At 44.5% G+C, this 109,831-nt stretch overlaps 1 protein-coding gene across 1 annotated transcript; it reads right to left on the bottom strand.

The window, feature by feature from the left end:
* Positions 1–4,644: 4,644 nt before the first annotated feature.
* On the bottom strand, positions 4,645–60,469 carry NAT8L (N-acetyltransferase 8 like). Its single transcript, XM_044295491.1, is given in 4 exon segments — positions 4,645–9,520; positions 51,503–51,667; positions 60,018–60,258; positions 60,260–60,469. Coding segments are annotated over 4 exon segments (897 nt in total). The 5' UTR covers positions 60,383–60,469; the 3' UTR covers positions 4,645–9,152.
* Between the last annotated feature and the right edge of the window lie 49,362 nt (positions 60,470–109,831).

The following is a 109,831-nucleotide window of genomic DNA, read 5'->3' as shown; positions in this document are numbered from 1 at the left end:
GGGACTGGAACTCTGTTTTAGAAAAATAACAATGTTAAAAGGTTGTTATGAAAGCAGTTCCCAAGCATAGAAAGGTTGCTTTAAAGGTCAAGAATAAGTTTAAACTGGGCACTCTTTTAGCACTTTAAGTCAGTATCGATTTGGATAATGCCTGAATGCTTACACCATACAATTCCACATTTTCTAGTAGCTAACAAAATGATGGCTTCTTAACCTCCTTTCTACTTTCCTATTAGACAGGTTTTGGTTTAGAAATTAAGAGGTAGAACTGAGTAAAGAGACATAGATAATGGGAAATACTGAATATATACCGAGGATCTGTGAGCAGGACATGGCTATGGGATTTTACATGCATTTTTTTCATAAATGCTTCTGCTTATATTGTGCTTTACAAACCTATGGACAGCAACTTGAATTAGGTTGAGGCTTATGCTGCAAGTGTCCATATAACAACCATTCTTCTATAGTTTACTAAGAATCTTACAGCTTTTCTTTAAGGTGCGCACCCTATTCTCAGCCATAACGCCTCAGGCATGTTAAAATCCCCTGATGGCAGCCATTGGCTATGTCTCTATATACATTAGGCTGTTAGGATCTATCTAATGTATATAGACTGCTATAGGAGACTGCCAAGGAGGTCAGAGATTTTGATATAGAAATGAGCTGTCTTTGCCTTGAAGGAGTTGTCTTGTCTGCTTTTTTTTGTTTCTATTGTCCATGTATCTGGTAGTGTAGCATTTACTTGCGCTGTATTGAGCTGCAATACCAGACACAGCCTCTGGACGCGAGTGGTGCTGTTTCTGGAAAATAGGCAGATCCTAATAGAAACATGGCTGCCCTCTATGAGAAATCCTTTGTTATATGTTTGCCCTGCTTCACCAATCTGTGTTGAGAAGTTGACAAAAATATGAGGACAATATCACATGCCTAGTAAGATGTCACCACTTGCCCTAAGATCCCTTTTCCTGGATTCTCTCATCATAATCTCACTATTATCTCATCCCCATCACTACTTTCTTGCTACGCGACTTGGTACAACATCCAGTGGCCTTATCTCCCTTCTGCTACCTATCTATCATAGTCTTGTCTTCTATATAACCTCAATATAGCTTTTATCTGTAACTTAAAGAGGTGCTCTACCTATGCTAAATTGTAGAAAAATCTGAAAGATAATGCAACCTGAAATAGAGATTGACTATTACTAAAGTGCTTTCCCCTTTTCTGCTGGCATAGTATAAATTGAGCTTTGTCACGTCTGACAAACTGGTTGCTAGGCATATGCTACTTAGTAACCACAGCCAGTGGCACAGCACTATATCTAAATGCCCTGGCCAAGGCTGAGTGGCTTGTCAGCATTCCCCTGGCAACAAGCGCCGTGACCACATTCCCAACAGCCCAACATAGCTACGCCCCTGTCAGTTGGGTTGTCAGACACCCCTTCCCTAGCAACCAGTTTGTCTCAGATTACTCAGATCTTGAGTTTAAAGAGATTTTCCAGGCTCCTTGTATTGATGACGTATACTCAGGATAGGTCATTAATTTCCGATCGGTGATGGTCCGACTCCCCTGGATCAGCTTGTCCTTGCAGCCTCTGGAGCTGGGACTAGGCACTGTGATTGGACCAGGAAGCACAGCTCCGTTCAGAGTGTAGTGGCGCCGCCAGGGTACTGCAGCTAATCGCCCACTCACTTAATGAGAGATTAGCTGCAGTAACCCAGCATGGCCACTACACTTTGAACGGAGCTGTTCCATGCAAAGTGCTAGGTCTATCACTGGAGGCTGCAGGGAACAGCTAGCTGATTGGTGGGGGAGAGGGGTGTTGGATCCTTACCGATTGAATATTAATGATCTAACCTGAAGATAGGTCATCAATATCAGGAGCTTGGATTAATGCAAAACTATCATTGAACTTAAGACAAAGACGAGTCTTGGCAGGAGATTCTCTATTTCTTAGCCATATTATATTTAGGTGAGAAACCTCTTCAAGGCCATACAGTTTGCACCACTAAGAGTCCAGATTAGCAAGGCACAGGAAAAGAACTGAGTAATTCAAAATGCACAGTAAGGCAACACCATCTTGTGACCACCATGGACCCCCACTCATCAGTAAATGGATAGTAGTAACCAGAATACCCCTTTAAACATGACACCATTTTAGCATGTCAAATTAAGTTGCGATTACTATCAAACATTGCATACATCACATGAATGAGCCGCACAAGTAATCTACAATGCTGGAAATGGAAACCATGTTGCTGTCAGCGGCAGTGCTCTGGGAAGGGACCAACGGGGGTCGTGGATCAATAGCGCTAATCAATTTACCTATTCTGCCAAATATTCTTCAATGGTGGTGCATCATTTCCTACATTTGTTTGCGAATTAAAATGGGGGAAGGACAACTCAGAGTTATGAAACAATACACATGAATAGGTGTCGGTAAGCCATTTTATCCATGAGGCAGATTGATACATGAACCCTGATACATCTGGTATTAAAGGGGTTGTCCCATCACAGACAATGGGGGCATATCGCTATTCATGCGCAGTCACCCTCTATTCATTTCTATGGGGCCGCCGAAAATAGCCTAGGCTATTTCCGTCGGCCCCATAGAAATGAATTGGATCAGTGGCCGCTCAAGCGCGAAGTGTGCTCCCATTCACTTCTGTGGGGAGAGCTCTTGGCGGTGGCCGGACCTCTGAAAACCTGGGGTCCTCCAGCCACCACTCTCCCCGCCCAGTTCTTGGCGTAGGTGCAGTTCCCAGAGGTGGGACCTGCACCTATTTGTCACCGACAGATCTCTGAGAAGCTCTGACAGACGTTCTTCAGTACCTCTTGCTTGAGGTTCTTTTGTTTTGGTTCCGTTTTGTCATCTCGTTTCCCTCTCTCAGCTGTCATCTAGTTGCACTGATTGCATCCCTTTATATCCCCTCCCATACTGCATCACTTTGCGGTTTATACAACTTCCTGGATTGTGCTCACTGCTAGATGCTGCAACTGCTGGTTCCTCAGATAAGTCTTTTCCTTTATTTGTGTTTTCCTGTTGGCTTGATTCTTGGTGACCCTGACTCCCTCCGTATTAAGTGCAGGGAGCCGGTGGTCGTGTTCCCTAACTATTGTAGGGTTTTCAGGTGTCACTCAGTCTAGGTACAAGGGCATTCAATTTTCTATCATTAAGATCTTTGCATGGGCTGAGCAGTCAGGGAGAGCTCTAGGGCTTTTATAGGGCTCACCCATATGTTCCTTAGTTTGGATCAAGTCAATTGGATCTTTATTTGTTACTTCTAGTTTTCTGCAACACCATCCATGACACTATTAGACAAGTGGGGCATATCCTAGCAAATGCCCCCATTGTTTGTGATGGGAATACCCCATTAAGTAAATCCCCTACTTAATCCACAGTAAAATCTGGAACCCATCTACAGATTTTCCAGTGCATTGAGTCATAGAGGCAGACTATTGCTAATTTTGTACTAATGGTTACCCCTAAACTTAAAAGTAGTATTCACATTTTGAGATTTTATACATTTCTGTTCATAAAATTCAAGTCGGCCCTGAGAAAACCATGGAACAAGGGGAGCCTTACCTAAAAATGCTGCTGCGGTTTCGGAAGTGACATTTTGTAAATAGTTAAGAGGAGAACCAAATATCTATGTTGAAGCCCCTTCAGGACGGTCTAAAAATGTGTTAAGAAAATATCCTATTTGTGCGTTGTGTAACAAAGAAAAGCTTCAGTTACAATGAGTCCCCTCGATAACACTGCCTGTCCCTGTGCTCTGGTGACCCAGTGTTATCATAGGGAAACTTATCATTAGTAAAAAGCCCCCCGGACTTGTATTTTATTTTCCTGAAAGACATTTAGCTAATTATCCAATTGGCTTTCTCAATTAGACTAACTTGTACAAGTAATCTCCTGCATTAAATACTGGTGACTAATGCTTCAGTCAGCCTGACCTGTTTATCATAATCAACTCAAGGTGAAGGACCTCATGGAGGTAAGAGGTCGATTGAATTTGCATGACTGGAGCTATGACGTGCGATTTAAGAGGTTCTCTAGGATTTCATACTGCATCAGTACCTCCCAAGAAAGGTGAAACGCGTAGGTACTCTTAGAAAGATGGATATAATGCATCTACTATGTCCCAACTTGGTCAGTAATGGATGTTTAATTGTTAGCACTTTGACGTGATGGATTTATCTTGTTACATACCAAATATTATTCATTTAATTGTATATAATTATAGTTGATATAATGGAAGAACATAGCTATATATTTTATTGATATGTATATTGTGCAATAGCAACATATACTGTATATTTACAATATGGCAGGGTATGGTCCATTGAATAGTGGCAGTGCTTGGTATCGCAGCTCAGCCCCATTCACTCAATATGACTGAGCTGTGGCTAGGTCACGCGACCCATGAACATGACATCACATGGCTTAGGAAGAGGCCTAAGCACTCACAGAGTGTTGTGGCCTCTTCATACAGCTGATCGTCGGGGGTGTTCGGAGTCAGATTCCTGCCGATCTCATATTGATGTCTTATGCTGAGGATAGGCCACCAATATGAAAATCCTGGAAAACCCCTTGGAGAGATGCAAGAACAGTATTGTCACCCCCACCCCCCCCCCTAGTTTCTTCAGATTATGCTGACTGAAGTATGAGTCACCGGTATTTAATGCTGGAGATTCTTTGTACAAGATATTGTAACTGAAAAAGCAGGCCACATGACTAGAGAAATGTCTTCAAACAAGTCCAGTTGCTTTGAAAGAGAACCTTCCAGCCATAGGGAGACTGATCACAAACCATCAGATAGAACATAGGAAACAAAAGAGAGGACCTGACTGCTTGTTACAAGGCCCCGCGTCCCTCTGATATCACTGAACTGCCAGAGTACACAAAAGTAAGTTTTGTCATGGGGACACAGGCAAAAGATTTTGGTTAAAGGGGCTTTAAAATAGATCTTCAGTAAGTTCCCCTTTAATACAACATTGGTTTGACATCGACATTACAACATGTTTTTTATCCTTCTAACAATCTAGACACATTGTAGAACTGCATCAGAACGAAACATATCAATATTCTACAAACAGCCCACATATCCCCCGTAGAAAATGAGCAGAAATTCGGGACAGATGTAGGTGCTTATGGTAGACGATATGTTACCAGTAACAACACACGCTGGCAGTGCCGCCAGTACGAGGAGAGGAAAAAAAGCAGAAAGGCACAAGCTGATTTCCCCGGGCTTACAATTCCCCACCTGTCTATTTATACTCGTCTGTGGCTAAAAGGCGACAAGAAAATACTTTCCCCAATTTCTATACACTGTACAAAATCCCTAACATTACAGGACCCCCTGTACATTGTTATATTGTCATCAGGTGAGAATGTACATCATCTGCAATAGCATATACAATAATAGGCAGACATATATACAGAGTTAGTAAATATTACTGCACCCGCTGGCACATTTCAGCATGCAAGATTATTCCCTTAAAGGGGTTGTCCCACAAAAATATTCTACAGTTTTCAAACCAGCATCTGGATCTGTAGTTGCTTGCAATTAAAAATGTATTATAGCTACTGAGATATTCAATGAAATCTATCTGTACGGCGCCATCTGCTGTTTGCTCTTTTTCTAATTCCTCTGTCCTGCTCGCTGAGACAGACGCACATGCTCAGTTGCATACTTCAACTGCCACCAGGTGTAGCAGCAAGGACACATCCCCTGAGCTGCCAGCTTGGTATAAATCTAGCAGAGCAATGAATGGGGATCCATGAGAGGTACAGGCCTGGTTCTAGCTTTGTTAGAAAGACTAGATTATGTATGTTTTTTTTTTTTTTTAACATTATTCATGGAATAACCCCTTTAATGTAATACAGTGATCTACTGCTGGCCTCACCACTTGAGTATCAAGTGAATGTAAGAACACGAGAACAGGCACCTGGGCGCTCACTCAATGCATATTTTGTGTATATATATATATTATTATACATAGGTACACACTGGACTAGAAGAATGTGAACCAGCAGAAGTTGTGTGGCTTGCAAAACTCATACAATACTTCACTTATTCTGTACACGTGTGATTCATAGAAACTGTGTATATACAGGGATTTAAAAAAGGAAGAGTCCTATAACTAAACTTCTATTCTAGTGTATCATCAGAAAATGCATGCTGAGCAATAGTATAATGGTACAACCTATGGACTACAAGTCTCAGAATGCTGGATGGTCCTAGAATGCTGAGGCTGGTACTTTTGCAGCAGCCTGAGAGCCATGGGTTGCAGACCATTCTTATATAGTGATGTGTATGAGCCTATATAAGATATAATATTGGCGCCTCAAGACATTATGCGACTGCGAGTGCCAGTTATGGCTCCCGAAGGGGGCTTTCACACTAAAGATAAAAGGAGCAGTTGGTTAGATGGCATCACAGACCAGAATGTGGACCCAATTGTGAAGAATGATTTTTTGATAATTTTTGAAAGCCATCCCTCATGCACATGAGCCCATTAGGGATCGAAATCACACGGAGCTTAAATGGCGCCAGGTGTACCACCATATAAAATAATATGGTGGCATGCGGAATTTTTTTTTAAATTTACCAGTAAATTTTTCTTCAAGAATATGGTTCAGAATGGTGCACAGCACTACGAGGGCCATCACGCGCACTGGGACTTAGATTACATCCCTGTGTGATTATTTCATGTGAAAATGCTCATAAATAGGCCATGTGGTATGAGATCATTAAGATGCACATATTAATAATCAGTATATATCACATCGGTTTTCTTAATTCTTTTTTATGTGTATCATTTAAACACAACCTTCCCTAGAAAAGTAGGATATCCCCCTCCAAAAAATGACGTTTTCTTTAATTAAATAAGTCTGAGCTGCAGTACCTGACACAGCCTATGGACAAGAGTGGTGCCGTATCTATAACTACTGGTGTAAACAGTAGGGTGCAGACAGTGGGAGATTGGGTACTTCACACCGCTACTGAGTACACCCATAAGCGACACGGAATATGTCAGGGTCTGTTTGGGAAAAAACTGAAAGTTTTGCAATCAAGATGAATGAGTTTTGTCTGCAATTGCGTTCAGTGTTTCAGTTTTTTCCGTCAGGATTGAATCCGTGAAGAAAAACTCAAGAATAACACTCAACATCACCTAGCAATCGTCACTAAAAACGCATTGCATCCAGAGGCATTGTGTCTTTCACGCAGGTCCCATCTATAGGGCAAGGGCTGCGTGAAAAACGGACAATACAGAACACGCAGCTCAGCTCCCATTCACTTGATGGTAGCTGAGCTGGCGTCCCGAGCAGGGTACCCCTATGTCATCCATAAGCCTTTAGAAGGCACAAGGACAGGGGTTGAATCTTGAGACAACCCATGTGAATCTATACATTCAGTGCATGGGAGCAATATTAAAGACGCCCTAGCCCTGCATCTAAATACCCTCGGTGGCTTGTTGGCACCTACCACTATCACATGCCCCAGCAGACACCAACCCCTCCTTCCTTAAACCCTGAACTACGTATAGGGAATTCTCAATAGCAATTGATGCCTCAATTTTATGAACGTCTTCTGAGTGTCTACCGCCCCCTTCCTTATCTGCCGCCACGTGTCCTTCATTTACCTGATGTAGGAAACAACATACGATTAGCATTCTATCAGCTAAAGCCTCATGCACACGGCCCGAAGTATTTTGCAGTCTGCAGATCCGCAAAATACGGATACCGTCCGTGTTGCATCCGCATGCTTTTTGCAGATCCATTGACTCAGTTTAGACCTGTTGACTTCAAAGGGTTACACGGACCGCATCCGTATTTTGCAGATCCACGATTTGCAGACTGGACTTGAGGTCTAAGAATGCATTTAAAAAAAAAAAAAAAAAAGGTACTAAAATTTAATCTTTTCTACGAACGTATCAAATTAATCTTAAATATAGATTTATTTTTTTTTGCTTTTTTTCTTTCTTTTTTTTTTTTTATTAGAATCTACCCCCTTGACTCCCCCTATGCATACTACATGCAAATCTACATTTCCCATCCATTTTATAAATACACTTCAAGACCGAAGAAGCTGCTGACTTGGACTCTACGTTTTTGGCGGGCACTGTACAGACGTACCAAGTACAGACGCATGCCAAATCTGCTTTGCATTGCTATTTGCATCGGACAAGTCAGAATTCTTACAGGGTGGACATTTACAGGAGAGGGTCTATATACAGGATATGGAGAAGGAGTTGATTGGTGTCTATACATTCCTTCCTTCGAGGAATTAATCCTCACACGTCTCAAGGGTATGCAAAGAATGTGCAAATACGTCGCCAAGGTAATGATAGCTTCACTTGTGCTTCAACGACGTCTTCCATGAGCCAGAGAACGAGGGGACCATGGGGACCCTTCAATTCCCATATAGACGCTTGACCCCCAAGTCCTATCATAACTAAACAAGAGATATATAAGAGTTAATTATATACAGAATGCTATACAAACGGGCTCAGTTTGGATGGAACCGGCTGTCTGCTGGCTTTAAGGTGTATGACATCTACGAAAGGTCACAAAATCTGGATGCGCTTAAATCCATTCCGGTTTGGCAGAATTATTGGGCACATCCTAAGAAGGTGCAACTTCGGTGCCTCGTTGGCAGTGCTGTGTGTGTGTGCGTGTGCGTGCAGACGCTTCCTTTTCATGCATTGTATGTACCAAGCATCAGTATTCACATTGTCCAGAAAATAGGTTAACTGATAGATCCATCGATAGCGCCCTCTACTGGTGTAATGCATTGCATTCAAGTTGATTTCACATCCCTATACCTGAAAGGTAAATCACAAATTTGACAAATTGTAAAAAATAGTACAATATTTCCACCAGGCCTCCGCTCCAGTTCCTGTGCTTATACAGACACAACCCCCTTAAGTAAGTTCTACCTAACCGATAGGCGACCTGACCTTGCTGCGTAAGTGAGGAAGACAATGGCTCAGCTTCCGTCTCACGGCATGCAAGGGGGAGAGCCTGTTGTACATTCGAGAACGAGAATCGGTGATATTAAACAAATAAAAAAAAATGTTTGCGGTCAATGCAGGACTGGCTTAATAGAAAATGAATGCAGGAAGGGGAGAGGGGGCCGGGCAGAGTTCCTTTATTCTTCACGTAGCTGTAGACAGTAGCGGTGGTAGCGAAGCTGAAAGAACATTCTTTCCAGTAACGAATGTGTCATCCCCGGAACTGTGTGATGCTCCACAACACCCACATGCTTGAACCCTAAGGACTCGTACAGCTTGTGAGCTGCTATTTTCACAGCTGTGGTTCCGAGCACAATGGAAGAGTAGTGGTTTAACATGGCAAACTCCAAGACCCTACGGCCCAAGGCTTTGGCAATACCCTTCCCACGGTAGTTGGAATCTACCGACATCCGACGTAACTCAACGACATTGTCTTCTTCGTTGCCTCTAGCTGCCACTATTCCAACCACTTTTCCTTCTAGGACGGCCACCCAGAAGCAGGATCCTGCAAAACACAACCAGAAGCGCATGGGTGAGCAATGGGAACAGTGTCTATAGAGAGGTTGAAATCCAGCCAAGGTAATCATCTAAGGAGTATTTCCATTGTAAAGTTATGTTATATTATTAGGATATGGACTGGGACCCCCACTGTGACCAGCTCAGATTCTGAAAAGCATTGCTGCCCTCCACGGTGCAGGAAACTGCAGCTAGCCTCGGTCACTTTCCTGGAGCTGTGCTGCAGTTTCCCTGCATCACAAGTGGCCAATGCACCTAAGGGGGTTTTCTGAGTGTCTGATACTGATGTCCTATCTTGAGGATAAGTCATCAGTATCTGATTAGTGAGGTCCAACAACCACCACTCCATCAATCAGCAGTTTGAAGAGGCTGCGGCGCCTACTTGCAGCTTACCAAGCATGGCGGCATTCAGGTGCAGACTGACCATAGACGCTACAGGTAAATTTCCTGATAGGCCAATGACCAGGGGGCTGACCGAGGCCTCGTCATGGTTGCTGGCCAGGTACTGTACACAATGACCTGAGGATCCTAGCATTAACTAATTTTAGGAGCAACAGGTACTTACAGTATGCACCTGGCCAACGGCCACAGGTGCCCTCTTGAACTCAACTGTATCACTATTCTCAGGACGACGATACAGTCGAATACTGCAACAGGGCGGCAGTATTTTGTGCAGCTCAGTGGTATTTGGTTCTGCTGGGGCAGTATTTTATGCTGCACTACGGTATTGCTGGCCCTGCCTACTTCTGTTGCCCTGCCCTACTTGTGTTGGACCTGCCTACTTGTGCTGCCCCGCCTTTGGTCAATTTGGGTCTGCCTACAACATGAGGTCACATTTAGGTTTTTCCAGGGCCTCTTTAAATTTCCAGTCCGCCCCCGGTGCCGTCCATTGGATAGCAGAAATGCTTGGTATTGCAGACCAGGCCCATTCACTTGAATGGGACTGAGCTTCGCCTAGGCCACGTGACCAATGAATGTGACATCATTGTCCTAGGAAGAGGCTATTTAAACAGCCAGGAGTCGGACCCCTACCAATCATATACTGACAGGGCCGGCGCTTCCATAGAGGCAAGGGGGGCAATTGCCCCCTGGGCCCCCGACTCCTTAGGGGCCGCCAGGCGGCCCCGGCACCGGCCTGCAACTTAGGGTGGCCAGCCAGACGTCTGGTTTTTAGACTCCTGGTCCTCCGTCCGGCTCAAGACCAGGACGGGCGCCCAGAAGTGCTCCTTTTTTGCGGTTATTGGCGACTCCGTGGTGAGGGGCACTTTAAATCACTCACAGTCTATGTCACATGATCCGGATCACTGTCAAAAGCACAGAGCGCTCAGCGTACTGACGTCACACGCAGCGCTGCCCTGCAGATTCGCGCCAGTCACTTCAGGCACAGCGGGAAGGGAAGTGGAAGACAGCTTCTGAGGAGCGCTGCCACTGCCACCCGAATGCGACCGCAGCTGCGCAGGTAGTCGTAGTATCTTACTGGCGAAGACTGTGCTGTTGCTGTGGCCGGACCGTGGAGGGAATGGAAATGGATTGCTGAAACTGAAAGGGGGGAAGTCTGCTGTGAAACTTCAAGTTGAAAGGGGGGAAAGACAGTCTGTGAATGGCTACTGAAGGGGTTAATTATAACTACTGTGGGAGCAAAGGGGGGAATAAATAACTGCACTGAAGAGGGGACTGAAAGGGGTTAATAAATACTGTGACTGGGGGACTGCTGAAAGGGGGGAATAACTACTGTGAAGGCCCTTCACAGTAGTTATTAACTCCTTTCAGCAGTCCCCCTTTCACAGTATTTATTAACCCAAGCAGTCCCCCCTTCACTGAATGAGGGCGTGGATTCATGGAAGTGGGCGTGGTTTATCGGTTTGGGGGGCGTGGTCGGTGAGGTCCGGCTTTCTGGGGTGACACCAGTGGCCACCCTACGCATCTACTATTCTATCATTCTTTTCTGTGTGGGACTAGGACGGACAGGACAGTGTGGCAGCGTGGGGGGGGGGGGCCCTTATTGTTTTTCGCCCCAGGGCCCCATTTCACCTAGAACCGTCCCTGTATACTGATGACCTATCCTGAGTATTAAACACTTGGAAAACCCCTTTAATGAGCTATTTGGCCCCTTCAGGTCGGTGGGAGTTTCCGATGTTCATCGCTCACCAATCATAAACTGATTTCATAACCTAGCAATGGTCATACTCCTGATGTGACGGCAATATCTCTTTGACTCAATAAAGGATACAGACTAACCAAATTTCACACACATCCTCATGAATCTGTGTTGTAAATCAGCACACGGAGTACCTACCGGTCTGTAATACCTCCCCGTAGGGACTCTGTGTGCCATCGAAGATTCATGACCATGGCATGAGCCCTTAGGTGGACACCACAGTATTATAAACTGATAGAATCCGGAGCGGTAGAAAGCCCCCAACTACAGAGCCATAGGATTCAGATGTATGTTGTACAGTATGTGAACCCTCATGCATGCTGTTTGTCATTTGCTCGCTGATATCATAGCTAATGGTCAGAAATATTCAGCTTTGGGGCCATGGGCAGAACACACTTTGAGTACTAGAGAGCTTCCCTCCACAGGTTAGCACCTTGTCCTAATTAGAACCCCTTTAATGATAACATTCGACTGCCTGCAGCCACCACTAGAGGGAGTGCTGAAGGATTTATACATTGAAATCAATAAGACAGCAGTATGCAGTGAGCTCCCCCTAGTGGTGTCTAGATACAGGCAGAATGTTACAAACAGCTGAATTAGCCAGAAGAAGATGCAGCTAATAAGGCAGCGACCGGGTTTCTCTGTCTCTCTTAATGCCATAGTAACCAGATTTATTTAGGATTCACATTTTTGTAACTGTAACATTTTAATATGCAGAATTTCATAAACTTTTGTCATCTCATGGCATGTCATCTTCCCGATTCAGGTATTCAAGTGGAGTTTAGGACCTAATAAACAGACTTTGGGATGTTTGTATTGGTTTTTCTATCATTAGAAAGCTTAATTTACTTTACTTTGTAATCACTTTTACAGCTCCGAACCCTTGAGAGTTAATCAGCACTAACTTACTTTCCCCAAGGAAATTAAAACCGGGCATTGCAGTGCAATTTACGGAAAGTGAGCGGACTGACATTATTTCCTTTTTTAGATACCATGCTCTAGTACCTGGAGAACAGGTAAGTGCATGAAGAAGTGTGTATACTATACAGTATGTATATAGAAATGCACGTATATACATTACATATAAGCGGAATGTATTTCAGCAGCTCAGACAGAGAGACGAGTCAGGATTGAGGGAAATCTGAATGGAGCAAAGTACAGAGATATTCTTAATGAAAACCTGATCCTGAACGCTCTGGACCTCAGACTGGGCCGAAGGTTCACCTTCCAAGAAGACAATGACCCTAAGCACACAGCCAGGACAACACAGGAGCGGCTTAGGGACAACTCGGTGAATGTCCTTGAGGGGCCCACCCAGAACCCTGACTTAAACCCAATTGAAGATGAAAGAGACATGAAAATGGCTTTCCACCGATGTTCCCCATCCAACCTAACAGAGCTTGAGAGAATCTGAATTAAAGGATGGCCAGAAAATCCCCAAATCCAGGTGTGACATCACCCAAGAAGACTGGAGGCTGTAATCACTGCTAAAGGGGCTTCAACTAAGTCCTGAGTAAGTCCTGTTCAATAAACTGGCAAAGACTTTGACCATTCTGTTTTCCCTTTCTCATTATGGAGTACTAAGTACAGATTGATGGAGGAAAACTTTTTAAATTTTTTTATTTTAACACAAGGCCCCCACATAACAAAAGATTAAAAAAGTGAAAGGGTCTGAAGACTTTCCAAATGCACTGTACATGTAGTTATCTGCACAGAAATGGTCACTGGAAATTCTATGTACTGCAGCAAGGACTCCATCTCCGCCATATACAGACTTATTTCTGTCAGTTTCATATAGACAATAAGAAACACGATTGGACCAAATAAATAGCAATCATGATGGCTTTTAACTCTACTATCCAAATAATATATCAGCAGCCACTGTAGACAAAATGTCGTTACACACTGTCCAGTCAGATGTAGAGCTGTGCATATAATTACATAGACGACTCAAGAGGGCCAGAATAGATGTGACCTCATACAGGAGAGTCCTTAGTGTGGGACCACCTTATATATGATGTCCATATGTCTTCATGAGACAACCCCTTTAAAGAAATCCACATGTGGCCTGTTGGGGGACCTTGAGGATAGGTTCGAGAGAAGCACTCCAGTATATGGATGAGGTCAGTGGGAAGGACCAGAGAAGTAGAAGGGATAAGCAAAGAACATCAGAGTTATCAATATGTCACCCAGTACCATGTAGAACTACAGCATGTATTTTTTAGTGATGTCACTGCAGCAGCTAATAATTGGCTGATATGGTCAAATGATATGGGACCTCTGTGAAAGAGGATAGATTATGGAGTCTATCTTTTTAAAGTTTGTCGGAGTAGTTTGCATAATGGCTGTGCTTCTTTGTACTACCATAACTGTGAAAGAACTAGTGTTCTTTGGGCTTCCCTAAAGTATCTTTTAGCCATATTATTATTATTATTCCCTGTTTTAGCTGCACAGCTAGATGCATTTCACCAGAAGCAGGGGGCATCTTCCTTCTGTTTAATCTACCAGTTATGTATGCAATGGCTTCACTTCCTATTATGTTTGTTTTCTTCTAGGAAGCTCAGAAAGCTGAGGGAGAAATCAGACTTAGGCCTCATGCACACGGACATTTTTTTTTGTGGTCCGCAAAAACGGTTTCCGTTGTTCCGTGATCCGTGTCTGTTTTTTCTTCCGTGGGTCTTCCTTGATTTTTGGAGGATCCACGGACATGAAAAATGAAAAAAAAATCGAAGTCAAGTTTACCTTTGAAATGATAGGAAAAAACAGGACACGGATCACGGACGTGGATGACAATCTTGTGTGCAGCCGTGATTTTTCACGGACCCATTGACTTGAATGGGTCCGTGAACCGTTGTCCGTGAAAAAAATAGGACAGGTCATATTTTTTTCATGGACTGGAAACACGGATCACGGACGCGGATGCCAAACGGAGCATTTTCCAATTTTTCCACGGACCCATTGAAAGTCAATGGGTCCACGGAAAAAAACGGAAAACGGAACAACAGCCGCGGATGCACACAACGGTCGTGTGCATGAGGCCTTACAGACACACAGGACCTTCTCTGCTCTTCAGAAGCAGTGCTTCTATCAGGCTCAGGGGCTCAGCTTCTATCAGGCTCAGGGGCTCAGCTTCTATCAGGCTCAGGGGCTCAGCTTCTATCAGGCTCAGGGGCTCAGCTTCTATTAGGCTCAGGGGCTCAGCTTCTATCAGGCTCAGGGGCTCAGCTTCTATCAGGCTCAGGGGCTCAGCTTCTATCAGGCTCAGGGGCTCAGCTTCTATTAGGCTCAGGGGCTCAGCTTCTATCAGGCTCAGGGGCTCAGCTTCTATCAGGCTCAGGAGCTCAGCTTCTATCAGGCTCAGGAGCTCAGCTTCTATCAGGCTCAGGAGCTCAGCTTCTATCAGGCTCAGGAGCTCAGCTTCTATCAGGCTCAGGAGCTCAGCTTCTATCAGGCTCAGGAGCTCAGCTTCTATCAGGCTCAGGAGTTCAGCTTCTATCAGGCTCAGGAGCTCAGCTTCTATCAGGCTCAGGAGCTCAGCTTCTATCAGGTTCAGGAGCTCAGCTTCTATCAGGCTCAGGAGCTCAGCTTCTATCAGGCTCAGGAGCTCAGCTTCTATCAGGCTCAGGAGCTCAGCTTCTATCAGGCTCAGGAGCTCAGCTTCTATCAGGCTCAGGAGTTCAGCTTCTATCAGGCTCAGGGGCTCAGCTTCTATCAGGCTCAGGGGCTCAGCTTATATCAGGCTCAGGAGCTCAGTTTCTATCAGGCTCAGGAGCTCAGCTTCTATCAGTGTCACGGACGGTGTACAGGAAACAAGGCAAAGCAACATGTATAAACGACTCGCTGGATCCAAAAACTAAGGAACCAAGGGAGACCCCAGCAGAAGACATGGCACTTTCCCTGGCTGCTCAGCCTATGCAAAGATCCGAATGGTGGAGGTTTGCATATCCACGAACCTTGACTATAAAGCCCTGAGCACCCTACAATAGTGAGGGGACACGACCACCGGCTCCCTACACAAGATACGGAGGGAGTCAGGGTCACCTGGGATCCAGCAAACAGAAAATAACAGATAAAGGTACAACACTTAGCTTTGAAGCAAACAGGAGGACAGAGTCAGCGTGCACACACACTCCAGGAAGTAGTATAAGCCGCCCAGAAAAGCCTTCTGGGGAAGAATTTAAAGGGAAGCAATTAGTCCAACACATGACAGCTGAGAGAGGCTAACGAGAGGAGGAGCTGAATACCACAACACAGAAACTCAAGGAGGAGGTTCTGAAAGGCCTCTGTCAGAGCTTCTCAGCTGTCTGGTTGTGACACTCTGTCAGAGCTTCTCAGCTGTCTGGTTGTGACAGTACCCCTCCCTCTACGAGTGGACTCCGGACACTCAGAACCCACCTTCTCAGGATGGGACCTATGGAAAGCCCTGATGAGACGAGAGGCCTTAATGTCCGTCACTGGGACCCACATCCTCTCCTCAGGACCATACCCCTCCCACTGAACAAGGTACTGAAGAGAACCGCAGACAAGACGAGAATCCACAATCCTAGAGACCTGAAATTCAAGATTCCCATCAACCATAATCGGAGGAGGAGGCAAAGGCGAGGGTACAATGGGTTGAACATAAGGTTTCAATAAGGACTTATGAAAAACATTATGGATCTTCCAAGTCTGAGGAAGATCAAGACGGTATGCAACAGGATTGATGACAGACAGGATTTTGTAAGGCCCAATAAACCTAGGACCCAACTTCCAGGAGGGAACCTTCAATTTGATATTCTTGGTAGACAACCACACCAGATCACCAACATTCAGGTCCGGACCAAGCACACGTCTCTTATCAGCCACACGCTTATATCTCTCACTCATGCTCTTTAGATTATCTTGAATCTTTTGCCAAATAGATGACAAAGACGAGGAGAATCTGTCCTCATCAGGTAAACCAGAAGACCCCTCTCCCGAGAAACTCCCAAACTGTGGATGAAACCCATATGCACCAAAAAATGGTGACTTATCAGAGGACTCCTGACGACGGTTATTTAAAGCAAACTCAGCAAGGGACAAAAAAGAACACCAATCCTCTTGATTCTCCGCCACAAAACAACGCAGATATGTCTCCAGATTCTGATTGACGCGCTCTGTCTGGCCATTCGACTGCGGGTGGAAAGCAGAAGAGAATGACAACCGAACCCCCAAGCGAGAACAGAAAGCCTTCCAGAATCTGGAAACAAACTGCGTGCCCCTATCAGAGACTATGTCTGAAGGAATACCGTGCAATTTGACAATGTGATCAACAAATGCCTGCGCCAGCGTCTTAGCATTGGGCAAACCAGGAAAAGGGATGAAATGCACCATTTTGCTAAAACGGTCCACCACCACCAGAATCACAGTCTTCCCCGAGGAACGAGGCAGGTCCGTTATGAAGTCCATGGACAGATGTGTCCAAGGACGGGAAGGAATGGGTAAGGGAAGGAGAGGACCTGATGGCCGTGAATGAGGGACTTTGGCACGAGCGCAAGTCTCGCAGGCTGCCACAAAACCCTCAACCGACTTACGAAGCGCAGGCCACCAGAATCACCGAGCGATGAGATCCAGTGTGGCTCTTACCCCCGGGTGCCCAGCAAGGACCGTATCGTGGTGTTCTTTAAAAATCTTGTGTCTTAAAGCGAGAGGCACAAACAACCTCCCAGGAGGACAAAGATCAGGAGCCTCTGACTGGGCTGCCTGCACCTCTGCCTCCAATTCAGGAAAAAGAGCAGAGACCACCACACCTTCAGCCAAAATGGGACCCGGGTCTTCAAAATTCCCGCCTCCCGGAAAACAACGTGACAGGGCATCTGCCTTCACATTCTTAACTCCAGGGCGGAACGTGACAACAAAATTAAACCTAGAAAAGAACAACGACCATCTGGCCTGTCTCGGGTTCAGACGCTTGGCTGACTTCAAGTAGGCCAGATTTTTATGGTCAGTAAATACGGTAATAGGGTGTCTGGCTCCCTCTAGCCAATGGCGCCATTCCTCAAAAGCCAACTTGATGGCCAACAATTCCCTATCTCCCACATCGTAATTTCTCTCTGCGGAGGAGAGTTTTCTTGAGAAAAAGGCACACGGTCGCCAATTGGCAGGAGAGGAACCCTGAGACAAGACCGCCCCCACACCCACCTCAGAAGCATCAACCTCAACTATGAAGGGTAAAGAAACATCAGGTTGCACCAAGATGGGAGCGGAAGCAAAACTCTCCTTGATATCAGAAAAAGCCTTACGCGCCTCTACTGACCAAGAAGAAAAATCTACCCCCTTTCTGGTCATATCAGTGAGTGGTTTAACAATAGAAGAATAATTCAAAATGAACTTCCTGTAATAATTGGCAAAGCCCAAAAAACGCATCAGCGCCTTTTGATTCTCAGGAAGCTCCCACTCAAGCACAGCGCGGACCTTCTCGGGGTCCATGCGAAAACCAGAAGCGGAGAGAAGAAACCCCAGAAATTGAATTTCTGGAACCGCAAACACACATTTTTCCAGTTTCGCATATAATTTATTCTCCCGCAGGATGAGCAAGACCTGACGTAAATGTTCCTTATGAGTTTTGAAATCGGGAGAAAAAATCAAAATGTCATCCAAATACACCAATACAAATTTTCCCATCAAATGATAAAAAATGCTGTTCACGAAATGCTGAAAAACGGCTGGGGCATTCATCAAACCAAAAGGCATAACCAAATTTTCAAAATGGCCCTCAGGGGTATTGAAGGCCGTCTTCCATTCGTCCCCTTCTCTGACCCTGACCAGGTTGTATGCCCCTCTTAAATCTAATTTGGAAAAGACTTTAGCCCCAACAACCTGGTTAAACAGGTCCGGGATCAGAGGAAGCGGATAAGGGTCACGAATTGTGATATTGTTCAGCTCCCTGAAATCCAGACAAGGTCTTAAAGAACCATCTTTTTTCTTAACAAAGAAAAAACCAGCGGCAACAGGTGACTTCGAGGGTCGTATGTGTCCCTTTCTCAGACTCTCAGAGATATAAGCACGCATAGCGATCCTCTCAGGTTGGGAAAGATTGTATAAACGAGATTTAGGCAGCTTGGCGCCTGGGATGAGATTAATAGGGCAATCGTACTCCCTGTGCGGGGGCAAATCCTGAACTGCACTCTCAGAGAAGACATCCGAAAATTCAGAGAGAAAAGATGGTACAGTCTTAGTAGCAACCTCAGAAACAGATGTCATGAGGCAATTCTCTCTGCAAAAGTCACTCCAACCATTTATTTGCCTCGCTTGCCAATCAATGGTGGGGTTATGCTTAGTGAGCCAGGGCAGCCCCAACACCAGAGGGGTGGGTAAACCGCTAAGGACGAAACATGACACATCCTCAACATGAGCATCACTCACAATTAAACGGATATTGTGAACTATGCCCTTTAATGATTTTTGAGAAAGTGGAGCGGAATCGATAGCAAAAACAGGAATATCCTTTCCCAAAGTGCGCACCTGGAAACCATGAGTTATCGCAAATTGATTATCAATGAGATTAACCGCTGCTCCACTATCCACAAAAATCTCACAAAAAATGTTCTTGCTCTCTAGCGCCACCCTAGCCGGCAGGACAAAACGGGAACTACAAGCAAATGGAAAACCTTCAATTTCCGCCTCAACCCTGCCAATAGTAACAGACGGAACATTTTTAAAAGATTTTTTCCTGTTTGTTTCTTTATTACTCCCAGAAAACTGCCTGAATCTCCTAGAGGGACAAATATTTGCCAAATGATTTATACCTCCACAACAAAAACAAACCCTCCCATGCGGGCTGAATCTTCTATTGTCAGAAGCAATCAACCCCAGCTGCATGGGCTCCTGCTCAGAAGGGGCTGACGGCGACTGAGACCCCTGCGCACAGAACGGGACCGCTGCACTGTCCTGGGACTGAGTATGACAGGAAGAGGACATCTCTCCTCTCTCTCTAAGACGCCTGTCAATACGAACGGCCTGAGACATAGCAGAGTCCAAAGAACTAGGCCTCTCATGAAAGGCAAATGCATCTTTCAATCCCTCTGAAAGACCATGGCAAAATTGACTTCGGAGCGCAGCATCATTCCAACCAGTATCAACTGCCCATCTCCGAAATTCTGAGCAGTATATCTCTGCGGATTGTTTACCCTGGCATAATAGACGTAGTTTAGACTCAGCCAGAGCAATACGATCCGGATCATCATATATCTGACCCAGGGCTAAAAAGAATTCATCCACTGAACGGAGAGGCCGTGCCCCCTCCGGCAGCGAAAAGGCCCAGGACTGAGCGTTACCTCTGAGCAGCGATATATTGATCCCCACCCTCTGTTCCTCATCACCAGAGGAGTGGGGAAGAAGGCGAAAATGGAGTTTGCAAGCCTCTCTAAAACGCACAAAATTCTCACTACCCCCGGAGAACGTATCCGGGAGCGAGATCTTAGGCTCAGAACAAACTCCATGAACGCAAGCTGAACCGGTCACTTGAAGCTGAGAAAAAGTCTTACGGAGATCAGCTACCTCCAATGAAAGACCCTGAAGGCGTTCAGCCAAAAGTGAAACCGGATCCATGCTTGAGACGGTTATGGCGGCTTATAATGTCACGGACGGTGTACAGGAAACAAGGCAAAGCAACATGTATAAACGACTCGCTGGATCCAAAAACTAAGGAACCAAGGGAGACCCCTGCAGAAGACCTGGCACTTTCCATGGCTGCTCAGCCTATGCAAAGATCCGAATGGTGGAGGTTTGCATATCCACGAACCTTGACTATAAAGCCCTGAGCACCCTACAATAGTGAGGGGACACGACCACCGGCTCCCTACACAAGATACGGAGGGAGTCAGGGTCACCTGGGATCCAGCAAACAGAAAATAACAGATAAAGGTACAACACTTAGCTTTGAAGCAAACAGGAGGACAGAGTCAGCGTGCACACACACTCCAGGAAGTAGTATAAGCCGCCCAGAAAAGCCTTTTGGGGAAGAATTTAAAGGGAAGCAATTAGTCCAACACATGACAGCTGAGAGAGGCTAACGAGAGGAGGAGCTGAATACCACAACACAGAAACTCAAGGAGGAGGTTCTGAAAGGCCTCTGTCAGAGCTTCTCAGCTGTCTGGTTGTGACACTCTGTCAGAGCTTCTCAGCTGTCTGGTTGTGACAATCAGGCTCAGGAGCTCAGCTTCTATCAGGCTCAGGAGCTCAGCTTCTATCAGGCTCAGGAGCTCAGCTAGCTCTGACCCCCCCCCCCCCCCCCACACACTTTCTTTCAGCCATCTTCTGAGTCTCTGATACCAGGGATGGATCTTGCCTGACAACAGGCAAGTTAGGTGGAAATGGGGCCCTCTAGTGGCCACGACTTTACAGCTTGTTTTTTCAGGTGGACACAAGCATGTTTTTTAAATGAAGTGATTTAGAAATTTGCTAGTTACATCATTCTGTATTACATTAAATCAAATTGTGTGAAAGTACAGATACTCTTTCAGGCTTCTTGCATATTATAATATTTTTCATCTGTGTGCTGCCCACATTTTTTGCTGATAGCACGCTGACCCATACAGTTGTATATGGCCATGCACAAATCTGAATGGCCGTTTCGCAAATGACAAAACATCTCATATAAGTCTGCAGTGCGGGTGAGAATAGTACTTTCTATGGATCGGAATGAGAAAAATGCAGAATGCACACTGGAAATATCCGGGGTGTGTGGACAAATATATGGATACGGTCATGAGCATGAAACCTAAATGTGCAGGATGAGATTTCTAGGGATCGGAAAACAGGTTTAACCGTTCAGTCGCCATTGGGTTTTATACAGAGATAGATTACTAAGCATCAGGTCACTCCAGTCATATCACATAGGATACCTTGTAGCTCTAGTCCTATACAAAGTGGCTGCCCAGAGAAATAAACTTAACCAAATAATCTGAAATTAAGAGAAAAAAAGCTAGAATCTGTGTCTAATTATATACTGTAGCAGGAGGTAACAGCTGCTGGTTCCTGGTGATTAGACCTTACAGCAGAAGTGTCACCTGCTGTTCTGTCACCAGGTGAGGAGCATCATTCCCACCATTGTATTTCTAGACAGGCAGGAGCAGACAGTCAGAGGATTAACCTGAAGCTCCTGGGCCTCTGGGTAAAGTCTGTAACAGGCCCCCAAATGTCTTCTTGGCTGCAAAGAGGCATTTAAAAGGGTCGTCCGAGACTTTTATACCATCAGGTCATCAGTATCTGATCGGAGGGGGTCCAGCACGTGGGACTCCTGCCTGAGTAGCGCCACAGACTTCTCTCAGATCACCAAGCACAGCACCGCCCATTTGATAGTGGCCACGCTTGGTATCGCAGCTCAGCCCCATTCACTTCAACAGGGCTGAGCTATGCCGAAGCAATGTGACTAATGAACTAGGCTAAGCTGCGGGAAGGCCGCGGTGCTACTGTGAGCGGTGGTGCCTTCTCACACAGCGGATTGGTTGGGGTCCTGGGTGTCGGACCCCAACTGATCAGATACTGATGACCTATTCAGAGGATAGTACAAACAATAGTACTATTCCTACTATTCAGAGGATAGGTCATCAATATAAGGCCTCCTGCACACAAACGTGTGGATCCGCAATACACGGGCACCGTTCCGTGTGCATTCCGCATCACAGATTCACTTCAATGGGCCCGCAAATCTGGAGATGCGGAATGGTGCGGAACGGACGGACAGAATGGAACCCTACGGAAGCACTACAGAGTGCTTCCGTGGGGTTTCGTTCCGCAAAAAGATAGAACGTGTCCTATCTTTTTGCGGAACAGCCGGATCGCGGACCCATTAAAGTGAATGGGTCCACAATCCGCTGCGGCTGCCCCACGGGCGGTGTTCGTGCATTGTGGGCCACAGCACGACCACGGGGCGCACACGTTCGTGGGCAGGAGGCCTAAGGGCTCATGCACACGAACATTTGCCGGCCGGGCCTGTGCTGCGGACCGCAAATTGTGGTCCGCAATGCATGCGGATTGCGGACCCATTCACTTGAATGGGGTCTGTGATCCACATCTGACGGTCCGCACCACAAAAAGTTGTGCCTGTGTTCCGCACCGATCTTATGGACCGGTGCCCGTGTATTGCTGACCTGCTGTTTGCAGGCCGTGTGCATGAGCCTTAAGTCTTGGAAAACTATTTTAAAGTTCATTGCCAGCCATGCTCTGTGTAAAAAGTTTGATGGTACTCACTGGAGTGTTGCAGACCCTTCATTCTGCTGATTAGTGGGGGAAGCAAAGCCCCACCCATCTAACATTAATGCCCTATACAAAGCCGCCCCGTCACCTGGTAAAAGTTTAAACCTGTCCCTCTCCATCAGTTGATGCCCCCCACCTGGATTATCTACCACTTTTTTGCCCCTCTCCCTACTCCCCTTCACTCTTTTGAATTATTGGGACTGGAGGTCTTGGTGCCCAATATGCAAAGGTGGCCATGTTTAGCCAAGTGGGCAGTTCCACCATTCAGTGACCTTCATGCTCTGACCACTGGGCGCCAGGGACCACCCTCTTGGCTAAACACAGCCACCTCTGCATATTGGGCAATGGAACTACCAGCCACAATAATTTTCCAACCCCCTTCCACGAATCATTGGCGTTAATAGTTTTGGTGGTCATGTTTAGCCAAGGGGGTGGCCCCCGGCACTCAGTGGTCAGAACATCAACAGTGAAGGTCTCTGAGTTGCCTGGGAACACCCAGGGGCGTAGCTATAGGGGGTGCAGAGGTAGAAGTCGCTACCGGGCCCAGGAGCCTGAGGGGCCTAAAGACCCTTGTGCCACATAAGAAGACACTGGTATTATAGAAAGTGTATGCAAGTTACACCTCTGGCTGGACAGAAGGGGTTAGATTAAGAATTTGGTATGAAGGCGGGGGGGGGGGGGGGTGCAGTTTAAATTTTTGCCTCATGCAGCACAAAGGTTTGAGGGAAGGGGGGCCCAAGCTGAACTCTTGCACCAGGGACCATGAGCCTTTAGCTACGCCCCTGGGAACACCCCCTTGGCTAAACATGGTCACCTATGCATATTGGGCATCAGGACTAGCAGCCATGATAATTCCCCACCCTTATACCTGAATTATTGGGACTGGTACTTCTGGTGACCAATATGCAAAGGTGGCCATGTTTAGCTAAGGGATTTTCACTGCTCTAACACTCTTGCCCCTGGGTGCTCGGGACTGCCTCATTTGCAAAACGCAGCCACCATTGCATTATCGGGCACCAGAGCTACCACTTTTCTTAATTTTGGGAACAGAAGGGGGGGAAAAAGGGCAAAACACCATGGTTTCTTCAAAATAGCAGCAATAAACTGCACCGTGTGAACAGTGCGAGCTGCTGACACTCTCCTCTATTACAAACAAGCCTAACATAGAAAGTGAAGACAGGGAGAAGGCGCCACTATTTAGAGCTGCTACAATCTATAATAATACCGCCCGCTGGTTTAATAAAATACCTGCAGCTAATCTGGAAAACACGAGGCCGGTGATGCACTCTGCTCACCCTCCCGCTGCCAGGAGAACGCTGCTTCAGAGCACAAAGCAGCTTCCATTTCATGTTTAATGGCTAAGACGGCCAGTGGTGCGCTAGACGTCTGTACATAAAATGAGTCCATGTATTCTGCAGCTTCTGGAGAACTAAAAGTTCCAGCATTCAGCAGTGCAAGGATAATCTACACATTGGCTCCTCATTGCTATAGTGCAAGTTGTGCTGAAATACACTGTGCTGCTGTCCACAAGTACATTGTCCTTCTACTGTAAAGATTTATCAATAGTGGCGCACCATGCCATACGCCTTCCATTTTTTCCCCACGTCTGCCCTACTGTGCTATGCCTGGTGCAGGGCTGGATCATGGCACAGCCATTCAAAAAGCAAGACAGAGAGAATTTGTGTAGGAATGTTCCTTTACAGGGCATCTGTCAGCAGTTTTGTACCTATGACACTGGCTGACCTGTTACATGTGCGCTTGGCAGCTGAAGACATCTGTGTTGGTCCCATGTTCATATGTGCCCACATTGCTGAGAAAAATGATGTTTTACTATATGCAAATTAGCCTCTAGGAGCAACGGGGGCGTTACCATTACACCTAGAGGCTCTGCTCTCTCTGCAACTGTCATGCCCACTGCACCTTGACAGCACCAGGCAGTGTAAACGTGATCACACCTGGTCCTGTCAAAGTGAAGAGGGCGCGGCAGTTGCAGACAGAGCAGAGCCGCTAGGTGTAATGGCAACGCCCCCGTTGCTCCTAGCGGCTCATTTGCATATAGTAAAACATAATTTTTCTCAGTAATGCGGGCACATATGAACATGGGACCAACACAGACGTCTTCAGCTGCCAAGTGCACATGTAACAGGTCAGACAGCATCATAGGGACAAAACTGCTGACAGATGGTCTTTAAAGGGGTATTCCAAGATTTGAAAATTGATAGTCCATCAGTATCTGATCAGCGGGGGTCTGATTCTAGGCATCCCTTGCTGATCAGGTTTTCCCAAGTAGCTCCTGTGCTAGAAATATACAACTCCATCCGTTATGTAGTGGATCGAACTGCTGACTCCTGCACTGGTCTCCATTCACTTCAATGGGCTGCAGTAACCATCTCCATCCACTACACAATGGATGGCGCTGTGTAGTCCTGGTGCTGACTTCTGGAGCAGGGAACTACTCGGGAGCAGCTAATCAGCAGGTGTGCGGTGTTTCGGACTCTCACCCATTGTATATATTACAATATTCTATTCCTTAACCCAAATCTAGTGTTCTTCACCCCTTCTGTACATTTCCACTAGTAGATGCCAGAGCAGCCTGGTTAGATATGGTATACCATGTCATTGCTAGGTGTGCACATACAATAACCTCATTCACCTCATGTATTCTCATGTCTTACGAGTGAACTCACAGTACGGCATTTATGAACCCCTTGTACACCACCGTCAGTCTGCATACTGTGTGTAAGTGGGACATACAATGAAGGCAGTGTGAAAGGCAGGGGCATCATTTGGTAATGATACATGTATGGCCTCTTTCACACGAGCAAGTTTTCCGTGCGAGTGCAATGCGTGACGTGAACGCACAGCACCCGCACTGAATCCTGACCTATGCATTTCAATGGGTCTGTGTACATGAGCATTGTTTTTCACACATCAGTTCTGCGTTGCGTGAAAATCGCAGCGTGTTCTATATTCAGCGTTTTTCACGCAGCCCTGGCCCCATAGAAGTGAATGGGGCTTCAGTGAAAAACGCATTGCATCCGGAAGCGAGTGCGATGCGTTTTTCGCTGATGGTTGCTACGAGATGTTGTTTGTAATCCTTCAGTTTTTTTTCCATGCGCGTGAAAAACGCATCAAAACGCAAAACTGAACAACTGAACGCAATCGCAGACAAAACTGACTGAACTGGCTTGCAGAATGGTGCGAGTTTCACTGAACACATCCTGAATGCATCCGTATCGTTCATGTGAAAGAGACCTTAGGGTGAATTCACACACATCAGAAATTTCTATCTGAATGAGGCGTTAAGAGATCAGCAGGATGAAAGTAAATCTGGTCGCTTGCAGTTGCCACAAAAATCACCCGAATTCCAGACCTTCTGACTACGACTACAATCACTTTCATTGTGTTGCGATACTTGGCTGCACAAAGTGTGTTGCTGCCAATGTTGCCGTGTAGCTCCAGCCTTCAGTTCCGTGCAGATTTCCTGCGGTATACCTCCTATTGATGCATTCTACTGTATGGTCATATGCAGGGGTGCACCACCAATGAGGCCAGGTGAGGCGACCGCCTCAGGCAGCACCATGTAGGGGCAAGAGGGGGGCAGTGGCAGGGCCAATGAGCGCTTTCCTTGTGGCAAAGAGGTTAGGTTAATAAATTGGAATTGGGGGGGGGGGGCGTTTCGGTTTTCGCCTCAGGCAGCAGAAAGGCTAGGTGCACCACTGGGCATAAGTTGCCTATTAACTCCAAACTATGGTATACCTCTCACTATGTTATTTTCTTCGGATGTAGGAAAGTGCCGGCTGCTATGCTTTCCTATTCAGCTGAAAAGTCGTTCTGCAACACTTATCACCCTGTCAGATGCCAAACGGACACTAGTTTTTAGCCTCCCTGGTAGGGTGGCCATTTTATTCTTTGTGCGGTTCTTTTGTGTGGATTTCACTCTTTTCAATGCAAGGGTGAGATCTGCGGCAAAACCACATCAAATTCACACCAACATTTTTAAGTAATAACACATGCACTTTTTGGTGCGGAAAAACACAGAAATCCGCAGGGAAATTTGTGACAGCCCGCGAGCGAAAAAGATTCTGAGAGTAAGCAAGAAAGAGAGAGTGCGAGGCAGAGATATCATGTAGCTACTTGGAAATCATTGACAGATCTGTCATTACTACGTGACTCCACATACTACATGAACACCCAGTACTAGTATTAGATCACTTTTTGGATGTTCCTATGCCGGGTGTCCTAGTACAAGCCTCATCAGATCCATCCAAGAATTACATTTTAAACTGCAGTGGAGGTTCAGTACATTACAGAATACTAGGCGGCCATATACACTGCTTCTTCTTACTACTATACATCTGCATCACTCTGCGGACATGAGCTGATCACTGCAAAACGTGCTGAGTGGGATGCGCACCACAGGCATGTCACATACCACTATCCAGGGCAAGAGGAGTACACAGTGATGTATGTGTAACGTTATGGCGGAAATGTGTAACGTTATGGCGGAAATGTAAAGCACTCAACTCTAGTGCTTTACCCATGGCATTATCATACAGTACTATATGTGTGATCTATAAAGGATCGGGAACATATGGAACTCCTCCAATGTATTAGACTGGAACATATGGACCTCCAGTGTACTCTATAAAGGATCAGAAAGCATGGACCTACCCCAGTGTAATCTTTAAATTACTGGGAGCATATGGAACTCCTCCAACATATAAGACTGGAATATATGGACCTACCCCAGTGTAATCTATAATGGACTGGGAACATATGGAACTCCAGTGTAATCTATTAAAGGACCGGAATGTACGGACCTCCTCTAACGTATAGGACCAAAATATATGGGCCTCCTCCAATATAATCTATAAAGGACTAGAACATATGGACCTCCTCAAATGAATAGCTCCAGGATGTATGGACCTTATCCAGTGTAATCTATAAAGGACTGGAACGTATGGACCTACTCCCATGGTGTGGCCGCCATTAAGGTCACTCATCTATTAGACAGAGGGAAGAGCAGCTACACTTTGGAAGCCGGATACCCAGTTGTGCCATACAGCAGAGGAAACGTTCTGGAGGTCCAGCAGGTAGAGGTGTGAGGGTTCAGGTCTTTGTACCCCAGATGTCCCCCAGCATGTATCACTAATAAATTAAGTTTTCCCTTTGCATAAGGGAAAGAATAATCTGCAATGTGCTAACATACTGTTCTGCTTGTAGGAATAGGACCCAGAGCCATGGGCAAATCCTTCCTGCTGCTTGTAGTGCTGCCTATAGGCAAACAACAGTATACATAATCCCACCATTTTGGATTCATAGCCTACGAGGTTTGGGCTCTAATTTGCAGACAGGCTCTCAGAACAACCAGGGGAATTCGATTTCCCTATGGTTTATCCCTCTAGCGTCAGAATCAGATCACGCCCATCACTATAAGGGATGCAGAAGTAGTGGCGCCACCTGCGCCCTGGGGGAACCCAAAGACTCCTATGCTAGGGGCCATGGTGCAGATTTTACACTGGGGCCAAGGAGCTTTTAGCTACATACACTGCCCTGAGAGCCTCCAGACTGGTGGTGGCCATTAGGCTAGGTCTACACGACGACATTTGTCGCGCGACAGATAGAGCACAACTACACTGCAACATTTGTCGCGCGACATTTTGTTGCACCAATGTCGCGCAACAATTTTTTATAATGGCAGTCTATGGTGTCGCACTGCAACATGCGACATGCTGCGACTGCGACGCGACAGTCGCAGAAAAATCCATATCGACTGGATTTTCTGCGACTGTTGCGTCACAGTCGCAGCATGTTGCTTGTTGCAGTGCGACACCATAGACTGCCATTATAAAAATTGCCGCGCGACATTGGTGCAACAAAATGTTGCGCGACAAATGTTGCAGTGTAGTTGTGCCCTATTCGCGCGACAAATGTTGCAGTGTAGACCTAGCCTTAATCTGAAGTAAATACAATGATCCCTCTAGATACAATAGCCTCAGGATACAATGTTTTCAACAGACAATGCCTCCGACTCAGATTCAACGTCACTTCTCCGGTATAATAGCTGTATTAGTTGCTAGTTATCAGCTGTTCCTGACTGTTATATGTAAGGACATGTTTTATCTGTCTTGGGGTACTTTCACACTTGCGGCAGAGTGATCCGGCAAGCAGTACCGTCGCCGGAACTGACTGCCGGATCAGGCAATCTGCATGCAAACGTACAGCATTTGTAGACGGATCCGGACGCGGATCCGTCTCAGAAATGCATTGTAAGAACAGATCCGTCTGTCTGTTTTTCATACGGACAAACGGATCAGTTTCTATTTTTTTCACATTTTTAAAGGTCTGTGCATGCGCAGACCGGAAGGACGGATCCGGCATTGCGGTATTTTTATTGCCGGATCCGGCACTAATACATTTCAATGTAAATTGGCATTCCAGCAAGTGTTCCGGAATTTTGTACAGAGATAAAACCGTAGCATGCTGCGGTATTCTCTCCGTCCTGAAAAGTCAAAAAGACTGAACTGAAGACATCCTGACCGGATTGCTCTCCATTCAGAATGCATGGGGATAAAACTGATCAGTTCTTTTCCGGTATAGAGCCCCTAGGACGGAACTCAGTGCCGGAAAAGAATAACACTAGTGTGAAAGTACCCATAGTTATCTGCTTATTTTTCTTAAATCTTCAATCTTTCTCTTATCTTGGAAGACATTTTGGGGCTCTGGAACCGATTACTGAAGTTACAATGGTTTCAACATACAATGGTCGTCCTGGAACCAATTAATATTGTAACTTGAGGGACCGCTGTATATGATTTCTGCACTTCTCGGTTTTGCAACAATGTATCAGCTGCAGGGTACATGGCGGAGGTTATGTTTCTCATCTCTGCAATTTGGTTACCAATTAACAGGCACAATGAAAGTGAAATGCCTAACCAGCGTACAAGATTTCCGGGGCAGTTTTGGGCTTGGTTAACCCTCTAACTTTAAATCAGAATTCAAGATGAAAGGTTATAGGACTCTGTGCCTGGGGCGAAAGTATCACCTCTACCTGACTTCTAATTTTAGTGAATTAAACAGGAAATTGCGACCTGAGTATTAGGCTACATTCACACGTCAGTATTTTTCTATATCCCGAATTTCGGTCCGTTTTTTGTGGATCCGTTGTTCCTGAAAATGTTTCCGTATGTCACCAGTATGTCATCCGTTTTTTGCGGATCAGCAAAAAACGGAAACATGTATAAATTTCAATAAGCAAATAAAGTTGTTTGGATTTCTTTGAAAAAAAATTGAAAAAAATAAAGTTTCTTTTTGCAGGATTTAATTTCCAGGAAATGTCTTCCGTTTTTTGCGGATCCATTGACTTTGGATTGTACCAGGATCCGATTTTTGCGGAAAAGAATAGGACATGTTTTATATTTTTTCTGACATGCGGAACGGAACAACGGAAACGGACAGCACACATTGTGCTGTCCGATTTTTTTCAGGACCCATTGAAAATGAATGGGTCCAGATCTGGTCCAGATCTGTTCCGCAAAAAACGGAACAGATCAGGAAAGAAAAAACGGACGTGTGAATGGACCCTTATTCTGAGTAGAGGTCATCAATATCAGATCGGTGGGGGGGTCGGACTCCTGGCACTCCCGCTGATCAGCTGTATGCAGGCACCATGGGGCTGCGGTGAGTGCTGCAGACTCTTCCTTGACCAGTGACGTCACTATCGGTCACATGGACTATGTGCAGCTCAGTCCTATTCAAGTGCATGAGACTGGGCTGCAATACCAAGCACAGCCACTATGCAATGGACGGCGCTGTGCTTGATAAGCAGTGAGGAGGCCACAGCTAGTTTCACACAGGCAGCAGGGCAAACCGATCAGATAGTGACAACTTAGGCTACTTTCACACCTGCGCTTTCCCTTTCCGCTATTGACATCCGTCAGAGGATCTCAATAGAGGGGGGAAAACGCTTCCCGTTTTGTCCCCATTCATTGTCAATGGGGACAAAACTGAACTGAATGAAACGGAGTGCACCAAAATGCATTCTGTTCCGTTTGGTTGCGCTCCCATCGCGGACAGAATAAGCTGCAAGCAGCGTTTTTCTGTCCGCGATGTGGTGCGGAGCAAGATGGATCCGTCATGACACACAATCAGGGGCGTAGCGATAGGGGAAGCAGCTGCTTTGGGGCCCTGACCCAGAAAGGGCCCATCCAGGAGGAGGAGGACTAACAGATTTTGTCAGGGCCCCCTCAACAGTATTACACAATGAAATTATATACAGTGACAGTACAGACAATGTAGAAAACGGATGGAACAGCTGCCGGGCCCGGTCTGAGAGAGCGATCTTTACTAGCCACAGGAATGGGGGCGGCATGAAAGGAAGGGGTTGCGAAAAAATTACTGTGGGAGGAGGGGCCCTATTCAAAAATTTGCTGTGGGGCCCAGTCATTTCTAGCTACGCCACTGCACACAATGTAAGTCAATGGGGACGGATCCGTTTTCTCTGACACTTTCTGACTAAGGATGAGCGAATTAATGAAACATCCAAGGTCGATTCGCAAAAAACTTCTTTCTAATACTGTACGGAGCAGGAGCTCCGTACAGTATTAGAATGTATTGGCTCAGAAGAGCCGAAGTTATTGCTTCGCAAAGTCTCGCGAGACTTCAGGCAATAACTTCATAAATTATTTTGTACTGTAAAAAAAAAAAAATTCGGGTTTGATTCCAAGTGGTACCTGCTCCTGCTCCGTACAGTATTAGAACTAAGTTTTTAGCGAATCGACTTCGGATGTTTCATCCGAAGTCGATTCGTTCATCCCTATATCTGACACAATAGAAAACTGATCCGTCCCCCATTGTCTTTCAATGGAGTTCATGACGGATCCGTCTTGGCTATGTTACAGATAATCCAACCGGATCCATTCATAATGGATGCAGACGGTTGTATTACCATGACGGATCCAGCAAAAACGCTGGTGTGAAAGTAGCCTTAGTCATTCGTTTTTTTTTGCGTATCCATTGTAACAATGCCTATACTTGTCTGCAAAAAACGGACAAGAATAGGACACGTGAATATAAACTACAGAATGGTTGTGCACTCCTCATTTTGAGGGATTCATCCAACGTAGTTGTATACAAGAGGTTCCTATAGTGTAGTGGTAATAAATTATTTTATTATACATATAATTAGAAAGAATATGAAAGTAAAAAACAATATCTGATGTATAAAAAGTTTTTTCCGGAGAGTGTCAGAGATATTCAACAATGGGGACGGTAGTAGATATCTCGGATAGTCTTCAAATAGCCATATTGATTGTTCAGGGAGATATATCTGTGCCGGAAAAGTATTCCATATGACAAAGCTCATCAAATAGATTAAGGTCCGACCATTAAACAACGCTCATCAAATAGGTTAAAGCGCCAACATCAATCCATTTAAAATGCAGTTCATCCAGCAAACAATTCATCCACAGTAGGACTACAATATAGGACTAAGTCCACCTGTTAGAAAATCTGTTAAAAAAAAGAGGCCTTAGTTGTATCAGATGGTTTTAGTCCCAGTCAGGAAACAGTCCGGCAGTATCGCAAGGGATGGGAGACTGGGAGATTTCCCTCAATGTAATAGGTGTATGCCGCAGACTATACTGTTGGCATCACACTGCTTGGAGCAACACACTGGTGCTAAAAGTGTCTGTGGCCGCGGCGTCCCACGTGCCTACAGAGATCACGGTGCCTGCCATGGTGATGGACCATGTGATGAGCGCAGTGACGTCACCAAAGGTCCTTTTCCTCCCAGGTCCTCAAAGAAGAAGAAAGAAGACTAGTCGGATGAGGTGAGTTTAATAATTTTTTTTTAAAAATTAACCCCTCCATCCTGTATTAAGAATGATATTATTTTTCCTTATAACCATGTTATAAGGGAAAATAATTAAATGTACACAACACCGCTCAGAAACCGGAACTTCTGTGAAGAAGTCCGGGTTCAGGTCTGGGTACCAAACATGCCGATTTTTCTCACACGCGTGCAAAACGCATTAAAACATGCATTTTCCCGCAACGTACCCGCAATGCCCGTGTGAAAGAGGCCTAAGGCCCCTTTCACACGAGCGAGTTTTCCACGCGGGTGCAATGCGTGAAGTGAACGCATAGCACCCGCACTGAATCCTGACCCGTTCATTCCAATGGGTCTGTGTACATGAGCGTCTTTTTTCACTCATCAGTTCTGCGTTGCGTGAAAAGCGCAGCATGTTCTATATTCAGCGTTTTTCACGCGGCCCTGGCCCCATAGACGTGAATGGGATTTCCATGAAGAAGTGTTATCACTGATGGTTGAGTTTTTTTACATTGTGCTGTTCCTCTGGTATTCTTCTGAGAAAATGTTGAGGGTGTGTCCCTGCACATTTTTGGACTGTTCAGTCAGTGCTGACAGTGCCGATTGCGCTCTTTGGCCTGTTTCACATGGTCAGTATTTGGTTAGTATTTTGCCTCAGTATTTGTAAGCCAAAACCAGGAGTGGAACCGACAGAGAAAAGGTCTAATAGAAATATTTGTGCCTCTTCTGTGTTTTGGACCCACTCCTGGTTTTGGCTTACAAATACTGATGCACAAATACTGACGGTGTAAAGGCGGCCTTTGACAAGAGGAATGGCAACACCCGGTTGTCAATATATTCATTAATTTCTTGGAGGAATAATAGTGGAACAGTTCTGCTTCAGAATTGCTATTTTATGGGGAATACAAGGATGTACTAAAACAGAAATGTAATGATTCTCTTTAATGCCTCATGCACATGACCATCGTTTGGGTCCGCATCCGAGCCGCAGATTTTGTGGACCCATTCACTTCAATGGTGCTGTCCACATCCATTGCTCTGATCCGCGGCCCTGCAAAAAAAAAATAGAACACGTCCTATTCTTGTCCATTTTGTGGACAAGAATAGGCATTTCTATAAGGGCTCATGCACACGACCGTATGTATTTAGTGGTCCGCAAATGCGGAACGGAACAGCTGGCCCCTAATAGAACAGTCCTTTCCTTGTCCGTAATGCGGAGAATAATAGGGCATGTTCTATTTTTTTTGTGGAACGGAAATACGGACAATGCACGCAGAGTAACTTTGTTTTTTTTGCGGACCCATTGAAATGAATGGTTATGGTCCGCAAAAAAAAAAACTGAACGAACACAGAAAGAAAATACGTTTGTGTGCTTGAGGCCAAATGGGCCTTCTGTTCTGCAAATTGCGGAACGCATAGGGGCGGCAGCGTGCAATGTGAAGCTCTACCTTTGATTACCAGTGGGACTACAGCCAGCATAACCCGAATATTAGGAACACATGACCCTCTGTAAAGCCTCATTTACACGTCCGTGTTCCACATACGTGTTCTCCACGGACAGCACGCGTCCCCACTCAATTCACACATACATGTTTAGCACACTCTGTAGGTCCGTGCTTTTAGCACGGATGGATCACAACCATTATAGTCTATGGGTCCCTGAAAACCAGGATGCCATCCGTGTTTCGCAGATCATTAGGAAGAGATGCTTTAAAAATTATTTTTCGGCTGTGCAGTGTCAGTGAAACACGGACAGCAAAAAACGGACACACGGACCCAACACGATCCTTCGCAGACAGCTTCACGGATCACTGACCACCTTCTTACGGATTTGAGCACGGACATGTGAATGAGGCTTTAGGAAGGATAAATATGGCAGAAATAACAATTGTGATGGAAATCAGAGATAAGATGTGTGGGGTGGGGGGGGGGGGGGTCAGAAAATGACACAAATGTGCAAGGTGATTATCAAAATCTTGACACTTCGAGAAGATTTCTCAGCTTGCATGTATTCAAATCAACTCATTAGCGCTCAGTATCAAAGTGTCACTCCTGTCCTATCACATTTACAGCTGGATCCCCTCGCGTTCTGCACAGCAGATGTCTGTCTTCAGGGTGTGATGAGGACCAGGCAGTGAATAATCAGAGGCTGCTGATCCCAGTATAGGCTACATGTCCCCCTGCCATCAACGTGGGTCAGTACATACTGCACATGGATGAGCCCTTTTTAGCACCTGTTTTAGTTCAAGTAGATTCCCAATAAAGTCAATGGGAACAATAAAAAAAGAATGTAGTAATTAATAAAAAAAAAATAACTGTAAAATAGGTCTGAACCGCACATAACAGAATCATTTTCATTAAAACTCCTGATATGTGAGTTTTAGTAACTACTTGTATTCCCCATGTAAAAGCAAATCTGGAGCATTTATTCTTATGGCTCTATGTTGTGCCGTTCCTTTATTATTCCTGCTAGAAATGATGGATGAAATGCTAGCAGTCTGCAGTAAGGGTACAGATGGGTGTTACCAGTTGGGAGCCTCCCTGCTCAGCCTGACACTGCGAGCACTAATCGGATAGTGTTAGATGGCACAGGGACACCCAGCTGGATCTTCATTGCAAACTGCCAGTAATTCATTCAGAACTTCTAGCAGGAATAATAAAAGAAGGACCCAACATACATTCATAAGAATAGATGCTAAAACAGACATGTCAGAAGAGGTTACAGGTCCTCCTAAAGGAGTTGTCTACTTTAGGCCGCTTTCAGACAAGCGAGTGTCACGCTCCGGACTCGCAGCGCAGCACCCGTCCTGAGCTCCCAGAGCTGCCGGGGTCACACAGCATTATATTGATTTATGATGCTATGTAACCCTTACAGTTCTGGAATATATTGCATAACACTGCCATAATGCTGTCAGTGTTATCCAATACATTCCAGACCTCTAAGGCCTCTTTCACACGGGCGTCATGTTTTTGGCCCGGATAACATGCGGCTGTGTCACGGGAAAATGTGCGATTTTTTCGTGCGAGTGCAAAACATTTTAATGCGTTTTGCACGCGCGTGAGAAAAATCGGCGTGTTTGGTACCCAAACCCGAACTTCTTCACAGAAGTTCTGGTTTGGGTTAGGTATTGTGTAGATTGTATTATTTTCCATTATAACGTGGTTATAAGGGAAAATAATAGCATTCTTAAAACAGAATGCATAGTACAATAGGGCTTGAGGGGTTAAAAAATAAATAAAAAATTTAACTTACCTTCACCTTAATCCACTTGTTCGCGCAGCCCGGCTTCTCTTCTGTCTTCATCTGTGAGGAAAAGGACCTGTGGTGACGTCACTGCGCTCATCACATGGTCAGTCACATGACTGGATCATGTGATGGACCATGTGATGAGCGCAGTGACATCACCACAGGTCCTTTTCTCCCAGGTCATCAAAGAAGAAGACAGAAGAGAAGCCGGGCTGCGCGAACAAGTGGATGAGGTGAGTTAAATTATTATTTTAAAAAAATTAACCCCTCCATCCCTATTTTACTAAGCATTCTGTATTAAGAATGCTATTATTTTCCCTTATAACCATGTTATAAGGGAAAATAATAAAGATCGGGTCCCCATCCCGATCGTCACCTAGCAACCACGAGTGAAAATCGCACCGCATCCACACTTGCCTGCGGATGCTTGCGATTTTCACGCAGCCCCATTCACTTCTATGGGGCCTGCGTTGCGTGAAAAATGCAGAATATAGAGCATGCTGCCATTTTTACGCAATGCACAAGTGATACGTGAAAATCACCGCTCATGTGCACAGCCCCATAAAAATGAATGCGTCCGGATTCAGTGCGGGTGCAATGCGTTCACCTCACGTATTGCACCCACGCGGAAAACTCATCCGTGTGAAAGAGGCCTTAGGGATCTTCCTAGGCCATGTGAATTCACCTCCATTGGTCATATAAGCCATGCGCAGCTCAGTCCCATTCAAGTGAACGGGGCTGAGCTGCAATACCAAGCACAGCCACCATGCAATAGATGCCTCTGTGCTTGGTAAGCTGCGAGGAGGCCGTCAGTGGTGTATCTTGGTTTTGTGCTGCCCTAGGCGAGACTAAACTCGGGCACCCCCCTAATATAAATTTGACCCACCCCTTCCTGTCAAGGCCAAACCCCTTTCTCTCTAAACCCCACCCCTTCCTATGTGCCATCCACAGATCCCCCTCCCCTAAACAGTGCCATCTACAGATCCCCCTCCCCTAAACAGTGCCATCCACAGATCCCCCTCCCCTAAACAGTGCCATCCACAGATCCCCCTCCCCTAAACAGTGCCATCCACAGATCCCCCTCCCCTAAACAGTGCCATCCACAGATCCCCCTCCCCTAAATAGTGCCATCCACAGATCCCCCTCCCCTAAATAGTGCCGTCCACAGATCCCCCTCCCCTAAACAGTGCCATCCACAGATCCCCCTCCCCTAAACAGTGCCATCTACAGATCCCCCTCCCCTAAATAGTGCCATCCACAGATCCCCCTCCCCTAAACAGTGACATCCACAGATCCCCCTCCCCTAAACAGTGCCATCCACAGATCCCCCTACCCTAAACAGTGCCATCCACTGATCCCCCTCCCCTAAACAGTGCCATCCACAGATCCCCCTTCCCTAAATAGTGCCATCAACAGATCACCCTCCCCTAAATAGTGCCATCCACAGATCCCCCTTCCCTAAATAGTGCCATCCACAGATCCCCCTTCCCTAAATAGTGCCATCAACAGATCACTCTCCCCTAAATAGTGCCATCCACAGATCCCCCTTCCCTAAATAGTGCCATCCACAGATCCCCCTCCCCTAAACAGTGCCATCCACAAATCCCCCTCCCCTAAATAGTGCCATCCACAAATCCCCCCCGACCCCCGACGCTCACAGGAGAACATTTATAAACTAATCAGTAACTTTAACTTTAATCATTGCTGATCTCTTTACTGGATACCTTACTCTGTCTTAGCTCCGGTAACAGCAGGCAGTGCGGGCGGCGCTCACTCACTGACGTCACGCGCCTGCTCCTCCCACTAGGCGGCGCAGGCGCGTGACGTCAGTGAGTGAGCGCCGCCCGCCCGCACTGCCTGCTGTTACTGGAGCTAAGACAGAGTAAGGTATCCAGTAAAGAGATCAGCAATGATTAAAGTTAAAGTTACTGATTAGTTTATAAATGTTCTCCTGTGAGCGGCGTGGCCCTGTATATTCTAACCCCCAGGCAAGCGTCCCTGTCACCATGGGAACGCCTGGGGGTTAGAATATACCATCGGATTTGAGTTTTCACGCTCTCACTGATAGCGTGAAAACACAGATCCGATGGTATATTCTAACCCCCAGGCAAGCGTCCCCGTCACCATGGGAACGCCTGGGGGTTAGAATATACCATCGGATCTTCTGAGTATACCGGCGGCATATAAGACTAATGGGACAAGGGGCAAACAAGGCATTTTTCCGCCCCATTGGCAAGTGCCGCCCTAGGCAAATGCCTTGTTTGCCTCGTGATAGATACGCCTCTGGAGGCCGTGGCACTCACGAGAGCTCCAGTAGGCGTCACAGCTCCTGATTGGTCAGGAGTTGGAGCTCCTGGTCTTATACTGATCACCGATCCTGATAGGCCATCAATATGAAAACCCTGGAGGATCCCTTTAACCTCAGCATGAATTCAACAAGCAATGAATTACTATGGAGCTACAGATTCAGGCATAATATTAAACAATATATGACATAACTGTTTATTTAAAGCAATCTGGCCTCTGATCACATCCCTGGCATCTATGGGCATTCTGTCTCACCCCATGCCACGGCATGCCGCTCTCTCCCTGCCAGGTTGTCTGCTATCGCTGCTACTACTGCGGGGAGATGATAGTAGTGATGCTGAATTACAGTATTACAGTTGTGTTCATAATAATAGCAGTCAGACATCACTAACCTGATCAATCACTGTTTTTGGTAGAAATGATATTTCTACATGGCAAAAAAATTACTAGCAGGTGTAGTAGAGTAATAGAAATCCAACAAACCCAACAGTCATGACATGCATGCTGCTGATTCTGTGTAATTGAATCACTAATTGAAAGGGGCATGTTCAAAATAATAGCAGTGTGGAGTTCAATGAGTGAGGTCATTCATTCTTTGAAAAGCTGGTGGCAATTATTGCCCTTATTTAAGGAAGGAAGGCAGCAAATGTTGTACATGCTGGTTACAGTGTATTTCTCTCTGAAATTCTGAGGGAAATGGATCGTTCCAGACATTGTTCAGAAGAACAGCGTACCTTGATTAAAATGTTGTTTGGAGGGGGGAAAACATATAAAGAAGTGCAGAGAATGATAGCCTGCTCAGCTAAAATGATCGCAAATGCTTTAAAGTGGCAACCAAAACCTGAAAGATGTGGAAGAAAGCGAAAAACTACCATTCAAATGGATGGAAGAAAAGCCAAAATGGCAAGGACTCGGCCAACAATCAGCTCGGGGAAGATGAAAGAAGGTCTAACATTATCCTGTGAGAACTGTTACAATTAGAAGACGCCTATGTGAAGCCAAGCTATCTGCAAGAAGCCCAGCAAAGTCCCACTGTGGAAAAAAAGACATGTGCTGAAGAGGTTACAATTTGCCAAAGAGCACATTGACGGCCTAAAGAGACATCCTGTGGACTGATTAAAGTAAGATTGTTCTTTTTGGGTCTAGTGGCCGGAGACAGTTTGTCAGACGACCCCCAAACACTGAATACAAGCCACAGTACACTGTGAAGACAGAGAAACATGGTGGCGCAAGCATCATGATATGGGGATGTTTCTCATACTACGGTGTTTTGCCTATTTATCGCATACCAGGGATCATGGATCAGTTTGAATACATCAGAATACTGGAAGAGGTCATGCTGCCTTATGCTGAATAGGAAATGCCCTTGAAATGGGTGTTCCAACAAGACAACGACCCCAAACACACCAGTAAACGTGCAACATCTTGGTTCCAGACCAACAAGATTGAGGTTATGGAGTGGCCAGCCCAATCCCCGGATCTTAATCCAATAGAAAACTTGTGGGGTGACATCAAAAATGCAGTTTCTGAGGCAAAACCAAGAAATAGAGAAGAACAGTGGAATGTAGTACAATCATCCTGGGCTGGAATACCTGTTCACAGGGGCCAGAAGTTGGTTGACTCCGAGCAACACAGACGTCCAGCAGTTCTCAGAAACAGCGGTTATACAACTAAATATTAGTGAAGTGAGTCAAAGGATTCAAACATTTTTCAGTCTATATAGTGAATGTTTGAGTTTGTAAAGAAGAATACAAACACTGCTATTTTTTTGAACAGTCTAATATTCACTTTTCTTCAATTTTTTTTAGAGGAACGACACAAATTTGATATATTTTTCTTCAGGTTTTGATTTGGAATAGAATGTGTAGTGTTCCCAATGCATTTGTGTTTGGAAATAAAAACTATTAGAAGGATTTTGAAATGTATTCACTTTTTTAAACACACTGCTATTATTTTGAACACAACTGTATTTACATGGCAAGAATGGTTTTCCCCTCATTTATCATACACTGGCACGGCAGGCGGCTGTCATCCAGCTTACTGATTCTGTCCCACAAGACAGTGAGCTCGAGAAAATTATTAAGGGCATCTTCCGGGATTATACACCTTCTGCCAATATCCATATAAAAGGATTCAGGATTATTTTATTTTCAACTGCCCATTCTCAAAAGTCTTACTATGTGAAGCCTATGGGGGAGATTTACCAACACTGTGAAGAAAAGAGAACATGGTACGGGGAAGGAGGATGAGAAAGTAAATTCCTAGAAAATGTCAAGACTAGAGAGGGAAACAAAGAAGTTGATGGGAAAGGTGGACCTCCTCATAAAGGTGATGCAAGAATAGATTTGACCTCAGAAGAACCTTGATCAATAATGATCCTCTCAAAACAATGAGCATCATGATCATGCAAGGTGAAGGAGATTTTGGAGGATGACCAGCACTTGTCTGGCCCTCAGGTAAACTAGCCCAAAATGATGGACCTTCTGTGTAAGAAACCCTCTTTTCAGGAGGTGTAGGACATTCTAACTACTGTACAGTAGACTGTTTCTCTAAGCTACATAGACTTATTTTGTATTCTTCTTATTTAGACACAAGGAAACAAGAGATGACTTCTCACAAAATTATACAGATTCAAGCAAAGAAAACAAAAGGACAAAGGGGATAAAGTGCAGAAACATGAAAGCAGGAAAGTTATATAATACCTGTGTACTGAGAGGGAGATGGTAAGCAGAAGTAGGAGTTAAAGGGGTTGTCTCTATTAGGTCTTATAAACCAAAATGAAGTGCTGTTCTGTAAGAGAATCTCCCGCTCTGGCAGTCCAGGCCCATCTATGCAATACGGCAGGGATGCTCAACCTGCGGCCCTCCAGCTGTTGCAAAACTACAACTCCCAGCATGCCTGGACAGCCTACACCTATTAGGGAATGCTGGGAGTTGTAGTTTTGCAACAGCTGGAGGGCCACAGGTTGAGCATACCTGCAATACGGTATATGGACGTTCATTGATTTAGGTAGCCATCATGTAATACCACATTTTACCAGCAGTGGCCACTGCAGTTGCAATATCTGGACAGAGGCATTTAGCTACTTGGCAATGCAGTTGATTGCTGGCGGTTAGCGACCAGATGATTCAAGTTTCAGTAAAGGGGTTGTCTTCATGAGTCAAGTTTTTTAGGACGTAAATAATGATAACCTATTCTTAGGATAGGTCATCACTATCAGATTGACAGGGGTCCAACTTGTGGCACCCTTGCTGATCAGCAGTTGGAAGGGGCTACAATGCTCGGCTGAGCGCTGCAGCCTCTTCCTCGGACTATGATGTCTCGCCCATCGGTTGCATGGCCTTTGTGCAGCTCCCATTCAAGTGTATAGGATTGAGCTGTAATACCCAATGTAATGCAATGTATGGTGCTGTGCTTGTATGCTATAAGGAGGTCTCAGCACTTGGAGCACCTGGTCCTTTCAAACAGCTGATTGGTGGGGGTGTTGAAAGTCCGACCCCAACAGATGAGATACAGATGACCTATACTCACGTCATCCATATTTAATTCCCAGAAAACCCCTTTTAAGACTTGTAGAGTCCTTATAGAATATGCAAGAGCCACCATAGTACTACAGACAGCAACATGACCAGCAATGGCTTCACACACCTCGCTACTATAATAACCTATTAGCACCAGGTCATTACGACTACGGATAGCTCGAGGGCTGGTGTTTCTAAACCCTTTTCTATAGCGTTCCCGCCTCTGCCAGGACATTAAATCCCAAGAAGGAGCCATATACACAGGAATCGGCAAATCAAATTTACTCCTCAGCAATCATATATGGTATCAATTATATAGTGTTCTGTTAAATGGGTCTCTGGCCGAGTTGCTCTTAAATTAAGTTAAGCTTCGTAAATGAGCAGCCACTGTATAATCAAATGCAGAAGCCAATGGAGATATACATTAGGATACTGCTGTGTGCCTACAGAGGAGAACTGCTCATCAGGTCACCTCATGGACCAGTGTAGAAAGACATAGATCCGAGGTGCCCAAAATGTGGTACCTTCTATCGCCTATTTATAGGACATGTGGACACTGGTTGCCCAGATGGGACAACTCTATGGGTTAGCGAAGGTTGCCTTGGAGGAAGGACCACATGGTGTATGGCAACCTAGAGGGATAAGATCTAATAAAAGAAACAACCAAAGACCAGCGTGGACCACCAGAACAACATTTTGTGTATTACAAGAAATATAGCTTTACAGGGACTGAAACATTACAACCTGGGACGGTTCACAGAGACGTGGGACATATGGCAGCTATTCCCATGGGTCAGGTGATGGTTTTCTTATAAAACTCCAGTTATTCCACTCTATATACTACATCTAGTCCGGGTAGCTCCCTGACAGAATGATCCATTACAAAAGGAAATTTCCACTTACGATGATGAGACACGTGAGAAGGTCGTAAAGAAACCCATATATACATTCCTGGAGCATTTACACTGTACACATTACTAAGGCATAGAGGAATGTTTTGGAGATACAGCAAGGAACGGTATATGGCCCCTTTATCTACAAGATACTGTACAGAGGACATAGCATGGACAGAAAAGACAAGAGGTCTTGTTGGTGGTTGACCCATGCCCCCATAGTCATATATAGGGTATAAGGGAAATTGTACACAAAGTCGCTGTTTTGTGTCACCTTTCTACTAAAAAAAATCAAAGCTCTGACTTCACTAATATCAACATCTCCAGAGCCATGAGGTGAGCCCAACAGAGAACCCACTCTGTCTACTAGCAGATACATTGCTTGTTAATATTTTTGGCTTGTATGTGGTTACACAATTTAGTACCATTTATAAATGGCACTAAAGAGGCTGCGGCTGCACAGGTGAATGTGCAGCTGCAGGAGAGGAGAACCAGCAGGGACAGCAAGGTTCCTCCTAAACAAGGCAGGAATGGTTTACTTCCATCTTGATCATTTGTGAGGGCTGCATACACCGGGCACCAAAAAGGCACTTGAGCAGTTAGATTCCCAGAGGTCGAAACAGTAGGAGGAAGTATGAGAACTACTGGGGTGTGGGCAGGTGGAGTCTGGTACTGATTTTGCATTTAATGGGTTGTCAGTCCTTTTAAGAGCAAAGATCATTTTTAGCTCGATGACTTTAGAAAGTAAAGTACAACTTCAGTATTTCAAAGTTTGCCAAGTTCCAAGAAACTGTAAATGTCTTGCTCATAAACTGAAGATTTTCTAGTAAAATCGAACAGAATGGCCTTGTATACCCCATCACAAACCGAGGGCTTTCATTTTATAGATTGATGCTACCGTTTACAAGGGTAACAACAGAGACATAGGCTAGAGGTAGGCTAAGGCCTCATGCACACGGATCGGCAAAAAATATGGATGACGTCCGTGTGCATTCTGTATTTTGCGGAACGGAACAGCTGGCCCCTAATAGAACAGTCCTATCCTTCCAATAATAGGACATGTTCTATTTTTTGGGGGAACGGATATACGGACATACGGAAACGGAATGCACACGGAGTACCTTCCTTTTTTTTTTGGCAGACCAATTGAAATGAATGGTTCCGTATACGTTCCGCAAAAAAAAACCAACGGAACGGACACGGAAAGAAATATGTTCGTGCGCATGAGCCCTAAGTTACGCCTCTTGCACATGAACGTTTTTTTTTTCCGTTCACATTCCGTTTTTTGAGTTCCATATACGGAACCATTCATTTAAATGGGTCCTCAAAAAAAAACGGAAGTTACTCCGTATGCATTCTGTTTCCGTTTTTCCGTATTTTCCGTTCCGCTAAAAGAAAGAAGTTGTCCTATTATTGCCCGCAAATCACGTTCTGTGGCTTTATTCAAGTCAATAGGGATGTAAAAAAAAACAGAACGGATACAGAATGCATCCGTATGTTTTCCGTATCCGTTCAGTTTTTGCGGAAACTTCTATTGAAAATTTTATGTCCAGCCCAATTTTTCTATGTAATTACTGTATACAATATGACATGCTTCCGTTTCCGTTTGCGATCCGCAAAAAACGGATCACACACGGAAATGAAACAGAAACAAAAAAATTGAAAAACTGATCAGTTTAAGGCCTCATGCACACGACCGTTGTGTGTTTTGCGGTCCTCAAATTGCGGATCCGCAAAACATGGATGGCGTCCATTTGCAGAACGGCACGGACAGCCATTGATATAACTGCCTATTCTTGTCTGCAAAACGGACAAGAAAAGGACAGGTTATATTTTTTTTGTGGACCACAGAACGGAGCAACGGAGTGCTGTCCGCATCTTTTGCGGCCCCATTGAAGTGAATGGGTCCGCATCCAGGCCGCAAAAACTGCGGCTCGGATGCGGACCAAAACAATGGTTGTGTGCATGAGGCCTAAAACGGACTGCAAAACCATATGGTCGTGTGAAAGAGGCCTTAGGGTACTTTCACACTAGCGTTATTCTTTTCCGGCATTGCGTTCCGTCCTAGGGGCTCAATAACAGAAAAGAACTGATCAGTTTTATCCTAATGCATTCTGAATGGAGAGCAATCCGTTCAGGATGCATCAGGATGTCTTCAGTTCAGTCTTTTTGCTTTTTCAGGACAGAGATAATACTGCAGCATGCTGCGGTTTTATCTTCATCCAAAATTCCGGAACACTTGCCGAAATACCGGATCCGACATTTTCTTCCCATTGAAATGCATAAATGCCAGATCCAGCCCCGAGTGTTCCGGCAAAACAGATCCGGCATTGCGGTCTGCGCATGCTCAGACTGCAAAAAATGTGAAAAAAAATAAATGCAAGATCCGTTTTTCTGGATGACACCGGAGAGACGGATCTGGCATTTCAATGCATTTGTCATATGGATCAGGATCCTGATCCGTCTGACAAATGCCATCAGTTTGCATACGTTTTGACGGATCCGGCAGGCAGTTCCGTCGCCGCAACTGCCAGCCGGAATCCTCTGCCGCAAGTGTGAAAGTGGATAGAGGTAGGCTAAAGGCTACAGTCATAGGATAGAGGTAGACTGAAGGCTACAGTCATAGGATAGAGGTAGGCTGAAGGCTACAGTCATAGGATAGAGGTAGGCTGAAGGCTACAGTCATAGGATAGAGGTAGGCTGAAGGCTACAGTCATAGGATAGAGGTAGGCTGAAGGCTACAGTCATTGGATAGACGTAGGCTGAAGGCTACAGTCATAGGATAGAGGTAGGCTGAAGGCTACAGTCATAGGATAGAGGAAGGCTGAAGGCTACAGTCATAGGATAGAGGAAGGCTGAAGGCTACAGTCATAGGATAGAGGTAGGCTGAAGGCTACAGTCATAGGATAGAGGTAGGCTGAAGGCTACAGTCATAAGATAGAGGTAGGCTGAAGGCTACAGTCATAAGATAGAGGTAGGCTGAAGGCTACAGTCATAGGATACAGGAAGGCTGAAGGCTACAATCATAGGATAGAGGTAGGCTGAAGGCTACAGTCATTGGATAGACGTAGGCTGAAGGCTATAGTTGGAGGATAGAGGTAAGTTGAAGGCTATAGCGATAGGATAGAGGTAGGCTAAAGGCAATAGTTGGAGGATAGAGGTAGCCTGAAGGCTATAGTTGGAGGATAGAGGTAGGCTAAAGGCTATAGTTGGAGGATACCGCTAAGTTGAAGTCTATAGTATAGCGGTAGGCAGAAAGAGGTGTCACTTGAAGCATCAAAATATGTAACAGGCCCTCCTCCCCCCATTGTACAGTCCTGATCAAAAGTTTAAGACCACTTGAAAAATGGCAAAAAAAATTATATTTTACATTGTTGGATCTTAACAAGGTTCTAAGTAGAGCTTCAGCATGCAACAAGAAAAAATGAGAGTGAGACAAAAAAAAATTGAGCATTCAATTAATTGAAAATAACGATTAAACTGAAATAGGCTGTTTTTTAGCTGATCCAAATTTTAGGACCACATGCCTTTAAAAGGCCAAATCTGTGCAAAGATGTGGATTCATTGTCATTTCCTGTCAGGTAATCACACGTTGTGATGGCAAAGGCAAAAAAACTCTCCCTTTTTTAAACGTGGTCGGGTTGTTGAACTGCATAAGCAGGGTCTCTCACAGCGCGCCATCGCTGCTGAGGTGGGACGCAGTAAGACAGTCATTTAGAATTTCTTAAATGATCCTAAAGGTTATGGAACAAAAAAGTAAAGTGGAAGACCCAAAAAAAATTCATCAGCACTGAGCCGGAGGATCCAATTGGCTGTCCGTCAAGACACTGGACGATCCTCAACCCAAATTAAGGCCCTTACTGGTGCTGACTGCAGCCCCATAACCATCAGACGGCATCTGACACTGAAGGGCTTCAAAAACAAAAAACGTCTTCAAAGACCTCGTCTCCTTGAACGCCACAGAACTGCTCGTTTGGACTTTGCAAGAGAGCACCAAACATGGGACAGTCAAAAGGTGGAAGAAAGTTTTATTCTCTGATGAGAAAAAATTTAACCTTGATGGTCCTGATGGTTTCCAACGTTACTGGCATGACAAGCAGATCCCACCTGAGATGTTTTCCACACACCACAGTGGAGGGGGCGCCATAATGGTCTGGGGTGCTTTTTCCTTCAGTGGAACAATGGAGCTTCAGGAAGTGCAGGGGCGTCAAACGGCCGCTGGCTATGTCCAGATGTTGCAGAGAGCATTCCTCATGACTGAGGGCCCTCGTCTGTGTGGTAACGACTGGGTTTTTCAACAGGACAATGCTACAGTACACAATGCCCGCAGGACAAGGGACTTCTTCCAGGAGGATAACACCACACTTTTGGCCCATCCTGCGTGTTCCCCTGATCTAAACTCAATTGAGAACCTTTGGGGATGGATGGCAAGGGAAGTTTACAAAAATGGACAACAGTTCCAGACAGTAGATGGCCTTCGTGCGGCCGTCTTCACCACTTGGAGAAATGTTCCCCCTCACCTCATGGAAACGCTTGCATCAAGCATGCCGAAACAAATTTTTGAAGTGATAAACAATAACGGCGAAGCTACTCATTACTGAGTTCATGTTTGGAAGTTGGAGTTTTGGGGGGGTTTAGTTTTTTTTTTGGAGGTGTGGTCCTAAACTTTTGATCAGCTGAAAAACAGCCTGTTTCAATTTATTCGTTGTTTTCATTAAATTGAATGCTCAAAAAATGTTTTGTCTCACTCCCATCTCTTCTTGTTGCATGTTGAAGCTCTACTTGGAACCTTGTTAAGATCCAGCCATGCTAAATAGGGTTTTTTGCCATTTTTCAAGTGGTCTTAAACTTTTGATCAGGACTGTATCAGGAAGCAATTAGTCAGACTGTCAGCGGCTCTGTCGTTTTCCTTTTATCATTACTATTATATTGTTATATATTCTGTATATGGATATTTATGCAATAAAGTGGATATATTTTTGACTATATTGGGTATGTCTTTGTGGTTTGTGAGTGAGCAACATTATAGGTATATGTTCTGGTCAATATCCATACTCTGATTTGTTGTTGTATTGAGGCCTGTTTAGGTTTTGGACCCCATCAGAAGCCTCATGTCTAAGCCCAGGGTGCTGTCTATTAAAGTACAACTAAACCTCTGACTTCAGATAAAGAACTAATAATAACATTGTTAAATATAGAAGCGTAAAACTTCCCAGACCTTGACAAGTCTGGAGATATTTCACTTTGGATTTACATTTTCTATGTCAAATGTGTAATTCTGTCCCCTAGCAGCCCAACTGAAGTGTCAGCTGAGCTACTGGGCAGGAGCGCTGTATACCGCAAGACTGCGACGTATAGGACATATGGGGGATATGTCACTAATAGGCTCCCATTGTAGAGAGCAAATTGTGTACTGCATAGTACGCATTGTCTAGATTCTACTGTATACCTTTGTAAAAAAAAGTATAGCAAAATTTACTGGGCCGATGGATGCCAAAAAGGACACTCTTTTGGCCTCCATTAAAGGGGTTGTCACATCTGGGACATTGATGGCATATATCGCTGGGTTATGCCAACAATAGGAGAGGGTCCAAGAAAGGAGCCACCTCTCCATTCAACATTATGGGACTGCTTGAAATAGCTGAACTGCTCTCTGATCACTTCAGAGGCCTTCTTCTGGAGAAAGGTGCAGATCCCAGACATAGGACCGGCACCTATCTGATATTAATGGCTCGGCTATTTTTGTAAGTTCCATAGCGGTGAATAGAGAGCACGCCATTCATGGGCAGTGTGTTCTACTTCACTTCAGGGGCCCTGTTCTGGAGATAGCTGTGGGTCCCAGGAGGTGGAATCCACACCTAGCTGACATTAATATATCATCATGCCATTAATGTCCCAGGTGGGCCAACCCCTTTAATTATGTAAGCCATATGGATATGTTGGAAGTTTTTCATGATGCGTACATGAAATGTAGGCTCTGAACTTTATGTGAACAGAGCCTTTGCATTGGGTTTTGGTTGTTATCTGAATATTTAACTATAAGATAGATAGATAGATAGATAGATAGATAATAAATAGATAGATAGATAGATAGATAGGAGATGGATAGATAGATAGATAGATAGATAGATAGATAGGAGATAGATAATAGATAGATAGATAGATAGATAGATAGATAGGAGATAGATAGATAGATAGATAGATAGGAGATAGATAGATAGATAGATAGATATGAGATAGATAGATAGATAGGAGATGGATGGATAGATAGATAGATAGATAGATAGGAGATGGATAGATAGATAGATAGGAGATGGATAGATAGATAGATAGGAGATGGATAGATAGATAGATAGAGATAGATAGATAGGAGATGGATAGATAGATAGATAGATAGGAGATAGATAATAGATGGATAGATAGATAGATAGATAGATAGATAGATAGATAGATAGATAGGAGATAGATAGATAGATAGATAGATAGGAGATAGATAATAGATGGATAGATAGATAGATAGATAGATAGGAGATAGATAGATAGATAGATAGATAGATAGATAGGAGATAGATAGATAGATAGATAGATAGATAGATAGATAGATAGATAGATAGAGATGTAGGTAAGTAGATAAATACATAGATATGAAATAGAAAAAATGGCAGCCCCGGAAAAAATAATAAAGATAATGACAGAGGTGCAAGCCTAAAGGACTAGGACTATAGTCAAAATAATAATAATAAAAATAAAAAAAAATCAGCAGCCCTCTCCTTAAGTAAAAAGGTAAAAAAGAAGAGTTTATTCACCCAAGTGGATGCAACGTTTCGGCTCAAACACTAGAGCCTTTCTTAAAGGGGTTGTCCCATCTAGCAGTTTCATACTCACCTGCTGCGAGCTGCGCTGTTCACTTCCTGGTTTCCGGCTTGTGGGGCTGGGCGGGCTTAGTGAGCTTGATTGAAGGCTTGTCCTGGCCGGGCATCGCTGTCTTGAACGTGCACGCCGTGGTGACTTTTTCCTGGCCAGTATAGTACAGAGCCGCGAACGCGCACTTCTCTGCGCATGCGCAATGGTGAGTTCTTCCTGGCCGAGTATAGTACAGAGCTGCGCTGCATACGGAACATGTGCGTCTCTGTACTATACTCGGCCAGAAAGAAGTCACCATTGCGCGTGCGAGTTCGCGGCTCTGTACTATACTGGCCAGGAAGAATTCACCATGGCGCATGAGCGGCGGCGTGTACGTTCAAGACAGCGATATGCAGCCCGGTCGGGGAAAGAAAATGTGTTCCACGCAGGCGCGGCCCACTGATGCGGCACACAAGTGGTGGCCGTATCTAGTGGATACCAGAAGACAATAGTGGGGTAGGATTGAAAGATTTTTTCCAAGATAGGTAGGGATTTGCTAAAGGAACATAATTACAAAAATGCTCACAGGCCCTTCTGTAGCAAATTAAAATAGGATCAATGAAATGGGAATAACTCTTTAAGGCTTGAGAAAGGCTCTAGCGTTTGAGCCGAAATGCCGCGTCCACATGGCTGAATAAATTTTTCTTTTTTACCTTTTTACTTGAGGAAAGTGCTGCTGATTTTTTATATTTTTAGATAGATAGATATGAGATAGATAGATAGATAGGAGACAGATAGATAGATAGATATGAGATAGATAGATAGATAGGAGACAGATAGATAGATAGATATGAGATAGATAGATAGATAGATAGATAGATAGATAGATAGGAGATAGATAGATGATAGATAGATAGATAGATAGATAGATAGGAGATAGATAGATAGATAGATAGATAGATATAAGATAGGATAGATAGATAGATAGATATGAGAATAGATAGATAGATAGATAGATAGATAGATAGATAGATAGATAGGAGATAGATAGATAGATATTTTGTCATCTGCTTTTTACATTCACTCTGAGGGTTCCCTAAATTAAAGGGATTTTCCAGGATTTACAAATCGATGGCCTATCCTCAGAATAGGTCATCAATATCAGATCGGCAGGGGTCCGACGCCTGAGACCCCCATGATCAGCTGTTTGAAGAGGTCACAGTACTTTGTGGGCACTCGGGCCTCTTCCTAGGCCATGTCACGTTGCGCTCATTGGTCCTGTGGCCTACGTACAGCTCAGCCCCATTCACGTGAAGGAGCCTGGGCTGCATTACCAAGCATAGCAATTATCCAACGGATGGCGCTGTACTTGGTGAGCTGTGAAGAGGCCGCAGCGCTCACCAGAGCTCTGGCTTCCTCAAACAGCTGATCGGCGGGGGTGCCGAGAGGCAGAACCCTGGCGACCTCATATTGATGACCCATCCTGAGGATAGGTCATCAATACGTAAATCCTGGAGAACCCCTTTAAATTAACCTGCAATCTTAAGTAAAACCACAGCAAACTCATCATATCCAGGCAACCTGACAAACCCAACTGTTCTGTATACTATGGTACACTAATATTTTATACACAGTATATATCTCCCCATCTATTTGAGAAGCACATACCTACCTTTTCATGCGCCGTCCAGGAAATGTGATCGCTGGCCGCTTGATCTTGCAGTCAGATACACACAGAAAATAACCATAAAATCAAGGTAGGTGTTCCTAGCTTAGACAGAACAGCATGCATGGAGATTCCTGGACTTAGTTAGAGGAAAAATGAAAAGATGTCTGTGCAATTTCTCAGCGTTGACTCGAAGCAAGAATAAAATGCCTGGTTCGGGGGTGATAAGGGGCTCAACGTAGAAGGTTCCTTTATGGTGGTGGGGGGGGGGGGGGCGTTATACTCACCCGGCTGTTTCATGTAATATTGTTCAATATCAGACATGTCCGTGCGTAGAGCACACTCGAGATGGTGGAGGATAATTTTCCTACTGTAGTAGTATCTCATGCCCAATAGAATGATGGGCATACAGCACGCCAGCACCAAGGAGTTGGTCACAACAAAGCATATTACTATGGAGATAAGGAAGAGAAATAAACGATACCTGTCAGAAAAGAGAATTTAGTGTTGATTTCGGAATAGAAAATCCCAAACAACAAGAATCAGAGAGCACAGGTTACATAGAACAGAAGGAAACAGACATATCTACACATACATAGCTACACATAGCAATGCACTGATGGTAATGAAAAAGTTCAGCTCTGCTACATTCTTATTTCAGTGGACCTTATTGTATGCTACCGCTTCAACAGTCTCATTTTAAATACACACGGCCACTGACCTCTGATTGGTTGGAACCAGTCGAAAGACCATTGTGCACAGATTTTGGTAAATATACCCATCATTTCTGTACTGATATCACGGTCCTTCCAACATACATGAGATATTTTCTGGTAGAGCTGGTCAGTTTTGGTGGAATCTGCCACTGCCCATAGACAACCACACGCATATAAAATGTGCACGTGCTCTCATGAAACGCATTTCATGAGAGCACGTGCACATTTTATATACTGTACGTGTTGTTTTATGGATCTTGTGAGTACAATAAATCACGTTATTTAAACTCCGTTGGCGGTATTTCACTATGTTGGGCCATCTCTTCTTTGACTTTTAGGAGATTTGACCATCGACCTTAGTGGGAACCAAAACTGAGGAATCACATCGATAGATATCTTTTGTCTCCCTCAGTGTGAACTGCACTCAAGTTGAAGCAGCACAGTTTTCTATATTACGGTATATACATTGGTTAGGCTACTTTCCCACTTGCGTTTTTCTTTTCCGGCATAGAGTTCCGTCACAGGGGCTCTATACCGGAAAATAACTGATCAGGCATATCCCCATGCATTCTGAATGGAGAGCAATCCGTTCAGGATGCATCAGGATGTCTTCAGTTCAGTCGTTTTGACTGATCAGGCAAAAGAGAAAACCGCATCATGCTACGGTTTTATCTCCGGCGTAAAAAAACTGAAGACATGCCTGAATGCCGGCATTTTTTCCCATAGGAATGTATTAGTGCCGGATCCGGCATTCAAAATACCTTAATGCCGGATCCGTCCTTCCGGCCTGCGCATGCGCAGACCGGTAAAAATATGAAAAAAGATACAAGACGGATCCGTCTGTCCGCATGACAAGCAGAGAGATGGATCCGTTCTTGCAATGCATTTGTGAGACGTCTCACAAATGCTTTCAGTCAGCGGCAGATCGGCGGATCCGGCGGGCAGTTCCGACGATGGAACTGCCCGCCGGATCACACTGCCGCAAGTGTGAAAGTAGCCTTATTTGTGAAGGGTACCCACCTCACGAGAAAAACTGCAGCGCAAAAGGACAATACTGATCTGGGGACTGTAACTTTTGTTGCAGATTATTGTTTGTGTTTTGTGTTTATATGTGATATTTTTTTTCCTTTTTTTGGGTTATTTTTATTTATACTTTGATCAACATTGGATTATCTACAGATGCAAACACAATTTGTTGGATCTCCAAAAAAATCTCATGTCTATGGCCACCATAGGGACCGATGGCCATCAACTGCACAAAACATCAGTAAGGGTGCTACTATACATTCCACCCAACCACCCCATCGCAGGATGAGCGCACCACTAGGTAGTCCAACATGGAAGGATATTAAAAAGTGAGAACTGCTCAGTAGCTGACCATGGACCTGAAATGGGAATCCACCATTGGACATATGACTATTTAATACCTCTGCAAAATAAAAATACCATATGCGGTGGCAGGACAGCAAGCAACAAAAGCTTTGTTTATTACTGTATGTTGTCCTACCGAGTAGTGGCCCTTAGAACCCCACCCTGCATGATAGATCAGCTTTCAACAAACCATCTTTCATTAGTATCGGGGATGAATGATCACCACAAAAAAATGCCAAATGTTCACAAATCAACATGACATACAATATGTGCTCTGGCTGAAAATGATCTGATGTCCATGGCCGGCACAGAAGTAACTTTTTGGTGTTCATAATGGTTGTTACTTTTTCCTTCCTCCACATACTGTAGCAGGAGAATGTACTTGGATTGGATGAAAGAACAAGTGTAAGGCCTCCTGCCCACGACTGTGGTCCACAAAGTGCGGATCCGCAAAATATTAATGCGGTCCATGTGCATCCTGCACTTCTCACAGGCCCCATCTTAGAAATGCCCATTCTTGTCCACAAAACGCCGGTCTTAATAAATGTGCCCTGGTTGTGTGCGTTTGGTCTAAATCTGTGCTGCAAATCATAATAGTTTAGTATTTCTGAACCATTAAAGGGGCTTTTCCTGGAGAATATATTTATGACTTATCCTCAGGATAGGTCATCAGTATCAGAACTTGAGCTTCTTCCTAGACCTCACTCACCATAGATTCGGTGAGCGCAGCGGCTCCCGAAATCAGCTGATTGGCGAGGATGTTGGGACTTGGACCCCTGTTGAATTTAAGTCATGATTATCTTTTCCAGGATAACCCTTTTAAAAGATAACCCCCCACCAATAACTGTGGTGACCCTACTAGAAAACATGGACCTCTAAATTCTGTTGGAGCTATCGACATAATGGCTATATACTTTTTACATTATAACCATATTATCTAATGTTTAATGTGTTGTAGACCCAAAAAATCTTTATCTTTTATCTTTTTCTTCTAAAAACAGCGCCATGTTTGTCCACGGGTTGTGTCTCAGGTAACTGCAACACCACACAACCTGCGGACTGGCTTGGCCCTGTAATCATTGTGTCTTAAAGGGGTTTGGCCATCTTGGACATCAAAGGCATATTGGTAGGATATGCTCCTATCTCCAGAACAGGGCCCCTGAGGTGAGGGAGAGCACGCTGTGCATTTGCGACATGTTCTCCATTTACTGCTATGGGAGTTCCGACAATACCAAGTGAGAGCACTGGGCTTTTTTGGGAAGGTCCATAGCGGTGAATAGACAGTGCACGGCCAACTCTTCAGTCACCCCTATAGCACGCCAGAGCTTGACTATGACTCTGACTTTTATAGCCGGGAAAGAAGGGTCATGGTGCGCTCCCCTTGACCTTTGGGGGCCCATTCTGGTGGTAGGAGCGGGTCCCAGGTGACATTGATGGCATATCCTAGAGATACATTCCGAAGAGCACTCCAAGTAATGGAATAGTGGGTGCCCATCTCCTAGGGGTATAACTAAACGGATAATCCATATGAAATAAGTAGATGGAGACAGCACGTTCCGTTGTAACCACAGTGTTACTTTATTCCAGATGCAACAATTTGGCTAAACAGCCTTTACCAAGCATAGGTTTCCTATGGAATAAAGTAACACTGAGGTTACAACAAGACGTGCTGTCTCCATCCACTTATTTCATTTAGAATATCCCTGGGATATAACCAAATGCAAGAGAAGACAGACGAGGAATTTCCGAGCCAGCCTCTCCAGATTTACCTTACTTGATACCTTCGAGGTCTGACAGGACAGCCTAGAGTTCAAAGTGAGCGCTGCTGTCAAACGTGGCCTCCTGTCACTTCAGCTTGGTCTAACATGGCAGAACAGATTCGGATACATGTTATCTGACAGTTTTATACCGCTTCCTTCGCTGCTGCAAAATTTTACTGAAACAGTACAAGGAATCTTTAAAATAAAAAATGAACGGGCTTGGCTGCCCATGGGTTATAGTGCTACCTCCTCTGCAGGGATGAAGAAGTTCAATGCTACCGTAGCTCTATATTCTGCTCCCTACAATTTTGGAAATGCTATTGTTTTTATAATAAAGGGGTTTCGACTGTGTGGGTGCAGTGCCAAAGGTTGCAAGACCACCACGTGTAGAACCATATATGAACAGAACGTGTATGCCCTCACTTTACTGCTGCAAAAGATTTCCAAACATGTCATTGCCATTGAGCCCCTCATTGATCCTGAGAACTTGGGGGCAGACACTCTCCATTACGGTCTATGGGATGTATGGATATAGCTAGATCTCCCATGGATGTTCATGAAGAATGACTAGGCAGGCATGGTCACTTTCTGAGATCTACATTTTTCTCAGGGCTAAAACCATGGACTACAACTCATTTCCATTCCCAAACCCATTTAATAGGAAGACCACTACAAACATCTGCTATGGTCTGACACTGATAAGGCTCAAATATCAGACATGTATGGCCAAAACCAAACTGGGTTAAATTTCGGTCCCTTGAGGTCTCATAGACGACAGTTATGGTGGAAGTTGCTCTATGGAGAGGACTCACCCATGGTCTATATAGACAAGATTCATATAAACATACAACTTTCTCCCTGCAGAACAAAGATCTATGATGTAACCCCCCCTAAGGGTATGATGGCCACGCAGAGTTTTTGGGAGGAATTTTTGAGGCAGATGTGCCTCCAGGATTTTCAACCAAAGCCAGAGGTGGGTCCACCAGGAAGAAGAAGTATAAATCCTTCCTTTATATTTCCAATTTTCCATTTTCGTATACATTTCTGGCTTTGGCATAAAGTCCTGCAGGCAGATCTACCTCAATACGTCCTCCTCCTCCTCTGTGTGGCTGTACCCTTAGGGCGGGGACAAGCAACCTCCGGCGCTCCAGCTGTACTGAAATACAACTCCAAGATTCCTCCTTTCACTTTTAGAGAATTTACAAGAATAGCTGAGTAAGTGTGCATGCTGGGAGTTGTAGTTTCACAGCAGCTGGAGTGCGGAAGGTTGCTGATCCCTGCCTTAGGGTGTCACATCATTGAACCCCTATAAGATGCCCCCATTTCCAGCCCTGAAGTCATTGGTTCAGTTCATCCAGATTCTGACTTTATTCCTACTGGCCCACCTTTAGGGAACCTGCACGCCGGACAGACACTTCCACTGCAGATTCTCTGGCAGATCCACACGTATTGCATGTTTGATCCCTCCCATTGAAAGGAATGAAATCCATAGTGAATATCAGAGCACGCCATAGCCATGTGTACGTACCCTGCATGGCGGCACACAGATTCCCTTCTGGTCTGACCTGTAGCCATGCTATGTGTTGCCTCCATGAGCGCCATATCCTCTATAAGTATCACCTCTATGATACGGCACATGAATGAATATGTATAAAACCAGAGGTACAGTATGGGTCCATAGCAGTTGGTTGGCGCCATATTGCAGATATACATATAACATGAATCCCTAATATGAGCCTATTAATTCTAAGACATAAAGTAGTGCAAAAAAAAAGGGACTAAGCAAACAAATCTAAGCAAGTCCCAACTCTGCTGTATCTCCTTACAGGAGGGCAGGGGCAGATTTTTTTTTTAAAGGGAACCTGCCACGTTGCACAAGGTGTCTGAGCTGCAGGCATCATGTTATAGAGCAGGAGGAGCTGAGCAGATTGATATATCGTTTTGTGGGAAAAGGTTTAGTATAACTTGTAATTTATACATTGAAATTTCTGCTCATTGTGGGCTTTGAAGTCCAGGAGGCGGAGCTATCAGCGATTGACAGCCTTCCCTCTATTATGTGTCTACAGAGACAGCTGTCAATCACTGATAGCTCCACCTCCTGGACTTCAAAGCCCACAATGAGCAGGAATTTCAATGTATAAATTACAATTTATACTGAACCTTTTCCTACAAAACGATATATCAATCTGCTCAGCTCCTCCTGCTCTATAACCTGCTGCCTGCAGATTATTTCTCATTTTCATGGTGACAGGTTCCCTTTAAGCAGAGTTGCATATGGTCAAAAGTGAAAATCTCAGCAACTTCAATCAATATCCCTCAAGACACTTAACTGAAGCAAGTGCTTAAAGGGGTTGTGTCATCTGGCACTTTGATGGTACATTGCTACTTGAATGGGAAGGCTGGAGATAGCTGGGCCAGTTCTCAGCTATTTTCAGTAGTCCTATAGAAATGAATGGAGGGTGGCCATGCATGCACAGCTGCTCTCTGCTCACTTCAGGGATCCCGTTCTGCAGATAGGTGCTCTGGGACTCGCACCTATCTGACAATGATAGTATATTACTAGGAGAATATCCCTTTAAGATGGGAAACACAGAATGTATTCATTACAGCAAGGAGAGGGGGGTGCCTTGGTTGCATCCCAGGGCAAGGGGACTGATGGAAAATCTATACGTGATCTATCAGAGGAACATCTCTGTGAAGCATAACCGTGACAGATAGGTAAACCGTGTACGGTAATTTACAGATCGAGCAGGTCACATCAATATTTCTCATGTGCAACGATAATGCAGTCCTATGCAAAACCTGGGGAAGCAGTTTGTCATATTACAACACACGGCGCCCCAATAACAAACTCAGCACTGCTGCATCTGTATATATTTTATTTATTGATGGAATAACACGTGCTGTATCTGCGCAGGTGCGAATAAGTCCATTATTCTACATCTGCATTGTATTAGAGCTCTAGGGTGGGGAGAAGGGGCCAGGCTCGCTGTCTCATTGGCCTAGATTCCATTCTGTATCTAGGTGACTGTTTCACAAGAGGGGCTTGTAGTCAAGACCCTTTTTGCTGCTCTCACGGTTCCCCTCCTAGCAGTAGACAGACCTATCCTAGTCATGACGCCCCTGGGTTCTCTGCATGCTGCAGCCCCACTGCGACGCCCGCCCGCACTGCAAGGTACCTTTGCAGCATGACACACTGCAGATCATGCTAATGCAATTTCCTTTTCTCCCATGGGCCACGAATAGCTGATACCCGGGAGGTGCAGCATTACAAAGCAATGAATGATCTGCAGCGTGACACACTGTACCAAGAGATATGCATGCAATGAAGTCACTATGACAGCCAGAAACTTCCAGGGCACGCCCCCTCCGCTTGGCACCACCTATCTATCTGCGATTCTTCTGAAAGCATGCAGCGACTGGTGCATCTCAACCGGCACTGCATAGGACCATAAGTAAGTGCCATCAGACATGACAATATCAGATGGCCAATATCAGATGATAGGATGTAGTACCATGAACACCATAATGCAAAAAGTCTCACTTCTACGCACGTCACTGGTCAGATGTAGGAGATCTGAATATGCTATCGCTTCTTATGGCGGAAATAATGATCATAGACATGCAGCCATCAATGCAAAAGTTAGGCTACTTTCACACTTGCGGCAGAGTGATCCGGCAATCTGCATGCAAACGGACAGCATTTGTAGACGGATCCGGATCCGTATTACAGATGCATTGCAAGAACGGATGTCATCCGGAGAAACGGATCCGTTATATATTTTTTTCTCATTTTTACCGGTCTGCGCATTGCGGTATTTTTAATGCCGCATCTGGCACTAATACATTTTAATGTAAATTAATGCCGGATCCAGCATTCCGGCAACTGATCCGGAATTTTGGACAGAGATAAAACCGTAGCATGTCGCGGTATTTCCTCCGTCCAAAACGCCGTTCAGTGACTGAACTGAAGACATCCTGATGCATCCTGAACGGATTTCTCTCCATTCAGAATGCATGGGGATAATCCTGATCAGTTCTTTTCCGGTATTGAGCCCCTAGGACGGAACTCAGTGCCGGAAAAGAAAAACGCTAGTGTGAAAGTACCCTTACCTGGTATTCAGCCTACAGACTTGGGTATCTGTCTGCGCTTAAATACTCTGCACCCTCAGAAAGCACGACCTGCTCCAGGGCTCATATTAATGCACCGGCAGGTGTAGTGGTACTTAGTGTGCACCTTCTCCAGTGAACCATGCCTCGTATAACAGAAGGGAAACTTTACGAATGACCCAATGGGACGCCTCAACAGCTTCGGCAGTCGCTGTGGTTGAGTCCAAACTGGTTAGAACTGGTTTCCATCCCCTCAGACCCTCCTAAGACAATATGTGGGTCATATAAAACCTGTATATAGAGTAACCCCCCTCATCTCCATTCAGTGCAATGCAAGCTCGTGTCACTCGTACCTGACATGCACACCCCTTTCCTCCTATGAAAAGATGCTGCATTTCAGGAAAGTTACACATTAAGGCCTCAGATCAACGGGCATGGTTTATACAGGGAGAGTGGCACCCTGTGACAGCAGGCAGCAAGTGGCACCAAGACTGATCCCACCTATACCAGGGCAGGCAGCCAATGATCCCCAATCCCAGCCATGTTACAATGTATCCCTTAGAAGCAAAACAATCAATACAAAACAGTTCTAAGCAAAACAATGGATACAATGTATCAACATCTGCCATGTAGTTTAGTGCTCTCATAGTGCTGATAATAATAATACTCTTATTGTGTTTCTCCTAATGAGAGCACTGAATTAGTTTTCTATTGGCTAACAGGGTACCAGACTTCTTCATCTGCAATGTCACATCTCCTAATGGCAGGTCCAGGAGGCCTGCACTGCAGCTATCATGGGTGCAATGAATGCAGTAGCAATAATTACCACCACCCCCTCTACTTACATGTGAGCAGGGCATAGATGCACTGGAGCAGTGGCTGGTATTTTAACCCTCGAAATGCTGAGCTGGGAATCCTTTCTTTAATGCCTTCATAAAATATTCTCCTTGCAGTCTCCTGATCTGAGGGTTGAAATTCACGAATATAAAGCTGCTGCTCCTTCGTGCCCTCTTCAGCAGCTCCCCCCAGAGCTGGTGGTGGTGGTGGAAGTAGGGGGCACCAGTGGGGAGGTGCTGGCTGCACTGGACAGTGGGGGCCACATCTGAGATGAGGAGACGATCAGAGGATCTTTCTGGGGTCCTGCTATGGCACTGTGATCATCTGCCAGGATTCCTGTCTCACAAACCATTTTTGGAGGAATGTAATGCATGCAAATGGCCAGAGGTGAAGGGGTGCAAAGAGAGAGTGAGGGGGTGCAGGATGGAGGAGATGCTGCCCGGGCTCTGGGGATGCTGTGCTCTCTGCAGCTGGGAAGCAGGAAAGAATGTGCTCTGCATTTTACCCGAGTATTTATATTGCTGCAAAGCCGGTACACTCTGCAGCATGGTCGCCTCCAGGGTCCTAGCGCCGGCCGCATCGACTCCATGTGATGATGGGTGGGGTAATAGGATAATATCCCTCCCTTCCCCTCTCCAGGAACTGCCTTTATTGCCTGTAAGTGGTTATGATCCGGCATTTCTGCAAATGGTCATGCTTTCTGTTGTGCAGAAGGAATGATGCACTTAGCACCCTGCTGTATAATGTTACTGATGATGCTAATCATGCTGTAAAGTACCTGAACACTTGATTCTTGCATAAGACTCAAGGATGCTTGCAGGAGATTGCATACAGTCCTAGGCTCCAGGCACATGTATGCTGCAGCGCAGAAATTATTCTGTCATAGCTCTTTGATGTACAGGTGGCAGGCATAATACTTTGTGTATGTTTAATAATACAGCAGGAGAACTACAAGTACCTGAACACTTGATCATTTCTTGCTGCAAGGGATTACAAGTACCTGAACTCTTGATTGCTGTAAGGGATTACAGGAACCTGAACACTTGATTATTGCTTGCTGCAAGGGATTACAAGTACCTGAACACTTGATTCTTGATTGCTGTAAGGGATTACAGGTACCTGCACATTTAATTCTTGATTGTTGTAAGGGATTACAGGTACCTGAACACTTGATTCTTGCTTGCTGTAAAGGATTACAAGTACCTGAACACTTGATTCTTGCTTGATGTAAGGGATTACAAGTACCTTAACACGATTCTTGATTGCTGCAAGGGATTACAAGTACCTGACGTTGATTCTTGCTTGCTGCAAGGCATTACAAGTACCTGAACACTTGATTCTTGATTGCTGTAAGGGATTACAGGTACCTGAACACTTTATTAGTGCTTGCTGCAAGGGATTGCAAGTACCTGAACACTTGATTCTTGATTGCTATAAGGGATTACAGGTACCTGAACACTTTATTCTTGCTTGCTGTATGGGATTACAAGTACCTGAACACTTGATTCTTGCTTGCTGTACGGGATTACAAGTACCTGAACACTTGATTCTTGCTTGCTGCAAGGGATTGCAAGTACCTGAACACTTGATTCTTGCATAAGATCCAAGGATGCCTGCAGGGGATTACATGCAGTGTTAGTCTGCTGGCACATGTATCCTGCAGGGCAAAGATTATCCCATCATAAGTCTTTGAAGTACACATGCCAGTCATAATGCTTGTGTGTGTTCAATATTGCAGCATGGGAACTACAAGTCACATGCATTTGTAGTCTAGGGCTAAATGGCGATCTTTGGAGGGGCAGGCAGGGGTGCACCTAGCCTGTCTGCTGCCTGAGGCGAAAATTGAAATGTCGCCCCAGCCCTTCTGTTAAAGGCATACTGTGATATAGTTGACTATAGAGAGATGAGCGCTTCCACAATGGAAGCATTCATGTCCCATGGCCCTGCCACTGCCCCAACTTGTCTCTAGGTCTCGCCGCCTTAGGAAATTGCCTCACCTGGCCTCATTGGAAGTGCACCCCTGGGTGCAGGTGTGGCGTGACCAAGGATCACAGTGTAGAATGGCATCCATAGAAATGAATAGAGTTGCACCATGTTTTCGCAACCCCAGAATCGCAACAAATCCAACACTGCGTGCTGTGACCCCATTGATTTCTATAGATGCCCTGCTACACTGTGATACTTGGCCGGTTGCCACCTGTCGTGCCCAAGATTGTGGTGTGGCCCTAACCTAAATAAGCCACATGTTAATAAATAAATTTGGTGCGTGCCATGTATGTTCTTTCACTTTTGCTCAAAAGGATTGTGTTGGATTTTGCTTTGTAAATCTCCCCCCTTGGTAATCCCTAAGGATTTACAGCCCAACTATGCGGGCATTTCCCTGTTTTGAAGAGGGTATCTGCCAGTGATCCCTTTCCTTCTTCCTCCTGCTGGCATCAGCACAAATTCATTGATCGCTGCTCATCTATAGATCCTACACTTTACTGTGACATGTAATGTATAGAAACAGCTGAGTGAGCGTGCTCCACTGTTCCCATAATGGAGAATGCTGCACCTGCTTGGATAACTGTGCAATATGGGTGTCAGGCTATGTATGTGACCCTCTTCTATGTACATGCATGTAATGTAAATCTAAGCCGATCAGTCTGTATCTGATATCTCCATTGACACGCAGCCATTATCAGCCTATCCTGCGTGCACATTGCATGTGTAGGACTATGCATGAAGGTGACCCTGGCATTACTAGGCAAACCCAAATCCATATCTGTAAAGCTTGGAGTGTTGCGTCGTCTTGATGAGAATCTAGTAAAAGGAAAGGAAGACCTCATTAACTGGTCTATACATAGCCACCAGCATGAGGAGAAATGCATAATTTTAACATGAATTTTCAGCTTTCATCACCATGTCAACATTGTAACTTAACAGCCGGAGTTCCTTTTTATCTAATACAGATCAAATCAGTAAGTAATACAATTCTGTCTGCAGTCACCACTAGAGGGAGCTCTAGAACTTACAGTTGATGACTTCATTAAGCTCTCAAGTTCCCTCTAGTGGTGGATGCAGGCAGTCAGAATTGTATCATTTACCTCTATATCTTTACAAGGGATTGGGGACTCAGTATAAAAATGGATTCTCAGCTGAAACATCTGCAAAATGTTGAGGGAGCTACGTATATTGGATGATTATAGAAACAGTAAAAACGGACCCTAATAATAGGTTTTTAACCCCTCCCCCAGAAATAATAAGGGTGTTGATTTATGAGGCATAAGCAAGGCTGGGAACACCGCACTCTTCATACTTCAAAGGGGTTGTCCACCAGTATTACAGTTTAAACGTATGGGTCATAGTACCTTAAAAGTAAAGATGAAGCCATACTCAGACCTATCAATCCCCTACTGCTGAGCATGCATATGTAGAGAATGGGGAGTGGGGAGAAAGCAGACAAAAAAGGACTGGACTGCTGAAATCCAACATGCCCAATCATTATCTCTGCTATATTAGCCATTGGGGAGAGTCGGGAGGCCACATACAGATTTGATGGTCGGCTAAACCTGCCATATATCTTATGTATATGGTCAGCTTTAGTGTCTTAATGGCGCAATAGGACCGCAGTTTAGGCGCAGAAACACCGGGCTGGACAGATGCAGGTATGAAGAAAAGTTCTTCTTTATCGGATATTGCTCATTAGGTGAGACAAATAAAACAACGTGTTTCGGGGACACTTAGGTCCCCTTCATCAGGTTAAAAGGCTCCATAAAGATGAAAAAAAAACAAACACCAGAAAAACGCACCTGGGGGCGCCCTCCAGGTGTTCTCTCATTTGCATAAAAATTGGCGAGCTCATAATACATAAAATAACATGGGTACACTGAGATAATATGTAAATACAGATATTTGTTTATTAATCCTGCCAATATTTGGTGCCAGGGAATAAGAAAAATTCTTCTTTATTGTGGGTCACGTGATCGCAGCTCCAGTGTCTAAAATCACGTCCTGATCTTTTCCTCTTGTATAGCTGGTTACAGTTTAACCGAACTCTTGTAACGAGCCCTGCAGCCAGGAATAGGTAAAGATCACATTTTGATCCGTCTCGTCTATCCTCCTGCCCCCCTATCCGCTGCCTGGACACTCACGTCATAAGCCCCATGAATACGCCTCTGTATGTTTTATGTAGTGGATATGCCGTGCTCAGCATTCTGCTGGTGGCGTGTCATCCATTGTAGTATTGTAGCTCTGTTCTCTTCGGAATATCTACGTATACTAGTGTGCGCTGCCTGACACACGCTTCTCGCACAGACCGTGCTCAGTTGGCTGCCATCTATTTTTATGCCTTGCCCGGCGGTGAGAAAGCCATTTATTTGCATTGGGTGTTGCTGCCGAGGACTGGAGCGGCTCCTGTGGCACAGACCTCGTTGCACAATGCGAGACTGCAGGGCAGGGAAATGTGTGATACTGCAGCCTCCGAACGGAACTAATAGTTATAGTCACGTACCGCCTCTCATTCACGCTTCATGATCATGGTACTAGACAGTGAGCCTCAGGAACCTATAGGAACGCTATATACATGCAGTTGCTTGAGCAAATCTTGAAAGGGTATGTATACTTTTGCAACACTTCTTTTCTTACTGTAATGCATCTCAAATAGAAACTGAAGCAGCTGGGAACACTGTCTGGATTAAAAAATAAAAAATAAAAAAAACTACCATTTTGTGTATACAGCTCCCATGCAGACCTATGTACCTATGCAGGCGTGGGTTACTCTGCTCTCTCTGCCCTCGCGTTCAGTTCCGCAAAATGCTAAATGCACACAGCTAGTTTCCGCGTTTTGCGGATCTACAAGTTGCAGACCGCAAAACATCTAACGGTCGTGTGCATGAGCCCTTTGTTTGGGTGCATTCACACCCAGCAGATTTTGTGGCAGAAAATTCAGCGACTGACCATCAGCTCCATCCACCTGAATGAGGCTTGCAGAAATCCATGTGCTAGCTGCCCCATTCAAATGAATGGAACTGATTTTCAGTCGTGGAATTTTCTGCCACACAATCTGCCGCGTGTGAAGGCGCCCCTTTGAAGTCTAAGCGGCCTCTTTTCACACCAGCGAGTTTTCCATGCGGGTGCGATGCGTGATGTGAACACATAGCACCCGCACTGAATCCTGACCCATTCATTTCAATGGGTCTGTGTACATGAGCGTTTTTATTTTTTTAACGCATCAGTTCTGCGTTGCATGAAAAACGCAGCATGTTCTATATTCTGCGTTTTTCATGCGGCCCTGGCCCCATAGAAGTGAATGGAGCTTCAGTGAAAAACGCATTGCATCCGGAAGCGAGTGCGGATGCGATGCGTTTTTCACTGATGGTTGCTAAGAGATGTTGGTTGTAAACCTTCAGTTTTTTATCACGTATGTGAAAAACGCATCAAAACGCATTGCACCCGCGCGGAAAAAACTGAACAACTGAACGCAATCGCAGACAAAACTGACTGAACTTGCTTGCAAAATGGTTGGAGTTTCACTGAACGCATCCCTGAACGCATCTAGAGCCAATCCGCATGGGCGTAGCTAAAGGCTCATGGGCCCTGGTGCGAGAGTTCAGCTTGGGGGCCCCCCTTCTCTCAGTGCTTTGTGGCCAGGGGCAGGAAGCGCATAGCCTTCGTGCTGCCCGAGGCTAAAATTGCAAACGGCACCCCCGCCCCCATGCCAAATTCTTGATTTAACCCCTTCCCTGCAGCCAGAGGTGTAACTTGACCAGCATGGCACTTTCTATAATACTGGTGTCTTCTTATGCAGCACAAGGGTCTTTGGGCCCCTCAGGCTTCCTGGGCCCGGTAGCGACTGCTACCTCTGCACCCCTATAGCTATGCTCCTGCCAATCCGTCACGCTCGTGTGAAAGAGGCCTAAGGGTAGATTTATCAAAACTGGTGTAAAGGAAAACTGGCTTAGTTGCCTATAGCAACCAATCAGATTTCTCCTTTCATTTTCCAAAGGTGGTGTCCAAAATGAAAGGAAGAATCTGATTGGTTGCTATGGGCAACTTAGACTACTTTCACACTGGCGTTTTGGTTTCCATTTGTGAGATCCGTTCAGGGATCTCACAAGCGGTCCAAAACGGATCAGTTTTGCTCTTAATGCATTCTGAATGGATAAGGATCTGCTCAGAATGCATCAGTTTGCCTCCGATCCATCTCCATTCCGCTTTGGAGGCTGCTTGCAGCGTTTTGGTGTTCGTCTGACAAAACTGAGCCAAATGGATCCGTCCTGTCACACAATGTAAGTCAATGGGGACGGATCCGTTTTCACTGACAGTATGGCACAATAGAAAACAGATCCGTCCCCCATTGACTTTCAATGGTGTTCAAGACGGATCCGTCCTGTCACACAATGTAAGTCAATGCGGATGGATCCATTTTCACTGACAGTATGGCACAATAGAAAACAGATCCGTCCCCCTTTGACGTTCAATGATGTTCAAGACGGATCCGTTTTGGCCATGTTAAAGATAATACAAACGGATCCGTTCTGAACGGATGCATGGGGTTGTATTATCTGAATGGATGCGTTTGTGCAGATCCATGACGGATCCGCACCAAACGCGAGTGTGAAAGTAGCCTAAGCCAGTTCTACTTTACACCAGTTTGCTAAATGACCCCCTGTGTCATGTGCTGTGTGTCTAAATGTAGTCTATTTGCACAGACTGTCCTTAACAGACAGTTGGCAACCATCCCATCCAATTGCATTCTTGGCCAAGCATGCATGTGACCTGAATGGGGAGCGGTGAAAAGGCCGCTGCCAGACACATCAGCTTATCTCCCAAGAACAGAGCAGTTCAAATGCAACATGCCCGATCTTTATCTGCCCCGATATCTTAAGAGGGAGTCGGGATGCTGCTTACACATTGGGGGAGAATTATCGTAGAACAGCATCTTATACCACTGTCATCTAGATTTAGAGGCATTGACGTGTATTTTGTGCCACAAAATGAATGTAGTAATCACAGAATAAATTTTGTCTTTACAGAAATCATTTTGTCTCACAGAATGGTCTTTTGGGACACAGAATAAAAAAATTGTTACAAAATTAACAGAATTGTATTTAGTAGCACAGGACATCATTTTGTCATACAGAATTTCATTTTCTGACATAGAATTCTATTAAATTAATTTTGTATATACAAAATGCATTTTGTGTCGCAAAATGCACTGCAAACAAATTGTCTTGTAGTGATGTAGGATTCTGGGAGGATACACCACACCAACAACAGGAGGGAAGGGAAAAGGAACTAGGCCTCAAAGCTAGGGAAAGGGAAACGGACACCACCTATGGAAACCCTAATCCTAGCCCTGACTCCTATCCGTATGAACGGACCTTGAGGGTAGGAATGTTCATACACTGGAACCTAAGATCCTGGAAACCCTGAATTACTGCACAAGTTAAGTGTTACTTCCCTTTCATATTTTGTTGTTTCCCCTCTGTCTTTTGTTACTAGGCCTCAGGGAGACGCTGGTTCTTTCATATCGGAAGGAACAGGCCGTCTCAAGCCCAGAGAGACGGCCTGTTCCTTCCGATATGAAAGAACCAGCGTCTCCCTGAGGCCTAGTAACAAAAGACAGAGGGGAAACAACAAAATATGAAAGGGAAGTAACACTTAACTTGTGCAGTAAATGGACGAGCAGGAACTCAGAAGAGGACAACACACCAGCACTTCCAGTACCAAACTGAAGCTATCAACCGCATAGCATGATAAGTGAAGCCAGACTAAATAGAGGAGTTGTAATGACCACTAAGCTACACCTGAGACTAGAGGTGTGGTCATTACCAGCAACAACACTGAAATCAAGTTAGACCAAAAGAGGCTGTCAGATCACATCACGAGCAGCCAGTCTCTTAGATCTTCTGACACCTGTCACGTTAGAGACCGTGACAGTACCCCTCCTTCTACGGGTGGCCTCCGGACACCCAGAACCAAATTTATTCGGATGAGCTCTGTGAAAGGCTTTCACCAGCCGACTAGCATTAACTTAGGACTGCTGGAACCCACATCCTCTCCTCTGGTCCATAACCCTTTCCAGTGAATGAGGTACTGAAGGGATCTACGGAGAACTCAGGAGTCCACTATCCTGGCGATCTGAAATTCCAAATTACCGTCCAACATGACAGGAGCAGGAAGCAAGGAGGACGGTTCAACTGGTTAGACATATCTCTTCAACAACGACTTATGGAACACATTATAAATCTTCAAAGCCTGAGGAAGTTGAAGATGAAAGGCTACCGAGCTACCGTGATCTTATATGGACCAATAAACCTTGGGCCTAACTTCCAAGAAGGTACTTTCAACTTAATGTTTCTTGTGGACAGCCAGACAGAATCACCCACTCTCAGGTCCTGACCATTCACATGTCTCTTATCAGCCATACGTTTATACTTGTTGCCCATCTTTTTCAGATTATTTAAAATTTTCCGCCAAATAGATGCCAAAGAATGTCACAGTGCCGGGAGTCCAAGGCAGACCTCTGGGACGTCATAGGAACCGGTCTACAGGTAAAACAGACCAAGGATACAGACTGGACACACAGGCGCACTACACGAAACAGCGAGTGTGGACCTACTGCGCCACTGACTGGCAATACTCTGGAGGGGCGTGACTAAGCAACACCTGGTATTCGCTAGAGCCTCAGATAGTGAGGATAGGCTTGGCCGCAGGTAGTTGCCAGGGGCTAGTCCAGAGCGTAAACCGCCTCAGTGGCAACTGGTCCAGACAGACCAGGAGGTACCTGAATTAGGTACCGGCAGGAAGCATAAACAGACAGGCACAGAACAGGCTAGAGCAGAGACAGAAGCAGTTACCTGCGCCACAAGCACTAGAAGCTAAGCGGCCCCAGGCAGAGCTGCACAGAACAGAGAATAGGCAATCCCCCTCTGGGGACTACAGAAACCCTCTTCCGAAGGCACAAAACATAGGACAGACATGGAACAGGATACATCGGAAGCAGTTAACCCGTAGAGGACCCACGCCGTACATGTACGGTGCTACCGGATGTGACTTAAGGACCAGCACCGTACATGTACGGCGCGAGGTCCGCCGGGCTCTGGGTGAAAATCGTGATGGCTGCTCTTACAGACAGGCAGCCATGCCGGGTAAGGCAGCATCGGCTATTTCGACCCCCCTGCAGCTCCGTGCGCTGTGAATGGCCGATCAGTGAAGACGGCACATCGCAGCGCCAGAAGCACATGTAAGCTGCGGGGCGGGGGGAGGTGGCCGGTGCTGAACTGGTCAGCACCGGTCACCTTCGAGGTGAGGCAGGGGACACCAGTGTTTTGGGTTCCCTGCCAGCACTGCGATTGGCTAGAACAATGCTCCAGTCAATGGCAGCGCTATAGCTGCACAGGAAAGGGCAGAACCTCCCTGCATGCAGAGAGGTGACTGCATGCAGAGAGGTTCTGTGCTTCTTTGTGCTCGATCTGCTGGGATTTGTGGTTCTACCACAGCTTTCACTGCCTTTACTGCTCCTGAAGAAGAAGAACATCTGGTACATCTGATGTTCCTAATCCCTGTCCCTATCCCCCCTCTCCCTCTTCAACCCCTTCCCCCCCACCCCTCCCGTCCGAAGAAATTTCAAAAAATTGGGTTACTTTTATCTAAAAAAAAAAATCCTGCTCTGCACCACTTTTTCTGTGTGCATGCTATGAATGCCAAGTGCTGATCAGTCCGTACTTCACTGCTCAGCACCTGGGCTCTTTTTTTTGGGGCGCAGATAAATATTTTTTTCATCTGTTCCTTTTTTTTCATTTTTTTTAAGAAGTAATAGTTAGAATCATATATATAGTGCTGAGCCGAAACGTTGCGCTGCCCACATGGGTGAATAAAAGGTGATTGTTTTTTCATTTTATCCTTGGAGTGCTGCCTTTTTTTTTTTATATTTTGTATACAAGGACTGCTTATCCTTTGGGCCTGTGCACCCTTCTACTGATTGAACCCTCTATGCTGCCTCATCTTTTATATCTATATATATATATATATATATATATATATATATATAAAAGTAATTTTTAGCTAGTGTTCTTTTTTTGTATCTGCAGTAAATTTTTATACTACAGTGTCTGCACGAACATAGTGCGGGCTTTAAAGAACAAGATTTTTTCATAATCGTGGCCCAAACCAATTTGTACGCCCAACAATTTATAGCTCAGAACCCTACCTTGCCATATGCTAGACCCCTAGGTTGGACCCCAGTAAGTGCAGCAGAGATGATGAAGTTTTGTGGACTCGTGCTGCATATGGGCGTAGTAAAGAAGCCAAACGTCAGACAATATTGGTGTTCGAACATTTTCTATCAGACTCCAATTTACAGTCAGACCATGACCCGGAAGTGTTTTGAGTCAATTCGGAAATTTCTACACTACAATGACAATACACAGTGCCCACCCCAAAATGACCCAACATTTGACCGTCTGTTCAAGGTTAGGCCTGTCCTTGACCACTTTAACACCAAGTTTGCTGAGGTGTAAACCCCTGGTAAAAATGTATGTGTAAATGAGTCCCTGTTACTTTTCAAAGGGTCAGATTCCGCCAGTACCTGCTTAGCAAACGGGCAAGGTATGGCATAAAAATGTACAAACTTTGTGAGAGTAGCTCCGGGTACACCCACAAGTTCCGCGTTTATTAAGGGAAAGATTCCTGCATAGAACCCCCAGAATGCCCCCCCCCTTCCCCCATCCTAGAAGTTAGTGGAAAGATTGTGTGGGACTTGCTGCACCCACTGCTGGATAAGGGTTACCACCTATATGTGGATAACTATTATACCAGCATACCCCGATTTAGGTCCCTAACTGTGCATTTTCTCCTTTAACCCCTTGTGAAAGTGAAAAATTGGGCTCTGCTAGTAATTTTTCATTTTTACAAATGTGTTCCGTACAAACATTTTAAGGGGCGGAAAGGGCACACATTTGTAAAAATGAAAAATTACTAGCAGACCTCAATTTTTCACTTTCACAAGGGGTTAAAGGAGAAAATGCACCCCAGTATATGTTCCCCATTTTCTCCCCATTTTGCGAACACCCCATATGTGCTCATAGCCTGCTGTATTGGTGCACAGCAGGCCTCTAGAGGCCTGATGGGTCAAAGTACTCAATACACACCTTGAAATATTCCTTGAGGGGTTTAGTTTCCGGAATGAAGTCACTTTTTGGGTGTTTCCACTGTAGGGCCACCTCAGGGTATCTTCATATGCGACATAGCTCCCAATTACCATTCCACCTAAATCCTCTCTCCTAACGCCATATAGAGCTCCTTCCACTCTGAAGTCTGCTGTGCGCCCATACATCAGTTTGTGAGCACATATGGGGTGTTTTTGTAAACTCCAGATTCAGGGTAATAGATTTAGAGCTCTCTGTTTGGCTGTTAACCCTTGATATGTTGCAGAAAAAATTGATACAAATTTTAAATCTGCTAAAGAATAGTAAAATTTTGAAATTTCATTCCCATTTTCATTTAATTCTTGTGGGGCACCTAAAGGGTTAACAAAGTTTGTAAAAATCAGTTTTGAATAGCTTGAGGGGTGTCGTTTCTAAAATGGGGTAATTTATGAGTGGTTTCTAATATGTAAGCCCCAGAAAGTGACTTCCTAACTGAACTGGTCATGAAAAAATTGGGGTTTGGAAATGTTCTTAAAAATTTTAAGATTTGCTTCTAAACTTCTAAGCCTTCTAACGTCCCCAAAAAATAAAATGTAATTTTCAAAATGATCCAAACATGATGTAGACATATGGGGAATGTAAAGTAATAACTATTTTTGGAGGTATTACTATTATAAAGTAGAGAAATAGAAATTTGGAAATTTGCTAATTTTTCATTTTTGGGGGGGTAAATTTGTTTTTTTTTTATTATAAATAAAAATGAATTTTTTTACCACTGTCTTGAAGTACAATATGTGACGAGAAAACAATCTCAGAATGGCCTGGATGTGTAAAAGCGTTTTAAAGTTATTACCACATATTACCAGATTTGCTAAAATTGGCCTGGTCCTTAAGGTGAAAAATGGCAGGGTCCTGAAGGGGTTAATGCATAGTGCATTACATATTTATTTACATGAAATTAGAAAAATTCAGGAATTTCACAAATTGTATTCCAGTAAATGTTACTATTTTACTATAGTAAATTTGTTATTGCTGAATTATTGGCCATTTATGAGTCACAGTGTGATAAAATGAAGGTGTCGGAGTCAGAACTTTGGATTACCGACTCCACAGCTCCGCTTCCCACACATTCACTCCCAATTTTCTCCAATTTAATATCAGGCTTGTATATCCATCATCCTGGGCGTATCCAGCTGCGTGTCCAGTCATAACCAGTGCCTGCTGCTGGAGTGAGCCGAAGGGGAAGTGCAGGGCTGAGAAGATGAGAGCGGTGGTTAGTGCCTGAGATGGGCAGTAGTACTCACAGTTCACAGTGGCAATCTCTCCTGCGGCTCTCCCCAGGGCCATGTGGTCACTGGATGGTAAACCCTTTCTTCCCTCAGGGCACTGCCTGGACTTGGGGCATTTGTCTGGTAATAGTTGGGGAGCCCTTGATGGTAGGTGTTTGTCTGGGTACAAGACAGGAGAGCAGATGTCATGGCTGGCGAATGGTGGAGTCAATAACCAGGCCCGTTGGTTGCAATAAATAAAGTCTTTTTACTGAAGTTGATGATAGGGATTGTAGTACAAATAGCAGCAATAGGCACAGTTCCAAAGCATATCACAGTGCAATTTTCTCCTAATAACAGTGTATGGGCAGCAACAATGATGGTGGTTATAGTACTCCCTCTCTCTAAAGACACTTTGCTGTCTGTCAGTGGAACACAGGCTTGCAATAAGATTCTGCTGTTACCGGAATGAGTGGTGCACATGTGTGGCCAATCCATCTCAAAGTATGTAGGATGCTTTAGCTAAAGTCCCTTCCACAGCAGCAAAGCCTTTCTGCCATACACGAGCACAATACCTTGCTGTCTGAGTCCAATGCACAGCTCTGTGAGTTCTAGACCTTCTAATCTCCTTCTCTCTGGAGTGCTCTCGTACTATGGAAGCTTTCTGGACAGTTGTAGGCTCAGAGACTAGGACTCTCTTGACTTGGGCCTAGTTGTGTAGGAGGTCTCTCACACACGTCTTTCCCCCAAGTTGCTTCAGACTAGATTCTCCCTCTAACTAGCCAAGGGGGTAGACCTGGTCCATTACCCTGACAACCTAACATAGTTTGCTAACCGTATGTTATCCATACTGTGCTATTAAGTGCATATAAATAACAAATCAAAACATTTAACATAAAAAAACAACATTGCATTAACTCTGTTAATAGTAAATAACTTTATATTTCATTGTTATGATGACATCATCAGACCAACAACTGAATTCCAGGGCAAAATCTACAACCTATTTATAATACTGAGGTCTTCATATGTAGTAGGCCCGGGTGTGACTGTGTTCGCTAATCACCCAGGGCCGGTGTTAGGGGGACAAACAGGGCAATTGCCCAGGGCTGACGGCGGGAGCCTTTTTTTGCATTCAACTGTGTTATTTTTCTCCTTCACATGCTCCCCAGGTGCCTCTCTAACATGGTGCAGCGGGTCCAGCCCCCCGACACCCCCCCCCCCATCTCCCCATCTCACCAGACCTTAGTGATCACACAGCATTATTCACAATCCTGCTCCCACAGACCGGAATCAGGGTGTTCTTTGTGGGCAGAGCTAACATAGCTCTGCCCCCATCCATTGCCTGCACTTGCTGCTGGTTGCAAGGCCCAAACCAAACTGGGATGACTGAGCCTTCTGCTCCATCCGACCCCCAGACTCTGACCTCAGCTGCTGGATCGCAGGAGCTCCCAGGACCCTCCTATTAAAGCACCTAGTAAGTCCATCTAGTAAGAAGCGTGTGCGCTCCATGTATGCGCTCCCTGTGTGCCCCCTCTGTGTGCACTGCCTGTGCGCGCTCCATGTGTGCGCTCCCTGTGCCCCCTGTGTCAGTTGCGTGTGCCCTGTGCCCCATATATGTCAGGAAATCAAGGAGATTGGCTGAGTGTGGAGAAATCTAGCAGCCTCCTTGATTTCTCTTGATTCAGTGTTGATAGGGTTAATGACCACTTCTCTTTTCACAGCTGTTGCTCAGTGGTCATGACTTCTACCCTTTATAGTCTCACCCCACCCATCTGACTATGCGGTTAATAGCTTCATTTGGGTTTGGCTGAGCTGGTGTGAGGTCGTCTCTGGTGTTCCGGTTCGTCTATCTCTACATAAGTTGAGTGTCGCGTTTGTTTGTATTTGTTATATTCCCTGTTGTTGTATCTGGGCCTTAGACAGAGACCTCCATTCGTCCATATGGGGAGAAATAGGTTGTCTCTGGTCCTATACGTTTTCCAGGGCCTTATAGGGAGATCAGGGCCTAGGTATCCTGCTTATGAATATTCCTAGCTTCAAGGTCTATTCATATTGATAGGCAGTCAGGGCCCGGATTAGGGTTGTCTAGGAGGTGACCTGTTTCTTCACTAGTTTCCAGGCCCAGTTACTGTTCCCCTTCCCTCCTGTGTTCAGTGTGGAGTCCCCCCCACAGTGATTGTGACAATATGTGAGCTCCCTCTGCCCCTGTGCTGCCATTGTGGGCCCCTTGTGTAAGCTGTGTGTGTTGTCTATGTTCCCTATGTAAGCTCCTTGTTCCCTCCATGGGAGCTCCTTGTGCCCCCTGTGTGCGCTCCTTGTGTCCTGTGGGCTCTATAGCAGCACTTTTATGGCACAACCAAACGGCGTGCTCGTGTGGTGATGGTGAGTCCAGCAGTGAGCCCAGTGACGTCACCGGCACTGAAGGGCGGGCTTTATTTGTAAAGCGCTGCAGAATATGGTGGCTCTATATAAATAAATATTATTATTATGTAGCGCTGCCCTAGCCTGTACAGTGGCTAGGGCAGCTCTAAAGCCAGGTTATTAGAGCCGGTGACGTCACTGAACAAACTGCTGGGCGGAAGCTTCTACCTAGCTGTGTGCAGAGGTAAACAAACAAGTCCTTCCCATGCATGATTCAGCGCAGGGCAAGGGAGAGGGGGGCCGTAGGGGTGAAGATGGGGATATATCTGGGTTCAGCTCTGAACCCGGACAGCCGCTTAAAACTAATGAAGACGGCATTGTTTAGGTGGTCTGCATTGTAAATGGGGGCGTGGCGTTGGCATATAGATTAAGAATCTGAGGTCCAGTGTTATCCACAGATCCCCCATAACAGTGTGTTATCCACAGATCCCCCATAACAGTGTGTTATCCACAGATCCCCCATAACAGTGTCACCCACAGATCCCCCATAACAGTGTCACCCACAGATCCCCCATAACAGTGTCATCCACAGATCCCCCATAACAGTGTCATCCACAGATCCCCCATAACAGTGTGTCATCCACAGATCCCCCATAACAGTGTGTCATCCACAGATCCCCCATAACAGTGTGTCATCCACAGATCCCCCATAGCAGTGTGCCATAACAGTGTGTCATCCACAGATCCCCCATAACAGTGTCATCCGCAGATCCCCCATGACAGTGTCACCCACAGATCCCCCATAACAGTGTCATCCACAGATCCCCCATAACAGTGTCATCTACAGATCCCCCAAAACAGTGTCATCCACAGATCCCCCATAACAGTGTCATCCACAGATCCCCCATAACAGTGTCACCCACAGATCCCCCATAACAGTGTGCATGTGCAGCATTATCTCCATTCACTGCTATGGAATTGCCAGTCATCAGCTATTTACAGAGCCATCCATGCACATTGTGCTCTCCCTTCACTTCAGGGGCCCGGACGGGACAACCCCTTTTTTTTATAGCTTGTGGTTTTATAAACTGCACCATGGAAAAAATAAGTGCTCTGACCATTCTTCATGCGGGTTCCATGTCCAGAATTCCCATTGAAAATAGGGAATTGTGTTATAAAATGCATCAGAAAAAAAAACACATAAAAAAAAAACCTGATGCAGATTCTGCATTAGGTTTTTTTAAGCACAGAAAATACTCTGTGTGAGCATACCGACAGAGGCTGCAGGATCAGCAGCTTACAGTGGAAAGGTTAAAGAGATGAAATGTGGCATTCTACACTCAGCTGCTGTGGTTGTAACCGTTGTCCGTGTATACAAAGTGCTGTCAGACTTAAGCCTCATACACATGGCCGTTGTGCGGCCGTTCCGTGCATTGGGGACCGCAATTTGCAGTCCTCAATGAACGGGCAACGTCCATTCGGCAGCCGGGATGGATCCAGACACATTCAACTTGAATGGGTCCGTGGACCGTCCGCACCGCAAAAAATGTTGTAGTGCTTCCGTGGGGTTCCGATCCGTGATTCCGTTCCACATCTCCGTGATTATGGACCCATTCAAAGTGAATGAGCCCTTATGGTCCAATATTTCAGGTTTTGGGGGCCCCACTTTCAATTTTGCCCAGGGCCACACTTTGTCTAAAACCGGCTCTGCCTATAGCTAAACCCTTGTATAGCGCCAGCATCTTCTGTATATTTCCTGTAGAACAGCACTATAGCATTTCAGGCCTTAATGAACTGTAAATGGCGGTGGGTGATTTCTGTCGCCCCTGGATCATCGTCTCAGAAGCTGCTTATTCAGTGCTGCGTCTCCGGAAATGGTTCCTTGCAGTTTTCTTTTCTGCTGACACCTCCTTCAGCATTAGGCTCACTGAATTGCGCTTATATATTTATCCCCCGCACCCCCCATTCTTCGCTTGCATCATCTCTGATTTCTCACTTTACAAAATACCTATTGATTTTTTTTTTCTTTTCTCAAAGTCGTCCTGTTCCCAGAAAGCGTCTTCTAGTAAGAAAAGCAGCAATTTGTCTTGCAATGTGGAAGCCCTGGCCTTGCCCGAAAACCTTCTCTTTCTCTCTGAAGATTCCCTTGAGCTCACCCTCCCAGCCTCATCACCAAATACAAATGAATGGTGACCTTGTCCTCCCCCTGTACCGCCCCACACTGAACTATGCACTGGGAGCAGGTGAATGGCGGGATTGTGCTGGGAGCCGACAGTCCCTGAAACCGGCACAGACCCTCACGTGGAGTCAGGGGTGCACTGGGCAAAGACCAGGGGCCAGCCCACCTCTCATTCCTGGGATGCCTGCATGGGTCACTATACGCCATGTGTTTTTTTTTTTTTTTTTTCAGAATATATTAAAAAATATATATTTATTGTACTTTTATATATTTTATAATACAATATAAATTATACTGGTACTGTGGTGACATTTATATCTATCTATCTGTCTATCTATCTATGGCGTAACTAGAAATGACTGGGCCCCACAGCAAATTTTTGAACGGGGTCCCCCAGGAAACTTGGCAACACTCTCCTCCCATGAAACCCCCCACTCTTGAGGCTAGTCAAGATCGCTCTGGTACTGTGGTGACATATCTATCTATCTATCTATCTATCTATCATCTATCTATCTATCTATCTATCTATCTATCTATCTCTCTATCTATCTATCTATCTATATATCTATATATCTATCTATCTCCTATCTATCTCCTATCTATCTATCTATCTATCTATCTATCTCCTATCTATCTATCTATCTATCTATCTATCTATCATCCAGGCTTGGACGGGCCCACAGGGGAACAGGTGAATCCCCTGGTTGGCCCCTTAGCAAAGTTGGCCCCTAGTCCTCTACCCCCTGCTCAAGTGGCACATGGCACAGTAGAGTTACATATACATACCCCTACCCCTGTACTAACTAATCTGTATACAGGGCATATACAATAAATGCATTGGAGAGATTTAGCAAAACTGGTCTGAAGGAAAACCGGCTTTGTTGCCCATAGCAACCAATCAGATTCCACTTTTAATTTTCAAAATAAACTCTGAAAAATGAAAGGTGGAATCTGATTGGTTGCTATGGGCAACTTAGGGTGGATTCACACTAGCGTTAGGGAGTCCGTTATGGCTTTCCGTTATAACAGGGTTATAACGGAACATAACGAAATCAATAGAACGGAATGCAAAACGGACGCCTTTAAGAGGCATTCCGTTTTTGCTCCGTCCTAATAGATGTCTATGGGAAAACATAACGGATCAGTCTGGGTCCTGTTATGCAAGACGGAAAACAAAGTCCTGTCAACAGACGGATCCGTTATGTTTTTCCATAGACTTCTATTAGGCATCCTAAAGGCGTCCGTTTTGCATTCCATCCTATGGAAAGCCATAACGGAATCCCTAACGCTAGTGTGAACCCACCCTTAGCCAGTTTTCCTTTTCATCAATATGTGTACACAGGGGCGTAGCTGTAGGAGGGCAGAGGTAGTAGTCTCATCTGGGTCCTGGTGCCTAATGGAGGTCCTCTGCCATACACTACGTGCAGAATTATTAGGCAAATGAGTATTTTGACCACATCATCCTCTTTATGCATGTTGTCTTACTCCAAGCTGTATAGGCTCGAAAGCCTACTACCAATTAAGCATATTAGGTGATGTGCATCTCTGTAATGAGAAGGGGTGTGGTCTAATGACATCAACACCCTATATCAGGTGTGCATAATTATTAGGCAACTTCCTTTCCTTTGGCAAAATGGGTCAAAAGAAGGACTTGACAGGCTCAGAAAAGTCAAAAATAGTGAGATATCTTGCAGAGGGATGCAGCACTCTTAAAATTGCAAAGCTTCTGAAGCGTGATCATCAAACAATCAAGCGTTTCATTCAAAATAGTCAACAGGGTCGCAAGAAGCGTGTGGAAAAACCAAGGCGCAAAATAACTGCCCATGAACTGAGAAAAGTCAAGCGTGCAGCTGCCAAGATGCCACTTGCCACCAGTTTGGCCATATTTCAGAGCTGCAACATCACTGGAGTGCCCAAAAGCACAAGGTGTGCAATACCCAGAGACATGGCCAAGGTAAGAAAGGCTGAAAGATGACCACCACTGAACAAGACACACAAGCTGAAACGTCAAGACTGGGCCAAGAAATATCTCAAGACTGATTTTTCTAAGGTTTTATGGACTGATGAAATGAGAGTGAGTCTTGATGGGCCAGATGGATGGGCCCGTGGCTGGATTGGTAAAGGGCAGAGAGCTCCAGTCCGACTCAGATGCCAGCAAGGTGGAGGTGGAGTACTGGTTTGGGCTGGTATCATCAAAGATGAGTTTGTGGGGCCTTTTCGGGTTGAGGATGGAGTCAAGCTCAACTCCCAGTCCTACTGCCAGTTTCTGGAAGACACCTTCTTCAAGCAGTGGTACAGGAAGAAGTCTGCAAGGTAAGAAAAACATGATTTTCATGCAGGACAATGCTCCATCACACGCGTCCAAGTACTCCACAACGTGGCTGGCAAGAAAGGGTATAAAAGAAGAAAATCTAATGACATGGCCTCCTTGTTCACCTGATCTGAACCCCATTGAGAACCTGTGGTCCATCATCAAATGTGAGATTTACAAGGAGGGAAAACAGTACACCTCTCTGAACAGTGTCTGGGAGGCTGTGGTTGCTGCTGCACGCAATGTTGATGGTGAACAGATCAAAACACTGACAGAATCCATGGATGGCAGGCTTTTGAGTGTCCTTGCAAAGAAAGGTGGCTATATTGGTCACTGATTTGTTTTTGTTTTGTTTTTGAATGTCAGAAATGTATATTTGTGAATGTTGAGATGTTATATTGGTTTCACTGGTAAAAATAAATAATTGAAATGGGTATATATTTGTTTTTTGTTAAGTTGCCTAATAATTATGCACAGTAATAGTCACCTGCACACACAGATATCCCCCTAAAATAGCTAAAACTAAAAACAAACTAAAAACTACTTCCAAAAATATTCAGCTTTGATATTAATGAGTTTTTTGGGTTCATTGAGAACATGGTTGTTGTTCAATAATAAAATTAATCCTCAAAAATACAACTTGCCTAATAATTCTGCACTCCCTGTATAAGAATACACCAGCCTTATAAATTGCACTTGGTAGGTGGAAGGCATAGATTTTGTATTGGGGCCCAGGGACTTCAAGTTACATTTATATGGGACACTTCCCTCCAGGTTCCTATGGCCTGTGGTTCCTATGGCCTGTGGTTCCTATGGCCTGGATGGGACCTTGGTCCAGGGGCGGACTGGCCATAGACCTGACAGGGAAATTTCCCAGTGGGCTGATGCCCAGGGGTCATCTGAGCCCCCCTCATAGCTGCCAGCCAGGTATATAAAGATCTGATACTCTCAGCATTAATTAATGTGGGAGCATCAGGCACTTATTCATCTGTCCCGCAGGCTGCAGGTGCCCTCCTGAATTCACCTGTATCACCGCCCTCAGGATGGTCATACAGTGGAATACTGTGGCACGGGTGGCAGTTTTTTGTGCTGCACTATGATATTTGGTTCTGCACGGCGGTATTTTGTTCTGTATTATGGTAATGCTGACCCTGCCTACTTCTGTTAACCCTGCCTACTTCTGTTAACCCTTCCTACTTCTGTTAACCCTGCCTACTTCTGTTGCTGCTGTTCGCCCTGCCTACCTGTGTTGTCCTGCATTCTGTCAGTTTGAACCCACCTACAACATGGGGCCCTTTTTTAAAAAAAATTCTAGGGCCACTTTAAGTTTCCAGGAGGCCACTGCCTGGGTCCAACCATGTCGTTTCCTAAAAGGGTTGTGTCACTTCAGCAAGTGGCATTTATTATGTAGAGAAAGTTAATACAAGGCACTTACTAATGTATTCTGATTGCCCATGTTGCTTCCTTTGCTGGCTGGATTCATTTTTCCACCACGCTACACACTGCTCGTTTCCATGGTTACGACCATCCAGGAGCGGTGGTCATGCTTGCACACTATAGAAAAAGTGCTGGCCTCTCTGGTGGCCGGGACCATGGGAGCTCACATAGGCTGGTGTTGTTTCCTATAGTGTGCAAGCAGGACCACCACTGCTGCTGGATTACATGGTGGTCGTAAATATGGAAACGAGCAGTGTATAATGCGATGGAAAAATGAATCCAGCCAGCAAAGGAGGCAATATGGACAATCACAATACATTAGTAAGTGCCTAGTAATAACTTTCTAACTTTCTCTACATGATAAATTCTATTTGCTGAAGTGACACAACCCCTTTAAGTCACATTTTTGCAGCACAAAAATATGATGGTTTTGTGATAAAACTGTTATTTTTTAATATATTCTTTAGTGAATACCCCTACAAAAATTGTCTCCAGTTAGCAAAATAATCCCTGAATAGCACACGTCTATGTGAGAACACATACATATATATGGGGGTATTTAGTGAGCGTGTATCTGTGTGACAGCCTACGGTATGTAACTGTGCTCATGTCATGTAGCATCTACACATTTATGCATGTGTTCTCAGTTTTTGTCAATTAATGTTTTGGGGCATGGTATGTCAGTATTGTGTATATACAATATTGCTAAATTGTATATTGACTCGATTATTGATGAGGGGACTTTTAAAATTTGCTATGGGGTAAGAATTTCCTAGTAATGCTTCTGCCCATGACCATAATTTCTCGGAGGACATTTTTGGTCCACTCAGCTTTTTCCAGGTTCCTGAGTCAATGACGCCCACAGACATCCTTCTGCTGTTGAAATAGTGGCCATACTATTCACCCCGAAACAGATACAAGGGACTAGATGTAATACTGTAACTTCACATACCAGGATAATGGAAGGACTTGTAGATGAACTTTAGATCGTGGGTGGAAATGGGATTTGAGGACATATACAGTGGAGTCAGATTATTATGACCACTTCCTACTTTTGATGTTGGCACGTGTGGTGAGCTGGCTTGGTGGGTATATAAGGTGTGTGATAGGCTGTCTGCTCACATATCCCTCATGGGTAAAAGGGGCGATTTATCAGAGTTGGAAGAAGGGATGATTATTGGCTTTTGGCGATGGTGGCAGTAGTTCTGCAACGGAGCAGTGTGAACTGTTCTCGTGCTGCTGTGGTGAAAGTGTATGGTGAGCGGACAAGCGGTACCGTTGTGAATAAGAGACGTGGAAACTACGGACCACCACAAGCCATTGATGTGAGAGGTGAACGTTGGCTACGAAGGTGCAGCTCACCGCGAAAATGAACCAGGGGCTACCAGACGTGCGTCTGACAACAGTTCAGTGAATCCTACTGCTTATGGGGCTCTGAAGCAGATGGATGGTCGCTGCACCTCAGCTAATGAAGTTGCATCTGCAGAAAAGGCTTCAATTTTCACAGCAGTACCAGAATTGGACCTCCACTGATTGGTAAAGGGTTGTCTTCTCCAATGAGTCACGTTTTCTGCTTCATGGACATTGACATGTCAGGCGAGAAACATCAAAGAACAAACACCCTGCAACCATTGCTGGAAGAACAGAAGCTGGTGGTGGCAGGGTTATGGTCTGGGGAAGGTTTTCCTGGCATTCTCTGGGCCACTCTTCACCAATCTGGGCATGAATCCATCCTTACAGATCACATACACCCATACATGATGATTTTCTTCTCTGGAGCAGAAGAGATCTTCCAGTAAGAAAACGCGACATGTCACACGGCAAGAAATGTCTGACATTGGTTGGAAGAGCATGACCAAGATTTCCAAGTACTACTTTGGCCTCCTAATTCCCCAGACTTGAACCCAATGGAGCATCTGTGGGACCACCTTGATCGTTGTGGTCGCTCTTTGGATCCTCCCCTACGTACCCTCCAGCAGCTGTGGGATGCACTGCAGTAAGCATGGCTCCAGATACCTATGACAACCTACCAGGACCTTACTGAGTCACCCCAGCCTGTGTAGCTGCTGTCTGTGCTGCACACGGCGGTTCCTCTGGATATTAGCTGGTGGTCAGAATAATGGGACTCGACTGTGTAGATGCATCCTAGTTTAGACCAATACCTCCAGAGACTTCTGCGTCTTATACTGGTGGATACAGACAGAGTAACACATGGATACTGCGCTCACAGAATGCCGGGCTCCAGTGCACAGTTCCCATCTCTTATTGAGCATTGTGAGGAGTCATCATCTCTTTGCACTCACTTCTAATTTACCATGGCCACCTCTTAATTCCTCCTAGCGCCTCAGGAGTGGATTGAGTTTCAACAAAGGATTACAGACGAGAGAACCAATTTTGTCGAAGAAAATCTCAAGAAGATATAGCTTCTGCAGTGCTTTCTGTAAAAAACAAAAACAAAAAAAACAAATATAGATGTAGTAGAGCTGAATTTGTTCACAGTGCTATGGATTAAATCAGGTGCACAATGCATAAAAAAGCAGTCCGTTCACATACCTGGTGACTACACACTGGATGGTGCTGTGTAGTTCTAGTGCTAGAGCTTCTGAAAACAGCTTATTGATGGGGGTGCCAGGAGTTGGACCCTCGCTGATCTGATATTGATTACCTGTCCTAACAATAAGTCATTAATAAGTAAGTTTAATTACCTTGGTTGCCCTCCTCTGCACCCGTTTCCGTGTGACCTTCTTATACATAATTGCACAGAACTGCACACACTAAAGGGCATGTAAAAGTCACATTTTATAGTGGATGGCACATTTGCGCCATATATTGCGACTTTTCACTTTGGGGGGCGTGGCCTCCTGCAACTCAACAGATTTACTACCACTTACTCCAGAAAGTGGCATAAATGATAGTTCCAATCTATGTCAGTTTACAGCTGGTGTAGATTGGAATTTCTGGAGCATGGACTGCCTGGAGATGCGCCAATTTTATTCTGCATTCTGCACCGATAGACTTTATACCAAGACTGGTGAATAGGGATGAGCGAACCTGAACTGCAAAGTTCGGGTTCTTATCGAACTTTGCGAGTTTGGGTACCCGGACCTGAACCTGGACTTCCACTGAAGTCCGGGTTCGGGTGATTTTATTATTTTCCGTGGGAGAGCCCAGTGACGTCATGGCATGCATCACAGGTCCTTTGGCAGGTCCTGCTGAATGAAGATAGAAGAGACTGCTGCAGCAGGATCAAGTGGATGAGATGATTTTTTTTTTTAACCCTTAAATGGCTATATTGTTTTGCACTCTGTCTTATGAAGGCTATTATTTTCCAATTTAACCATGTTATAACAGAAAATAATAAAATGAAGTTCAGGTCCCAATTGGCTTCAATGGGGTTCAGAGTCAAGTTTGGGTCCCAAACCTGAACTTTGACCTAAAGTCGGCGAACCCGAACTTCCACAGGTTCGCTCATCCCTACTGACAACTGTAACACCAGTCTTAGTATATCTGCCCCAATATGTGTGGTTTGACTAGTGATTTGTACAGAGGTAAAACTATGTTCCTGTCATGATCTTCACTGCCTCTTTTGATGCCTCCCATGATTGTATTTGCCTTGGCAGCAGCTGCCTGGCATTGGTCACTAACGTTAATGGGGTTATCCCATGACTAATGTAAAAAATGAAAATCAGACATCATACAGTACATGACAATCTCTTTCTAACAAAGCTAGAACCAGCCCTGTACCTCACATGGATCCAGAGATCTCCCCATTCATTGCTCTGCTAGATTTATATCAAGCTGACAGCTCAGGGGAGTGTCTTTTCTGCTGCAGCTCAGGAGGCGTGTCTAAGCTCTCCCTATCACAGCTCAGGAGGCGTGTCCATGCTCTCCCTATCACAGCTCAGGAGGCGTGTCTCAGCTCTCCCTATCAGCTCAGGAGGCAGTTGAAGGATGAAACTGAGCATGTGCGGCCATCTCAGTGAGCAGGACAAAGAAATAAGAAAAAGAACAAACAGCAGACGGCGCTATACAGATACATTTTATACAAAAATTATTAATTACATGCAATTACAAAAATATTCAGATCCAGGTGCTGGTTTGAAAACTGTAGAATATTTCTTGTGGAACACCCCCTTTAACTTTATTGTCCAACAATATGCCAAGCACGATCTCCATTTCTCTACCCAATCCTCCAGCTTCTCCAACCCCCTCTGGAATATTATATCATCCTCCTCTGTGTTGTTTACTTTACTGATCTCAATATCATCTACCAATGTTGAAAATATAACCCTGTTCACATTACCACCTATAAAATTTATTCTGGTCTTGGGTGGTAAAGCAGTTTAAAATATCTGCTCAGGCAGTGACAGGCTGCAAAGAGTAACAAGGAAATGAGATCATCACGACACGGAGGAAAATGTCAGACAGAGCAATTATATTAATCAGCATATCACTTCTCATTTTCCCTGTGCTATTTAAGGAGAGGAAGATCATTTAAAGGGAGTGTCCATTTTCTGCTGAGAACTAAAATCAGTATATCTGTACAATTTTTTTTTTTAAAGTGGGCTTTTTCTGGCTTCAGACAGGCTTTATCTGATGTGGATATCTGCCCGAATAGGACACAATCTCACAAAGAGAGTTGTTGCTGTGGAGTCAATTGTCACCTTGGGACAGTAGTATTTTCAGTAATCTGTCCCTGCACCTGTTAAGAGGCGGACCAGGGAAGAGGGAGATGCAGCTGCAGTTTTCTCCAGCGTGTGTCTGTGAGACTGCATGCTGTGCTAAGGGGAGGGGGAACTGAAGTAGAAAGTTATTTGATTGGCCCAGAGCACACAGAAGAGCTCTGACATCACAACAAGAGCCTGCCCACTCAGCTGGCACAGGGAAAGAAACTTTACAGCAGCCAGATGGGAAAAAAAAAAAATATGTCAGTTACACACCATTTTCTGGATGCACTTTTTAACCCGCACTCTTCCAGTCCCTTGTGGAACAGCCTTACAGAATTTGGGACAATGTTGAATAGGTCATATAGTTGGAGTAGACTGGGTGCCTCGTATAGAGCCACTATGAGCATACAGTACTTACCAACATTGTAAGCCCTGCCCCCAAGCCCACCCGATATCGCTCACTTATGGGTGGGGTTTATATTAGCCCTTATTTTCTACCAGAGAAACTATGACTTTGCCCGAACTGTCACTGAAAATGAGGGACAGTCCCTGCAAATTCACGGCTATTGGCAACTATGTAGGAAGTAGTGCCCTAGACCTGGGAGTACTACAGTTTTGTATATCGTGTTATAGTGTATTATAATGTTATGTATGTTGCATTGTATTATTTGGCTGTAACTACCAGGATATGGGTGACAAGGGTTAACCAAGAACAGGGCTAGCCACCCTGTTCCTCCCATCTTGGTAGGAGGGGGCTGGTCCTGCTTACAGTTCCTGTCCAGAGACACCGGACAGAGGAAGCTTACTGCAGAGCTCCTGCTCCTAAAGAGGATTCTCCAGAGAGAGATCCACAAGTCAAGTCTGGAGAATTTTGACAGCAGAGTGAACTGCTATAAGCAGCATCTATAGACACTACTGTATGGTGAGGGACTACAGCAAAGACACCCACCGCCCAGAACTTTACTACGCCATTACAACCTAATTGCTAAATTACCGTCCATCCAACCTGCATCCATAATCCTTACTGGTGCCAGAAAAGTTTTGCACTTGAAATCACCTGCTATTGGATGTATTTGAAGTTCTACGTTTTATTCTGACCTCATTCTTCACATGGTGCGCATGGAAAGGGAAGGCTTCACCATTTCTCCAGGTGAAAGCAGCTGATCACGTGGGCTCTAAGTGGTGGCTATCTTGACAAACATCTACTCCCTATAGACCCTTTTTACGAAAACCTATCTGAACCAGACCCCTTTAAATTTCGGATTTCAGCCATTTTACTGCATTTATTGTATAAAATAGCATGTTTTATGAATTATATGCTGCAGTCAGTACCCTTCACCATGGGATGCATGTATAGGAACTACAGAGGTAGCAGTCCCACCACATAAGCAGACACCAGTATTATAAAAGGAGCATGACGGGGACTTTCCATAGGCCCAGGAGTTTGTAGTTGCATCGGGCACAAATATGAAAAAATGCAACACGGCCTTGGGTTACTAGATAGCAGTAAACTGTGCTCATTAAAACGATACTTTGCCCTTTCATCTACTTTTTACACTTTAAAATGTGCTTTGGTCTTCATTTACAAATACACCCCGAGCAATGACAAACCTGATCAATTACCGCTGACAGTGTAGCAGCGCGGAGGGCGCGATATGCGCTGACTGGACGTCCGATCCAATAAAAGACACTTCTGCAGAGAGCCTATTACTGGTGCAGCGTTGCGGTAAACATCATTTAAGCGTGCCCTATAGTGGGAATTACATCTGTGATATTGACAGGTCGCATCCTGGAAGAATTGTACTGGTGCTGCATCCATCCAGGCCCCGGGGCGATCACGTCAGGTCCAGTCTGGTGCAGGATCCCAGCTCTGATGAGATGAGTTTTTCTTCCCAAGGTATTTTCAGGCTCCAGTGGGAAAGCATTTCTCTACACAATAAGCCCAGGGTGTGAACATGCCTCTGTCTACCGACCTCTGTACCGCCAGACTGCGGCATTCTTCATCCAACCATTGTCCAGTCCCCGCATGGGTTAATAATCCTATTGTGATGTTTTATCGGAAATTCTCACGCATTTTTTTTTCCAGTGGAGGGGATGGGCACCTTCGGAAATTGGCAAAAAGAAAGAGGGGGAGGGGACATTGGTCACGCAGTGTGTTACATCAATGTCTGAAATCGCATGTATGCTATACCGTGTAGTCAAACCTAGAGGGGTAAAAATTCAGTTTTTAAATCATTTCGAAAAAGTTCAGAATCCAAAATCCTCCCTATGTAATGCAGAAAATAAATGTTAAAGTGTAACTCCAGGCTTAATGGATGATATCTAAATTTCCCTCACTTTAGAATAAGCATGAATTTAAAGGATTTGTCCAAGATTAATATAACATGGTTGCTTCTTTGCATGAAACAGCGCCACACCTGTCCACAGGTTGTGAGTGGTATTGCAGCCCTGCCCTATTCACTTCAATCCAGCTGAGCTGCAATACCTGACACCACCCGTAGACAAGTGTGGCGTGTTTTTCTCATCCTGGAGAACCCCTTTGATGGATTTTTTTCAGCGAATAACCATCTCCTGCGCTCGCTGTCGCCACCTGCTAGGTAGTGTAGTTTGGATAAGTGACCAAGAGGAGTGGGGGAAGGGAAGTGACTACTACACTACACTCTGTTCTGATTACAGAGAGTAAGGGCTCATGCACACAAACGTATTTTCTTTCCGTATCCGTTCCGTTTTTTTGGGTTTTTGGGTCCGCAAAAAAAAACGGAAGTTACTCCGCGTGCATTCCGTTTCCGTATGTCAGTTTTTTCTTTCCGCAAAAAAATAGAACTATTTTTGTCCACATTACAGACAAGGATAGTATTGTTCTATTAGGGGCCGGCTGTTCCGTTCCGCAAAATATGGAATGCACACGGACGTTATCTGTATTTTTTGCGGATGCGTTTTTTTGCGGACCGCAAAATACATACGGTCGTGTGCATGAGCCCTAATGGTTGTCATGTTATCTAAAGAAGTCTTGTTGAGAAAACCCATTTTCACAATCAGGACCATCATCTATTAGTTGGGGGCAGAGTGATTTGGTCTGAGTTGCAGTACTAGACGCAGCCACATCTGTATGTAAGGTGCTGTGCTTGGATATATCACTTTCATTCAGTGTATCAATGTGGGTGAAGGGATAGGCCACCAGTATAAAAGTCCTGGAAATCCCTTTAAGTGACTGGTCATAATGCCGTTCAAGTATATTTTAACCCCTTACATCCAATGGGACCCAGTGCTGAACATCTTCTTCTGTTCCCAACATAGGTTCACTGCAGCCACCATTAGGGGGAGCACAGTTTATTACAGCTTTCACTGATATCAATGGTAACTGTATACATTCCTTTGTACTGAGCTCCCCCTAGTGGTGGCTGCAGGCAGTTTTATTATGTACTGAAGGGAAGCTGGAGATTTGCAGCTATATTAGGAGGGGGGAGAATTTACCACTGTATTTATGCCAGCTGCCTGAGCGGTATTCAGGATGAGCGTCATATTTATGAAACACCTTTTCCACTTTTAACAAATTTTGAAGTGGGGGAGGGTGACTTTTTTATTACGTATTTTTATTTATTTAATTAGAAATCTGGGGAGTTGCCTGGGAGTGTCTGATACATGCTTACTGGATGAGGCAGGGGCCTTACTAACTTTTGATTTGGGGCCCTATAAGATCTGTTTCGGCCACCAGCCATAGGGCATACATGGCATTGACAAAGCCAGTAGAGGGCCCCACGGGAAGCATAGTTGTGGGCCCTTCTCTCTCCAGGAGATGATTTGCTGAGCTCACTGTCATTCGATAGCCGCCCATTCTCTACAGCAGGGATAGGAAACCTCCAGCACTCCAGCTCTTGTGAAACTACAACTCCTAGCATGCATACTTACTCTGAATTCCCATAGAAATAAATGGAGCATGCTGGGAATTGTAGTTTCACAGCAGCTTGAGTGCCGAAGATTGGTGATCCCTGCTCTACAGTATGTTAGAGTCAGCTAGTCCCTATTTTGGTGTGGAATATATATAGGGGGTCGATGGGCTACCCTCAACATCTAAAAACCTAGGGAAGCTGCGGAATATGACAACTTCCAAGCTACTGTACCCGCCATATACTGCTCTGGACGTCATCTGTATTCACAGTGTAAGACTCTGCATATATATTGATGCACTTCGGGATAACATAGGGTAGAAAAAGAAATAGAAACAATCAGCTGGGAGGAAGATTTATTAGGAATCAATGTCAGGCATCACAAAGGCTCAGCGGGGACGCAGTATATAGATCCATCAGCGCTAATGTCTGCCGCCGTATCCACTGCTCTATAGATAAAGAGACTGGGAGGATTACAATCCTCCCACTTTAGGCTACATTCACACGTCAGTATTTTTCTATAATCCGAATTTCGGTCCGTTTTTTGCGGATCCGTTGTTCCTGAAAATGTTTCCGTATGTCATCCGTTTTTTGCGGATCCGCAAAAAACGGAAACATGTATACATTTCAATAATCAAATAAAGTTGTTTGGATTTCTTTGAAAAAAAAAAAATATTTATATATATTTGCTATGTGTTTCCAGGAACGGATTCCGCAAAAAACGGAAGACATACGGAATGACATCCAAATGTCTTCCGTTTTTTGCGGAACCATTGACTTTGCATTGTACCAGGATCCGATTTTTCAGGAACATAATAGGACATGTTTTATATTTAAACGGACATGCGGAACGGAACAACGGAAACGGACAGCACACATTGTGCTGTCCGATTTTTTCCAGGACCCATTGAAAATGAATGGGTCCTGATCTGGTCCTGATCTGTTCCGCAAAAAACGGAACAGATCAGGAAAGAAAAAACGGACGTGTGAATGTAGCCTTACAGGGAGTCTCCCTATGGAGCATATCCAGAGGCATTTAAAGGGGTTGTGCCAAGTTTGCAAGTTATCCCGTATCCATAGGATTGCTGGGACCCCCATTGACCACGAGGATGGAGGTCCCGTTCTCCCGATCTGATGGAGCGGCAGGTCAGGTAGAGCCTTTAACTATTTCTGGTGGTCCCATAGGTGCCCAAGGTGCATGCTTGACCTGCCAGTCCACCTAGGGTTGCCACCTTTCCAACAAAAAATACCGAAAAAGGGGTGTGTGGTTATAACTTCTTTATTAACTTCAACTTTTCTTCATATATAACACTGCCGTCTCCGCAGCAGATAGTCCATGTACAAAACACATGTAGAAAAGATATCACAAAATGGCGGTATGCATAAGATGGTGGTTCAACTGTTCAATCTTGTCATTCAACATAAAATGGTGGATATATTTCTCTCTTGAGTATCTGTACTCTCACTTTAAGTTATTTAAGCACTTTATGATCTCTCTGAGAGGTATCTCTGAGGTCTAACTAATAGTTCTGCTTGCTCAACTTGGTTTGCAGTTTGCAGTATGCAATTGCTTATGATCTGGTATGAGCAGTTCGCAGTTTGTATGCAATTTGTATGGAATCTAGTTTGTATGCTTGCAATTTGTATTTGCAATTGGTTTTGTATTTGGCAATAATTTGAACTTGCAATTGGTGGAACTGTAAGTAAACACACATATATAGTTCAGTATACAGTTCTAATCACAATACTAACAATATGAACATTATATAACTGTTCTAAATACCTATTTTGGCCACTTGTTCCCATAAAAACACAGCTCTCAGTGGAGTGAAGGTCTCTTCAGCTCCTGTCTCTGGTGAATAATGATTCTAGGGGAATTCCCAGACAGGCTGTGTGTGAGGCTGGCTGTGATTGGTGAAAACTCTTGCTGGCTGTGATTAGTCTAGATGTCTGCCCAGCAACAACAGATTAACACTATGCTTTCTGTTGTTTCTGCTGTGTCACTGAGCTTACCTTACATTATAAAATGAATCTCAAAGGCATATTATCTTTTTCTGCTTCTGTGAACACAAATATAACAGTTATATGACATCCAAAACATTATGTTACAGTAAATAACTCTGCTTTTGTCTTTAACACATAAACATAGGAACTGTATTAAGGCTATTGGCAGGTCTAGCTGTATACACATATAAGCTATACTAGCAATTCAGATGGCATAGTTATGCAGCGATATTATATTTGCTATTTTGGAGTCTGAGAAAGTTGGATGACAACATGAAGCTGTAACAAGAGGTTATATCGTTTGTCATCCATTTAAAGGGATATCACAAGCAGTGTTCCCTCTAAGCCTTGGCAGCTGCTGAGTGGGGTCGGCTCAGAGCTGGTCACAACGCCAAAGGTGGGCGATAGAAAAATCTAAGAAAATTGTCATATCAAAGAGCATACAGTGTAACCCCTGCACCATCCTGTACAATACAGTATAATCCCTGCACCATGCTGTATAATATACAGTATAATCCCTACACCATGCTGTACAGAATGCATTATAATCCCTGCCCCATGCTGTACAATATACAGTATAGTTCATACACCATGCTGTACAATATACAATATAACCCCTACACCATACAATACTATGTACATTATAATCCATGCACCATGCCATACAATATACAGTATAGTTCATACACCATGCTGTACAGTATACATTATAATCTATACACCATGCCGTTTAATATACAGTATAGTTCATACACCATGCCTTACAATATACAGTATGACACCTACACTGATGAGCATGGTGTATGGATTATAATGTACATTGTATAGCATGGTGTAGGGGTTATACTGTATATTGTATAGCATGATGTATGGATTATAATGTATATTGTACAGCATGGTGCAGAGATTATACTGTATATTGTACAGCATGGTGCAGAGATTATACTGTATATTGTACAGCATGGTGCAGGGATTATACTGTATATTGTACAGCATGGTGCAGGGATTATAATGTATACTGTACAGCAAATGAACAGAGGTTACACCCTGCCGGACAATATAACCCCTGCGCCATGCTGTACAATATACAGTATAACCCCTACACAGTGTAGAGGTATACTGTATATTGTGTGGCACAGTGTATGCGATATGTGTATAACATAAACATATTCCACATGAAAACTTACAATTACTTGGCTTGGCCGTTGGGGATCTCTGACGCCGGGGGCTAGATCTAAGAACATGCCATCCCCTCCTCTTTTGCCGCGCTACACATGTTCTCCTCTTCCAGTAGCAGCAGCACATGAGGAAGGAGGCGGGGCCAGCTTGGAGCGCCGCACAGGAACTTCCTGGCACTGGACGTTAAGGGAACTGTGGGCAGTATGGTGGGTGCCTGTTCCGAGTTCTAGGGCCGCCCACTACAGCAATGCACACAGTAAAAATTGTGTGCATTGCCAGGGTGGGCTTCCCCAGAGTATGGAACAGGCATACACCATTACATGAAGTCCGGGCTACGGCGGTGAGCGGGCCAGCAAAGGTCCTGAGCGGAGGCATAAAGGAAGCTGTGCAGCTGCGTGGCCGCGCGCCTGCGCAGCTTACAGGGAACACTGATCACAAGCATCTCAAGCACCTGCACTTGTATGACTGCACCAGTATGACCCCAGCAGAGGCAGTAATTATAATACTGGTGGCATTGCCTCGGAGGGGATCTACATCAAATAAGACTAGAAGACTGGAAAGTGATATTAATAGTAAGTAATCAATGAGGCCTATGTGTCAACCTCAGCTGACTAGTGGAGGGCGTATGACACTACAGACCCGAGGAAATAGCTACTGACGTAGGACTACAGCTCTCATGGTGGAGGGATACGACATTATACAGCTGCTCTGGAACTACAACTCTCAGAATGACTTGCACAAATCCATTTATGCTATAAATCGGCAAAAATGTAGTAAAGCATATTCATATCTTTTACATGAGATTGCTGTAGCTTGGCATCCAGTAGATTGGCCAATGGTCTTGCAATTAGACTTGTCTGGATAAACTAAAACATGTTAGTAGAGGGGATATTTGTAGCAGGCCAGCTAAGACCTGTCCTAGGTTGCTAGTATAGCTTATATGTGTATACAACTAAACCTGCCAATAGCCTTAATACAGTTCCTACGTTTATGTGTTAAAGACAAGTTTTTTACTGTGACATCATGTTTTGGATGTCATATAACTGTTATATTTGGTGTTCACAGAAGCAGAAAAAGATACTATGCCTTTAAGATTCATTTTGTAATGTAGGGTAAACTCAGTGGCACAGCAGAAACAACAGAAAGTATACTGTTAATCTGTTGTTACTGGGCAGAAGTCTAGACCAATCACAGCCAGCTTCTCATACAGCAAGAGCTTTCACCAATCACAGTCAGCCTCACAGACAGCTTCTCTGGGAATTCCCTCAGCTCCTGCTGCTAGAGACAGATGCTGAAGAGACATTCACTCCACTGAGAGCTGAGTTTTATGGGAACAAGAGGCCAATATAGGTATTTAAAATAAGTTATATAATGTTCATATTGTTAGTATTGTGTTTATAACTGTATACTGAACTATATATATATGTGTTTACTTACAGTTCCACCAAATACAAGTTCATTTGCAACCATACCAGATCATACTCAACCAATCTGCAAATAGTTACTGTTAACTGCAATCTGCAGTAGAACTATTAGTTAGACCTCAGATATACCTCTCAGAGAGATCATAAAGTGCTTAAATAACTTAAAGTGAGAGTACAGATACTCAAGAGAGAAATATATCCACAATTTTATGTTGAATGACAAGATTGAACAGTTGAACCACCATCTTATGCATACCGCCATTTTGTGATATCTTTTCAACATGTGTTATGTACATGTGTTATATATGCAGAAAAGTTGAAGTTAATAAAGAAGTTATTTTCATGCATTTGGTGTGCTCTTTAAACCTACTGTTTTCATAGAACGGCGCTAGAGGAATTACAGAGTAATAGACAGCCTGGTTAGACATTCTTCTAATGCCACAGCGCAAAAGGCAATTGATAGTGCTGCGCCTGCCACAGTGGAACTATAGCCCTCAGAGGGCAAAGCGATAGCGTTCCTCAACTTGCACAGAAAAGAGTGCATTAGAGCAGCGGAGCAAGCAAAGACATCTCAGCGGAGCTATCATAAAGGCCATATAATGTATGCATTAGTCAAACTGCAGCCGACTCTTAAAGTGGCAGAACAGCAAAGGCAAGATAGTCAGAGAAAGAGCACCAACCCTCCTGCGATCCCTAGAGAGAGAAAGAGACGCATGGTGGGAGGCCAAAGTCCAGAGCTAGAGTGCCTGCACCGCTATCCAAGTTCCTGCCACTAGGCCCAAAGCCTAGAGCAGCGTATCCAAGCCAGCGCAGATCATCGCAAGTCATCACAAAGCATCACAAGTCTGCACAGAGCATCGCAACTCAGCGCAGAGCATCACATCAAGAAAAGACAAGTCTCCTTTAAGACATTTGTTCCAGAAATTATTTAGATTGCAGTATCCTGCTCTTTAGAAGAAGGTCAGAGCTTTCCTTTTATTACTTATCATTGCATATAGACTTCGGCATTAAGAGAAAAAAAGAATTTGTGTTCAGAAATAACTTTTTTTTAAACTTTAAATAAAAACAAAGGACAGTTTGTATTACACAGACTCTATTGCATTTAAAGTGAAAGTTATTTATTTCTGCATTTGTCAGTAGTGCCTATCTGAGGTAGAAAAGTCTGATGCAGCATTAGTCTTGTCTCAAACAAATATAGCCCAAACAGATTAACTAATACGTTAATCACGAGCCAGAAAACCGACCCCAAAGATACTGGAAAATTTGGAGCAAGAGGCAGCATTAAAAGGAAAAAGGTTTGCCAGAATGTATGAGAAGTGGAAATTGTACATTAAAGGCATTTGTGGAAAGTTTAAACAAAAAAGTATAAATTGGAACTTGAATGATATGGTAGAGACAGTAGAAGAATCTGAATCAGAGCTTATGACAGCATATATCAACCTGCAGTCGCTTACGACACCTTCCCAGGACATTGTAAGGAACATGGACACATGTACTGCGGTTACTAAAGATTTAGTAAAGCTCATGAGAGAACTATCATCTGCAGAAAACCATGATGAAGTTAAAGCAAGAGGTAGAATGAATGAGCTTTTTATGAGAGACTATGCTAGGTCCTTAGGGGGAACCACAATCTTAAGTGTGACTTCTTTCGCTAGCAGAAGTACCACCCATATATCAGAGTCCTCAAATACTTCAGCCAAAAGAAAGGAATTAGCTGAACAACTTGCTATAAAATGTCACAACCAGACAGCTGAGAAGCTCTGACAGAGGCCATTCAGAACCTCCTCCTTGAGTTTCTGTGTTGTGGTATTCAGCTCCTCCTCTCGTTAGCCTCTCTCAGCTGTCATGTGTTAGACTAATTGCTTCCCTTTAAATTCTTCCCCAGAAGGCTTTTCTGGGCGGCTTATACTACTTCCTGGAGTGTGTGTGCACGCTGACTCTGTCCTCCTGTTTGCTTCAAAGCTAAGTGTTGTACCTTTATCTGTTATTTTCTGTTTGCTGGATCCCAGGTGACCCTGACTCCCTCCGTATCTTGTGTAGGGAGCCGGTGGTCGTGTCCCCTCACTATTGTAGGGTGCTCAGGGCTTTATAGTCAAGGTTCGTGGATATGCAAACCTCCACCATTCGGATCTTTGCATAGGCTGAGCAGCCAGGGAAAGTGCCAGGTCTTCTGCAGGGGTCTCCCTTGGTTCCTTAGTTTTTGGATCCAGCGAGTCGTTTATACATGTTGCTTTGCCTTGTTTCCTGTACACCGTCCGTGACATTATAAGCCGCCATAACCGTCTCAAGCATGGATCCGGTTTCACTTTTGGCTGAACGCTTCCAGGGTCTTTCATTGGAGGTAGCTGATCTCCGTAAGACTTTTTCTCAGCTTCAAGTGACCGGTTCAGCTTGCGTTCATGGAGTTTGTTCTGAGCCTAAGATCTCGCTCCCGGATACGTTCTCCGGGGGTAGTGAGAATTTTGTGCGTTTTAGAGAGGCTTGCAAACTCCATTTTCGCCTTCTTCCCCACTCCTCTGGTGATGAGGAACGGAGGGTGGGGATCATTATATCGCTGCTCAGAGGTAACGCTCAGTCCTGGGCCTTTTCGCTGCTGGAGGGGGCACGGCCTCTCCGTTCAGTGGATGAATTCTTTTTAGCCCTGGGTCAGATATATGATGATCCGGATCGTATTGCTCTGGCTGAGTCTAAACTACGTCTATTATGCCAGGGTAAACAATCCGCAGAAATATACTGCTCAGAATTTCGGAGATGGGCAGTTGATACTGGTTGGAATGATGCTGCGCTCCGAAGTCAATTTTGCCATGGTCTTTCAGAGGGATTGAAAGATGCATTTGCCTTTCATGAGAGGCCTATTTCTTTGGACTCTGCTATGTCTCAGGCCGTTCGTATTGACAGGCGTCTTAGAGAGAGAGGAGAGATGTCCCCTTCCTGTCATACTCAGTCCCAGGACAGTGCAGCGGTCCCGTTCTGTGCGCAGGGGTCTCAGTCGCCGTCAGCCCCTTCTGAGCAGGAGCCCATGCAGCTGGGGTTGATTGCTTCTGACAATAGAAGATTCAGCTCGCATGGGAGGGTTTGTTTTTGTTGTGGAGGTATAAATCATTTGGCAAATATTTGTCCCTCTAGGAGATTCAGGCAGTTTTCTGGGAGTAATAAAGAAACAAACAGGAAAAAATCTTTTAAAAATGTTCCGTCTGTTACTATTGGCAGGGTTGAGGCGGAAATTGAAGGTTTTCCATTTGCTTGTAGTTCCCGTTTTGTCCTGCCGGCTAGGGTGGCGCTAGAGAGCAAGAACATTTTTTGTGAGATTTTTGTGGATAGTGGAGCAGCGGTTAATCTCATTGATAATCAATTTGCGATAACTCATGGTTTCCAGGTGCGCACTTTGGGAAAGGATATTCCTGTTTTTGCTATCGATTCCGCTCCACTTTCTCAAAAATCATTAAAGGGCATAGTTCACAATATCCGTTTAATTGTGAGTGATGCTCATGTTGAGGATGTGTCATGTTTCGTCCTTAGCGGTTTACCCACCCCTCTGGTGTTGGGGCTGCCCTGGCTCACTAAGCATAACCCCACCATTGATTGGCAAGCGAGGCAAATAAATGGTTGGAGTGACTTTTGCAGAGAGAATTGCCTCATGACATCTGTTTCTGAGGTTGCTACTAAGACTGTACCATCTTTTCTCTCTGAATTTTCGGATGTCTTCTCTGAGAGTGGAGTTCAGGATTTGCCCCCGCACAGGGAGTACGATTGCCCTATTAATCTCATCCCAGACGCCAAGCTGCCTAAATCTCGTTTATACAATCTTTCCCAACCTGAGAGGATCGCTATGCGTGCTTATATCTCTGAGAGTCTGAGAAAGGGACACATACGACCCTCGAAGTCACCTGTTGCCGCTGGTTTTTTCTTTGTTAAGAAAAAAGATGGTTCTTTAAGACCTTGTCTGGATTTCAGGGAGCTGAACAATATCACAATTCGTGACCCTTATCCGCTTCCTCTGATCCCGGACCTATTTAACCAGGTTGTTGGGGCTAAAGTCTTTTCCAAATTAGATTTAAGAGGGGCATACAACCTGGTCAGGGTCAGAGAAGGGGACGAATGGAAGACGGCCTTCAATACCCCTGAGGGCCATTTTGAAAATTTGGTTATGCCTTTTGGTTTGATGAATGCCCCAGCCGTTTTTCAGCATTTCGTGAACAGCATTTTTTATCATTTGATGGGAAAATTTGTATTGGTGTATTTGGATGACATTTTGATTTTTTCTCCCGATTTCAAAACTCATAAGGAACATTTACGTCAGGTCTTGCTCATCCTGCGGGAGAATAAATTATATGCGAAACTGGAAAAATGTGTGTTTGCGGTTCCAGAAATTCAATTTCTGGGGTTTCTTCTCTCCGCTTCTGGTTTTCGCATGGACCCCGAGAAGGTCCGCGCTGTGCTTGAGTGGGAGCTTCCTGAGAATCAAAAGGCGCTGATGCGTTTTTTGGGCTTTGCCAATTATTACAGGAAGTTCATTTTGAATTATTCTTCTATTGTTAAACCACTCACTGATATGACCAGAAAGGGGGTAGATTTTTCTTCTTGGTCAGTAGAGGCGCGTAAGGCTTTTTCTGATATCAAGGAGAGTTTTGCTTCCGCTCCCATCTTGGTGCAACCTGATGTTTCTTTACCCTTCATAGTTGAGGTTGATGCTTCTGAGGTGGGTGTGGGGGCGGTCTTGTCTCAGGGTTCCTCTCCTGCCAATTGGCGACCGTGTGCCTTTTTCTCAAGAAAACTCTCCTCCGCAGAGAGAAATTACGATGTGGGAGATAGGGAATTGTTGGCCATCAAGTTGGCTTTTGAGGAATGGCGCCATTGGCTAGAGGGAGCCAGACACCCTATTACCGTATTTACTGACCATAAAAATCTGGCCTACTTGGAGTCAGCCAAGCGTCTGAACCCGAGACAGGCCAGATGGTCGTTGTTCTTTTCTAGGTTTAATTTTGTTGTCACGTTCCGCCCTGGAGTTAAGAATGTGAAGGCAGATGCCCTGTCACGTTGTTTTCCGGGAGGCGGGAATTTTGAAGACCCGGGTCCCATTTTGGCTGAAGGTGTGGTGGTCTCTGCTCTTTTTCCTGAATTGGAGGCAGAGGTGCAGGCAGCCCAGTCAGAGGCTCCTGATCTTTGTCCTCCTGGGAGGTTGTTTGTGCCTCTCGCTTTAAGACACAAGATTTTTAAAGAACACCACGATACGGTCCTTGCTGGGCACCCGGGGGTAAGAGCCACACTGGATCTCATCGCTCGGAGATTCTGGTGGCCTGCGCTTCGTAAGTCGGTTGAGGGTTTTGTGGCAGCCTGCGAGACTTGCGCTCGTGCCAAAGTCCCTCATTCACGGCCATCAGGTCCTCTCCTTCCCTTACCCATTCCTTCCCGTCCTTGGACACATCTGTCCATGGACTTCATAACGGACCTGCCTCGTTCCTCGGGGAAGACTGTGATTCTGGTGGTGGTGGACCGTTTTAGCAAAATGGTGCATTTCATCCCTTTTCCTGGTTTGCCCAATGCTAAGACGCTGGCGCAGGCATTTGTTGATCACATTGTCAAATTGCACGGTATTCCTTCAGACATAGTCTCTGATAGGGGCACGCAGTTTGTTTCCAGATTCTGGAAGGCTTTCTGTTCTCGCTTGGGGGTTCGGTTGTCATTCTCTTCTGCTTTCCACCCGCAGTCGAATGGCCAGACAGAGCGCGTCAATCAGAATCTGGAGACATATCTGCGTTGTTTTGTGGCGGAGAATCAAGAGGATTGGTGTTCTTTTTTGTCCCTTGCTGAGTTTGCTTTAAATAACCGTCGTCAGGAGTCCTCTGATAAGTCACCATTTTTTGGTGCATATGGGTTTCATCCACAGTTTGGGACTTTCTCGGGAGAGGGGTCTTCTGGTTTACCTGATGAGGACAGATTCTCCTCGTCTTTGTCATCTATTTGGCAAAAGATTCAAGATAATCTAAAGAGCATGAGTGAGAGATATAAGCGTGTGGCTGATAAGAGACGTGTGCTTGGTCCGGACCTGAATGTTGGTGATCTGGTGTGGTTGTCTACCAAGAATATCAAATTGAAGGTTCCCTCCTGGAAGTTGGGTCCTAGGTTTATTGGGCCTTACAAAATCCTGTCTGTCATCAATCCTGTTGCATACCGTCTTGATCTTCCTCAGACTTGGAAGATCCATGAATGTTTTTCATAAGTCCTTATTGAAACCTTATGTTCAACCCATTGTACCCTCGCCTTTGCCTCCTCCTCCGATTATGGTTGATGGAATCTTGAATTTCAGGTCTCTAGGATTGTGGATTCTCGTCTTGTCCGCGGTTCTCTTCAGTACCTTGTTCAGTGGGAGGGGTATGGTCCTGAGGAGAGGATGTGGGTCCCAGTGACGGACATTAAGGCCTCTCGTCTCATCAGGGCTTTCCATAGGTCCCATCCTGAGAAGGTGGGTTCTGAGTGTCCGGAGTCCACTCGTAGAGGGAGGGGTACTGTCACAACCAGACAGCTGAGAAGCTCTGACAGAGGCCTTTCAGAACCTCCTCCTTGAGTTTCTGTGTTGTGGTATTCAGCTCCTCCTCTCGTTAGCCTCTCTCAGCTGTCATGTGTTGGACTAATTGCTTCCCTTTAAATTCTTCCCCAGAAGGCTTTTCTGGGCGGCTTATACTACTTCCTGGAGTGTGTGTGCACGCTGACTCTGTCCTCCTGTTTGCTTCAAAGCTAAGTGTTGTACCTTTATCTGTTATTTTCTGTTTGCTGGATCCCAGGTGACCCTGACTCCCTCCGTATCTTGTGTAGGGAGCCGGTGGTCGTGTCCTCTCACTATTGTAGGGTGCTCAGGGCTTTATAGTCAAGGTTCGTGAATATGCAAACCTCCACCATTCGGATCTTTGCATAGGCTGAGCAGCCAGGAAAAGTGCCAGGTCTTCTGCAGGGGTCTCCCTTGGTTCCTTAGTTTTTGGATCCAGCGAGTCGTTTATACATGTTGCTTTGCCTTGTTTCCTGTACACCGTCCGTGACATAAAAAGAAAAGAAAAGAAATTGAGATGGAAGCTGCCATCGAGGCGCAGCGTCAATGGATAGCTGAAAGGGATGCACAACGCCATCAGATGGAAGCTGAAATCCAGGCACAGCGCCAACAGATGAAAAGTCTTAAAAGGCAGAAAGAAGTTAAGATCATAGAAGCCAGACCCAGAGTACATGAGGAGGATATGAGTCAGAGTAGTCATAGGTTCAAATCTGTACTAAGTGAAGAAACAGACTCCCACTTTCCTTCATATGCCAAGAAGAATGGAAGGAAATCTCCAGCATGTAGTTAAGAAATATGTTTTTATCCTTCAATCCCTACTCATAAAAACAAAGAGAGGCCTAGTCCAGCGTTAGGAAAAAGGTGTGTGAATTTACCCTCTATCTCTACTGGAAAAGATAAAGAAAAGGACTCACCTAAGTGACAAAATAGAACCAGATGATTCTATTCCTAGATGCCATGGCAATGCTCAGGAGAGTGTTACAACCATTGTCCCAGCAAGACCACAGAGAACAGTCCTAGCTAGACTTTCCGTTCCAGAACCTACTGTATTTTCAGGAGATGTACTGAAGTTCATAGAGTGGAAGGTAAGTTTTGAAATGATCATTGAGCATCATTGCTTTAGTCCCGTTAACAAGTTATTCTACCTTCAGAGATATGTTGGTGGAGAAGCCAAGGAAGTTCTTGAAGGTAACTTCTATAGAAAAGACGAAGAAGCCTACAAACAAGCTTGGGAAAAATTGAATGCAAGATATGGTCATCTTTTCTTAGTACAAAGAGCCTTTAGAGAGAAACTGAATAACTGGCCTAAAATAGGTCCTAAAGAACACTTAAAACTCAAAGTATGGTGACTTCCTGCAAACATGCAGCAATGCCATCCCACATGTTCAAGGACTGGAAGTACTGAACCACTATCTAGAAAACCACAGGATGCTAACTGAGCTAGCTGAAGAAGTGTCTTCTAGATGGAATCGCTATGTGACTGAACAGTTAGATCTAGGTAAGGAGTTCCCAAGTTTTAAAGAGTTCTCTGAGTTCATCAATAAGGAAGCACAGATAGCATGTAATCCAGTAACAGCATCTTATGTCTTAAAATCCTTAGAAGTAAGGCTTACAAGAGAGATAAGATGCACAAGAGCAACTATCTTTGCAACCAACACAGCAGCTAAAGGTCTAGACACATTATTGAACAGTCAAAGGACTGAGAGTTAGAGGACTTCATTCAAACTGCACATTAGATCTCTCTCCAGCTTATACAAAAGAGGATATACCTCTAGATCGAGATCGCATACCTACCTGTGAAACAGCCAATGAATGGGAGCACCTATCTGTCATATCTCATGAAATGTCTCCGCTGAAAGAGTTTGGTGTTGGACTGTTGATAGGCTATGATTGTCCCGAAGCCTTGGTTCCACGAAAGGTAATCACAGGATAAAAGGGTGAACCCTACACTGTTCAAACTGATCTAGGATGGGGTGTTGTTGGAGGAAAACAGCAGATCGCAAACTCAAGAGAGGTGACAGGATTGTGTCATCAAATTAATATCTGTCCAAGAGTTACCAACTGTAAGTCCAGCAAAAGTAATCAAGATCCTTGAGTCCAACTTTGCAGATATAAGTTCTAAAGAAAAGAGTGTATCTCAAGAAGACATAAAGTTCGTACACGCTCTAGAAGAAAATATTCAGCAGAATCAACAAGGTCATCTTGAAATTCCCCTACCTTTTAGAGAACGACCTCGTCTGCCAAATAACAGAAATCTTGCCCTAGCAAGATTAAAATGTTTGTAGAAAAAGATGGGAAGAGATCCCAAATTCATGCAGGATTATTTGAAATTCATGGAGGGCATCCTTGAAGAAGGACATGCAGAGAAAGTTAATAATCAGCCTAAAGAAGGAGAAGTGTGGTACATCCCACATCAAGGTGTTTACCACTCAAAGAAACCAGATAATATTAGAGTAGTATTTGATTGCTCAGCAAAGTACAATGGTGTTGCATTGAATGATCATCTACTAAAAGGACCAGATCTTACAAATGCTCTGCCTGGAGTACTCTGTAGATTCAGAAAGTATCCCGTAGTGGTCATGTGTGACGTTGAAAAGATCCACCAGTTTCATGTGAAAAATGAAGATAGAGACTTCCTGAGGTTTCTATGGTGGGAGAATGGAGATACAGATACAGAGCCAGCAGAATACAGAATGAAAGTACACTTGTTTGGAGCAGCATCATCTTCAGGATATGCCAATTATGGTATGAAGTACCTGGCTAATCAGAATGAAAAGGATTGCCCATCAGCAGCAAATTTTCTGAAGAAAATCTTTTATGTACAGGAAGGTCTCATAAGTCTAGAGTCTACAGAATCTGCAATCAAACTAGTGAAAGAAAGTTAAGAGTTATGTGCAAAAGAAAACCTGCGCCTTCACAAAATTTATCTCAAACAACAGAGAGGTACTGGAATCCATCAGTGACTCTGAACGTGCAGCAACAATGAAGAATGTAGATCTCAATTATGATCATCTTCCAGTTCAGAACAAACTTGGATTGGGATGGAATGTAGAGAACGAGAAGTTCTTCTTTTAAGTATCTATTGAAGAGAAAGTTGCAACTAGACAAACCATTCTTTCCGCAGTGGCTTCTATATTTGATCCATTGGGATTCTTGGTCCCAGTAATCCGCAGAGCAAAAGAAATACTGCAAGAATTATGCAGACAGAATTTGGGATGGGGCGAGCCCATACCTTAAAATTTGAGGCCAAGGTGGGAGAGTTGGATAAGAGACTTGCAAAACTTGAGAGAAGTTCGAATACCCAAATGTTTTGTACCTCATGATTTCGGAAAGTACAAGAAAATAGAACTAGTAGAACGAGTAGTTATTGTTATGGTCAGTGCTCCTACATCAGAGTAATAGGAGAATATATGGTTATATGGAAGGCCAAAGTTGCACCTACCAGTATTCAGACAATACCAAGACTTGAACTGACAGCAGCCGTAGTTTCAGCATCAGTAAGCAAGTTTCTGAGAGAAGAATTGGAATTAAAAATAGATGAAGAATATTTTTGGACAGACTCCAAGTTCTCATAGGATACATAAACAACGAAGCTCGAAGATTCCATATCTTTGTCACCAACAGAGTTGAGAAAATTCGGGAAATAACAAATCCAGAACATTGGCATCACATTGACACAAAGCATAACCCAGCAGATCATGCTTCAAGAGGCCTGAATGTAACAGAATTGAAAAATTCTAACTGGTTAACAGGCCCAGAGTTCCTTTGGGAAAAGGAAATCACGCCCAGTAAAGGTTACACAGAATTGTCTATGGGTGATCCAGAAGTAAAAGTTGTATAAACATTGAGCTCTGCTGCCAAGTGTCAAGATGACATACTTGAAAGGCTAGCCAGATGTTCAAAATGGAATACAGTCATAAACGTAGTAGCTCGAATTCAACGTTTGGCAAAGGGAATCAGAAAGAAGGAATCATTGAATGTAGAAGAAAGACTGAAAGCTGAAGGAACAGTCATAAGACTCATTCAACAGAGATTCTACAGTGAAGAGTTGAAGAGACTTAGTCAAGAACCTAAAAAACTTCTGAACAACCACCCATTGCACAAGCTTAATCTTGTTCTGCAGGATGGTATACTAAAGGTGGGAGGGAGACTGGAAAATGCATCGTTACCTAGCAAAGTAAAGCATCCAGCAATTCTACCCAAAAACTCTACCTTCACAAGATTGATTATTGATCACTACCACAACAAATCCTTGCATCAAGCAAGAAGCTTTACCCAAAGCTGTTTGAGAGAAGGTGGTTACTGGATAGGAAGCAAAGTTATAGCGAAGTATATAAGTAAATGTGTAGTCTGCAGAAAGGCACGTAGACCTACAGAAGAACAAAGAATTGCAGATTTACCGGCAGATCGTGTAAACCCATCACCACCTTTTCTTTATAGCGGAATGGATTGTTTTGGCCAATTCATCACCAAACAGAACCGCAAGGAGTACAAGAGATATGGACTAATATTTACATGTCTAAGCTCCAGAGCAATTCACCTGGAAATGTTAGAAAATATGTCAACTGACACATTTATCATCGCCTTAAGATGTTTCATAGCCATTAGAGGTACCGTCAGAGAGCTCGGACCTGACCAAGGATCTAATTTTGTCAGAGCAAAGAATGAATTGAAGAAAGCTCTAAAAGAGGTTGATAAAGAATAAGTAGCTGAGTATATGTTAGAGAAAAAGTATGATTTTCATATAAATGCTCCACATGCAAGCCATACAGGAGGAGTTTGGGAAATACAAATCAGAACTGTGAGAAATGTGTTAGGTTCAGTGTTGAAAAAGAATGCTGGAAGAATAGATAATGCTTCACTTAGGACCCTATTCTTTGAAGTAATGTCTATTGTTAACAGTTGTCCATGTACAGTTGATAACATCAACGATCCAACAAGTTTGGGGTAGGGTAGGGTAAACTCAGTATTAATCTGTTGTTACTGGGCAGAAGTCTAGACCAATTACAGCCAGCTTCTCATACAGCAAGAGTTTTCACCAATCACAGCCAGCCTCACAGACATCCTGTCTGGGAATTCCCCCAGCTCCTGCTGCTAGAATCATTATTCACCAGAGACAGGAGCTGAAGAGACATTCACTCCACTGAGAGCTGAGTTTTATGGGAACAAGAGGCCAATATAGGTATTTAAAACAAGTTATATAATGTTAATATTGTTAGTATTGTGTTTAGAACTGTATACTAAAGTAGATATATATGTGTTTATTTACAGTTCCACCAAATACAAGTTCAATTTTAACCATACCAGATCATACTCAACCAATCTGCAAATAGTCACTGCTAACTGCAATCTGCAGTAGAACTATTAGTTAGACCTCAGATATACCTCTCAGAGAGATCACAAAGTGCTTAAGTAACTTAAAGTGAGAGTACAGATACTCAAGAGAGAAATATATCCACCATTTTATGTTGAATGACAAGATTGAACAGTTGAACCACCATCTTATGCATACCGCCATTTTGTGATATTTTTTCAACACGCGTTATGTACATGGACTATCTGCTGCGGAGGCGGCAGTGTTATATATGAAGAAAAGTTAAAGTTAATAAAGAAGCTATTTCAAGCATTTGGTGTGCTCTTCAAACCTACTGTTTCCATAGAACGGCGCTAGAGGAATTATAGAATAACAGACAGTCTGGTTAGAATAAAAGTCAGAGATATCAAAATTCTTCTAATACCACCAGCGCAAAAGGCACTTGATAGTGCTGCGCCTGCCACAATATTCAGGTCCAATAGATAGATAGATAGACAGAATTTTTTTTTTATTTGGAAGAAGCCTGATTGAACCTTTTCCCCTCTTGTCTTGTAGAAAGATAATAGATATAACGATATTATATAGATAGATAATAGATAGAGATATATATATATATATAGATAGATAGATAGATAGATAATAGATATATATATACAGGGAGTGCAGAATTATTAGGCAAGTTGTATTTTTGAGGATTAATTTTATTATTGAACAACAACCATGTTCTCAATGAACCCCAAAAACTCATTAATATCAAAGCTGAATATTTTTGGAAGTAGTTTTTAGTTTGTTTTTAGTTTTAGCTATTTTAGGGGGATATCTGTGTGTGCAGGTGACTATTACTGTACATAATTATTAGGCAACTTAACAAAAAACAAATATATACCCATTTCAATTATTTATTTTTACCAGTGAAACCAATATAACATCTCAACATTCACAAATATACATTTCTGACATTCAAAAACAAAACAAAAACGAATCAGTGACCAATATAGCCACCTTTCTTTGCAAGGACACTCAAAAGCCTGCCATCCATGGATTCTGTCAGTGTTTTGATCTGTTCACCATCAACATTGCGTGCAGCAGCAACCACAGACTCCCAGACACTGTTCAGAGAGGTGTACTGTTTTCCCTCCTTGTAAATCTCACATTTGATGATGGACCACAGGTTCTCAATGGGGTTCAGATCAGGTGAACAAGGAGGCCATGTCATTAGATTTTCTTCTTTTATACCCTTTCTTGCCAGCCACGTTGTGGAGTACTTGGACGCGTGTGATGGAGCATTGTCCTGCATGAAAATCATGTTTTTCTTACCTTGCAGACTTCTTCCTGTACCACTGCTTGAAAAAGGTGTCTTCCAGAAACTGGCAGTAGGACTGGGAGTTGAGCTTGACTCCATCCTCAACCCAAAAAGGCCCCACAAGCTCATCTTTGATGATACCAGCCCAAACCAGTACTCCACCTCCACCTTGCTGGCGTCTGAGTCGGACTGGAGCTCTCTGCCCTTTACCAATCCAGCCATCTGGCCCATCAAGACTCAGTCTCATTTCATCAGTCCATAAAACCTTAGAAAAATCAGTCTTGAGATATTTTTTGGCCCAGTATTGACTTTTCAGCTTGTGTGTCTTGTTCAGTGGTGGTCGTCTTTCAGCCTTTCTTACCTTGGCCATGTCTCTGAGTATTGCACACCTTGTGCTTTTGGGCACTCCAGTGATGTTGCAGCTCTGAAATATGGCCAAACTGGTGGCAAGTGGCATCTTGGCAGCTGCACGCTTGACTTTTCTCAGTTCATGGGCAGTTACTTTGCGCCTTGGTTTTTCCACACGCTTCTTGCGACCCTGTTGACTATTTTGAATGAAACGCTTGATTGTTCGATGATCACGCTTCAGAAGCTTTGCAATTTTAAGAGTGCTGCATCCCTCTGCAAGATATCTCACTATTTTTGACTTTTCTGAGCCTGTCAAGTCCTTCTTTTGACCCATTTTGCCAAAGGAAAGGAAGTTGCCTAATAATTATGCACACCTGATATAGGGTGTTGATGTCATTAGACCACACCCCTTCTCATTACAGAGATGCACATCACCTAATATGCTTAATTGGTAGTAGGCTTTCGAGCCTATACAGCTTGGAGTAAGACAACATGCATAAAGAGGATGATGTGGTCAAAATACTCATTTGCCTAATAATTCTGCACGTAGTGTATATATTAGATAGATTATATATATATATATATATATATATATATATATAAAAGAGAATATATGATAGATAGATAGATAGATAGATAGATATGAGATAGATTATTTTGTTCCTATAAAGATTTTTTTATTTTTTTTTGGAAGAAGCCTGATTGGACCTTTCCTCTCCTGTCTTGTATATTAAACCAGTGCAGTGTGCGGTTTTCGGATAAGTGGGTCACTAGTTTTCAGATAGAGATTGATTTTCAGATTGGAAGCTACCTGAATATTCTATGATAGGACACCAGTATAATCCTAAATACAGCCGCTCACACCAGGAAGAGGCATTTTCCCCGGGGGCCATCATTTCAGTCAATTTAACACACAAACCTCTTTGTATAATGGCTATAAGTAGAGATGAGCAAATTTCATGTTATGAAATTCGTTGATGTTTCGTTTGGTGGCAAAAGAAGAATTTTGTTATGGATTCCGTTACCACGGACCATATTCTGCCATATTCTGTATGTTAGGGTACTTTCACACTAGCGGCAGGAGACTCCGGCAGGCTGTTCCGGTGGGTGAGCAGCCTGTCAGATCCGTCCTGCCGCTAGTTCACGTGTGCCCCCGAACTGCCGCTCCGTCCCCATTGACTATGGGGACGGGGGTAGAGTTCCGACGGCAGCACGGCAGCGCACGCTGAGAGGCAGCCAGACTAAAGTACTGCATGCAGTGGGACGTAGGACGAAGTGGGATGTTTGTTTTTCTAACGGATACTGTTCCCCTTAAGTCTCTACGTTTACTTCTTGTGTTGTCATACCGTGAGCATGAGGGTAAAGCAGGTAGAGTGGATTCTGTGAAGTCAAAGCTGAGATCATTCTTCTTCCGAGGTTGGTCACTGATGAATCTGGAAAATTAAGAGAAAGAGGGAAAGGACACATTGTGTTCTCTTTTATATTTGGAGCCCTGGTCTGACCATTTTTCTTGCAGTCCATGTGGTAGTTTCAACACAATTGGATTGACCCCATGGGCTGTATCAAGGTAACTCAGTCCTGGCAGACGTGGGTCCATTTTAGCCTATTCTAATTCCTTTAGTAGGTCGCTCAGATCCTGGAGCTTGCGATTGTCCTTGCTAGCTATCTTTGGGAAGGCCTGAAGTCGCTTGAATAAGGCACTTTCTATAGCTTCAGAACTGCCATAGGTCTGTTCAAGTCTCTCTCATGCCGCAGCGAGACCTTCCTCTGAGTGGACTGCATGAACTGCTCTTAATGTCTATACGCGTTCTGCAGATTCAGGGCCTAACCAGTTGACAAGGAAGTCAAGATCTTCCTTGGTAGTGAGGTTAAGGTAGCTGATTACTGCTTCAACGGTCGGTTTCCAGGCTCTGTAGTTTTTAGCATGGTCATCATAGTTTGAGAGACTAATGTTTAGCAGCTCCCTGTGCATCATGTATCTGGCAAAGTCCGACATGTCTGATCTCCCATTCCTTGCTGGATTGCATTGTGGTGTCTCTGGGGCATGTAGACATCAAAACAGAATTATGTGGCATAAGGATTAAGCTGTGGTTTAGTCTCTGGAGGATCAGCTGGCTCGACGCTAGAAATTAACTTGTTATTGGTGGCAATATCTGGTGCTCTGTGGGTTCACCCTGTTGGTGATTTAGAAGTGGCGTTGGTACATGCGATTTTAGCAGGAGGAGCAGGCGATGATCGCCTTAACCAGTGGCGTAACTACCGGGGAAACAGCTGCTTCGGGGCCCCGGCAGCGTGTGTGACAGTTTATTTTCAAGTTAGTTAAATATCGTGTTCAGGGCCCCTTCACAGCAGCAGCCGCTAATGTTATCTAATCTTAATGTCTGCTAAAGTCTCCCGGTGTGTCTGGGATTCGAACCCACAACCTCCAATGTATCAGTGGCAAAGCATTAACACACACAAC

The sequence above is a fragment of the Bufo gargarizans genome, chromosome 1 (genome assembly GCF_014858855.1).
Source record: "Bufo gargarizans isolate SCDJY-AF-19 chromosome 1, ASM1485885v1, whole genome shotgun sequence".
Classification (NCBI taxonomy): Eukaryota; Metazoa; Chordata; class Amphibia; order Anura; family Bufonidae; genus Bufo; species Bufo gargarizans.
The sequence above is the reverse complement of the archived record's forward strand: the minus strand, read 5'-3'. Positions and strand labels throughout refer to the sequence as shown.